Source organism: Leucopleurus acutus (assembly GCF_964270905.1).
Source record: "Leucopleurus acutus genome assembly, chromosome: 6".
Lineage (NCBI taxonomy): Eukaryota > Metazoa > Chordata > Mammalia > Artiodactyla > Delphinidae > Leucopleurus > Leucopleurus acutus.
The window spans coordinates 88,952,173-89,065,722 of NC_139149.1; the positions used below are offsets into that span (position 1 = coordinate 88,952,173).

The 113,550-nt window shown below is 39.9% G+C and overlaps 2 protein-coding genes across 2 annotated transcripts; one reads left to right on the forward strand and one right to left on the reverse strand.

Moving 5' to 3' along the window:
• Positions 1-25,418: 25,418 nt before the first annotated feature.
• Positions 25,419-85,846, reverse strand: INO80D (INO80 complex subunit D; the record flags this gene model as incomplete). The annotated part of the gene is made up of 11 exons (XM_082840799.1): positions 85,822-85,846; positions 67,130-67,222; positions 66,779-67,025; positions 61,070-61,812; positions 54,497-54,605; positions 42,863-43,087; positions 36,545-36,654; positions 35,001-35,134; positions 29,191-29,408; positions 27,944-28,101; positions 25,419-26,584 (listed from the first exon to the last, which is right to left on the reverse strand). The coding sequence occupies exons 3-11, from the start codon at positions 66,994-66,996 to the stop codon at positions 25,419-25,421; spliced, it is 3,081 nt and encodes a 1,026-aa protein (XP_082696925.1). The 5' UTR covers positions 66,997-67,025; positions 67,130-67,222; positions 85,822-85,846.
• On the forward strand, positions 41,288-41,794 carry LOC309963088 (large ribosomal subunit protein uL15-like). Its single transcript, XM_082841231.1, has one exon. The coding sequence runs from the start codon at positions 41,293-41,295 to the stop codon at positions 41,686-41,688; it is 396 nt and encodes a 131-aa protein (XP_082697357.1). The 5' UTR covers positions 41,288-41,292; the 3' UTR covers positions 41,689-41,794.
• Positions 85,847-113,550: the final 27,704 nt, after the last annotated feature.

Sequence of the window (113,550 nt, forward strand, 5' to 3'; positions counted from 1 at the left end):
ACTTAGAGAACGAACTTATGGTTACTAGGGGAAGGGTTGGGGGGATAATTAGGGAGTGTGGGATCGACATGTACACACTGCTGTATTTAAAATGGATAACCAACAAGGACCTACTGCATAGCACAGGGATCTCTGCTCAGTGAAACGACCTAAATGGGCAACATTTAGGTTTCCCACTGAAACAACCTAAATGGGAAAAGAATTTGAAAAAGAATAGGTACATGAATATGTATAACTGAATCACTTTGCTGTACACCTGAAACAAACACAACATTGTTAATCAACTGTACTCCAATATAAAATAAAAAGTTTAAAAAAATTTTAATACTACCTTTTTATTTAACCCAATAGTTCAGAATGTCATCATAACTAATGTAAGAATTTATTTTTGAGGTGTTTTACATTCTTTTTTTCATATTAAGTATTTGAAATCTGGTATGTATTTTACACTTACAGCACATCTCAATTCCAACAAGCTGTCTTAAGGGCTCGGTAGCCCCATATGACCAGTGGCCACTGTTACAGGACAGCTCTAGGGACCTCCTCACGCGGCCCTGTAATGCCTGGCCAGGCACCCCACAAGCAGCAAATGCTAAGGGGAATTATTCCCATTCTACTCTATTCTTTCCTGGTGAGAGGTCTGCTAAGAGTTCCTGGAGACTCAGAAAAGGAGACAAGAATTGTCTTGTCTTTTAGGGAGGGGCATGATTCCAAGAGAGGAAGGAGGGCATTTGCATTTGGGAGCCTAGCAAGGACATAGGAAGTTCAGGGTGGCCAAGTGTGGTGGGTGAGAGGCAAGGAAGAGGCCCCAGAGCTCCTGAGCTGCTCGCTGGTCCCTGACTCTTCAGCACCCATCACTGACCTGGTGCTGCATTGGTCCGTGCCCCAGACTCTGAGGTCACGGCCAAACTCACCAACCCTATGACTTGAATTTAGTGCCAAAATCAAACAGGGCAAGAAAGAAATTAAAGAAGTATAAAATAAAGAGAAAAAGGAAAGTGAGAAAAGTGGGAGATAAAAGAATCCCAAGGAAAAGAAAAACTCCTCTAAACACTTAACCTCTATTTACTTTCTCACTTCCTCACTCTTAGTTCCCAGACTACACACAAAAAGATAAATTTTGGAGACTTTTTTCCTGCCTTAGCCTAGAAACAGGAGGAGGCTTGAAGCTACAGCATTTAGCTTTTACAAAACCAGCATGAGAGTATCCCTCATGACCCTTCTACAGAATTGGCTTCTGGAAGTCATAGAACTGGAGGACCATCGACTTCAAACTCCCTTCAAGGCAGGAATTCTTTCAGAAACAACGACAGCCAGCCAGCCCTTCCATGAGAACTTCCAGAAAGAGTTCACTACCTCCATAAGACATCCTTTTCCATTTTTAAGAAATGTTACAAAATTGTTTCTATCAAGTGGAAATTTACCTCCATTTAATGTTCATCCACTCATCCAAGTCCTATTTTCTGGAACTACACAAAATATATGTCATCCTTATCCTTTAAATAATTGAAGACAGATGTTCTGGCGTGCTTGTCCTAGATCTCTTCCTCTTCAAGTCTGCCAACACTTTTATATCAATCTGAGACCAATATATATAATATTATAATTGTCCAGAAAGAGAATTAGTTAAGTAAATTGTAGTCCTTCCATACAATGATTACTATGCAGCCATTTAAAAATGATGATGGAGATGCAGATTTATTGACATTGAAAGATTGTTACCATATGTTAAATGATTAAAAGGCAGGCTAGAGAACCATATGTATCGTAGGATCCCATTTTAAAAATACATATATAAGTATAGATAAACAGAGAGAAAAGTCTAGGAGAATACACACTAAAATATCACAGAGGTTATTTATGGGTGAAGGCATTATAGATATTTTCATCTTTTTGCTTAACAGCATTTTCTCATTCTTTTACAGGAACATGTGGTACTTGTATAGTACAGTTAAATAATGTTTTCTGTAAATAAATTGTAACCAGTTTTCATAGCAGATAAGGATCAGTGACAAATCATTCATCATTCATTTATTCATTCAATGAATGAATGTCTACTATATGTCAGACACTGTTCTAGGTGCTGGGAGACAACAGTGAACAAGACAGTCAGAAATCCCTGCACTTCTGGAACCTACATTCTAATGAAGAAGACAGATATCAAAAAAGAAATAAGAAAAATATATAGCATATTAGTAGTAACAAGTGGTCTGGAATAAAAATAAAACAGGCAAAGGGTGGCAAGTGTACGGGAGGTTGAAATTTTAGATAAGATTGTCAGGGAAAGCCTTACAGAGAAGGTGCTAATTGAGTGAAGACCAGAAGTAGGTACAAGGATGTGCCACAGTTTAGGTGTGTGTGGAAAGAGAGTTAAGGGAGAGTAAGTACAAAGACCCTGAGGCAGGAGCATGGCCCACATTCAGAAACTATCAAAGAGCCCAGCAGAGCTGGAGTGGAGGGAGCTGGGGAGAAGGAGACAAGGTCGGAGAGGAAACAAAGGCCAGATCAGCGGGGCTTCGCATCACTCTGAGATGGGCAGCCCACGGAGGTTTCTGGGCAGAGGGCTCACGTGATCTGACTTGTGTTTTAACAGAATCACTCTGGCTGCTGCTGTTGAGAATAGACTGAAGTGGGTAAGACCAAAAGCAGGGTGACCAGGTGGCCTCTGGAATCATCCAAGCAAGAGATGACAGTGGCTTGGACCATCATGGTAACCGGGTGGTTAATCAGATTAACCAATTGTTAGTGACCAGAGTATATTTTGAGAATAGAAGCCTCAGGATTAGCTGACGGGCTAGACGTGGGGTATAAAAGACAGAAAGGCGCGTGGAGGTTTTGAGGAGGAACGATTGCAGTGATTGTATTCGAGATGGGGAAGATTGGGGAAGGGGCAGACAGGGTTAGAAGTCAGGAGCTCAGCTTTGAACATTCAATCTGAAAACCTCTTGGTGGTTTTCACCAAGTGGAGGTATCAAGAAGATAAATGTTTCTGGAGACAAAAGGAAAGACGCTGGATAGAGATATGTTAACAAAACAAAATTCAACTGAGAGACAAAAAACATTCAACTGAGGACATTTGAAAGATCTTACTGGCTTCAGGCACTGATTCATGAATCAGGCAGCATCTAGTCTAGCAGATAGAAAGGAACCCCAAGGAGCTGTACAAAATGAAAAACTTTTATAGGCAGAAGGGTGCAAGAACAAGAAAGTTAGGCAAAAATCGGATCGATTATCACAAGGTTACTTTCCCTTGTGGCAGGGGCCTATCAGGTAGATTATCTAACTGGTGTTGATCAGGGGATTCCCGACTGACTGGTTCAAGGTTCCATTTCTGGGAAAATCAAAACCTTAATTAAGCTAAATCTCGGTTTTGGTGACATGGGGCTTCGCATAAGCAACTCCTTTTGGGGTCCGTTGTTCTTAATAGACATAAATCAGGAGCTGTCAACAGATGGGACTTAAAGGTATGAGACTGCAGGAGATGACAAGACTGTCAGTGTAGGGAGAAGAGCTGCAGTTCTGAGCCCTGGTGCACCTGACGTTATAAGTTCAGGGAGAAGAGGAAGATCCAGAGGGAGACTGAGAAGCAGCTGAGTGGAGAAGGAAAAAAGACGGAGAAACTCTAGCATCATAAAAGCTAACTGAAAAAAGAGATTGAAGACGGAGGGAGTGGTCAACTGTGTCAAGGGCTGCTGCTAGGATAAGTGAAGGGAGGAACGAGGGTGACCTTGGGATTCAGTGACACAGAGTTGTGAGTGACCTTGGCCAGAGCAGTTCTGGTGGGGCATTCAGGGCTGGAAGCAGTGGTGAAAATCTCCTAGGAGTAGGATCAAGAGAGGCTGGGAGGAGAGAAACTGGAGACAGCTTTCTGGGAGCTTTGCTCTAAAGTGAAGAAAAATGGAATCATAACTAGAGAGGAGGAATCCAGAGAGGGATTTTTGTTTTGTTTTTTCTGAGATGTGAAACATAACAGCATGTTTGTCTGTAAGTGGAAATGATCCAGTAGAAACAATAGGGAAGAGAAGGGAAAATTACCGGCGCAGTGTTTTGGGTGGATGAATAGGTATGGGATCCAAGCACCAGTGGAAAGCGAAGCCCTTGCTAGAGGCACAGGCTCATCCTCCACGGTACCAAGACAAAGGGAGGAAATGGGAACAGATGCATCTACCAATAAGTAGATATATTGTAGGAGCGTGTAGGGTTGGTCTCTGATTGCTTTAATTTTCTTAGTGAAACAGGAGGCAAAGGATATCTGCTCAAGGTGAGGATGAGGTGTGAGGTGAGGTTGGAGGAAAGAGGAGAAAGTGTGAACCTATCATCTAGGAGAGGGAGAATAGTAAAGGGATTACGGTACTTGTTTGCTAGGCAGCATTAAAGGTAGGCACACTTGAATTCAGTGACCATAACATCATGTTTGAGGCCTCCGATTTATAATTCCTTTTTTTTTTTTTTTTTTTTTTGCAGTACGCGGGCCTCTCACTGTTGTGGCCTCTCCCGTTGCGGACCACAGGCTCTGGACACGCAGGCTCAGCGGCCATGGCTCACGGGCCCAGTCACTCCGCGGCATGTGGGATCTTCCCGGACCGGGGCACGAACCTGTGTCCCCTGCATCGGCAGGCAGACTCTCTTACCACTGCGCCACCAGGGAAGGCCCTATAATTCCTTTTTAAAGAATAACTAGGAATCAGTCAATGGAAATATTGTCTTCACTACTAAAATCACAGAGCCCTAGACCTTTTGAATTGGAGGAAACTTGAAATACTATCATTCAACTTCTTTCTTTCAAAGAGAAAAACATAGGAGACCAGGGAAGTTAAGATGTTTACTAAACGAGGTCCCTAAACAAGTTAGTGGCAGAACTCAGATCCTTATGGAGGGGAAGAGAATAAATAATTGAGTGGTGTGTCCCCCAGATACAGACTACACATTAATAGCTGGAATGTATATAACACTTCCTTGCTAGAGATGTACAATAATGGCATGGGCTACCTGAGAGGGAGTGAAGGTTAAAAGACATCTTTTAAGTGTTGTGAAGGATGGTTCATGCATTACAGAGTTAGTCTAAATTACCCTTCCAATTCCAATGTTCTACCTTTCAGATGAAATGTTCAAGAATACTGTGCATGAGAAAAAGCGTACCGGGGCAGCGTTAGGACTACTGGGGTAACTAAGGCCCACAGCTCACGTAACAAGCCTCCTCCCCTAAAGTCTTCAACTACAACTTTTGAAATGGCAGAACTGACTGAAGTTCCTTATTTCCCCTGCCTGTGCTACGGTACCTGTGCTTATCCAGCAGGAAATGTCTATAAGACAAGTAGCCAGAGGAAGAGGTAGGAGACTTAAGATGCTTGAATATTAACAGGACAGATAATTAGTCCTTGAATAATTGATGCACTTAGGCTCCCAGGCTATTATTCTGACAAACATTCCTAATGGTGCTAAAACTAATCCAAAGATTTCCCAGTGCCAATCAATGAATGGACCACAAGTTTGCTCCAAAGGAAGTGCACAGAAATGATGATTATGTTGCTATTCTAATAAACAGGAATTGCCACAGGAGAGAAGTTGCCTTTAAACAAAATCTGGGGAAGTTTCCTTCAATCTAGTTTGTTTCATAGCATGTTCATAGTTTTTAAATTTTTCTACAGCATATTGGAAAAGAATTGGGGGAATGATAAGGACAGATATAACATGTCCACTGATAATTGCTGTGTGTCAAGCGGGGCTGGCAGATTCGGCCAGAGCCCTGTTAGATTCAGTTTATTATTTACATAGCAAAAGAGCAAGGAGCAAAGGTGCCAGCTCCTGTGTCCTCTGTCGCACAGAGGGGGCCAGGTGACTACAACACGGACGATAGGAAGCTCTATTGCAGAGGAGCTATCACCAAGTTCAGCTAAAGAGTTCAAAGCCTGCAGTTGTGCGCTCAGAGTAGGGACAAGGCCTCAAACCTCATCAGAGGCTGGGAAACAGTGAGGAACTGTCTCATGTTGGCTTCCTAGGGAGACTGGGAGGCAAGTGGGAAATGCCTGATAGCATCTTCTCACAAGTCTCTCATGTTCTGAGACAATCACAGGGCCTGAGTGGAGACATGCACAGATCGCCACGGCGCCAGGGCGGAGCCGTCCCCTATACCATGGTGGGCTTAGAGTCTCTTGGGAAGGATGGTGAAAGAGAGGGAGGAATGACATGCAGGAATCAGTAAAAATAGTCAAAAGAGCTCTGATTAGGAAGCTGAGTCACTGACTAGTCGGCAAGAGAAAGAGGACCTACAGGCAGCATTGGCTCATTGAGGGGGGACCCACTAGGGGCAAGGAGCTGACAAATAGCCCATTGGACACAACATAACGGGAGAGTCCAGGGCATCCCCAGCACATGGATCTGAAAACACTACTTCACATCAACAAAATCAAAAGCTATTCAGAACAAAGAATTTTTTTTTTTTTGCCGTACACGGGCCTCTCACTGTTGTGGCCTCTCCCGCTGCGGAGCACAGGCTCTGGACGCGCAGGCTCAGCGGCCATGGCTCACGGGCCTAGCTGCTCCGCGGCATGTGGGATCTTCCCGGACCGGGGCACGAACCCGTGTCCCCTGCATCGGCAGGCGGACTCTCAACCACTGCGCCACCAGGGAAGCCCAGAACAAAGAATTTTTAAAGGCTAACGAACTGTTCTGAGAAACATATTATGTTACGTTATATAAATATGCAATTGAAGAGCTTCTGTCATAGATGGTGCTCCCTCATTATTGTCAGCAGACTTTGTTAGAATCTGGATCTTCCTAATCCTTCAGACACTACACAGCTACAACCTGGTGGAATAAGCAGGAAAAAGTATAATTTAAAAAGAGAGAGAGAGCTTCCCTGGTGGCGCAGTAGTTGAGAGTCCGCCTGCCAATGCAGGGGACATGGCTTCGAGCCCTGGTCCGGGAAGATCCCACATGCTGCAGAGCAACTAAGCCCGTGCGCCACAACTACTGAGCCTGCGCTCTAGAGTCCGCGAGCCACAACTACTGATCCCACATGCCACAACTACTGAAACCCACGCGCCTAGAGCCTATGCTCCACAACAAGAGAAGCCACCGCAATGAGAAGCCCACGCACTGCAACGAAGAGTAGCCCCCGCCCGCCGCAACTAGAGAAAGTCCACGTGCAGCAACAAAGAACCAGTGCAGCCAAAAATAAATTAATTAAATAAATTTTCTAAAAAATAAAATCAAATTACCTTTAAAAAAAAATCACTTTTGTTCCCCTACTGGACTAGTTCCATGGCATCAAAAATAGCTTCCAGGGCTTCCCTGGTGGTGCAGTGGTTGGGAGTCCGCCTGCTGATGCAGGGGATGCAGGTTCGTGCCCCGGTCCGGGAGGATCCCACGTGCCGCGGAGCGGCTGGGTCCGTGAGCCATGGCCGCTGGGCCTGCGCGTCCGGTGCCTGTGCTCCGCAGAGGGAGAGGCCACAGCAGTGAGAGGCCCGCGTACCGCAAAAAAAAAAAAAAAAAAAAAAAAAAAAATAGCTTCCATTCTTAGTAATTTAAGCATTATTTTATCAGAACTTTAAGAATATGTGACTTTAATGTTTCATTGCATTATCTACCAATATTTTAATTTAGTCTTAGACCCAAAACACTTTCCAAAGGAGAGCATCTCCAATCTGGTAATTTATGTCAACAAGAAAATATGATGAATTAATATAAATCAGATTTACTGCCAACTTTTCATGAATAAATTTATTTTGTTAAGTAGCTTATTAATTAAATAGGAGTATGATAAGATAAATAAATGATAATAATACAAATAAATTATAGCCCCAAGTTTCTTGTTATTTTCAGAGAGAAATGTTGTAGGTAATAGCCATGAACAGGAAAACATGTTATACTTTCAATACCAAAATTCAAAAATAATTTTGGCATAGCTGCTCCATCAGTATATGAAAATTAAATAAATAAAAAAGACACTGGAACACATTCTTGTTTTTTTTAATTTGTTTATCTTATTTATTTATTTTTGGCTGCATTGGGTCTTCATCGCTGCACACGGGCTTTCTCAAATTGCGGCGAGCAGGGGCTACTTTTCGTTGTGGAGCACGGGCTCTAGGCACACAGGCTTCAGTAGTTGTGGCACACAGGCTCAGATATCCTTGATTGTGGTGCATGGGCTTAGTTGCTCCACGGCATGTGGGATCTTCCTGGACCAGGGCTCGAACCAGTGTCCCCTGCATTGGCAGGAGGATTCTTAACCACTGCACCACGAGGGAAGCCCCTGGCACACATTCTTAATGATTAATATTCCGCACATATTTTGAGCGAGACATGAATAAATGAATGCTGACAATCTAGCATATGCTGTGACAAATGAGCGTCATAGACAAGATCAGCAACATTGAGTATCAAGATATATTTGAAGATTCCTTGTCTTCTCCCTACCCAAAGAAACCAGATGTATTATTTGGCTTCTGCTAAGCATCACAGTGAACAACAGTTTATTGAGGATCTGCTGTAGGCACTGGGCCACCATCCCAAAACAAGGATTTTTAAAAGACAGCTATCCTAATGTAGCTTGTTCTTCTTGAGCAGACATAGGACACAGAAAGATAAATAAGTCAAGGAAACATATTTTGCATCAAATTATCACTACAGGTAATGAGTGTTGCCGAGGGAAAGTAAATAAGGATTTCTCTGGAGGAGGAAGTCTTCTTGAGGGTAGGATGGCTTGAAGGAAGGTAGCTCTTAGATAAGCAAAGGGCAGGTCTTCACAGTATGCTCTATCACAGGTCTAGACAGGACTATGGGTATATGCACTCAAGTGTGTATAGATAAGTTTGGCTGGAAGAGAGGAGCTGTGAAGGGAAGCACATTTGTTGTTGATGATCATGCAATGAAATGTGGTTCATACAGGTTAGAAGAGACAAGATGTAGAGCCTTGAAAACCAAACTATGTTGGGGACTTCCAACAGGGGAATGGAAGGAGATTGAATGAAGGACGTTCCCACTGGAAATCATAAATTGCTCTTGGCCAATTTGGGAGTGTCGTGGGAAGGTCAGTCTGGCAGGAGCATATGTAAAGGATGGGTTTGACGAAGGAGAGATTAGAAGCAGGGATACCAGTCAGAAAACTAATGTGCTGGTTCAGTCACCAAGTGATGAAAAGCTGGGAGGCTGGGAGAAATCAAGATGACTGAAGATTCTAGTGTGGGTGACTAGGAGTCTTTATACTTGCTGAATGAATGATTGAACAAGGGAGCAAGGGCAGAAATTCAGAGTGAAAGCTGGTTTAAAAGGGATAGATGGTAAGTTTGGATTTAGACAAACCAGATTTATTGTGATGACTGAATACGGAGGTGGAGGTCCTCAGGAAGCAACAGGAGATGTGAGACTAATCAGAGCAGTCAGAGCTGTAGACATATGTTTGGAATTTATCCCCAGGGAGGTCAACGTTTAAGCCATGGCAGTAGAAGGATCCTACACTGGGAGCTCATGTACAGAGAAGAACAACAGAGAAGGCTGAAGAATGAGGTTGAGACATGTTCAAACTTAGGGAGAAGAAAGAGGAGTTGGAACTAACAAAGAACCCAGAAGAGACATAATCTGAGAATTAAATGGAGAAACAGGACAATGAAACGTCGTCAGTGCTGACTGGATCAGAGCGGTTAAGGAGAATGACAGCAAAGATCATCGATAGCCTTGGAAAGAATGGCTTCAGGAAAATAACAAGGTGAAAGCTAAACTGCAATGGATTAAGGAGTAAAGGTGGCAAAAGCAAGTATAATGCTTAGCAGTAGAAAGAAATGACAGCAGTTGAAGGGAAAAGAAAGTAAGGGAAAGATCTTAAAGAAATATCTGTGGTACAGAGCGTAAGTACTGCAGGGCACCATGCTTGACCTCTACGGCCTGTGGAGGTGATATATGGTTTGACTCTTTAAATTTGATTTCTACTTTTTAGTTTAGCAGTTGACATGCACATCTTTTGATAAAGGACCCTCTACTAATTCTTTATACTTGTATTTTATTTTCTTAAATACTTTTTAACCCAATGTATATTCTACAAGTAAGGATACAATGATATATTTTGTTCCATTACATGATGCTTTGTACTATATAAGGTTAAATGTAGAATTTATAAAAGTTATAAAGCAAAAGACAAATATATTTTAGTTTACAGGGTTTCAGTAACTGAATACATCCTAGAATATTTTGGAACTTGAGTAAGAGTAACCCTATTTGTTGGTTACCCATGTTTTCTTGTATTACAAAAATCAGCCCTCCTTTATCAGACCCTTTATCTTCAGACACTTCTTACCCAATCTTCGTGCCTATCCTCATCCTCCTTCTGCACAGCTAACTTTTGTTCTTTTGCTCATTTTCTTTCCACTTTCCCCTAGACACCTATGCTGTTTGTATCTTCAGTCTTTTCCTCTAGTCATAAAATGAGCGTAACTAAAATAACAAAGTGCTTACTTAGTATGTGCCAGGGACTACTGTACATGCTCTCCATGGGTTGTATCATGTAATCCTCCCAATGCATTTTATGAATGACGAAACTGAAGCATGGAGAGGTTAAATGACTTACCCAAGATCACATAGTTTGTAAAAACAATGAAGCCAAGATTAGAAAACAAAGGAAGTCTTACTCCAAAGTCCATAGCCTTAACCAATTGCTACATTGCCTCTCACCAGATCCTGTAAGTCTCTTCAAATCTGCATTCCTTCCAGTCATGAACTTCTTCAGAGTACTAACTTCATTCAGTAATATTTTCCTGTGATTATGGGCAACCCACATCGTGCCAGGGGGCTGGGGGTTCAGGCGCTAAGAGTATGGAAACTGGAGCGCCCTGTCCAGGTGAGGTGAACAAGAAGTCATTAGAATGGAGTGTGAGGGGTGAATGCACGTTCACAGGCCCTCACAGGCCAGCGGCAGGGGAGGGGCTGACTTTCCTCAACACCATCACCCCTAGGCAAGTCAGCCTGCTAGCCTTTACTAGATAAGAGACTGGAAAAATTATTGAAGCTCTTTTCAGGTCTGTAAGTAAAATATAACAGATTATGTAGTGTTCTCCAAAATCTGTCCTTATCTTTCTTCTCCATCACTTATAGCTGGCTTCTACAATCAACTGTATGTCCATAGCTTCTGCATCTGCAACGTCAGCTTGGGCCTCTCTTCTGAGCCCTAACTACAATCAGTTGTCCATGCCAATGGGATGCCCCTGCTTCCAACTCAAACCTTAAGTATTTAAAACCCATTGAGAACCAAACCAAACCAACCCACTGACTCTCTGAAACCGTTGTGTGTAGAGGGTGGTGCTGTCCACACCTGCCACCAGCACCACCATTCTTCCAGAAATCCAGGGAAGAAGCCTCTTTTTATTCTTCCTTTTCCTCCCTTGGTCCTGACATCTAGTCAGTATGTTTCCCAGTTTTTTTTAAATTCCTCCTTCCTTTCCATTTTCTTTTACTGCCACACCAGTTTCAACTTCCTTAGCAAGCCTAACCATTGCAGTAGCAGCATCCTAACTCACCTCTCTGCCATGAACCCCTGTCTCTTAAATGAGGCCAGCATCCTAACTCACCTCTCTGCCATGAACCCCTGTCTCTTAAATGAGGCCAGATTAGTCTTCCTGAATCACAGCTGACCATCTCTCCCTGTCCCACTGCCTAGGCTATCCTTCCATGCTCGTTATGCTCTCACCCCCATTAACGTCTCCTCACCACTCTCCTTCATACATCTTATACATGTCAAGTTAAACCGCTCCCTATTTTCAAACAAACCATGAGGCATCCTGTGTATGCAGCTTCCTGCATCTGGAATACTTTATTTTTGGATGTCCAAATACTGCTCATCCTTGAATGCTCTGATCAGATGCAAAATTTTCTCTCCCCTTTGGTTGGAAATGATCTGACATGAACTTACACAGCATTCTATTGCACTTCTAAGCACTTGACGATTTATACCTTGTTTGTGTAGTCGTGCATCTTCTCTCTTCTACGTGGCAGTCTTGGAGGGCACAATCCCGTTGTGATTCATTCTTATATGAACATATACTGTCCTTAACACAAAGTGCTCAAAAATATAAACAAGTGAATAAAAAGAAAATGAATGGAAGGGCAAAAAAGACAAAAGATGGAATGACAGAAGATTGGAAAGATGGAAGAATAGAGGCAGTAATATAGCATATTACCATGGGCTAGAATGACATTTCAGAATTCTAAGCAGTAGGCATCTTTCCATCACAGGGATTTAAAGTAGGAAAAATAACTGACTATAGTGACATGTTAGAGAAGAATTTTCCAAGAAGCCAGTTATGTGAAAGAAACAAAGTAGTACCACCTTAATGTTCAGATGCACACATTGCTGAAAGCTAGAAATTAACGCAAGTAAGTAGGCTTTTAAACAATACAGGTTTTTTTTTTTTAAGAATTGTTGTTTCGGAGGGTTTTTTAAAATTAATTTTTATTGGAGTATAGTTGCTTTACAATGTTGTGTTAGTTTCTGCTGTACAGCAAAGTAAATCAGCTATACTTATACATGTATCCCCCCTTTTTTGGATTTCCTTCCCATTAGGTCACCAAAGAGCACTGAGTACCCCATGCTATACAGTAGGTTCTCATTAGTTATCTATTTTATACATATTAGTGTATATATGTCAATCCCAATCTCCCAATTCATCCCACCCCCTCCTCCCCGCCTTGGTATCCTTGTTTGTTCTCTACGTCTGTGTATCTATTTCTGCTTTGCAAATAAGTTCATCTGTATCGTTTTTCTAGATTCCACATATAAGCAATATTATACGATATTTGTTTTTCTGACTTACTTCACTCTATGACAGTCTTTAGGTCCATCCACATCTCTGCAGACGGCACAATTTCGTTCCTTTTTATGGCTGAGTAATATTCCATTGTATATATATTCATCTTCTTTACCCATTCCTCTGTTGATGGACATTTAGCTTGCTTCCATGTCCTGGCTATTGTAAATAGTGCTGCAATGAACGTAGAGGTGCATGTATCTTTTTGAATTATGGTTTTCTCCAGGTATATGCCCAGCAGTGGGATTGCTGGGTCATATGGTAGTTCTATTTTTAGTTTTTTAAGGAACCTCCATACTGTTCTCCACAGTGGCTGTATCAATTTACATTCCCACCAACAGTGCAGGAGGGTTCCCTTTTCTCCACACCCTCTCCCGCATAGACTGTTTGTAGATTTTTTGATGATGGCCATTCTGACTGGTGTGAAGTGATACCTCATTGCAGTTAATAAGGGAGATGACAGAGCAAGGAGCTAGAGATACGCTAATGAAGGAGTTAAGAAAACATATTCTCGTCTAAACTTGAATTTTTGCTTGTACCTGGCAATCCACAGGCTCTCAGCACCACCCCATTAAACACTGCCTAACTCAAACATTTCACTAATAAGCTATCTCCTTAAGGCTATTTTTTAAAAAATCAAATCAAGAACTCAGCACAATCTCAAAAGTTTCTGCATTTACAGATATCTAGAAAGTTATCCTTAAGTAGAAAAGGAGTTTAAAATCAACTACTATATAACTGAAGAAATGGACAGATCAATTTCAAGCATTATTCTTCATACCCTGTCAATTTCAAATGCAGAGAAATGGATGAATGAAGCTGTCAGTGCTGGCCATTTCACTAGCGCTGTAGTCATCTGCTTCTAGCTGCAGAACGTTAATTTCTTTTAGAGAAGCAAAGTACAATTTTGGAATGTATCTTAAACATGCCTGGATTAGACAGAAATCAAGGAAAAAGTACAAATGTCCCACAAAAATTAAAAATCATAAATCTCTACACGAGGAATGTGTGATTAGAAGATTACTAATTTTTCTTTGTGAATTTTTTCCTAGCCTCTATTTGTACCACAAAATCCCTCAGTACAGGAAATGAAAAGTTCCAATCCACATATTAAAAAAAAAAAATTCAATTCCAAGGAGATACAAGGCACTTGGCAATGCCTTAAAGCAGCGGTCCCCAACCTTTTTGGCACCAGGGACCGGTACCCATCTGTGGCCCAGGGGTTGGGGACCCTTGCCTTAAAGGAAGAGTGTTTCTTCCAGTTTTTTGTTTGTTCTTATACTTATGAAACTATGAAAATGAATAGAGAAAGGGCTCCTGATTAAATGAAATAGAAATTGGCTTGTAAAACCTCCATTATAGCATATAACAATTTCCAATGCAACTTCCAGTTGGATTTCAAGGTTGGATACCACATTAAAGTCATCTTGAGTAGCATTTAATTGATCCACGGTTATTACACAAATATTAATCATTGTTAGTCTAACCATAAAGTACCATGAATATAGCATCCTGGGGTTCTTGACAAAATATAAGGTATAAATATATATATATATATATACACACACACACACACACACATACACATATACTCTATTTAAATACCTACCCTGGATTAGCAGCTTCCATCAATATCCAGGCAAAAGAAATTAAACCAAAAGCAAGGCTACTTCACAGCAAGATTTATTAATACATCCAAAAGAAAGAAAGAAAAATCATTTTGTCACACTATATACAGATAATACATACAGTGTTTTATACACATATTACATCAGTTTTTACACAAGAAAAATATACATAAAAATGTAAACCTTTGTATACAAAAACCCTTAAACAAATTAAACAAGGACCAGATAACAAAAGGAGACCAATCCATTATTATTTCATCAAATTTTTAAAACGGTGATACAGTACATTCATTGAGATATATATGGAAAACGTGAGCCATCTCTTCTTGTTTAAAGGGAAATTACAAACCGAAAGCCCATCATCTCCCAAAATGTGGTCTCCCCCAGCAACTGCACACCCAATGCTATAGATATGCCTTTCCTCAGAACTGGGGCCTCTTCCCAAAATCTGCCAGTCTCCTCATCTAGCTCCTACAGTCTGTGCAGAAACAAGTGGCTCCTAGCTTTTGTGCATATAGCTAAGCTTCCAGCCACTCTTTACACAAATACAGAGAAGATTCTCAGTTTGTAAGTTCCCTTTAAGCAGCTTTTTTTTTTTTTTGTATATATTTTTCATGTATGGCCTTAAAACATACTTGTGTGCCAAGGTGAAGGAGAACATTGAAAAAGAAGGGCTTTGAGAACGGCTAGTCCTTGCTACCGTGCAGTTACTTCGTTAGAAGAGATTTCGAAAGTGTGCAACCTGTCATTTTACTGGTTTCCAATAAGCTACCTCACCTTTGATTTCCCACTGCAACTTGGTTTCAATCTGTACTTCAGTACTCTGGTTAGTACCATACAATTGCCAAGAGGCTTGTTAAAGGCTGCTTCTGATATCAAGTTTCAGCTAAGCTACTGTGTGAAATCCCTCAAACCCCAACCTCTAGAGTCTTCAGGGGTACTCTTACTCCACCTGTTTTTTGTTAACATCTTAAGATTCAGGATTGTCCATTTACACACTCCTCTCTCTATAAGGTCTTGAAATGGAATCTGCTGCCAACTCATCACAAAATAAAATATGTAACAGTTTTCTCATAAGATTCTTTCATTCAGTGTATCAAATTGATACACTAATGAAAAATACCTGAAGCTGTGGGGAGTAAGAATTAAATCTAGGTCAAGTGCGTGCAGACTTGGAGTTCTTAAAAAAAAAAAAAAAAGTCTGGGAAGACCTCTAACTAAACAAATGCAAAACCTACTTAAGACAACTGCATGAGAGAGCTGCCTTCTCTCAAAGCTGAATTTTGAACAAGGCTGAATAACAATTAGGTGATATATTTCCCTGCAGCTAGAGAGTAGTTAACTTCCCCCAGGCAAAATGATCTTAATGATCATTATTTATTAATGAAAGGAAGAGGCAAGTTGGTGAATTAAGTTGGTCTAGGAGATGGTGGATGACATACAGTAATGGAAATGTTAGGATTGCTTTATAACTGAAATAAACAGGTTAGTTTGTGGTACATCTCCATTTCAGAGAGAGGAAAAAGCACAAGGTTCCCCAAGTGAATCTCCAGCTCTCTTCCTCTCACGGGACAGATGGCATTTTTAAAATGACAGTCTCCCTTTCAGTTAAAAAAAATAAAAATAACAATAAAAGGAAAAGGAAGATAAATAAATAATGTGTGGACGTCTTTAGATGAGACTTTTAAATGTTCTTTAAATAACTTTTGATAGTGTATTTTAAATCATTACATACAACTGCCATTGCAGTGACAATATTCCAGTAGGGGCAGCATTTTGCTAAATGTAAAAGATTGCCATTTAAAACTCATACATATACATATGTATATACAGTATATCAACACTATTTATATACATATATATCTAGAGAGCAACATTTCATTGCCTTTGAACATCTATATATCCACTCCCACAATATATACTAGAGACATACTGTGTGAGTATATATGAAAGTATATGTACACATGCTCCGACATGTATATATACACTTTTGTCTGTGTGTGCATAAAAGCTTTAAAGGCACAATATATAGGGATGCAAGTTTTCTAGAGAGCTGCAGCAAAGTTAAGACAGGATGTCACCAATGTGAGAAAAGTCAAAAGGAAATATAGCAGAACTCATTACACACGAATTCACTAAAGCAGTTTCATCATGAATAAAATGAATTATAGAATTTAAGAGGCTTAGGTTATAGAAGTCAAGAGGCTTTCCATTAAAATGAAAATGGTAAATTTATGATTAAATCACAAAGCAAACCAAACTTTTGAAAGGACAAATTAATGACAATAAATGACAAAATAAACCTAACACTAATGTCAATCATAAAATCATAATTATGTTCTTTTTCAATTTAAGTAAAACGTCCCAAAATTATCTAGGTAAAACTTTCGAAGCAGTCTTGTTTGAATGTGGTTTTTTGGGTTTATTGGTTGTTTGTTTTGAGACAAAGATGATGCCCAATTCTCAAAATTACTATAAAAAGTATTATAGGGCTTCCCTGGTGGCGCAGTGGTTGAGAGTCCGCCTGCCGATGCAGGGGACGCGGGTTCGTGCCCTGGTCCGGGAAGATCCCACATGCCGCGGAGTGGCTGGGCCCATGAGCCATGGCCCCTGAGCCTGGGCGTCCGGAGCCTGTGCTCCGCAACGGGAGAGGCCACAACAGTGAGAGGCCCGCGTACCGCAAAAAAAAAAAAAAAGTATTATATACAAAATTTGTATCTTCTGGGAAATTTCAGAGACAAAGATATTTAAAAGAAATGAGTGAAATATTAATGAAATATGGCTAAGCCAAATGATTCTGGCTAGAAAGGACACAATAAAGGGAAAAAAACACAACGAAGTGTGATTTTTAAATGTTGAGAGATTGACTTAGAAGGTAATGAAGATGAAGAATAGTGAGACTGGCAAGTAAGTACGGTTCTAAGAGGAACTCATAAACAAGACTATAATCCTAAGGACCTCCATCTTTGTATGCTCTGACGATTACCCTAGACTGTCACCTCTTCTTGCTTATAGAATAATCCAGAATTTTCCATAGACGTATAATCTTGCTTAACAAAGGCTGTTTATCTATTATACACACACTTTTTTTAGGGAAATATATGTATATATATATTTATCTATACACACACATATACATACGTGTATATATAGATTTATACAAATGTATAAATAAACATAATACTTCTCAATCTTTCCACTGACAAGGCAAGTTCACATTCAGCAAAGTGCCACCACATCCCATATACACATCTCTGTACAGATATACACAAAAGGGTCTATTTTCACCCTTCAATCAGGGGGAATTTATTCTAGCAAATCCCATAGTAACTGAAGGGAGAAATGGCACCAATACAACCTCCCTTCTTTCATTTGCATGCATATGTACAAGAAATACGCAGATTTTAAAAACCTATAAAGCAAAGAGTGAATGAAACTGGGAGATGCTGCAAAAAATACAACTGTAAAAAGAACAACGTACAAAGCTTTCCCAGGTCTTGAGTTATCTAAGATGAATGAGGCTTCAAAGGTAACTACAAACTCAGATGGATTATTAGAAGTTGTTTTGACATGTTTCAAAGTATATGATTTTTTAATATTAAAAATAAATGTGATTGGAGCATTTAATAACAACTCTAGCTTTGACTATTTTAGACCACCAGATACTTCAGTAATGAATGTATAGCAAAAAGACAAAACTCAAAATATAGGAATGTATTTTTTTTTAAATTCCAGATAAATCAGGTAAATAGTCAAGGGTAGCATAACTTTTCGTATAGCCAAAATATGGGGGTTGGGGGGCATGCTAACTTCATAAATAACAACACAACTGAGTAACTTTTTTTTTTTTTTAAATTTTGGAAATAACTGAAATCAACCCAGCTTTGAAATGTTCATGGTGAAATGATCCCACCAACTCTTTAAACAAAGCAGCCCCTTAAAAAATGGCATTCTTTATAAAAGGCCTATACTTTTCTTAAAATTTCACCAAGAAAAGGTGATCAATAATATCTTATAACTCAGAAGATGAAGAAATCTATTATTAACATAAAAAAGGTTCAGCTGATCTCTGGTCCCATCACCCCAATAGATAAACACAGCTCATGTCCAGGTCTGTTTCTCTTATTTTTACTCTCAAAAGTGAGAGGCTGGTCTTTAGAACCTGCTGTTTCTTGAGTCATTTTAAAAACACAGCATAAGTTAATCAGAAGGTTAAAATAAAATGCACATGATATCAGAGCTAGCCTTTTAACATAACATAATCAAGAATTTGGTGTATTTATACAACAGAGACGATGAGAAAGTAACTCCAATACCCTCAACTAAATAAATCATATTTCTACTATACACTGTTACCTTTTTCTCTTTTTACCTAAGCACACATTCATCTCTCTCACACACGTGCCCCCAATGTATATTTTTGCATGTGTGTGAAAGCACAGACATATACATGCACACAAGTACTTTAATTCTATTTTTAAGTCACAGTGGGAATTCCTTAGTGAGGAGGGATAAAAAGTTCCTGAATAAGACACTGAGAACATCTAGATTTATTATTTTCTCTATTTTACTTCCCAACTTAACTGTAATTAAAGAATAAATCCATAGGAAATAAAAGAGGTTTTAAAAACTTAGTTTACAAATTCCAGCTACAGTAGTTGGGAGCTTTACTTGATCTATGTATTTCTATTTACCCTGTAACTAAGCTTCTAGCCATCGTAAGTGTAAACCACAGATCATTTACTAAAGAGACATCATTCTCAACAGTTCTATGAGCAGTAATAAATGGTCTAAAGGTGTTCTATGTTTTGAGGCCCCAGGATATCCTTTTATTTTATATATCTGCAAGGTAGCAAAGGATAGCTATACACCTTGACACGGCAGAGATCCAGTGTAAAAAGGTGCTTCACTAGTTTGTTTTGTAAAAAAAAAAAAAAAAAAAAAAAAAAGCTCATATATAATTTTTTAGCTATTAAACACATAGGCAACATAATTCATTACACTCAATACAGCTTTAGTATAAAACTTATAATTTATGAGGTGATGTTAATAGTATAAATTAATATACCTTTTCTCTTAAAATCTACAATAAGTATTCTGAAAGCTCATTGGGGAAGGAAATTTTTTAAATAAAAGTTTTAAAGCTGTGCGTGGTGGGAAAGGATTCTGTATGCTGAGGCTGAGATGAGAGCCTGAAGGAGAAGGAAAAGCGTCCCATGCAAGACACCGTGGGCTACGAAACCAAATGTTTTCTCTTTCTTGCGCTCTCTTCAATGATGAGTCACCTTTAGCTTCTTTTAAAACTATTTTCTTATTTTAAAAACTGCCCTAATTTCCACAAGGAATCCCTGAGACATACTCAACACTATACAGTGAAAAGAAATATCACTGTTGAGAGGAACTGATTCAACCCTTCGGAGCAGATGAAGACACCGTCACAAGCACCAAACCTCCCATCCCTTCCACACTCCTCGGCTGGAGCCAACTGTACCTCAACAACGCAGGGTGGAGTCCTTTCAGGGCAAATCAGTCTATTCCCCAAGTAAAAGCAAGGGTGGCATTTAGCTGCATTAGAGCCTTCTGCACGGCATGTTGAAAATTTTTCCAAGGGTAACTTTGGGTGCATATAGAGCTTACTTCAGTGGTCCCCAGCTTAAAAAAACAAACAAAAACCAAGTGAAAGAAGAAGATTCTATTACTCTTAGGCCAGGAGCAGTACAGATTGTGTGTGTGTGTGTGTGTGTGTGTGTGTGTGTGTGTGTGTGATTGTGTGTGTGTGTGTGTGTGTGTGTGTGTGTGTGTGTGATTGTGTGTGTGTGTGTGTGTGTGTGTGTGTGTGTGTGTGTGTGTGTGTACGTACGTACTTCAGTGCCGGGTCTCTAATAAGACTGTTTTTGGACTGAACTTCAGATCACCAAAACCCTGCCACTCAAAAGTAGCCAAACAGCCCCAAGATTTGGGAACCTGGGGTAAAAAAAGTCATTCCAAGTTTGCTCTCTTTTTTTCTCTCTGAAATGCCATGTTTCTTTTTATTTGCTCTGTATCACAGTGCAGAGAGGAAAGCTAACAAAAAATAAGAGCTGGAGTGAAAAGAGAATTTTTGCTATTTAGAAATAAGGCTAAGTTTGACCCACAATTTTCGCATTAATGACACCGGTCATTAGGAGAGACATAATTATTCATTTATGTTTTATGTTTTCTTTCCTAACTCACTGATTAGGAAAGAAGAAAATGCTTAACAGATATCCAACTATGTCCTTCACTGATATCTTATTACACATCTTTTGAAAGGTGGCATTTAAAAAATGCTACTTTATTCTACTGAACGTGGATTTCGGGTCCCTCCAGAATATGATATTGGAAAGCTTTATAAAGTTCAGAATATTAAGAAGTCATTACATTGTTTTACTTTTCTATAGAATGCCCATGAAAATTCAGTTGTTTTCAATGTATTGAGAGGAAAAAAAAAAAAATCTACGTTCTATCACATATATATTCCCACCCCCCCCCCCCACCCCATCCTCAAGAAATATATTTCTTGTCAGGAAAAAAATCCTTGGGGCGATGTAGGTGTCTGTGATGAAAGATCTGGTATGACTACATTTTCTTCCAGGGAATCCTTTAAATTGCCTCATTAAACTGCAGAGTTCTGTTGACCATTTAAAAGACCACTGTATTATTCTATATATACCAGATTAAAAACAGAATTTAACAGAATGTTAAAAGGCGGCTAAAAAGAAAAAGGATGAAGAAACTGGAAACGAGACACCTAAACAAAATTTAAAGGAATTTCTAACCCTATAAAACTTGAACTGGTTCGCCTGGTGGTGTTAACATCCTCGTCTTCTTGCGATACCATCCACAGCAATCTTTTGAACTAACGGGAAGAAAAGGCAACGTGCCCCACACAAGCACTGCCGACGAAGCTACCACCCGTCACCACCACTCCCCCCATGCAGGGGCACAGGAAGGACTGCAGGCAGGTATCAGTGAACTCACAGGATGGGTGTGACCTACATAGGCTCAAATTCTAGTGCCCAATGATAAAAGCCCAACGGTAAAGGTCAACAGAAATATAAATTTCTTCATGTAAGAAGCAAATTGTACAGCTAGGGCATCTGCATGTATCACGGACACTGTTTCCTTCCAAATCAAAGAACTGTCTTTGCCTCTGTGGATCATGATCACTGACTGAGAACGAGCTCTGATAAGGAAAAGCTTTAGTGTTAGTCGCAGAAAGTGATGATTCTTAACTTGCGGTTGAGAGGCTGGGCTTATTTAAGAAATAAATCTTATAAATAACTATTTGGCAAAGATAAGGTATTAGCTTTCGTTAGCCTTAAACCGCTCAAGACAATAAACTACAATTTTAAGGAAAAGAAAAACATTTTTTTCCAACTTTATCTCCATACCTACTATTTGCTTCTCATTAAATTATACTCTTTTCATGGAAGGACACTAGACACGCCGTACTGCCTGCCAACATGAAATTGCTCAGGAAGTCATTTATGAAGCAGTTCTATCTCACATGGTAGGTTACTAGAGAAAATAATCCTTTGCCATATAAGCTATGCGACGATAATTAGAAAATTTTTCCATTGCATAGTCTGTCACTTGGTGGGTTAAATGTAATTGCTATTTACTATTGCGAATTGTTAACTAACTACATAACCTACCCAGATGTGCAAATTGCTAAGCCATTTGTACAGAAGAAAAACAATGTCTTAAGTACTTTAATTAAAATAATACTAACAATTATGCAGAGGGTGCAAAGGAGAAAAACACATCTTTCCTTCGGATGCTACAGATCACAGCCAGTGAATATTATACGTTAGAATGGAATTCAGATTCTCAGAGCACAGAGTGTATCCATTAACTGCAGCAACTTTGTAAATTAAATCACATTAACACAATCTAACTGGCCTTTATAAATGGTCCCAAAGTACTGCAGAAACAGAGTGAACCTTCTTTGCCACTATTTCTCATGAGTTTAACACTAGAGTGAAAGCTAGTATCCACCTAATTAGATAGAACCTTATATAAAATTTGTTTTTGATTCCAGTATTGCCTTATTATAGAATAAGTGCTATTTTAAAAGACACTGATTTTCATATTTCTGGAGTAAAAGACACTTCATTCCTTTCTTTACATATTAATAGCCAACCTACTACTAATAGACTAGAATTGCTCCATTAGCTAAAAGAACAACATAACAGATACCTCTGGGTTCACAGATGTTCTTCTCTCTTCCAAAAAGGGACTCACAAGAAACAGCAAGAACAAACGAATCGCAAGCTCGGATATTTGTTTTGAAGTAGACGAAACGAGAAGAAAAATTTGTTTTTTTGCTAACTCCTCAAACCTACACTGGTACTTTCTACAGGTGCCCTTCCTTCAGCTATCATCGTGGGCATCTACACAAAAATGAATTTACTCAAAGTTTTTGGTGTGAAGCTGTAACTGGCAACATTCCTGATCATTTCATGCCTCCTTAGCAGAAAGCAGAAAAGGGCTTAAAAATGCACAGAAAACAGAAAATTGCAAACAATAAAATGTGCAACTTACTGCAAACTCAGTTTTGATAACTGAAGAATTTTAAGCAGCTACCACAAGGGACAAATAGCCAGAAAAATTCAGATCAACGTCCCATGACTTGCCCTTCACTGTCAAAGAAAGGCTGATGAGAAAGTCAATGTGTATGTACCACTTTTACCTCCATAAAAAAGAAAGTCAATGGGCTGCTCTGCTACAACCTTTAATTAGTACACAATGGAGACGGAATCAAATCACTGGGAATGGACAGTTATCTCGTGATGATTATAACGGGATGTGAAGAGTTTAGCAAACTAAATGACACTTTTGAGCAGAGGTAACTACTCATAATCATTTCATTACAGTACATTAAAATAAAAAAGCTTACTAACATAGGTTCACAGGTGAAAAATATTCAGATGATCTCTTCTCACCCTTCAGAATAGAAATTTACGGTGCTACCAAATATAATTTTGCTTTGTGACATAATTTTATAATTTAGACATTTCTCAATCTGCAAAAAAGGCAAAGCTATTAAAAAATAAATCTTCCAATCAATTACCATGATTAAAAAAAAAACTAAATATATTACAAACATATTTTTGGCCCACAAAAAGAAACTTCAATAAATACAAAATAGGGCATATAATGATTTCATACAGTCATGTGACATTTCCCCTCCATAATCTCAGGCACGTTTTATCTGCATAATGCCTGCTGATTACCATCATTCCTTTAAAAAGCAGAGAAAGGAAAGCTTTCAAAAGAAGGGACTGGTTAGAATTAGCACGGCATAAAGAGCACACATATAGGAAGTAGGAAAATACATCCAAATCTTTACCTATTGAAAAGGAATTAAGATCAAATATTCCCTGACAAATGAATTATTATATCCCATCATTAATAGATATGTTCTCTCTACTCATCTTAAAATATATATATGTAAATTAGACTAGACTCAGGTATAAATAGCCAATGGTATCTCAAGGGACAGTGAAACCTCTCAGCAAAAGCAGAGTACAGATGCCTTTAAAATCTAGTTCCACCCTTGGTCGGGGGGATCGGGGGTCGGGGAGAAGGCAGGTAAAAAGAAACCTCACATATTCATTTCATAGTCACCAACTTACTAAACTATCCAATGGGATTTTTAACCCTAAAGTTCTGGTACTTAAAAAAAAAAAAAAATTTCCCCAAACTTAAACCTAAATACTTAAATTATTTTAAAAGTACCAAAGGGTGGGTAAAATTTGTCTAATTTCCATATTCCGCTTTGAAAGAAACTTTAAAATGTGTATCCTTCAGATATTACACATCACTTCACAACTGGTACATTGATTCTACAAGTGTCTTTAACATTTTACAAATCTTACCAAAGAATCACTACTGTAAACATGAAAAATTCAAAAGCAAAAGATGGATCAAGGAGTTCACAGATCCCATCTTTCCAAACCTATCTGACCTATCCTGCTTTTCACATCAAAATATTTTAATTACATCTTGCGAATATATTCCATGGAAGAGGGATTTAGAAACAAATGCATGTCTAAAAAGGCAATATAACCAACCACCAGACCTCAGAATCGCAGCAACCCTGCAGTTCCTCCAGGCAAGCTTTTCATGACATCTGCAGGGCACTGACATGAATTCAGCTTTTTGTGTTCTGGGCTAACTTAGCAGAAAAGGGTTGTGCTATTCACGCCACCAGACCACCACCCTTCTCCATTCAGGAAAGTCAGTTAACTCAGTGGGAAAGAATGACCAACCTTATCAGGGCTGTGAGATGTGGGAAAGGAGAAGAGCCTTCTACTCATTAGGAAAGAAAAAAAAAAAAAACAATGGGACAGCTGCTTCCTGCCCTGCACAAAAACACACGCGTGGGTGCACACATACACACAGGCAGTTAAAAGACTAATTTTTTTCTTTTTAATTAAACATGATCACAATTAGGAATGGAATCCTGGCCTCATGTGATGTTTAGCAGTCGGTGCTAAGTCAGAGCCTTGATCTGCCTCTACACACCACTTGCCATCTCTTACACAGGAACTCAATGAATAGGCTCATTCCATTTAGAACCACCTATGTAAAGACCTGGTATTAGAATGGAAAGCATTGATCTGAATACTAGGAAATAGTAAAGGGCACTGGTAATCTGAGGTATCTTTCACTTCTAGGACTTGCTGCTAAAAGTCGATTCTATCCAGTCACTGTGCTGAGCCACTAAGGAAACCACTGGGGGAGAGTGGACCTGCCAGGAGGGAATGAGCACCAGTGCGAAGGAGCACATGTGAACACTGAAGCGAGGTCCACTGTGGGGTAACCTGCTTAACTGGAAAAGGGAGTTCTCCTCTAGTCCCCATCTGTTATTTTTAAAATCTTCTTTAGGAAAAGGGGAGAGGGGTGATAAAGAGGAAAACAAGATAGAAAACACCAGGTTCCCCACCTGCCTGCAAGCACACAGATACGCTCAGTTAGGGGAGGTAAAGGGAGAAGACGCATTATTGGTACTTGTAGCTGTGGCACCTGTCACTGTGAAGCCTGTGGGAGGCGCTATTGAGCTGTGGCTGGGCTGCAGGTCCTTGGGGATGCCACTGTGAGAACTCAGCTGGTGGCCGAAGGCTGCGCTGAACTGAGGGAGTTGCTGCTTGGGAGAGGTGGAGACCAGCAGTTCAGCAGAAGGCCCCATGCCACTGAAGCTGGTCTGCGGTAACCCCGGAAGCACACTGGAGCTGCTGGGGGTCACGGTGGCGAAGGCAGGCTGTGTGGTCTCTGAGTTCGAAGTGGTGGGTGGTGTGGATAGGGAAGTGGAAAGAAGATGTCCATCTGCGCCGAGAAGGTTGCTAAATGGAGAGGGATCTCCGAGGCTGACAGGGAGATTGCCCCAGTGAGTTCTGGGGTTTACGACTCCTCCAAGTGGCACCTCAAGTTGGGCTGGGAGCAAGTGCTGCGCCATGATGGGCATCTCTGCTGAAAAGGTAGCTGCCATGTTATCACCAGAGTAAGATGTTGTGTGGGGAGAGGTGATATGGTCGCTGTAGGGAGACGGCACGTGCTCACTGTCATAATGGCTTCCGTGGGGCGAGGAGTGTGAATGGTCACTGCTGTATTGCTGTCGTGAGGTGATTAGGTCATCTGCCTTGCTCAGCAGCTGGGCAGGATGCGGCCTCTGCGAGGCATGGCTGCCATCGTGAAGTCCATGAAACTGTCCTGGGAAGGCTCTCTCCCCAAGGGCACTCTGGCTGATCAGAGTGGCAGAAGTAAGGCCAACGTTGGCTGGGGCAGAGAACTGCCCCTGGATCTGCCCTGCCAGGGGTGTAGGTGGGTTAGACAAGGTAGCAGAACGGAGCAGGCTCTCATCCAGCTCTAGACTAGAAAAGTTGTCGTGGACTATACGCCCATTCAGCAGCTCCCCCAGGTCCGTGTTGACCTCTCGGCTCAAGGACTGAATTCCTGAAGCTCCAGTCCCTGTGGAGAACACCCCTATTCCTCTGTCTGACAACTCCTGGACGGGCACACCATCTGACTGGGTGAGCACCCCAATGGTACTCAGGCACTCAAGAGACGTCACGGCCTGCAAGGCCCGCTCAAGCTCCTCGGCCTCTTCGGTGGTGGGGAGGAGGTCCCCGTTCTTGCCTGAGTAAACGAGAGCCATCAACAGTCAGCAGAGCCTTCACCGCCCCAGACCACAAAAACCATACAGCGGAATTATGTGTAACAACATTCTAGTAAGGATCGGATGGGAAGGAAAAAAGCGAAATATTCAGCTGCAGGACAGGTGTGAGGGGTCAAGCTGTCCCGGAACCTGAATCACATCTTCAGTTCGTTTACAGCACTATCAAAATCCGTCTGAGCCAAGTGTTCAGTGCTTAGGAGTCTAAGCACTACCAATTTAAAACACGTGGTGACTATCTGATTTCACGTATGTTTTTACCCGAAGCTATATTAACGTCATTAAAACGGAAAACATGTCAGTCAGTTCAGATCTGAGACAAAAGGCTGTGTGGGAGGAGCCGCCTTTGCTCCTCTACTCTTGGGCTCTTCCAGCTGGAAGGGCAGCTGTGAAGCCTACGATACAGAACTCACGTGCATATCTCAGCGCAACACCAAGCACTCAGCTCACTTCATGGGTTACCTTTTGAAATGCTTTTGCGTTACTCTCTACTCTTCCCCTCTCATCCTTCTCCCATTTCTAAGTGATTTTCACAAAATGGAAGTCACAGGCCTCACTGATTTCATTTCCAATATAAATAACCCATTGTTAGGAACTTGACTAATCACCCCCAAAATATCCAGTTTTTAATAGTGAAAGAAACCTTCTAAGAGTAGAAAAGATTTCCCCTGAAAGCACTAGAGAATTGGCAGTATTAAGTCAACTTTGTTCTGGAAAAGTGCACTTCAATTGAAGTACATGGTGGGGTATTAAAATGAGGACAAGTTCTGAAAGGTTTCAATAAACTCAAATTTAAAATGTCTTTGTTCAAAAATAAACGAAGGGTGTATATGTATAACTGATTCACTTTGTTATAAAGCAGAAACTAACACACCATTGTGAAGCAATTATACTCCAATAAAGCTGTAAAAAAAATAAAATAAATAAAATAAAATAAACGAAGGTAGGTGCCTTCCCTGGCGGTCCAGTGGTTAGGACTTAGGGCTTTCACTGCCACTGCCCACATTCAATCCCTGGTCGGGGAACTAAGGTCCCGCGTGCTGCGCGGTGAGGCCAAAGATAATAAGTAAGTAAAGGAACAAAGTTATAAACGTAGCTCTCAAACCTACTGATCCACTAAGGCTAGGGTATCAGTCTAAAAACTGTACGTGCCTCACCTTCTAAAAAGAGTGAAACAGCTTTAGTGCTTTACCTTTCCTGTCTCTGGTGAAAGACGTTACACGTGAGGAGGGATACTCCAAACATATCTCAAAAAAGCTACCTCCCCCTTTAAAAGACTCATTTTAAAAACCAGTTTTCTCCAATCAAAACATTGACCATACCTTCAAAAAAATCAAAATCTTGTAAGTCATCAGGTAGCCGCGGCAGGACGTCTGAAAAGTCCTCCTGGTTCAATTCCAAGTCATGTGGAATGTCAGTGATCTCATTGGCAATGTCATCCGGCAGCTCATCAGCACTCAGCTCTGGCGTGGACGGGCTCCTGGGGAAGATGACACGATTGGCCCCGCCCCCCCACTTGACCTCCACATCAGTGTCCCCAAGACAAGTCTGTCGATGCAAAAACGGAAAATCCTAACTCAAAATGTCTCCCTTCCTACTCTAAGAGAAGAAAATCGGAAACCAAAACGACAGAACTCGCCGTATGCAGTTACACACTTCTGCAACGCTTACCCATGTATTAAGAGAAGACAACCATTTGGAGATACTATTTTTACTGCAAATTAGAATGAATGACAATTTGGTGCACTAGTAAAATGAATTACAATTTGGTATATCAAGTGTGTCTTAGTACTTTATAGTAGAATTTAAAATCTGGTCAAAATAATAATTAAAAAAAAGAAACAGGGCTTCCCTGGTGGCGCGCTGGTTAAGAACCCGCCTGTGCCAATGCAGGGAACACACGTTCGAGCCCTGGTCCGGGAAGATGCCACATGCCGCGAGGCAACTAAGCCTGGGCGCCACAGCTACTGAGCCTGCGCTCTAGAGCCCGTGCTTCGCGACAAGAGAAGCCACCGCAATGAGAAGCTCACGCACCGCGACAAAGAGTAGCCCCCGCTCGCCGCAACTAGAGAAAGCCCGCGTGAAGCAACGAAGACCCAACGCAGCCAAAATAAATAAATGATGAATGAATGGATGAATGAATGAATGAATAAATAAATAAATTTAAAAAAATGAAACAGATAAAACTGGGATGTTTAGCTGAAACAGAAGCCTCATTCATCTGGTCAAAATGCTTATTACCCCTGACAAAATTAATAACGCATCAGATTTCTGATGGAATATTTCTGTTGGAACATATATGGAATTTCTGTTGAAACAGAAAAATCTGAGAGTAGTCAATTAAATTCCCAATATCAGCATTTGCTCTCTTGGTTATCAAAAGCTTTACTTCAGATCTAACCCCATCAGATATTTTGTAAAAAATCATATTGAAAACTACAAGGTCTAGGCTTATGTACCAAATGGTTCCTTTAGCCTACTTCCAACACTAGAAAAGTAAACGAAGCCAGATGTTCTGAGAACAATCAGAACACGTAAAGCAGACGTAAACTCTGGCGCCACCACTGACCGGATGTGAGAGGCCTCCACTGGCAGTGAGACGCTGGTGGGCATGCTGAGGTTCCCCTGAGGAACTGCAGGGGGAATGGGCTTTTGGGGTCGACGAGGTCCACGCCTTCTCTTCTTCTTGTGTTTTTTGGTAAGTGCAGGAGGCTTGGTTTTTTTCCTGGGTTTCCTCTGCTGCTGGTGCTGAACTTTACGGGAGCTATCTCCTCTCAAGAAATTATCCTTTGGAATGAATAAATGGGTATTTTTAAACTGAGATTATTTGGGAAAAACCAAACAGCTATCTGAAAAAAATACTTATATCTCTTAAAATTCTATATAGTGCCTAAAACTATGTATAACGATAATTAAATGAATAAGAAATTCATTTTAAAATTTGATTCAAATCAATTCAATATATACATATAGCTCATCCCACATTTACAGGCACTGTCATAGGTGCTGTAGTATAAAAAATTGAATAAAATTTGATTTGTGCTCTCAAAGAACTTAGTCTCCCGTGGGAAAAACATGACTACAAGGATACATAAATACAGTAGAAAAAACTGGGCAATAATGATATAAACACCTTCTAAGGGTACACAAAAGGAAAATCCTTTACTTGTAGTTAATGTGAGATTAAAGGATAAACAGGATTTTAAGTTGTTGGGATAAGGGGGAAGATCATTCTAGGCTAAAGGAAATGGCACAAACAGACAAAAAGGACAGCAAAGGGCTTCCCTGGTGGCGCAGTGGTTGAGAGTCCGCCTGCCGATGCGGGGGACGCGGGTTCGTGCCCCGGTCCGGGAGGATCCCACATGCCGCGGAGTGGCTGGGCCGGTGAGCCATGGCCGCTGGGCCTGCGCGTCCGGAGCCTGTGCTCCGCAGCGGGAGGGGCCGTAGCAGTGGGAGGCCCGCGTACCGCAAAAAAAAAAAAAAAAAAAAAAGGACAGCAAATAATTGGGTATGACTATTGCTCGGGGTATAATGGAGGACAAAATATAAAAGTAGCCTGTAAAGAAGTCTGGAACCAGATCCTGTATGACTTTGAATACTCTGTTAAGGATTTTAAACTTTATTTTATAGGCAATGGGGAATGAGTTTTGATGACAGGAGTACATGTTTTAAAAGGATTAACTATCCTGCTAGCAACGTAAAGGGATAAAGAGAAGAGGCAAGTGAGTGGAGGAAGGAGTTCCAATCAGAGGGCTATTTCAACGAGACTGATAAATAGCTGAGGGCAAAGTGAGCAGGAATGGAAAAGCGCCGGCCTGTTGAGAGAGAATTCTCAAGATGTGACAGATCCTTGGATGTGGTGAGGATGTGGGGAATATAAAATTCTCAAATGTGTCCAGGATTTCTAGCTGAGGTGATTGTTAGGGGATAATGCCATTAGTTGGGATACAGAACACAGCAGAATAAACAGAATCAGGAAAAAAGTTATGGAATTCAGTTGGCCTCAGATAGAGTTTGAGACGAGAAGACGTCCAGGGAGGCAGGAGAAAACCGTATCTGGTGCACAGGAAGGAAGACAGGGATGGAGATGGAGACCTGGAAATCTTGACACAGTACAAGTCCTTCAAATAATTTATAGGGACCAGGGAGACATGGTAAAGAGAGAAGACAATGGGCACACAGCTTTATAAAACTGTTGCAATTAAGTGAGGAGGCAAAGGAAGAAGAACCAGGAAGGAATAGAAATCTGCACTACAACTAGCTTTCTTCAGCTAAGTACCCTTAAATCTGAAGACCCAGATGCACATTTTACTCTCTCTACAATCGGAAAGCATTTTACAATGACGGCATATTATTCCTGCCGTCAGCCAGGTGATGGTCATTACAGTTGGTGCTGCCTACATGTTCAAAGTTGGTCATAGCTCTTTGTACTGTCACTGTTTGAATGAAGGTATATGCATTGTTGGTTTTACATGCAGAGGAAAAACTGCTGTGTATGCAGAAAGGCACAAAAAGTGGCAGTGTGTAAAACTGTTACTGGTGAAGCAAATATTCATTATTGAAGAACTGACCACAATACCCCCCACCCACCTTTTTATTGCAAAGCCACAACCAAAGGAAAAAGGAAAATAATCCACAAAGTGGACAAAGCTGTGTTATAGTAGATGTATGTAGAAAATACTGCCTTTCACACACCAAGAATTAGCTGAAACCAGGAGTGCTATAGAAGATAAAAATATCTATGTCTATCTATCTAAGACTAAAAAATCTATTTTGGTAAGTATAAAATAAAAATTTTAAGTGATAAGAAATGCACTGTGCAACATTTTTTCCTTCTTGGTGGTATATAAAACAATCGTGGTTTTTACGATTGATGTCACCTTTGAGTTGATGAACTCAGTAATAACTCTTATAATCAAATACATAAAAAGACCTGAAGACTAATAATTATCACTAACATCAAACAAATTCAAAGCAAGAATAAAATTAAGCATAAATTCAGGAAATCTAAAAGATGTTTAATCCCAGACAAATACTTGAATCCAAACACAATTACAGACTCAAAATTCACAAATTTAGAAAACAACAAAAAAGAGGCTGCTTCCCAGCCTCTGTAATTCCTTTTGGTTCAACACGTGACGTCTACTTTTTTTATGCCCACTATGTAACTGAATAAATAGTGAATAAGCAGCTACCAGTACCCACCAGGTGCTGGCATCCATTCCAGGATTTCCCTCTAGGACCAGTGTGAACCTTGAGCAGGAGGGAGGAAGAGAGCTCTAGCCAAGAATATACTAATCCTACTGGCTCTGCTTCTGGGCTTCTGTCTTACTCTCAGGCTTATGCTGTGTAGCCACGCAACGTGTTTGGTAAGGTGCCAGCTCCTCCACACAGAAGTGCCCATGACTGAGACCCTGCCTGGCCCTTGGTGTTCCCTTACTTAGCTCCTCCAAAGAACACCTGTGTCCTAGAGGCTTTCCTAAAGCCAAGTGTTCATGTACCTACACTACTTACAAACACTGTTCACTCCCAGCATTCTCACTGTCCCATTCTACTTCTATGCAGGACAACGCATTTAGTAACTTACCATCTGTTGTATGGTCTCATACCTGTTGAATACCATGTTCTGTCTGCCAGCCTGGACCTCGGGCAGCTCTAGCCTCTTCTACCAATGGCTGTCCTATCAAGTGGCTGAGTCTAGTTCAGAATCTCACCCCTATCCCCCACAAGCCATGTGCCTAACCGATAATTTATTCAACCATTACTTATGGAGCATCTTTGTTCCAAGCACTGGGGATATAGTAGCATTGAACAAAAAAATGTTCCTGCCTTTGTGAAGTTTACATTCTAGTCGGGGGATTCAGACAATAAACAAACTAATGAATACATAATGTTAGGCAAATATAAATGTTAGGAAGAAAAATAAGGTAGAGTACAAGGATAAAAAGTAGCAGGGTAGAGGGGAGGCAGAACTGACACTTGATCAGAAACCTGAATGAAATGAAGGAGTGAGACATGGAGAATCTGGGGTAAGAACACTCCAGGAAAAGAGAAAAACAAGCAGAAAGTCCCTGAGGTGGGAGCATACTTAGAGTGTTTAAGAAAGAGCAAGAAGGCCAATGTTGCTGGAGCTGTGGAAGTGAGGAGAGGGTATAAGACGAAGCTGGAGCGGTTGCCAGGGCCAGATCAGGAAGTGCCTCATAGGCATGGTAAGAATTTCAGATTGGATTCTAGATGCGATGGGAAGCCACTGGAAAGTTTTGATCAGGGAACTAAAATGATCAGATGTATATTCTAAAAGGCCTGCTCTAAAGGCTACATACTGAATGATTCCATTTAGAAGACATTCTGGAAAATGTAAAATTATACGGACAGAAACAGATCAGTGGGGATAGAAAAGGGCTGACTACAAAGGGCAACACTAGAGACTTTTGGGGGGTGATGGAATGATTCTGTATCTTGATTATGTATCTGTATGCATGTCAAAATTCATAGTACTGTACACTAAAAAGAGTGAACTTTACTATATGTAAATTCAAAGACAGTGGGACCCACATCATAGTCTACCCTGGCTGATCTGTGAGCAACACATCCGGGCACAGGAGGCGTGGCAGGAAGAAGGGAGACTAATTAGGAGGCTATTACAATAATGCAGGCAAAGATGATGGTAGCCAAGGCTAAAATGGTAGCAGCGAAGTTGGTAAAATGTGTGTGAATTCAAGATATAGTCTGAAAGTAGAGCCATGAGATTTGCACAGTTTTTATCAGCCAGTGTTAGTCTCTCACTGGGGGACGGATGGAATACAAGTGTTTGCTCTACTCTTATGTAATTTTAAACTTAAAAATAGCTCAAACTAGGGCTTCCCTGGTGGCGCAGTGGTTGGGAGTCCGTCTGCCGATGCAGGGGACACAGGTTCGTGTCCCGGTCCGGGAAGATCCCACATGCAGCAGAGCGGCTGTGCCCGTGAGCCATGGCCGCTGAGCCTGCGCGCCCGGAGCCTGTGCATCCGGAGCCTGTGCTCCGCAACGGGAGAGGCCACAACAGTGAGAGGCCCGCGTACCGCAAAAAAAAAAAACAACAACAATAACAAAAAAAAGATATGGAAGTCATTCTTTAACCGTGATAACACCTCAATAAGCTAACAAAAGTGTCTATATTTTAAATGTTTTAAAATTAAAATGGGAAAGTAATTATTCAATATTTGTATACATAGTTCAGTATACAACTTTTCAAAACATATGGTCCATAAAGGAAATCTAGAAAACAAAACAGGTTCTTAGAGAAGAAGCCAGTAAACTTCATACACGGCTACTGAGGTCTAGAAAGGATGACTCATTAGTCCATGTTACACATATAGCTAGTGGCAAAGCCAGGACCACAGTGTTACACTACTAAGTCCTGTCCAATGGCCACTTGGTTACCCTGATGCATCCCTGCAAACTAAAATATGCTCATAGCAGGTAAGAGTTGTCTTATTCAATTTTTTAATATATAGGTACCTAGCACAATACCTTGCAAATAGCAGAACAACTCAGTAAGTGTCTGATGGGTGAAATGCATTTATTTTAAGTGATTATATAATTCAGGTAGTTCACTAATTCAGACTTTTCTCTCCAAATTATTCTGAATTAATTAGGGCTTACGCTACCAGCATTAACTAAAGCAATAATTAAGTCCAATGGAATTATAATAAGGGTTGGCTTTTGGCTGAAATTTCATCAAATATCCAAGACATTCGCAGAATTATATATAAGAAAAGCAAAATCCTAGAGAAATGGAGCAAAGAAAGATCTTGGGAAATCTGCCTATGTATAAAAAAATGTATCTTGAGAAGAGAAGTATAGACTAGCTACAGATAATAAACAAAATGACCACATCTAACTAACTACTAAATACTTTCTAGAACAGTGTTTTCTTTCAGTGAGGGTATAAAATTAATTCAATCAGTTATGACCAGCATTTCTTTTTCTTTTTTTTAGTGAAATAGAAGAGACTACAAAATATGAGGTCCTAAACGAGTATTGTTTTACAAAACTCATTTCAGTGATTTACATACACATATAGTTTGTACTAAGTCATAAAATATTTCCTACTCTGGACAGCTATCAAAACTTTGAAAGCCTCAAGCTATTATATATAGGATGGATAAACAAGTTCCTACTGTACAGCACAGGGAACTGCATTCAATATCCTGTGAAAACCATAATGAAAAAGAATATGAAAAAGAGCATGTATATACATATATGTATAACTGAGTCACTTTGCTCTACAGAAGAAATTAACACAACATAGTAAATCAACTATACTTCAATACAATATAAAATATATATATATGAACTTTGAAATCCTCTGTTGCAGAAAATAAAATTTGAACTTACCATTTTTTTGGCATGTTCTTCACACAGAGGTGTCTGGTGTGTAATGTCAAAAACGGGCACAGAGCACTGCTGTCCATCTGCAAACTTGGCCGTGCAACTTGAGAAGAGTTGCTGAGAGCGGTTCAAGAGGATATCTGGGTTTTTTTTAAGTTAGGAATAAAATACACTCAAACCATTTAATTTTTCGAGCTCTACATAAAATTTGTTTCTTCCCTAACTTGTGCTTAGTAAGTATAAATTTTATTATCTATAAAAGCTAAAGAACCAACCCAACTACTTATAATAGAAAAATGATAATAGTTATCTTTATTTCTCAGAATATACTTCTGAAGGAGTCTATTTTGCTAATGAGCTTCTAACATGAGTCTCCCATTGTGATTTATGGCCATTGTGATTTCTGTTATTTAGACAAGCAGGGTCATTTCCTTCCTAACACACTGACTCCTAAAAGTTCCACTATGATGATTAAAAACAAACAAACAAAAAACTTTCTTTTAAGGAAAATTTCTGCCTAAGATACTCATCAAGAATAAATATTTAAAGATATAATTACAGAAAACTTGACTATCCAAATTTGAATTTTTCATTTCACACTTCCAACACCAAACTCAAACTTATAACTTATGAAAAATTACTTTTAAATCAAAATTGTACTGTTAAAATTGGAACATCAGCTTTTTATCATCATCATTTTTAAGCATCTGTACTTTTAGCCAGCCACTAACTACATTTCCATAGATTTACATTTTATCTATTAAGGAAATACCTTTCATTTTTCCTTTATGCTTTTACGGTTAAGGCTATTTAGAAAGCCTTTACTGCATAGAAACTACTGCTGAAAAAGCTGAGAAAATACAACACCAAGAACAGAAAGGAAAGCAAAAATCAGATAGATAGCAAAGAAGAGTAATTGCAACTATATAAGTTTTTAAAATGCCACTCAACTTCAAATGTTTAATAAAAGTGAAAGTAATAAGATTTCATAACCAGTCTGAAGCTCCTTAACATAGGTTTTCCTCAAGCATATCCTGTCTTAAGATATATTCTTTCCTAGTCAGTGATGTTTGTTATCTTTCATCTCAAATCAGCACCATATTCTATAAAAATAGCAAATTAATCCCATACCAAAAAGTGTACTGTAAAACTGCATAACTTTCTTGGAAGACTAAAAACAGTTTTTGAATAATGGGATTTGACTTTCCCATCAATGAGTGTCATGGTTGCCTCATACAAACTACCTAGAACCACTGGAAGGACCAGAATCCTATTAACAAAATTTATTTAAGTGACAGCCACTGGAAAAACCTACTACTTGCTGTCAGCTATGCTCATTTTGATATGATTCTTGAATACAGAGTCACAATGATATAAGCAGAAAAAAACTATTCAGAGGACACCAAGAAAATCAGAAGTAATATAAAAATTATTTTCAATTATTACAGTTATGATTTCAAAAGCCATTCATCACTTGGCCTGAGAATGAAATATATCACCCCAATGAATTAGTACTTTTCAACGCACACTTGATTTAGTTAAGAGGATACGTTGGAAACAATGTCTGGTGAATGGAAGGGCTTTGTTGGTGCACTGTTCACCCTTCACGGTCCCACTGCATGCTGCTGGCTCCACCTCCTTCAACTTGGTCCGGCTTATGCTAAGGAACAAAAGCCACAAAACTGATTTTTAAAAATGGTTTAAAAATCCAGGGCAATTATTTAAATAATGTTACTACTCTGTAACACCCACATTTTTAACTACCTACATTCATTATTTAAATGCAAATATGGGGGCTTCCCTGGTGGCGCAGTGGTTAAGAATCCGCCTGCCAATGCAGGGGACACGGGTTCGAGCCCTGGACTGGGAAGATCCCACGTGCCGCAGAGCAACTAAGCCCGTGTACCACAACTACGGAGCCTGTGAGCCACACTACTGAGCCCCTGTGCCACAACTACTGAAGCCCGTGCGCCTAGAGCCCGTGCTCCACAACAAGAGAAGCCACCGCAGTGAGAAGCCCGCGCACCGCAACAAAGAGTAGCCCCCACTTGACGCAACTAGAGAAAGCCCACGTGCAGCAACGAAGACCCAACACAGCCATAAATAAATAAATAAATTTATTTTTTAAAAATGCAAATATGAATTACAATGACCAGTTCCAATACTTTTCCAACCTACTGACAAAACAAATATTACATTATAATTGGTCTCAGCTATGTCTATCTGTTTTTGTTTTTTTGCTTTTTTAAGTGATATTTTGGTTCCTTTTACTTTACAAAGAGGCAGTAGAGAATAGTGATGAAGACCATAGACTAGATCAGAAAGACCTGGTTCTGAATCTCCGCTCTACCTCTTATTAGCTCTGTGACCTTGGGCAAGTTACTTAGCCTTGCTTAAGCCTCAATTTCCTCACCTGTAAAGTGGAGATAAGAGTACTTCTAGTCGACAGGCAAGCACGAAAAGACATAACACACCTAAAACACTTACCACATACAGTATATAGTATGGTAAATAGATAGTAAAGAGTCAATGGTTGTTAGCCACCACTATCATCATCATTTTTTTTTCAGTTTATTTTTTTTAACATCTTTATTGGAGTATAATTGCTTTATAATGGTGTGTTAGTTTCTGCTGTATAACAAAGTGAATCAGCTATATGTATATATATCTCCATATCCCCTCCCTCTTGCGTCTCCCTCCCACCCTCCCATTCCCACCCCTCTAGGTGGTCACAAAGCACTGAGCTGATCTCCCTGTGCTATGCACCTGCTTTCCACTAGCCATCTATTTTACATTTGGTAGTGTATATATGTCAATGCTACTCTCTCACTTCATCCCAGTTTACCCTTCCCCCTCCCTGTGTCCTCAATCCATTCTTTACATCTGCGTCTTTATTCCTGTCCTGCCTCGTCAAGCTGCTAAACAATACAGCTGCAGAAAACTTAACCTAATACATGAGGAATGGGATACAGAACAGAAAGCTACGCAGTGAAGAATCTCCTTTCCACCCTCATCTTGATTTGCTAGTTCCCACTCGCTCTATAATAAGTATTCTTTTTTTAAAGGAACTCCTTTATTTATTTATTTATTTTTGGCTGTGTTGGGTCTTCGTTTCTGTGCAAGGGCTTTCTCTAGTTGCGGCGAGCGGGGGCCACTCTTCATCGCGGTGCGCGCACCTCTCACTGTCGCGGCCTCTCTTGTTGCGGAGCACAGGCTCCAGACGCGCAGGCTCAGTAATTGTGGCTCACGGGCCTAGTTGCTCCGCGACATGTGGGATCCTCCCAGACCAGGGCTCGAACCCGTGTCCCCTGCATTGGCAGCAGATTCTCAACCACTACGCCACCAGGGAAGCCCAGTATTCGTTTTATTAGTTTGTGATCCTTCCATAGTTTTATACAAACATAAAAAAAATTTAAAAATAAACAATATTTAAATTCTTGAAAGTATCAATATAAAAACTATGCTATCTATGTAATTCTATAAAGCGTCACAAACTATTAGGCCTTTACACATGCCTGAGCATGGAAAAAGAATCTACTTAATGCACTGAGTCACAAGTCAGGCATCAAAAATAAAGAAATATTTTGAATTGTTTGTTTCTAATATCTTTCTAAGGATTTAAGTGGAATGATTTACACTAATTAGAGAAGGTCATATAGAATAAGTTACATATGAACTTATTACATAAAATCTAAATAAAAGAATATTTTCATTATAATTGTAACTTTCATATAAACAGTAAATGCAAATACATGCTTCCAGGTGCTGCCACAGAAGTTGCTTCAATTAAGAATTCTGCAAGGGCTTCCCTGGTGGCGCAGTGGTTGAGAGTCCGCCTGCCCATGCAGAGGACGCGGGTTCGTGCCCTGGTCCAGGAAGATCCCACATGCTGCGGAGCGGCTGGGCCCGTGAGCCACGGCCGCTGAGCCTCCGCGTCCAGAGCCTGTGCTCCGCAACGGGAGAGGCCACAGCAGTGAGAGGCCCGCATACCGCAAAAAAAAAAAAAAAAAAAGAGTTCTGCAAGATTTGTCAGATCACAAGAGTGAGGAACTAGGTCATTAAACCCTGTAAAAAGAATACACACTTTCAAAAAAAACGAAGCTTTACTAATTTGGCAGCTAAGCCTAATTTCTCTTGGTCTAGATTTAAATAGAAGGTACCTCTCTATTTTGAATGGATAATTTTCATTGAACAGTTTAATAATTTGCTCAGCCAGCTACCAGGCCTAGTGTTACAACACGACCCTCACTTTCTTTACCCTAAACTTCAAAGTAAACCATTGGTTTCATTTTTTAAAAATCACCATTATGTTCCAACTCACCAATCTTTCTCTTAAAATAAACCCAAAGTCAGAATTTCAATATCCCCATGGATAATTAAGGTAAAAATGCCTGCTGTGATGTTAGATATATTTTATTATCCAAATAATCCCAACAAAACAAAGGTTTTGATGTTGTTAATATGAAAATATCTATGACGGGCTTCCCATTTGTATGCTCTACTGGATACCCCATTGAAAAGGAAGTTTTCACACAACCAACACTATCTCTCTGCAGGATTGTGGGTTACAAGATACTGAGATTTGGGTTTACATACTTTAAGCTATTTCAATGACTTGTTCCACATATTCACCAATAAATATGACAAAGTTACTATATAAAGAACATTTTAATGTTGTTCAGTTTATATCTAAACTATATTTAAAGAATACCTATTAGAAGGTAGTCACTATAGTTTTAATTTCTAAAATATTTAGTGACTTCCCTGGTGGCGCAGTGGTTAAGAATCTGCCTGCCAATGCAGGGGACTTGGGTCCAATCCCTGGTCTGGGAAGATCCCACGTGCTGCAGAACAACTAAGCCCGTGCGCCACAACTACTGAGCCTGTGCTCTAGAGTCCACAGCCACAACTACTGAGCCGGCGTGCTGCAACTACTGAAGCCTGCATGCCTAGAGCCCGTGCTCTGCAACAAGAGAAGCCACAGCAATAAGAAGCCCACACACCACAACGAAGAGTAGCCCCCGCTCCCTGCAACTAGAGAAAGCCCGCGCACAGCAACAGAGCCAAAAATCAATAAATTTATAAGTAAATAAATAAATGAAATATTTAACGGCGGGACTTCCTTGGCAGTCCAGTGGTTAAGGCTCCGTGCTTCCACTGCAGGGGGCGTGGGTTCGATACCAGGGAACTAAGATTCTGCATGCCGTGCAGCACAGCCAAAAAATTTTTAAAGAAATAAAATTTTAAAAATTTAAAAATAAAATAAAATAAAAATGAAATATTTAACAGCAAACTTTTAAATGTCTTTTGTGGAACTAGGTCTTTGAGAACAAAATATATTAAACACAGAGGACATTATTCAACTGACAGCTGATTTCTGCAAACCTAAAATATATGTAATGTAAAGCAGTTAGTTTTAATCACCAAGGAATGATTATGGCACACTGTCATATGATTATCAGTGATGCACTGAGCAATAAACTTTTTACTAATCATGGGAGACATAACCAAATGACATCACATAAATCTGAGAACTATAATCAAGTTCATCTTGGTGTTTGTTTTGTAATACTTAGTTATCATGAAATTTTCTTAAAAACATCACTAAGGGTGGTTTGGGAGATGTTCTGAAAAGGAAGCAGTCGATTCTGCCAGTTAAAAATCATAGGCAAATACAGTTTCCACACAAACAGCAAATTGTCCCAAGCTCACAGTATAGTCTCTTTCATCTCTGACAGGGTCATTATAATATACGAGACCCGATACATACAATGGTCTACATCTAGATTGTTTTATGTTGGACAAAACTCAAATTTCTACTGAAATTATACTCTTGGAAGCATTATATAATATAAATGTTAGATACCATTATTTTAAAACCGATGTCAAACTGAGTGAGTTCTTTCAATAAACAGAGAATAGACCTTCACTTGTTCAATTCTATTCATTCATTCATCAACACTGGAGATTAAAAACAAAATATACATTGTTCCTGCCCTCATAGAAACCACTGTCTAGCATGACAGACAGACATTAATATAAGTATAAATTCAACAGTGAAGCAGAGTACAGAGCACAACAGCATATATATCAGGGGGACCCAACACAGTCAGTGGAATCTGGGAATGCTTCTCTGAGAAAGGCAAGTCTCTGAGTAAGAAGTATGCTAAGATGTTCTAAGATGATCTAAGATGTTCTATGATGTAAGCTAAGATGTTCTATGACAGACACTACCTCCACTACGGGGGACTGGGAGCTCTTAAGAGTGAGGGAAGCTTTTTTCGTCTCGGCCGCCGACATGCCATCCCGACTAAGGAAGACCCGGAAACTTAGGGGCCACGTGAGCCACGGCCATGGCCTCATCGGCAAACACCGGAAGCACCTGGGAGGCCGCGGTAATGCTGGTGGCATGCATCACCACAGGATCAACCTCGACAAACATCACGCAGGATACTTTGGGAAAGTTGGTATGAGACATTACCACTTAAAGGGGAACCAGAGCTTCTGCCCAACTGTCAACCTTGATAAATTGTGGACCTTGGTCAGCGAGCAGACACGGGTAAATGCCGCCAAGAGCAGGAATGGAGCTGCCCCTGTCACTGACGCGGTGCGATCGGGTTACTACAAAGTTCCGGGGAAGGGACAGCTCCCAAAGCAGCCTGTCATCGTGAAGGCCAAATTCTGCAGCAGATGAGCTGAGGAGAAGATTAAGGGTGTCGGTGGGGCTTGTGTCCTGGTAGCTTGAAGCCACATGATGGGAGATTCATTAAATGATAACAAGTGCTTTTCCAAAAAAAAAACAGTGAGGGGAAATACTGCAGGCTGCAACCACTATGGAGGTATATTAGATATACATACACAGTTTCAAACAACTTAAATATGCCAAGAAGCAGAAAAATCTTAAGGGCATAGTATTTTTTGAGATACCCAACTGAAAAATAGGTTATTTTTTTTACAGCAAATATAATGAAAACCAAATTACACAAAATGAAATTTCAAAAATTATATAGCTATGTAAGGAATATGATCAATAGCTACAAAGCAAAGGTTAATTTTTAGTTTTCTGCTTTTTTCCTCAAATGACTCATGCATGATCACTATAGAAAAATTAAAATACACAGACTACAAATTTTTTTTAACTTTATCAATAATCCCACCATCTAGAGATAACCACTGGTAATATTTAGGTATATAAACCCCGAAATGTTTTATCTATATAATGTTTATTTGCGCATGTGCGCACGCGCGCACACACAGAGAAAGACTAGAAGGAGACAGAATCAAAATGTTCACAGTGCTTGGTCTGTTTTGTGAATGTTGACATTATGGTGATTTTCTGCCTTTTTCTATATTTTTCAAATTTTCACAATAAGCAAGTACCTTCATTATAAACAGAAGGGATTCCCCCCCCAAAGAAATCCAATGTAATAAAACATTTTGAATACATGATATATGGGATTATGTAGATATTAACAGAAAATACAATGGAAAGAAAATTTTAAAATAATATAAGTAAAAAACATACAATACCACTTTTGTGGCTTAAAAAAAACTAAATATTACTTTTAAATAACACAAAATTTCTAAGCATTGTATTTTTTTAAAGACAGGTAACATTCTCAAATCCTCTACTGAATAAATTCTAATCAAACTCCAGCAAAATTATCGTAATACTTTAATTTTACTGTCACCTCATGGCAGGATTATTCTGCCATCACAGAACTTTGAGCAACAAAACCAAAATACAATGCTTAAATATTTCAAGATAATATGCCCACCACTCATTGTGTCTCGACTATCCTCTCAAAAATTAGAGAAAACAGACTGAGGTGAGTTCTTAGAAAGAGGTGGTAGTGTGAGGCTCTAACCTGGTCCGACTGCATGCAGCTCTCTGTAGCTCCTGGATCAACTGGCCAGTACATTCTGGCTCTCTACTGGCCGCCTGCAGCAAAGCTTTCCTAAACGTGTGCCGGCATTTCTTTTGACGAGATTCTGCCCGCTCCAGGCGGCAGAGGTGCTTATATTTCTGCTGAAAGTAAGTGCAAAGTTGGGTCACCCTGGAGCTCCTACTCTCTGTATCATCATCATCCGACCTAGAGTGCAGGGAGAGAAGCAGAAAACTTGATTACACGTTAGGCTCATTTTAAAAAGGGGAAAAGCAGATGAAGAAGGGGGGCTGGATGCACAGGCCTGAAACTTGTGGCATGTGAGCACACATTTAACAAAATTAGAGGAAGAGAATTTCAGTAGAGCCGCTGAAAATAAGTACAGTGTTTTTACAATAAGTGAGCAGTAGAGACAATCCAATGCTCTAAGAAGCTTAACCTTCTTATTCTTAGCGTGTCATGATTAGACACTCAATGCATCAGTGTCTTCCAAGTTTTAAGTGACTAGGGATTTTGGGGAAGAAAATAATTTCTTTACCTCTACTTACTAAAAAGTCTGAGTAAATGACACGACGGTTTTGAGGAAACAGCATAATTTCATAAACGATAGGTCATACCAGAAATAGAGCAGTGAATTCCAATGGACCATGAATACTATCTAAGAGCTGCTCTTTCAGATGTACTGGTTTTTAACTACCCTTTTTTTGCTAAGCACTTAAAAGAATTTTGATTCTAGGGATCACAATCATTCTACAGTATTTTTTTAAACTACAGGAGATATCCTAAACAACATTTCATGTAACAGGGAATTACATAGAGGCTTTTCTATCATTAACGCTAATGTTGATTGATTGGTGGCCCCTGCTGGAGCACTACACTGAAAAGGATGCTGAGGGCACATTCAAGCTCAACAAGAAAGAGAGCTGTGGTTAGTTAGCAATGTCTACCACCAGGGAGGTTAAAAAGGTCACCTTTCTATAGAATGAATGTGACCTCATTTTTTTTTACTGTTAGGAATAATGCACACAAGACTTGAAAACTGACCTGTGTTATTTTACCTTCCTTCTCTTATAACATAAACAAACAGCACACATATGACACTACAGACGACATATTTATTATCTTACTAATATTCTGTAGATCCTTTCCTGGTTTCTCTTCTTGAGTGGTATTACCTGTTTTTTCTTCAGAATAGCCCATAACAGGCTACTCTGTAAACTTCTGTTTGGTATATGTCTTAAGAGTCATGTTCTCTTCAGTATAGTTTCTACTACAGATATACCAATTGAAGGATCTCCTTTCAACCTTTTCACCTATTAGACATTCAACATTTACTCTATGTCTATCATGCTTTGTGAAAAAGCTAGGAGCTTTTTAAAATTGCAGTTTCCCAAGACCTACCCTACATCTACTGAACCAGAATTTCCATGGGATGGGACGCAGCAATCTCTATTTTAATTGTTCCCCGAAGTCCCACAGCAGGTCTCCATTTGGGAATTGTAGTAGAGCCAGTACATGCTGTTAGTATCTTTAATGTGAGGTAGAGAACAAGAAACATAGGAGAGGTACAGATAAAATGCTTTTAAAGTTCCCTAGAAAGACTGCTGGATGAAAGGCTTTTTGTAGAGGAGATGACAACAGAACTGAACCTTGAAAAAAGGGTAGAATTTGAAGATGAGCACAGAAAGGTACCTCACAAGGATAAAGCAATATAAGCCAAGATACAGAGATGGACAGGATGGGGAACAGCAAGGACTGAGTATCTTGGTTTGGCTAAGGCGTGGGGAATGCAGGGGAGTGCTGGTGGGTTAGGTAGACTTTCTAAAGCTAAAGGCCAGATTAAAGAGTTCAACCTTTATTCCATAGGCAATGAAGAACCTTGTAGATTATTAAGAAAATAGCTAACAATAACAGAGCTATGCATGAGAAAGATTACACTGTCAGCAGATATAAATGGAAGAAGAGACAGAAGAAGAGAACAGTGAGGAAATTATGATAAAACTCCAGGTGAGAAATAACAAGGACCCTACACCAGGGGGGCAGCAGCAGGACTAGAGAATATCAGAGGTAATCTGCATGTATGAGAGACTCTGGGGACTTCCCTGGTGGTCCGGTGGTTAAGAATCTGCCTTCCAATGCAGGGGACGCGGGTTCGATCCCTGGTCGGGGAACTAAGATCTCAGATGCTGTGGGGCAACTAAGCCCGTGTGCCCCAACTACTGAGCCAGCGTGTTCTGGACCCCGCACGTTCTGGACCCTGCACGGTGCAACTAGAGAAGCCCACACGCTACAACAAAAGATCCCATGTGCTGCAACGAAGATCCCATGTGCCACAATGAAGACCCGAAGCAACCAAATAATTAAAAAAAGAAAAAAGAGAGAGACAGACTTTGTCAACTGGGCAAAGAAGATGGAAGGGACAATAATCCCCCAGCTGTTTCCATTGGCAAAGAGCAGGAAACAGGAGCAAGAGCAGATCTGGGGTAGGAAATAAATTCCATTTTAGACCTAGGTAATTTAAAGTACAGATGAGGGGCTTCCCTGGTGGCGCAGAGGTTAAGAATCCGCCTGCCAATGCAGGGGACACGGGTTCGAGCCCTGGTCCGGGAAGATCCCACATGCCGCAGAGCAGCTAAGCCCGTGCACCACAACTACTGAGCCTGCACTCTAGAGCCCGCAAGCCACAACTACTAAGCCCGCGTGCCACAACTACTTAGCTCGCACGCCTAGAGCCTGTGCTCCGCAACAAGAGAAGCCACCGCAATGAGAAACGCGCGCACCGCAACGAAGAGTAGCCCCCACTTGCTGCAACTAGAGAAAGCCCCGGCAGAGCAACGAAGACCCAACGCAGCCATAAATAAATAAATAAATTTATGTTTTAAAAAAAGTACAGATGAGGCAACATAGGGAGTGGTGGAGAAACAGTTGGAAATTATAAACTTGGGCACGTTTAGAGAAGAGATACAGATTTCGGAGTCAACGGCTAACAACTGGGAGGGACTGAAAGTAAAAGGCCACAGAGATAATAGAAAGAACACAACACATAAGGGCCATTATCACAAAAGAACTTGGTGACTGGGTATGAAGGATAAGAAAGTCAATAATGACTCTGAAATCTGTATAACTAAGAGAATGGACGCGCCATAACAGAAAGATGAAAGAGAAGCAGTAAGTCTTAAAGGGAAAATAAAGCTAGGGTGGAAAATCAACTGCCAATATTGTTATTTAAAAAGACTCTTATTACTGCAGAGAAAATGGACTAGATGAGTGTTTCTCAAGTTAACCATGGGAAGATGCACCTGGATGCTGCATGTTACATCACGATAATAGTTTTCAAAGCTTATTCATAACTTCCAAAATTATCTTGCTGTGGTCCAGTAACAAGCAGTTTGCAGACTAGCACAGATCCACAGACCATCCTTGGCACTGTCCTGAACTAGAAAATCTTCAAGATGCCTCCCACTTCTAAGATGCTAGACATTAATATTTCAAATCTGGTTGCTGAGGAAGAGTAGCAAATTAGAAAGAGAAAGGCCAGTTCCCATAATATACCAGCAGTGACAAGGGCTGGTACCTACAGCATTTCTCGATACGTGTTAAGTTTCCTTCTTTCTTTAACTTTTCTCATCTGGGTGAAATGGAGACACAGCTGGCTCACCTAACTCCCATGGTCAAGAGAAAGAAATGATACACGTGAAATCACAATATAAGTACAGGTATTATTATTAAGATGCTACTAATAGCTCCAAATAAATACAGAGCAGTAAATTCCAAACGTGATTTCGTAAAACTTCAGGCTTGTCTGTAATCTGAAGGCATGACGTGAAATTTTCCAAATAAAAGTCACTTTATCTTATTTTACTAAAACAACAAAAGAGCGAAAACTTCCCACAAAGAAAAGATTCATGACCAGATGGCTTCACTGGTGACTTACACAAAATGTTTAAAGAATTAGGGGACTTCCCTGGTGGTCCAGTGGTTAAGACTCTGAGCTTCCACTGCAGGGGGCATGGGTTCAATCCCTGGTCGGGGAGCTAAGATCCCGCATGCCACGCATATAGATAAATAAATATTAAGAAAAGAAGGCATAATCAGAGCTGAGGGGAAAAAATAAGGCATAGACAGTTACACCTCAATAAAAAATAAATTTTTTTAAGTGACAGCAAAATAAAAACTTTTTCAGACTTTCAAAAGCTAAAAGAATTTATCACTGGAACACCTGCACTACAAGATATATTAAAGGAAACCTCTCATACAGAAGAAAATGACATCAGATGGCAATCTGGAACTACTCAAAGAATGAAGAGCTCTCTAGAAATTGTAAAAACGTGGGGGATTATAACATGGGTAGAAGTAAAATGTACGACAACTATAGCACAAAGGATGGGAAAGGAGAAATGGAAGTACACTGTCATACGGTTCTTATACATGAAGGGGTATAACACTTAAAGATACACTAAGGCAATTAAGTATGTATACTGCAAACCCTAAAGCAACCACTATAAAAATAAAACAGAGGAATTCAGCTAATAAGCCAAGAAAGGAGATAAAATGAAATCATAAAAAATAATCAAAAAAGAAAAACGGGAAAAAGGACAAGAACAAATAGGACGAATAGAAAACGAACAAAAGATGTTAGACTTAAATCCAATAGTATCAATAATCACATTAAATTTAAATGGTCTAAATACCCCAAATAAAAAGCAGAGATTGTCAGAGTACATAAAAAAGTAAGACCTAACTATATGCGGCCAACAAGAAACCCACTTCAAATATAAAGACTAAAATAGGTTAAAAAGTAAAAGGACTGAAAAAGATACCAAGTTAGCAGTAACCAAAAGAAAGCTGGAGTGGCTATACTAATATCACATAAAGTAAGATCTCAGAGCAAACACTATGACTGGGATAAAGAGCGTCATTTTATAAAAATAAAAGGATCACTTCATCAAGAGAACAGAACAATCTTAAATGTTTATGTATCAAATAACAGAACTACAAAATGGGTGAAGTAAAAAGCGAAAGAACTCATACAAATCAACAGCAAAAAGGCAAAAAATCCAATTTTGCAAAAGAAAACATACAGATGGCTAATAGGTATATAAAAAGATGCTCACCATAGTTAATCATCATTAAAACGCAAATCAAAACCACAATAAGATATCACCTCACACCTGTTGGAATGGCTACTACCAAAAAGAAGTAAGTGTTGGTGAGGATGCGGAGAAAAGGGAATCCTTGTACACTGCTGGTGGGAATGTAAATTGGAGCAGTCACAATGGGAAACAGTATGGAGGGTCCTCAAAAAATTAAAAATAGAACAGAATTACCATATGATCCAGCAATCTCACTTCTGGGTAAACATAACCAAAGGAAATGAAATCACTGTCTCAAAGTGAAATCACTGTCTCAAAGAGATATCAGCATCACTGTATCATTATTCACAATAGCTAAGATGTGGAAGCAACATAAGTGCCCACACACAGATGAATGGATAAAGAAATTGTATGATATGTATACAATGGAATATTATTCGGCCATAAAAAAATGAAATGTTGCCATTCATGACATCATGGATGGACATCAAGGGCATTATGCTAAATGAAATAAGTCAGAAATAGAAACAAATACCATATGTTCTTTCTTATATGTGGAATCTTTAACAAAACAAAACAAAACAGGGACTTCCCTGGTGGTCCAGTGGCTAAGACTCTGCGCTCCCAATGCAGGGGGCCCAGGTTCGATCCCTGGTCGGGGAACTAGATTCCACATTCATGGTGCACCTAAGAAGCCCACATGCTGTAACTAAGATCCTGCACACCACAACTAAGACCCAGTGCAGGCAAAATAAACAAAGAAAACAAAACAAACAAAAACCCCCATCAAGCTCATAGATATCGAGACTTAATTGGTGGTTGCCAGAGACAGGGGTAATGAGTAAGAATAATAGGTGAACTGTGTTTTGGGGGATTTTGTTTTATTTGTTTTTTAGTTTCCATAAATTTTTAAAAATTTTATTTATTTTAATTTATTTATTTTTGGCTGCATTGGGTCTTCATTGCTGTGCATGGGCTTTCTCTAGTTGTGGAGAACAGAAGCTACTCTTTGTTGCAGTGCACAGCCTTCTCATTGAGGTGGCTTCTCTTGTTACGGAACACGGGCTCTAGGTGCACGGGCTTCAGTGGTTGTGGCATGCAGGCTCAGTAGTTGTGGCTCACGGGCTCTAGAGCGCAGGCTCAGTAGTTGTGGCGCACGGCTTAGTTGCTCTGTGGCACGTGGGATCTTCCCAGACCAGGGCTTGAACCCACGTTCCCTGCATTGGCAGGCAGATTCTTAACCACTGCACCACCAGGGAAGCTCAGTTTCAATAAACTGAATAATAAAAAACGATCCTGTTTAGTCTCTCATGGTAGAAATAAGACAGCAAAAGAAACTTTGTGAATAATGATACCAAGAGTCTTATTCAGGGGCTGAAGGTTGTCCTGCTCTCCATCAACATTGCCTCACCCCATCTTCCACACCCAAGCATACATATGTTGTTTTTATTGGCTACAAAGCAAATGTGATAATATTAAGGGATGGTTTAAAAATAAAGAATGTAATTTTCAAAAAAAAAAAAGTGAGAGAACTAAAAGGAGAAATAATCAAATCCACAAGTAGAGATTTCAACATCCCTTTCCAGTAACTGACAGAACAAAATGAAAGAAAATCACCAAAGATGAAAAGAAAGAGAATTAAAGAAGACCTGAACAACACTATCAACCAACTTGACTTAATTGACATTTACAGAACACTGTAATCTAAATGTGGTCTCTGAACACAGTACAATTAAATTAAAAACCAATTCCTGATAAATCCCCAAATATGTGGAAACTAAATATCACTTCTAAATAACCCATAGATCAAAGAAGACATCAAAAGGGGTATTAGAGGGAATTCTCTGGTGGTCCAGTGGTTAGGACTCTACTCTCTCACTGCCAACGGCCTGGGTTCAATCCCTATTCAGGGAACTAAGATCCCACAAGCCATGCAGCGTGGCCAAAACAGAAAAAGGCGGGGGCTGGGGGGGGAAATTAGAAAATATTTTGAATTGAATAAAAATGAAAACATGTCGTACCAAAATTTGTGGGCTGTAGCTAAAACCAGTGTTTAGAGGGAAATGTATAGCACCAAGCATCTATGTTAGAAAACAAGAAGGACTTCCCTGGTGATGCAGTGGTTAAGAATCTGCCTGCCAATGCAGGGGACATGGGTTCGATCCCCGGTCTGGGAAGATCCCACATGCCGTGGAGCAACTAAACCAATGAGCCACAACTGAGCCCACATGCCGCAACTACTGAAGCCCGCACGCTGCAACTACTGAAGCCCATGCTCTGCAACAAGAGAAGCTACTATAATGAGAAGTCCACGCACCGCAACGAAGAGTAGCCCCCACTCGCCACAACTAGAGAAAACCCTCGCACAGCAACCAAGACCCAACGCAGCCAAAAATAAAATTAAAAAAAGAAAACAAGAAATATCTCAGATTTAACTGATTTAAGCTATTACCTTAAAAACGTCAAAAAAAATTAAAGCCAAACAAAAGGAAACAAAGAGCAGAAAGCAATGAAATAAAAAACAAGAAATTAAAATTAAAAAAAAAAAATCAATGAAACCAAAAGCTTTCTTCAAAAAGATTAAAATCTGGGCTTCCCGGGCTTCCCTGGTGGCGCAGTGGTTGAGAGTCCGCCTGCCGATGCAGGGGACACGGCTTCGTGCCCCGGTCCGGGAAGATCCCACGTGCCGCGGAGCGGCTGGGCCCGTGAGCCATGGCCGCTGAGCCTGCGCGTCCGGAGCCTGTGCTCCGCAACGGGAGAGGCCACAACAGTGAGAGGCCCAGGTACCACAAAAAAAAAAAAAAAAAAAAAAAAGATTAAAATCTATTTGAAGCTATTTTTTTATATTTATTAATTTATTTTTTGGCTGTGTTGGGTCTTTGTTGCTGTGCGTGGGTTTTCTCTAGCTGTGGCGAGTGGGGGCTACTCTTCGTTGCAGTGCGCGGGCTTCTCATTGCTGTGGCTTCTCTTGTTGCAGAGCACAGGCTCTAGGCGCTCGGCTTCAGTAGTTGTGGCTCAGCGGGCTCTAGAGCACAGGCTCAGTAGTTATGGTGCACGGGCTTAGTTGCTCCGTGGCATATGGGATATTCGCAGACCAGGGTTCGAAACCCGTGTCCCCTGCATTGGCAGGCGGATTCTTAACCACTGTGCCACCAGGGAAATCCCTATTTGAAACTATTTTAATTAAAACTTTGAAGTTATTTGCACAAGGACAAATAGGCCAATGGAAGAGATTAGAAAATGCACAAACAGACATACACATTTATGTCAAGGCTTCCAATGCAATGAAAAGTAAGTGTTCAATAAATAGTGCTGCTTAAATAGAGAAGCCATATGGGAAAAAAAAAAAAAAAAGATCCTTGGCCCTAACTCACATCATATATATAATATACAAAAATAAATTCCAGAAAGATTGTCAGTGAAACAATAAAGCTTCTAGAAGATAATATGAGAAAATAGCTTCATGACCCTGGGGTAAGCAGTGATTTCTTAAACAGGTCACAAATTAACCATACAGGAAAAAACTAATAAACTGTACCCACCGAAATTAAGAACTTTATTCTATCAAAGACATCATTAGGAATGTGAAAAGGGAAGCAGTTACTGGCAGTACTTACTGTTCCTTAATACTACATTTAAAATACCAACTTATTTCTGCTACCGAGAGACCTAAGTAAAATCTTAAGAGCTCCACTTTGGCACAGGCATCTACAACTAAACTAAGTAACCAAGGAACCTCTGCCAAAACAAGGCCAAATTTTCTCCCCAAATTTCTTTAAGTACAATTTTGGTTTAGGAAGAAAGCTCATGAAAAGGTTCTTCGGGGGGAATGTAGCGATCACGCCACTGTGCCTTTTTTTCCCCCAAAACACAATGAACTCACTGAGCAATTTTAAATGGCAAAACCTTGAGAAATTTCACATGGCCAAAACTTCTTGAAGATATAATGGACAGGCTAGGTAGGGCCAATTTTCTACAGCTCTCCATTTTCTATTACACTGAAGCACAACAAGAAGCTGGAATAAGGTAGTTCTATAGGTGGTCTAAAAAAAAAAGGACAGAGGTTCCTGTGAGAGAACACAGTGGCAGATGCAGATATGCAGCTGCAGGCACAGAAGGGATGGTAAACCAACGCAATGCCAGTTTCCCCCAAGGAAAAGAACATAGTGCCCCATGCCTGAAGCATAATCCTAGTTCAACAAGAATATGCTGAACAAGTGAATAAACAAATGAGTGAAGAGGAAAAGATTAAAGGGACAGCTGGGCAGGAAGTAAGGAAAATTGCTTGCAAAAAGGAGAAATATATACTGAAGGAAAAGAAGAGCCAGTCAAAGAAGAAGCAAGTTAGCCAAACTGGCCAAGAAAGTAAAATGCTACAGAGATGAAGACAAAGCTGATGGTCACAAGTCTCTAACAGCAAAAGAAATATTCTGAGAACTGCACTAGAAGGCAGAAATGGAATATACATGGCTCCTAATCGAGGGCAAATACTCCCAATACTAATAATGTTCAGGTAATTTTCAGAATTAAAATAGGATTCTTAGCTATCATTCATCATTTCCCATGAACCAGGTATTGTGCCGAGCATTTAGTTATGTTATCTATTTATAGCATTTGGAAAATTAACCCAAAATATCCCAAGTCAGGCTAAGCTGATTTGAATATAAACCTTAGGAAGCACAGTTGATATTATCTATAACTTAGAAAGCTTAAGCGCAATTGTACTTCTGTCTGAAAACAAGAAATGCTAATGGTGAGGAAACAGTCTTAAATGACATATAAAATGGAATCTCAGAGAGAGAAAAAAAATATATAGCATTTTCCAATAGTAACTAGGAGACAGGGGAGACAGGGACACCTATACGGGATATAAAGCCCAAGAGTGGAAACGGAGGCATCAGGCTGTTATAGTTTAATGACACTGACCATTAATAAATCCAGCTAACTCTCCTTGCTCTAATTCCACGTCCAAATAAGCTTCTGACTATAATTTGCTTCCCATATAGTTTTGCTTAGTGAACATCTGTACTACTTAATGATGATACTTCCTACTAAAAACTGTCATTTTGGCTTATACATTAGCCTCTAGTGAATCAGCTCCCTAAGCCTAATCATTTCTGGGTGTACTAACAAATCACATTTTTAAGCCTATAAATTCAGAAACCGGACCTTAGAATGTATATGCATACTACGATACTGTGAAATTCTAGGAGTCGGCCTGGGTGCAGATAGTCTCCCCTCTGTCTTGCTGAACACCTATTCAAACCACAGTACTTAAACGAAAATAATAATTAGCTGAGTCTGTGAGTCATCTTTAGCCCCACAGAGAAGGATCTATCTCAGTCCTGTCACACCGCACCAAGCATATACCTATGATGCTGAGGCAGTCCCCTGAAAGAGAACTAGTCTTCTTCTCACCACTGAAGGGGCTGGGCATTAACCTACAGCTTTCTGATAAGGTAGATATTGAGAACCTCTAACGAGATTATTTCAAAAAAATATTTTAACACAGAAATATTCAGCGCATTAGAAATATCAGAGAATGGACAGGGATATCCCTGGTGGCACAGTGGTTAAGAGTCTGCTGCCAATGCAGGGGACACAGGTTCGAGCCCTGGTCCGGGAAGATCCCACATGCCGTGGAGGAACTAAGCCCATGCATCACAAATACTGAGCCTGTGCTCTTGAGCCCACGAGCCACAACTACTGAAGCCCTCGCACCACAACTACTGAAGCCTGTGATCTGCAACAAGAGAAGCCACCGCAATGAGAAGCCCACGCACCACAACGAAGAGTAGCCCTCACTTGCCACAACTAGAGTAAGTCCTTGCGCAGCAAAGAAGACCTAACGCAGCCATATATAAATAAATTTATCTTTAAAAAATAAAATGAGGGCTTCCCTGGTGGCGCAGTGGTTAAGAATCCGCCTGCCAATGCAGGGCACACGGGTTCGAGCCCTGGTCTGGGAAGATCCCACATGCCGTGGAGCAACTAAGCCCGTGTGCCGCAACTACTGAGCCTGTGCTCTACAGCCCATGAGCCACAACTACTGAGCCCGCATGCCTAGAGCCCATGCTCTGCAACAAGAGAAGCCACCGCAGTAAGAAGCCTGCCCACCAGAATGAAGACTAGGCCCCACTCGCTGCAACTAGAGAAAGCCCACACACAGCAACGGAGACCCAACGCAGCCAAAAATAAATAAATAAATTTATTTAAAAAATAAAAATAAAATGAAATTAGCATATATAGGAAAAATCAATCTACTACAGTGGAAATTTAAGAATAAAAAGAGGGCTTCCCTGGTGGCGCAGTGGTTGAGAGTCCGCCTGCCGATGCAGGGGACACGGGTTCATGCCCTGGTCCGGGAAGATCCCACATGGCATGGAGTGGCTGGGCCCGTGAGCCATGGCCGCTGAGCCTGCATGTCCGGAGCCTATGCTCCGCAACAGGAGAGGCCACAACAGTGAGAGGCCCATGTACCAAAAAAAAAAAAAAAAGAATAAAAAGAAAAAGGAAGACTCACGTGTGTCTTTCGTATCTGAGGGTCTCTCGGATGGACCAGGCAACCTGGTATGGCGAGGCCTGCTCTGAGTCCTCCAGTTCTTCTCCACTCTCTTCAGACCAGTCCAACCCTAGGACGGAGGAGAGGATGTTGCAAGTTAGAAAAAATGAACATTTATTTAAAATTTAGATAAAAAGCTACCTGAAATACATAACCCGACACCTATAGCAAGTACTCTCATAGTGTGAATAAATCCCTCCTGATGAGTTTCAGCCCTGTTCTGGCAAAGGTATTAATAATGAATGTATGACATGCACTCGCATTTAAAATAATGACATTACAACAAAAAGGCGATATTCCACGGATGAACTTCTTTCGTCAGATGCTTCACAAGTGGAGTAGAAACAACACAAAGCAAAGAGAGAGTTCAAGTCAAAAAAAGGGGTAAAATTTCTTAAGTATCAAAATGCTATACACTAAAATAATGTCGATATAAAACATGTTCAAAATGACAGGAGAAGAAGCCTAATTCATGTTCAGGCAAGAAAAAGTCAAAAGGTGCCGGTGGACTCATGCTATAAGTCAACAAAGAAGGGGCCTAGAATATATTGTGAAAGGCAGGCACACTCCATCCCCTTTTCCCAACAACATCTCTGGAGGAAAGGACACCATCCACTAGGCAGGGCCATTCCCAGGCTCTTGTCCCCTACGGGAAGAGGGAAGGGCAGGATGGCAATGTTCTATTTCTAGTATCGCTTGGGGTTTCTTTCAGTTCTTTTAAACAAGAGCTGTCACATTTTGAGTTCCATTTGGAAAACAAGGTTAGAGGGAAAAGTGGAGAAATACAGTATAATAATGCTTATTTATTTTGTTAAATCCTATTATTTTTAATGACTGGATAATTGTTAGCTTCCAACATACAGGTTTTGCCTTTTCTTTTTTTCTTGGCCACACAGCAGAGTATGCGTGATCCTAGTTCCCCAACCAGGGATCGAACCTGTGCCCCCTGCAGTGGAAGCACAGCATCTTAACCACCTGACCGCTAAGGAAGTCCCAAAGGTTTTGCCTTTTTAATTTTGTATCTTGAAGAGGTCTTAAATATTGATGTTGCATAGCCTAAAATACAACAGTGTGTGGACTACATAACCTTAATAAACTCATACCACTATGAAACTTTAATTAGATACCTTGATGACTAGTATTCTATGTCTTCCTTCTCGAGACCCTCAAAAATCAAAAGACCATCTTCATTAGGCACAGTTAGTTAAAAAGGACCTCACAGATTTCTTCCATAATTTAAATGAGTTTACATGTGCCAAATTGGGAAATTAAGAAAAGGTTAATTGAAATGCAAATTATAAATGCTTAAAATTAAATATTGCCATTGGCATAAAGAAACGCCAAATCTAGTTCCAAGATGACTATTCAAAATGTCAGGTCATCTTAAAAACTAAGTTACTTTCTCTAACTAAAATAATTAGTAGTTTGTTAAAGAGTAAATCAAAAAAATAAAAAACAAATAAGTGACCACATCATCACCTTCAGGACGTTGAAAGGTGAGATCCTTCAAACACAAAGTGACACTCAAGGCACCTTTAAAAATGAGAACATGAGTTGTTATTTTTTATATTTTCTGTAGAAGTCATAATAATGTCTTCTAAGATACCCATGCTTTCTCTGAAAAAGTCAAGATCTAAGTCAAAAGAAGTAAGATGGAAGTGTTTCTCCTGTTGTAAAATTAACTGTCCAATAAAGCAAACCTTTGATCTTGGCTTCATTATCACTAGTTTCAACGTAACTAATTGAGATAACCAGCCCAAACAGGACTGTAGAAGCCAATTAAATACTGCGTTTTTCTTTAAGTATTCTTTGCTGACATGAATGCAGAGTACACTTGGTTATAATAGTGCACTGTAATTTCTGGTTTCTCCAAAATAAACTGTTTTAAAAATTTGGGTCCCTCATATGCTTGAATTTTTAAAAAATAAAAAGACAATACTTTTCTATGAGTTTTAGTTCTGTTCAAAATGATTAAAAGTCAGCCCTCAACACAACATAAAATGTCATAGTTTCAAAAGCTAAAATATTATCAGCATCTAGAAATAAACAGAAATATAAATAAAAATTTAGCAGATGATATGGGTAAAAGGTAGAATAAAAGGCAAACATTTGGAAGAAAAGTTAGATCTCTGCCTCAAAACTAATGCCTAATGAGTTCCAAACAGATGACTAAAATAATAAAAGGACTAAAAGAAAATATAGGTAAACATATTTATATACTCTTGGAATGAAGAGAGCCTAAACAAGAGGAGAAAAAAAACCTGATTCAAAAGGAAGAAATCTTTAAAAAGAGAGAGAGAATACATAAAAAAATTTAACCTCTAAATTCCAAAACCTTTATAGTAGATACTAAAAGCAAGTAACAAATGGGAGTGAGAAGAGGTTTTGCAACAAACATTAAATATGTATAAAAAGCTCTTACACCTATCAATAAAAAAGAGAAATGCTTAAATAAAAATGGACGAAAAAACTGACAAGATAAAATAGGAAATACATATGTCCAAAAAAAGTAGTATGAACCAATATTCAAAACTACATTATTAATCTAAAAGAGCAGTCCTTACTCAAAAGTATGGCCCACAGATCCCCCGGGGTCCCTGAAACCCTTTTTTAGGGAGATGCTTAGGTCAACGCTATCTTCAAAACAATACTAAAATGTTATTTGCCTTTTTTACTGTGTTGACATTTGCACTGATGGTAAAAACAACAACAAAAAACCCATGGTGGGTGAAACTGCTGACGCCTTAGCGTGAACCAAGGCAGGGGCACAAAACTGTACCAGTTGTCAATATATATTCCATACCATGACTTGCAATTAAATGAAAACAAGTACACAAAAAACAATTTAAGACCATCCTTGATAAAACACTCATTTATTAAAGACTTTATTTGATTATATCTTGATTCTTGTGTATATGTCTTTATGATGCTGTGTGTGATGAAATGTGAGGTATATATAAAGCAACTCTACTGCATCCGAAGAAAGTACAGCAGCTGTCTTGAGGAAAAGCACTTTGTAGAACTCTTAGTTGTGACCTGAACTAGCTGCTTTTCCCTCATTCAATACCAATTTTATTCGAAAGAGTGACTGACAAACTATTGGCTATCTTGCAGTCATTTTTTCTAAAATGAACATAGTGAAACCATCACCCCAAGGAAAACAATGAACAGTATTTATTGCCAATGGTAACATTCAAATGTTCACGTGAAAGCTCAGTTTTGGGGGAAAACTTGAATTTATCACTGAAAGTATGACAAATACCTAAGAGTTGGACTTCTCCGATAAGACTGGTGTTAATATTAATGAATGCAATCTAAAATTTTTGTATAATGAAATGTGTCAACATTTGGGACATCTGTGTAACTCAGTAGAGCAATATCTTCCAAATGACCAACATACGATGTTACAACATCACACATGGGTAAAATATTCATTCAAATATCAATGGAGGGGGGCTTCCCTGGTGGCGCAGTGGTTGAGAATCTGCCTGCCAATGCAGGGGACACGGGTTCGAGCCCCGGTCTGGGAAGATCCCACATGCCGCGCGGAGCAACTACTGAGCCTGTGCATCTGGAGCCTGTGCTCCGCAACAAGAGAGGCCGCGATAGTGAGAGGCCCGCGCATCGCGATGAAGAGTGGCCCCCGCTTGCCGCAAGTAGTGAAAGCCCTCGCGTAGAAACGAAGACCCAACACTGCCAAAAATTAATTAATTAATTAATTAAAAAATAAAATCAATGGAAGGCTTCCCTGGTGGCGCAGTGGTTGAGAGTCCGCCTGCCGATGCAGGGGACGCGGGTTCGTGCCCCAGTCCGGGAAGATCCCACATGCCGTGGAGTGGCTGGGCCCGTGAGCCATGGCCGCTGAGCCTGCGCGTCCGGAGCCTGTGCTCCGCAACGGGAGAGGCCACAACAAGTGAGAGACCCGCGTACCGCAAAAAAAAAAAAAAAAGAAAGAAAATCAATGGATTTTAATGTAACAGTATGCAAAATTCCTAGATATGGTTTCAGATTCCATGTTGAAACTAATTTTTAAGAAACTACCACTTGTCAAGTTTTGGTGTAGAACCAATTACTAATATCTACAATTATTTGGAAAAAACTATTAAAATATCCCTCCATTTTCCAGCTACAAATGTGTAAGGCCATATTTTTATCTCCTAACCAGAAAAAAAAAACCCCACATATCAGGACACATTGAATGCAGAAGCACATATCTAGCACATCAGACATTAAGATCTGCTAAACAACGTCAAACAATGCTGCTCTCCCCATTATATTTGTTTTTGTTTTAGAAAAGTTATTTTTCATAAAAAGAACATGTTAACATGCAGTAAATTTATTGTTATTTTAAAATGAATTAGTATTTTTTTTAATTTCTCAGTTTTAACTTCTAATTCAGTAAATATCAGTAAATATAACTCACATATACAAAATCTCTACCGTGTCCTCGATAATTTTTGAGTGCAAAAACAGTGATTCTAAGGCCAAACACTTGAGAAACACTGATCTAAGGTATGCAAATTAAAGCAAACTTTCTATCAAATTTGCAAAGGCTAAATAATAATAATATCTAATATCCAGGGCTATAAAGTTGTAGAGAAACTGTCATTCTCATACACTGCTGAAAGAAAAGTAAACTGACAAAATAATTCTGAAGGAAAATTTGGCAATATACATCAAAAACCTTTTTAAAAAGTGCAAAAGCTTGGGATCAGCAATTCTGCTTCCAGGAATCTATTTGAAGGAAAAATTAAAGACGTGACGGTAATTATTTTACTGAGAAGGCTATATAGTTACAACACTTTACACTTTAATAAATTGGAAATGATTTAAATTCAAGAAAGAATTCAGCTGTGACAAACTGTGTATGAAAAATTACTAACGTGATAATACATTGCAAAACATTTTTAAACAGGTTACAATACTGTACATACAATAGGAACTTACTTTTATATATCTAAAAGAATATGCCAAGATATTAACAAATAGGTATTAATAAGGCTTGGGGTGTTTTAATTTATTAATTTGCTTATCTATATTTTTTCTTTAAGTTTTATTAGTTTTTTTAATTACCAAAAGTCATACATGGTTTACTAACAAATGAAATAATATGAAGCTATAGAAGAAGAAATATCACTCCCATCTCCCCAAAACACATCCTGTCCAATTCCATCCCCCGCCATGGTAGCCAATGTTAACAGACTGATAGTGTACATCCATTCACACTTTAACTATGCTCATACCAGAGAGGCATACATCTATCCATATGATTGATCAATAGATATACTGGTGTCCCTTGTTTGTTCACTTTGCTTATTTTTACAAACATGGGACAGTATAATACCTCTTGGTATTTTTCTACTTGTTAATGTATCATGAGCACATCCAGGTAGAAGATGGAGATTTCATTCATTCTTTTTAATAGCTGCATACTTCATAAAATGTATATGTACCAGAATTTACTCAATTCTGAACTTCCTATAGGTTATAAAGGTTGTTTTCAGATTTTTAATACTGCAAGCAATACTGTAAGCAATGCTGTAGTAAACATCCTGGAACACATATCCTTACATTCTGATATTTTTTTTATCCGTAGATAGAGTCCCAAAAGTGAGCTTGCTGGCTATACATATACTTTTAATTAGTATATATTGTTGCATTACTCACCAGCAAAGTATGAGATCCCATATCCTCATCAACAACAGATATACTTTTTGCCAATATGATGGTAACTCATTGTTACTTTAATTTGCGTTTCCTCGTCTGTTACGAGGATCGAGGTTTTCATTTGTTTATTGACCATTTATATTTCTTCTTCCTCTATTCCCATCCTTTTCCCATTTTTCTATTGCTGTCATATGTCATGCAAATAATTTTTCCTAAAGTTAGAATCACAACTCACAACAGATTCAAGAATAAATTCCAAGTGAATCAAAGGCTTAAATGATCAAAAATAAAACAAAACAAACTATTAATAGAAAATACAGAATAACTGTATAAACTCGCTATCAGATTTTGAGTAAGATAAAACTCAGAAGCAACAAAGGAAAGACAGACATTTGACTACATTAAAGTTTTATCTGTAATTTTTTGCTTTCCAATCGTGAACAGGTATTACTTTAAGATTTTTTTTTTCCAGAAAACTGTCAGCAGATATTTACAATGCTATCTTATTCCAAAGTCCTGTGATAAGACATGTGGAGAACTTCATTAGACACACAGGGACTGAGCTCAGAGGCACAAAACCAAACACAACTGCTTTTAATACTGCTACTACTACTGCTAGAAGCTATAACTGGAATTCTAAATTCCCAGCTCCTATTTCTTCTGTAACCTGTTCACCAGTCACTGTCCTGTCCAGTAGCATATTTACTTTAAAGCGGTCTACCTAAATACAAATCTTTAATTGACCACTCTGTCCAAGTATTCTTTTACTCCTATTACATGAGAAGGTTATGAAAATAAAACCTTGTGCAATAGGCACATCTTGTCACATTACACACACATGATATGGTAAAATAGACAGTAACTCACCTAAATGGGGAAACAGATCAGTGTCCAGCTGATGTTTTTGGGTGCACAGTTTCACCAGTCTCTGCAGTCGACTTATACAAGAGAAGTGTGGAGAGAAGGCTGTGGCTTTCATAAGGACCCGGTCAGTCCTGGGCGGGTCCACGACGGGAGCCCTACTAGATGGCAGGAGGGGCAGAGGCCTCTTGTGAGACAACTGCCTGGCTTGTGCTATAGTGTGTGGAGTGGGGGCCACTCCCTGCATTGGTAGGCTGGTGTTCTGAGGTTGAGGTGACTTGCAGACTAGACCCTGCGGTGGCGCTGGAGGTTTTAAAGTGGATAAAGGTGACAGGTGGGAGTGCTGCTGCGGAGGCTGCTGCTGAGAAGGTGCAGGAGGGGGACTAAAGTGCTCTTGTCGAACTTTTAAAATCTCTGTCTCTCTCTGGCGCTGCCGATTCTGGGCCAACTTGCTCTGCAACTTCTTTCTCACAGTTGCCCCTTTCTTTAGGTCATCATCTTCCTCGTTGAAAGCAAATGGGTCTTCCAACTCAGTTTCCAGGTAGTGGAGAGGGACCCTTGCCCCCGGTGGAGAGAGGGACATTCCATCCAGTCCATTGGGCATCTTCAAGGCCAACGTGGGCACCGTCAGGCTAAAGGCCATGGTATCCATCTGGTGCCTGACCTTTACCTCATCTATAGGATCATTCTTTTTCTTCCTCTCTTTTTTCGGGATAAAGCCAAGTACCTGCAAGTGGCTGTTGCAGTACCTTTAAAAATACACACATATACAGGAAAATTTCATGATACATATTAAGAAAAGGAGAATATAAAACTACGTATCATAAAATGTGAATCCTAATATGTTCAAAATGCATGACTATAATAACTCTTTGGCATTCATGGATGTGATTTACACAACTTCCACTACCCTCAAGCAATCCTCAAAGTCTGTGCAATTTTGCTAAAGCAAATATATGAATTGCACATGTGAAGAGGCTGCCAGACAGAAGCAAGTCATTCAAATAGTGAGTGGCCCTGGATAACCAACCACTGCAGCTATTGCTTCTCACACTGCTTTGTTATTCTCTATTCATAGCATACAAAGTAGCTCATCAGGAGTCTAAAGGATCACTTAAAATTCTCTTATGGAGAAAAAAATACATGTCCCAATGCCATTCAAGTATTGGAGATTCACAAAGATCTTATGACATTAACACTTCAGAATGTTAAATGTCAAAGAAATGATACAAATGAACGTATTTACAAAACAGAAACCGACTCACAGACTTAGAGAATGAACTTACGGTTATGGGGGGAGGGGGGAAGGATGGAGGGAAGGGATAGTCAGGGCGTGCAGGATCCACATGTACGCACTGCTGTATTTAAAAAGGATAACCAACAAGGACCTACTGTATAGCACAGGGCACTCTGCTCAGTGTTATGCGGCAGCCTGGATGAGAGGGGAGTCTGGGGGAGAATGGATACCTGTATATGTATGGCTGAGTCACTTTGCTGTGCACCTGAAACTATCACAACATTGTTAATCGGCTATGCTCCAATATAAAATAAAAAGTTTAAAAAAAAAAAAGAATGTCAAATGTCTACTGTGTGTGTTCTACACACACACACACATACACACACAAAGAGAGAGAGGGAGAAGGAGAAAATGAAATAATAAAACTAGTTAGTGCGATAATCGATTAAATGAGTTTCTCAATAGCCAGCCACGTGTTAAGTACATGGATTATCTCCTCTAGCTGGTTTCTACCTGCAGTAGGTACTAAAATAATGCCCTTTATACAGATGAGGAAACTAAATTTTATACAAATTAAATAACTTGCCCAAAGCCACCTATCTGGAAAGTGACAGAGCTGAGACAAACTAAAAATCAAAGCTTGTATAGCACAGGAAACAATATTTAATATCCTGTGATAAACTATGATGGAAAAGACTATGAAGAAGAATGTATATATATGCATAACTGAATCACTGTGCTATACAGCAGAAATGAACACAACATTGTAAATCAACTATACTTCAATTAAAAAAATAGAAAAAAATAAAAGTCAAAGCTCACAAAGACTCAATAAGTCTTCAACAATGAGCAGGTTACTTCTGCAATATAAATGCTATTTTAAAAATACTATGAAAAGACAGAATCCTTCTACATAATGAGAAAGTAGAATGCATGTTATTCCAATAAATTTCACTGAAATCCTGTGAAGGCTTCTAACCAGTAGAAAAGTAGTATTTCCTCAACTGGTATACCTCATGCAGTTCCAAGGTATGTTAACAAGTATGTCATAAAAACAGTATTCCATGCTTAAATAAATTTGGAAAATGCTGGCTTAAACAGAATTAGATAATGATTTCATCATTTGTTTCTGCTAAACAACCTCTCAAAGCATTCTGTATGATGATGTGCATTATACACCAAGGGTAGAAATCTACCCATATAGCACTGCTTCCCAAACATATTTAAAACGGCACCTATTTTATTGCAGCATATTTATGACATCTCCATAGAATACAGTTTGGGGAAAAAGGCAAGAAAGTAAATAATGTCAATCCCCAAACTCAATGGGCTGCAACAAAAAACTGTTTTAATGACTGTTAAAAACACAGATTCACTAAAAATCAGGACACATGGTTTTGTTGGTTTGTCTTAAAAATAAATCTATCAGAGGCACTCTTTAATTTTAAATAGAACTATTAAGAAAAAGCTTTCTGGACAGTAAAGAGACGTTACACTGTGTTTGTGTGTGTGTGTGTGTGTGTGTGTGTGCGTGCATGCACACGCGTGTGCCTAGCAGGTTTGAGCTAGGTCCCTTACACACCTTAAACAGAACAGATTCATAAAGCTGCAGCCAACAGGGAAAAGGGTTTCAGGGATAACTGTACTAAGCTTCCCAACAAAGAGTTAATGGTTTTTGTTATTTTCTACTCATTTTCAAATTAACAAAAGGATTAGTACTATTAGTGGGGAGAAATGAAGTGGGTTTTTTAAATTTAGAAATCAAACTCTTCTGCTCATTTACATGGGCAGCCTGGACTGGTAAATGAGGCTACTATGTACTACATTACCTAATCCAGCAGAGGCAAATCCACATGTACAGTCCTCCTTCAACCCCACCCTCAACTCCCACTCCAGCCACTGTCACACTATCACAACATTTAACCTGAACTCTTAAAAACTCTGCCTCTTCTAAAAGGGAAAATTCTTCATAACTAGAATTAGAACAGCTTAGTTATGAACAGCATTTAAAGTAATGCAAATATGAATTTCCAGTCTAAAAGAATACAGGGGACTGACTGCAAATGGGTTCTTTTGAGGGGATGAAAATGTAAAATTAGACTGTGTTGATAGTTGCACACTCCTGTAAATAAACTAACAAATACTGAATTGTACACTTCAAATGCGTGTACACTTCAAATGGTATGTGAATTATATCTTAAGTTGTTTTAGAAAAGAATAAATATAGGAAACAAGAAAATTTCTTGGTAAATACCTACCATTAAATAAATATATATATAAAATTATACCAAACTTAAATTTAAAATACTATATAAAATAACCAACTTAATATACCCATTTATCTCTAAGCTATCAAGGCTACAGTAATGGGCCTTAGCTTCCCACTGTATATTAGAAAATGGACTTTTCAATTATACCAGTACTTCTACCGAACATAACACTATTCTATCGAAAAGACGGAATCCCATAAGTTAGCACTTATAATACACACCAGGTTAAGTTACACACCAGATATTAAGAAGCTTCCTCTAGCTGACTACCAACCAGATAATTCTGTCAATTAAAAGTCCTTGGGAATTTGTTTTCTAAAACTATACATGAAACCATGTCAAATCCCTAAGTGTCCAAGGAGTAACTGCCTTAACAATGATAAAAGCTTATTTTCAAAAGAATATTCATCTTTTCTACATTGTATCATATAGTACAGTTATAACTATTATATTTATACACAGGTTTAAACATATTATTACATGAATTCAATCTGGGTTTCTTGAGGTAAAATATTACCTCCTACTAATGTCTACTTTAATCTGTTTTCAATCAACCCTACAACAAGAAAAGTATTCATAGCATTTGTGTTCATGTGATTTTGGACCAATTCTGAAAAAATGTATAACTTAGCATTTATTAAGCCTAGTTTCTCTTGACACAGCAACACAAAAGTCCTTTCCCTTCTTGTTCTAAAAAAAGAAAATTACTTCAAATATAAAGGTGAAGACGTATGCTTCAGAGAATTAATATTTTGGAGAAATTCAGAGTGACTCTCACTTTACTTCTTGCTGTTAGCTATTAAGATAACACTTGCTTCGACTGAAATAAAAAAAATCCAAGGTTGACAAAAATTGCAACTGTGTGTGATAAACTAAATTTAAGACAAAATTATAGAAATGTGATTATAATGGATCTTGAAGTAAAAAAGTTAATCCAAGTCCATCCATTCTTCAAGTTAGAAAAGGGCAGCAGTAAGAAATTATTTTCAGTCAGCTAAAACCAACTGGACAGACATGCTTAGCCTAATACCTTGGTACCTTTCTCACCTGAGATTAAAATTTTATTCCTTTCCTCACTAAACAGCTGTTTCTAACTTTCAGGTATTGTAATCTGAAGCCTAAAGTGCTCATTAGAAATTCTACGAGAGTATTCCCAAATCACCACATTATACTGTACTCATTTTGGTGGGATATTTATCAGTACATATTATTTATTTCACCCTAAAAGTTTAAAAGTTGCTCACCATGACATATAAAATACATGATTCCTTTTCAACCAATTTACGTAGGTGACATTCGCTTATGTATAGGAACAAAAATAAAGGTTGTATATGTATTTTTTAAAGACAGAAGTAAAAAGTTCAAATTTCTACCTAAAGATAACAAGTATTTGAAACTTTTAGGAAAATAAGCATGCATCTCTCTGTAATATCCTACAATGATCAGCATGGTTTCTGGAGAACTGAGAATAAAGAGACATAAAAAAAGAGATTACATGTGAAATCATATAAATTTTCCTAAGAATATGAAAGATGAATAATCAGCATAAGACTCCTTTAAAAACACCTCCACATTTAACTCAGAAAAATATAAATTCATAATCCTAGTCAAAAAGCCTACTTTACTATGAAAATACAGTTTCTAAATTATAGTAAATATAGTCTATATGGAACCCTTTTTAACCAAAAGAAGTCTGAGAGGAAGTAAATCTGAATGATTCAAGTAATCATTCTTTTGAATAATTCTTTTTCAATAAGTACATACCATTTGCTACCTTTCAAACAAAGATTTAAAAACTCTAAAATTATTATCATTAATTATAACACCTAAGTAGTTCCTATAATTTCTCTCACTTTGGCTGATGGAATTCTAAGTAGAGAAATCAGGAAATACTTTCTAAGGCTGCAAACCAAACACATCAGTGCCAAGACTTCAAGCAAAAAAAAATTTTTTTTTAAATAATCCTATAAAGTCTATTAAGTAAAAAAGAAGAAAACAAACATACTTTTCAAATAATTCCCCAAAGTTACTACTCCATTTCTTAAATATTGCCATCACTCATCTTTAGAACCATTCTAAAGTTTACTTAGATTACCCCCAGAACTCAACATTTAAGTTCATCATATCAAAACACAAACAAACAAAAAAACCCAACTCCCAAGCCTACTAATTAATAATCAAAGATTGCTTTCCACTGTCAGCGCTTACCTGCGGTCCTCTGATTTAGGGATGGGGTTGGTGCAGCGCTGGCTATTATACTTGGCCACATATTCACATTGCTTGAAGGGGGCAGTCTTGTCCTCCAGAACGTGTCTGATACAGAAAGCGTAGCCGTTGAGTCGCCGCTGCTTGCACAGTTTGGGGCTATATGAGCACAAGGGCTTATTGTCAACCTCAGAGAAGTGTATATGTTTCCCTTCATACATCACGTGACTCTATTCCTTGTGAACATCAGCTAAAAGACCACCACAAAAAAAGAAACCCAAATGATAAATCAGAGAGTATAATGCAGATTTAAGTTGAGAATTTCACTGAGGGACTTCTGCCCCACAGCCATACCTGATTTTAAATCTTCTGCACCATAGCAATGTTAAGAGAACCCCAAGGATACCACAGTTTGGAATGCTGCAGAATCAAGATGAAGCAGATTGTCTACAAAAATATCAAAAGGCCTAGTTAACAAAGAGAAATAAGCAAAGCCTGCTCATCTGGGAAGTAAAATACTAGGATATCACCCTTCCTAACAGGATGGATTCTTCATTGTAATCCAACATCCCAATATTGAATTCAAATAATAAGACACATTATAAAATATTAAGTTGCCCTACCACTCCAAATTGAACTAAATAATTTTTGCTTTGGTTAAGTTTTGTAAATAACTCAAAGCAGCAGGGCTCTCCCACCAAACTAATGTCATAAGGTGGCAAGTCACTTTTTTCACTACTGATGGTTGCATGCTATGCCTATTTTCAGAACCCAGGTCTCTTTAAAATGACAATGGAATGAGCTCGTAGACCCAAAACTTCCCCCAGAACTTCTACATTTTTTGATATGTTGGCAAAATATTTAGCAGCTTATAACAAATGTTTCTATAAACTACAAAAAAAAGAACAAATTCCTGTTTTAAAAAGTCATTTTCCCTCTAATATTCCCCCCTACCTATCCCATCCAGACTGTAAATTTCTTGAGTCCAAAGACTATTCACCACATTTCCACCATTCAGTTGAGCGCTCTGCAGCACACTGTGCTATAGGATAATTATCATGGCTTATGAGTCTTTGGAGGTTTAAGAAAACAGAAGGAAGCAATCACACAATAGTCACTATCTCTCTACACACAAAAGGTCCAGCAGTAACATTTATGTACCATAACACCATATAGTCTGCAATGAAACTGAAACAACTAACCTGTCACATCAGGACATAGGGGGCTGCTGTGGTCTAACCCAGGGATCCCCAACCCCCAGGCCGTGGACCCGTGACGGAACCCGCGGCCCACCAGGTGGGCAGCCGGGGAGCGAGCGATGCTGCATCTGCCACTCCCCATCGCTCCCCATCGCCCACATGACCACCTGAACTATCACCCCCACCACCCCACCGGTCCGTAGAAAAACTGTCTTCCACGAAACTGGTCCCGGGTGCCAAAAAGGGTGGGGACCACTGGTCTAACCCACCTTCTCCACATTCCAGAAGTCACCCAGACAGCTGATGAACAGCTTAGATACCAGCTACAGAGAAACTCAAGAAACACTCTGTCACTTCGAAAACTAAATATGAAACTCCTTATACCAGTGAATGACAAGATACATAAATCCTTGAAGAGTCAGAAGATAAGTCTGCTCAAGTCTGATTATCTGCCAAGGTAACTACAGTATTCACCTTGAACAAATGATTTAACCTCAGTTTTCTCATCTGTAAAACAGGGATAATATTAGTAGCTATGTTATCAGGTTGCTCTAAGGATCCGATGATACAAAGCACGCAACACGCGAAGTACCATGCCTTGTATAAGTTAAGCACTGAAAAAATAGAAGTTATTACTCATAAATGTTCTTATTATTACTACATTTTACCTGCTGATGATAAAGGGAGAGAATCTGTACTACCTTTGAGAAGCATTACACTTACTTTAGCAGAAAAAAAAAATCTGAAACATTAGCCTGGTTAATAAAAATCACATTTATTACTGAGTAAACCTAATCATACATCAATGTAAAACAAAAATAAGAGCTTTCCCTTTTCACATTATCAGGAGGCAAGGAAGAAAAGTTGGACTAAAAATTTAAATTTAGCTGCCCCAAAGGTCTGGATGTTCAGGACAGGAAATTATTTCAAAGCAAACCCATGCTGTTTCATTTTTACACCCTCTTTGGCCTGCTCATCCACCTGGCAAACATAAATCTTTCATGAATTAGTCCAAGTAAATCTACACGAACTTCAGGAAATAAATAGGCTGGAAATAAGTGACTGAAAAAAGTAACTGCCAGTATGAAAAAAGTAGCCTATATATGTATGAGAATATTTTATAAATCATATGAAGGGTTAATGTTCACTTTTTACTGACATATTCTATCTAGGTGGCATCATATCTATCAAGATTGATGATTCCCCCTTTCTTTCCAATGTTTATGCTTCTTCTTTTTTCCTATTTGCATTGGCTAGAACTACTGGAACAATGTTAATAATAGCAACCACTGGTACTCCTAACTTTAAATGAGAACTGTTTTGAGTAATGGCAGCAATAATGCTGACTTCTGTGTTATGTTAAAGAAGTATAAAGAAATTCCTACTTTATTAAAAGTTGTTTCTTTTTTAAAAAAAACTCAGAATCGATGGTTAATTTTTACTGAATTCTTTCCCAGCTTCTAGGGAAATGATCATTTTTCTCTTTTGTACTTTTAAAAATATGTACTAAAAATATTTAGTATTGGGCTTCCCTGGTGGCGCAGTGGTTGGGAGTCCGCCTGCCGATGCAGGGCGCGTGGGTTCGTGCCCCAGTCCAGGAGGATCCCGTGAGCCGTAGCCGCTGGGCCTGCGTGCTCCGCAACGGGAGAGGCCGCAGCAGTGGAGGGCCCGTGTACCGCAAAAAAAAAATTTACTATTTAGTGTTTCCTGATACTGTACTCTTCTTACACTCCTGGGATGAAAGCAACTTGGTCATCATGCATTATCCTTCTAATGTATGGCTGAGTTACAGTTGCTAATATTGAGGATTTCTGATTTTTGTATTTTGAGAATGTCTAGAGGTTTTTTTTTGTGCTTTGGCAGAATTAGGTGTTAATATAATATTTTAAAAAACAATTTATAAAATCTATGTTCCTGAACAGTTAAAAAGCATTGTAGTTATAATGTTACTTAGAAAGTTGCCTGGGCCTGCTAGTGTTTTCTGCAGATCAGGTTTTCAAGTTTATCTGCATACAATTTAGCAATGTGATCTCTTACGTTTAAATTTCTAAATATCTGTGACTCATTCTCGTATTCTGTGTATGTCCATACATATACGTGGTATTTGTGCTTCCTCCTTTTGTTCATGATTGGGTTCAACAGGAGTTTATCTGTTTGATATTTTTACCAATATCCTCCCCCCAAAAACAAAAGCAAAACAAAACAAAACAAAAACCTCTTGGATTTATCAGCACCTCCATGTATTTTCTAATTCATCAATTTCTGCTTTTATATTTGTTCATTCTTTCTGCTTTCTTTCCATTTATTTTATTATTTTGTTAACTTCTTGGGCTGAATTCTTTTATTTTCATTCTTTTCTTGCTTAGTAATTGGTTTACATCTATGAATTTTCCTGAGTACTGTTTTAATCATATCCCATAGGTACTAATACACAGAATTCTGATTATCAATACTTTCTAGTTGATTTGGATTTTATTTTTTTATTTCTCCTTTGACCCAAGAGTTATTTAATTTTTTCAGATGGTAGAGTTTTATGCTTCCCTTTGTTTTAGTGCTAGTTAAGAATAAGGAGCATTGGGAATTCCCTGGCGGTCCAGTGGTTAGGACTCCGTGCTTCCACTGCCGGGGGCCCAGGTCCAATCCTGGTCAGGGAATTAAGATCCCACCAAAAAAAAAAAAAGAAGAAGAATAAGGAGCATACTGGTGTCTGAGTGATTCTCTGGGCCCAACAAAGGAACCAAGTTTCCAGAGCTCTGATGACAAGGGGTAACACCCCAAAATATGGACTTATTTTCCATTCCACCTTCATTGGCCTAGCAGCTACCAAGAACAAAGGCTGCATCTCCAGATACCTAGTAAACAAACGCAGTACTGCTTCATGAACTGATTGCTTCTCTGAGGTGCCCACAAGCGTATCTGGGGAGAAGCTTCATGAGTAAGTCGAGGAACGGCTGTCTTATGAGACTGGAGAGATTCCACAAAAGAATGGATGTCATGAAGGAGGCAATGGTTCAGGCAGAGAATAGATGCTGAGATTATAAGGAAGCTGGAGAAACAGAAGAAACACTTGAAGAAGGAAAAGAGAAACAGCTGGCTGCAACTGCCCTCACATCTTGAGAAAACAGCAGCAGTGTAGAGGAGTGTGAGGAAGGACAAAGGTGCTGAGACCTTGCTGAGAGCCCAGAGAGCTGACTGCAGCACACACTCATGCCCTGGGCAAGTCCTCGGCTGCCTCCCAGGAGTGTAAGACCCCAAATGAAGAAAAGCAAAAGCCCCAGTAGGCTCCTCAGGAGAATGGAATGGAAGACCCATCTCTTTCTCCAAACCCAAGAAAAAGAAATCAAGAAGCTGGTTAGCAGTGACCTTGAAGAGACAGCTAGCAGTGGAAGTCTTCCCAAGAGGAAGAAATCGTTCCCCAAAGAGGAACCAGTTAGTGACCCTGAAGTCAGAAACAAGAGTGCCCCCAAGAAAAAGAGGAAATTCTCTTCCAAGGAGCAGCCACTCAGCAGTGGACCTTTAGAGTCCGCTGGCAGCAAGAATAGCAGCTCTAAGGAAAAGTTCTAAAAGCTATCCCAGGAAGATCAGAATGGACACTTCCCTGGTGGGGCATAACCCACGGAGATATTTCTCAACCCATCCCCTATATCCTAATAAAAACAAATTCACAAGGAAAAAAGAAAAAGGAGCATAATCTGCATATATTTCTGATTTTGGATTTGACTGAGTTTTTATTTGGGGACTAATAGATATTCCTGGGAAAGAGTATTCGTTGTTTCCAGGGTATGTTGTTAGTTGTATCATATATCATGCTATTAACATTCACTATGTTATTACTTATTTCGTTTGCTTTCTCTATCTACCAAGAGCTGGAAGAGATGAATCAAAATCTCCTACTATCATCTTATTTGTTTCTCCTTGTATTTATTTTATAAATTTTAAAGCTGTATTATTTGATACAGAGATTCATGATCACTAAACTGTCACTCTTTATCATTAGGAAATATAACTCAATTGATGCTTTTTGTCTTGAATTCAACCTTGTCTAACACTAATACCTGTACTCCATTTTTTTGGATGTGAACTTGCTGGTTAAGTCTTTACCCATCATTTTACTCTCAGGTTTTCTGAGGCACTGTTTTAGATCACAGGTCAGCAAACACTGGCTTATAAGACAAATTTGGCCCACTGCCTGTTTTTGTAAATAAAGTTTTATTGGAAGGCTGTCCTGTTCATTCATTTACACGTTGTATATGACTACTTTCATGCTGTAACAGTAGAACTAGTAGTTGTACCACAAAGCCTAAAATATTTACTAAATTATTATTTGTTGGTCCCATTTTTAGATGCATCTCTTAACAGGTTTGACTTTTTTGCTCCAATCTGAGTCATTTTCTTTTAATCAATGAGTTCATCCAATTAATAATTTTGTATTTACTTACATGACAAATGTTTCATCTTAATTTTATTACCTTATTTTTTGTATTGTTTTTAGCTTTCAATTCTATCTTTTTATTACATATTTCACTATACAGTCTATTTTCTTGGAAGATTTATAGTCTGTGTCCTTTAAATAACATTTCTTTACTCCAAACTAAGAAAATTAGTATATTTAGCATTATTGTGATTAACCTCATGTTACGAATGAGAAAAATTTCCGTTTTTGTTAACTACCTACCCATTCCAACTCAGTGTTTCTTCCTTAGATTATTATTTCTACATTGCTATAGCTTATGACATTTTAATGTTTGTCCTACATTTAAAATTATTCGATGCTCATCACTACTCTTTTAACTTCGTTTTCAATTCATCTCTTGATTCAATAGTTTATAAAATATTTACCTCCCTTTTCCACATTCCCCACCAAGGACTGACTTATGGAAAATAAGCCATGGTTTTTGTTTAAAAATATATGTCATCTGAAATTGTATTTAAAAACTATAGCTTGCGTGGACATAAGTCTTGGATCATATTTTTTTCTTTTCTGTCTATTGACTTTGTGTAATTTTTTTCCATGTCTCCTAGAATGAAAAAGCCTGAGGCCAGCCTCTTTTATCGGAGGTTTGATTTTTTTTTCCCCCCACTTTAACCTAACAATAAAAGTCTTTATGGGAATTCCCTGGCGATCCAGTGGTTAGGACTCAGCACTCTCACTGCCCGGGCCAGGGTTCAATCCCTGGTCAGGGTATTAAGATCCCGGAAGCCACGTGGTGTGGCCAAAAATTAAAAAAAAAATTTTTTTTAAATCTCTATATTTAAATACTAGAAGCCATTCTAGAATTTCATCTTTTATTGTGGGAAACTCTTCCTTAGTATCTTGAATTTTTTTTCTACTTCATTTATTCTATTGTATCCTTCAGGGGTACCAATTATTGGTATGCTAGATTTACTGTCTTCCATATCTGTCTGTCTCTAGTCTTTATTTTTCGTTTATTTATTTATTTGCAGTACGCGGGCCTCTCACTGTTGTGGCCTCTCCCGTTGCGAAGCACAGGCTCCGGACGGCCATGGCTCACAGGCCCAGCCGCTCCGCGGCATGTGGGATCTTCCCGGACCGGGGCACGAACCCGTGTCCCCTGCATCGGCAGGCGGACTCTCAACCACTGAGCCACCAGGGAAGCCCTCTAGTCTTTATTTTTACTTTTTCCATTTTGGATTGTTCAAATTTCTCAAGCTCACCTCCATTATCATCAGCTATAGTGTATATGTGCTGCTTTGAAAGTGACCTTCATTTCTACAATGACTATATTTTCCTCTTTTATTTCATACCCTGGTTCCCTGAGCTCACTCTTATATCTTATTTATTTCTTGAGCTTTTGTATCTCATCTTTAAACTCCTGTTTCAGAGGAGCCATGTCTCGCCCCCAACTCTGCACACCACCTCCCAGCATAAGGAACTATTTATTCATAATTTTCACTTTCTCTGTTCTTTCTGAAAATGATCATCTCCAACACTCCTCCCTTAAGGCTTGACTCAATGTTGGATTAGTCTCCCCAACTCGCAGGGGCCCACATGGCATAGATTAGGGGATGATAATTTAGGCTTTATTTCTGTTCAGTTGACCAGATCAGCAGCTATACGGCTGCATGCTGCCAGTTTCTCCTCTACTCTCAACTTCTTGCAAAAATAGTACAACTCTACAGTTTGTTATTCAACCCCACCTCTCCTGCCACTCAGGGAGCACAATGTATATACCAACTTTGACATTCCTAGTAAGGGGATCACTAGTTTCGTCCTCATGGTGTGTCACCTACTTGGGAGGAAGCTGCTCCCCCCACTTTGCTTGAGTTCTACAGAGGAAATCATCCTCTCCTTGCATCCTCTCTTGCCCTGGTTCCATTCCCACTGCACTTCAATAGCACTAATTCATATATTCTGATTACAAGGTTTTTTTTAGTTATCAAAGATTGAGTTTTTCTTCTGTTTCTCATTCTCCTTATTCTTTTTAGTTGGTTTAGAGAACAGAGATGTCAGTACTCTGACATCATTAACCAGAAGTATCTTTTAAAATTCTGTATAGTAAAATGTACCAAAATAAAATCAAAATCATAAAACAAATTATCTAAGTTTTACAACAAACATATTCCTTACGTTATTTTCTGTTTATTTAAAAGAATCAACATGTTATTAAAGAAGTTACTAAACTTGATTCATTTTCACTATGTCAAATCCATGTGATTCTAGCTTTAATGACAAGTATTTATTTATTAAACACTGATGGCAAGTCCATCATTTTCGGAGAAGCTATAGAGGATATTAATAGTAAAAGACATAATTTTTTCCCTGAAAAGATTATAATCTATGCAATGAGAGGCACTCAATAGAAAGGAAGTGAATAACTGGAGGACTTCACCCAGAGCTCTGAGCACCCAGGCGCCTCTGGTCTCACTAAGCCCAAGGATAGGCCCTCTGTCCAGAGCAACGGATGTCTTCCTCTTTGTGCCCCCTCCTCCAGCCAGCCCTAGCCTCAGAACACAGCTCAGTTGTCACCACATGCAGATTCCCTAAGGCTGAGTTAGTTACATGCTCCTCTGAGGTACTCTGTGCATTTCCCTGTTTTAACCCTTATCACATTCTACTTTAATTGCCTGTTCTTCCGTTGTCTTCCGCCTTTGGAAATAAGCTCCTAGAGGGATAAATAGCTTTCTGTTCATCATTATATCCCAGAGCTCAGCATAGTGCCCAGAAGTTAATAGCTGCTCAATAAGTACATGCTGCCTACATAATAGCTTGTGTAGTACCTCAATTCTAGGTTGTCTACCCAAAACAGATTACTAGATTCACCCACCAATCATTAATTTTTAAAAATCACTAAATTGGTACTTCAGACAGTCTACACAATAATTTCTAATAGCCATAGCCATATACCAAGAGAAAGTATAATTTAGAAGCTTTAAATTTTTTGAATATTGCAGTACATCTGAGGTAACACCAAACGTTTCATCAAATAGATTCACATAATTTGCTACCCAATGTCTACCTGGCAAATAATGTTTTTTAAAACAATGTAAGGGGCTTCTCTGGTGGCGCAGTGGTTGAGAGTCCGCCTGCCGATGCAGGGGACACGGGTTCGTGCCCCGGTCCGGGAAGATCCCACATGCCACGGAGCGGCTAAGCCCATGAGCCATGGCCACTGAACCTGCGTGTACGGAGCCTGTGCTCCGCAACGGGAGAAGCCACAACAGTGAGAGGCCCGCATACCGCAAAAAAAAAAAAAAAAAAATATAAGGGGCTTCCCCGGTGGCACAGTGTTTGAGAATTTGCCTGCTAATGCAGGGGACACGGGTTCAAGCCCTGGTCTGGGAGGATCCCACATGCCGCGGAGCAAATGGGCCCGTGAGCCACAGCTACTGAGCCTGCGCGTCTGGAGCCTGTGCTCCGCAACAAGAGAGGCCGCGATAGCAAGAGGCCCACGCGCCACGATGAAGAGTGGCCCCGCTTGCCACAACTAGAGAAAGCCCTCGCACAGAAACGAAGACCCAACACAGCAAAAATAAATTAATTAATTAATAAACTCCTACCCCCAACATCTTCTGAATTAAAATCTACCTATTCAACTTCCTCCTAACTCTAAGAATTCATTAATCTATCCAACTGCCCTCTTTCAGCATTTGCCACAAGGTGCCAAAGCTCTTGCTAATGACCTCTATGCCATTACAAATGGGTGTTTAATTGCAATATCTTATAAACAACTTCTCTTCAACCTTAGTTTTTTTTACATCTACCTGTTATTTTTTTTCTATTAATATTTCTTTGATTTTTAACGTATTAAAGTCCTACTAAAAGCCAACTTTCCATCTCCTTTTTGAACAATCACCTACCTGTTCTCCATTTTCAAATCCCTCTTTTAAAAGCCCAATTCAGGGACTTCCCTGGTGGCGCAGTGGTTAAGAATCCACCTGCCAATGCAGGGGACACAGGTTTGATCCCTGGTCCAGGAAGATCCCACATGCCGCGGAGCAACTAAGCCACCGCGCCACAACTACTGAGCCTGCGCTCTAGAGCCCGACAGCTACAACCACTGAAGCCTGCATGCCCTAGAGCAACTACTGAGCCCGAATGCTTAGAGCCCATGCTCAGCAACAAGGGAAGCCACCACAGTGAGAAGCCTGTGCACCACAACGAAGAAGAGTATCGCTGCTCGCCGCAACTAGGGAAACTTGCACGTAGCAAAAAAGACCCAATGCAGCCAAAAATAAATTAAACTAATAAAAAAAATTTTTAAGCCCAATTTAATCTTTATACTTATATTTTCAATTCCTTAATGTATTCAAACTCACTTTATATACCATAAAAGGAAAGAATGTTGGGGGACAATGGCCCTCTGCTTTGAAATCTAACTTCCTTCTTAATGAGTATTATTTAATATCAAAACCACTTTGTCTATAGGGACTTCCCTGGCAGTCCAGTGGTTAAGACTGCACTTCCAATGCAGGGGGCACTGGTTCGACCCCTGGTTGGAGAACTAAGATCCTGCATGCCGCATGGCATGGCCAAAAAAAAATCACTTTGTCTGTAAACTGGAAACAACTATTCATCTGGTCTTCTCTACATTAACAGGTCTTTCCTTTTAAATTAAAGAAGAAATCATCACAAAAGCGCTAAGGTAGATCTCAGGGGAAGAAAAAAAAAACTATATATTTTTCATTTTTTACGTCTAGCCTCCCACCACTTAAGTTCCTTACCCCTACTCCACCAAAGATGAAGTTCACATGGCCTTCACTCATTGACATTCATTGTAAGATAAAATAAGAGATGAAACATATAATTTATAAAGTCCACATGATCTTAATCAAATGGCTTACAGACCCTAATATTTAAATACAATCCCACTGACTAATCCACTTAGAACTATACCTAAGCTCTACCTTTTAATACACGATGAATATCACTAAAAAAAAAAATCCTAACCAGACTAAATTTATCACAGCTATAGTACATACTATATTCCGCTGTGGAAATAACTTGTTTAGAATTAGAATACAAACAGATCTATGCTCCCTTAAAGAAGAGAATTAAGGTAATTAAGCACTTAAGAGCAGCAGTAGAATATACACTCTTATTAATTATTACCAAAAAAGCAAAAATAACTTATTGCTGAGAATAGACCCACAGAAAGAATACTTTCACAGCAAACATATCCATATACTGAAATTCAAGAGAAGGAAATATGGGTCGGTGTAAAACAAAACAAAAAAATCCTTCTTGATATTACATGCTGAGTTTAATGAAAAATAAATTCCTTTCCACAGTTTCTTTCTTCTGCAAAAACGGAGGAATAAGACATTAGCAGGGAGAAAAGTAAGAAAGATAAGCTTTTTTTTTTTTCCCTGAAGTCCCTGTTTGTATTTCTTTTTTTTTTTTAACATCTTTATTGGAGTATAATTGCTTTACAGTGGTGTGTTAGTTTCTGCTTTATAACAAAGTGAATCAGTTATACATATACATATGTTCCCATATCTCTTCCCTCTTGTGGAGACAAAAGACCTGTATGCAGAAAATTATAAGACACTGATGAAAGAAATTAAAGATGATACAAATAGATGGAGAGATATACCATGTTCTTGGATTGGAAGAATCAACATTGTGAAAAAGACTCTACTACCCAAAGCAATCTACAGATCCAATACAATCCCTATCAAACCACCACTGGCATTTTTTACAGAACTAGAACAAAAAAACTCACAATTTGTATGGAAACACAAGACTCCGAATAACCAAAGCAATCTTGAGAATGAAAAATGGAGTTGGAGGAATCAGGCTCCCTGACTTCAGACTATACTACAAAGCTACAGTAATCAAGACAGTATGGTACTGGCACAAAAACAGAAATATAGATCAATGGAACAGCATAGAAAGCCCAGAGATAAACCCACGCACATATGGTCACCTTATCTTTGATAAAGGAGGCAAGAATATACAGTGGAGAAAAGAGCCTTTTCAATAAGTGGTGCTGGGAAAAACTGGACAGGTACATGTAAAAGTATGAAATTAGTACACTCCCTAACACCATACACAAAAATAAACTCAAAATGGATTAAAGACCTAAATGTAAGGCCAGACACTATAATACTCTTAGAGGAAAACATAGGCAGAACACTCTATGACATAAATCACAGCAAGATCCCTTCTGACCCACCTCCTAGAGAAATGGAAATAAAAACAAACAAATGGGACCTAGTGAAACTTAAAGCTTTTGCACAGCAAAGGAAACCATAAACAAGACCAAAAGACAACCCTCAGAATGGGAGAAAATATTTGCAAATGAAGCAACTGACAAAGGATTAATCTCCAAAATTTACAAGCAGCTCATGCAGCTCAATAACAAAAAAACAACCCAATCCAAAAATGGGCAGAAGACCTAAATAGACATTTCTCCAAAGATAAGCTTTTAACAAAAGCAACCTACAGCCCTTTCGGTCTTCCAACAGCAACCATAAACCAATTTGCAAAAATTTGAACATTATTCTCTCTGGGACTGCCACTGTATCACCTCCATGTGGAATCTCTGCGTGTCATTACTGTTCTTTTGAGTCTCAAGTTTCAGAAGCACGTTCATTTCACTGCCACAGCATTTTCCCCTAATTGCCATCTGTAATTTTATATTCTACCCCCTTTTAAGAGCCTGGACCTACAACATACCTTACAATTTTTTCTAATCCAACATGAACCTAAATTCTCAGAATGTTAGTTTTCTAATGTATTTAATATAAACAAAAAGAATTTTTACTTATCCCAGATCATATAAAGTCTTAAAAAGCATGTCTCCCCTACTTTAAGCTTTTTTTGAAATGAATTTTAATTCAACTTCATGGAGCATAAAAATGCGATACTAAACAGATTATTATTATTATTGGTTTTTTAAAAAACCAGCAATATCCCACATATCAATGTGAAAAGTAGTAAAATTAGACTCAGAAATGATAAAAATCTATGAACTGATGTGATTCAAAGAGAAAGATCAGTGAGAAAAACTGTCTGTCACCCCAAAATATAAACAATATTCAACATGAAGTTCAAACTTCAACATGAAGTTCAAACAGAAATGATAAAAATCTATCAACTGATGTGATTCAAAGAGAAAGATCAGTGAGAAAAACTGCCTATCACCCCAAAATATAAACAATATTCAACATGAAGTTCAAACTAGAATATTTAAAAATAAATTGCTTATTGAATGTCTATTATGTGCCAAACACTGTGCTCAAACAGCATTGTACAAATAAGTTTGCACTGTGAATTTTAATTAAAATGGCCTTTATGCTAGTCGAATTCTTTACCTAATTTACTAGAAAGGTAAGGATAGCTCATGCAGCAGTTGAGAGCACTTACTGGCTTCAGTGGGCATCAGAGATGGTGCTTCAATCTGGCTCTGCTAATTACTGGGTGTCTGACCTTGGGCAAGTTATTTAGGTTTCAGTTTTCTCAGTTGTAAAGAAAGGATTTACAATAGTATGTACCTCATTGAGTCACTTAGGAGAATTAAATTAGGTATTTCATGTGCATGGTACCTAGCACATACTAATCACTTAATGTTAAGTACTATTAGAAGCAGTAAGTAGTAGTTTATTGGTATTATTTTAATCAAAGACCTGCAGGGCTGAAATGCAGTCTCCAGCTGCTGCTGGTTTTCTGAATGGTACAACATAATTCTCGGTTAAGTCAGGTCCTCCCACCTTCTTGAGGCTAGGGTAACAGAATCCACTGAGACCTGTTTTCTATAATCCATATTAAAAACCTAATATTAAAATATCTTCTACATTCTACAGAACATCTATATTCCTGGTGTTCTGGTGTTCTTAGGATGACAATACTAGCAGAATGAGCAGTGTCTGATTGGGTTACAGCATTTATTAGCTCCAGTTAACAATCCTTTACAACAAATGCTTTCTGAGTTTCTATCCATGCCACAGTCACTCTCAATTGTTACAGAAACCCTATATTGCAGGACAAGAAGAAAGAAAAATTAAGTTGTAGTTACAGTCCTCAAAGTTCTTTTGTTCTAAGAAATCTGAAACCAATGGCCTCTTTGTTGCTAAATTCCAGGTCCACCTTTCCATCCTTATCTCACTTGACCTCTCTGCGGCACCTGACACTTTCTCTTTCTCGAAAACTCTCTTTCTGGCCGCTCAGTCATGGCTTCTCTTGACCCCAGACTTAAATGTCAATGTTCCCCAAGATGCTCTTAATCTTGTTTTATAGGGATCCAAGATGAAATGCCTACATGGGCCACAGGGGTGGGCCATGGCCAGACTTTGGCAAACTTTGCTTATCTAAAGGCAGCAGACTCAAACCAGTTCCAACAAGTTGTCACGATTAAAACACACAGGCGCGCGTGGACCCAAGGGTTCCAGATCTTCCAATTTTTCAAAGACAAAAATCCAAATTTTCCCACAAAATCTTTTCCATGTCAGCAGCTCATTTAAACTGTTGAAATACAAGATGCGTGACCTTGAGCAAGTTATTTTACAAATCTGTTTCCTCATCTATAACGTGTCAATGATAAACTCAAACACAAAGAGTGAATGTCAGACAAAACATTTTTACAGGCTTTCATTTTAATGTCTGCTCTACATCTACCCCAAGATTAGATTATTCCAAGTTTCAAGCAAATGTATAAAACTGTGAATAGGCATAAATGCATTTTACTGGAGAAGGGGCCAGAAAGATCATCAGATTCCCAAAAAAGACTAAGAACCACTGACTAAACCAAATTTTTCTAATTCTACAACTTCAGCTGTTACCTATACGAGGATGGTTCCCAAATCTACATCCCGTCAACCTATGAAGACCGCTTTTTACCTCCGTAACAGCCTCTCCACTGACTTCTCTCCATCTCCACTGCCACCTCGTTAGTCCAAACCTTCAATCTCTTCTCAGCAGCTGTCTCACTTGCCCTCCTTCGTTCCACTTTTTGTACAATTCAAATCTTCTAAAATGCAAATAATTTATTTGGCCAAAGGCCTACATAAATGTAAAATGAATCCAAATCCCTTGGCCTAAGTACAAACTCCTTAGGACCTGGTCAGGCTGACCACTCCCTCTCCCATTATAGATTCCTACTCCCCCAATTCCTACAATTTGCAATACAGAATACTCCTTTGTCCTTAGGCATTTATTAGTACTTGCAGGTCCCACCTCCTGGAATGCCTTTCTAACTCCTCCCATTCGCTCAGGGCAGAAATCCCCCCCTGGAAAATGCTAACTGCTTGCCCCTAGGCCAGAATAAGTAGGTTTCCTTCCTCCAGGCTAAACTATCCCTCACCATTCAAAGATGTAAATGTCAGCTTTATTTTTCTTCTCCACTAGACTAAAAACTCCTCAAGGGCAGACAATGTGTCTTTTTATTACAAGGCCCAGGGCTACCACTAAAGAAGCTAATCTGTTAAATGAATGAAACACCACTGGCTTCAGCAAATCCTACCGGTCACCTCAGATAAACATCCTACCCTCCCAAGGTGAGCCTACCAAAGCCACAGACTACTCAGCCCTTCAAAGGCATGCAACACACACAGCTGCAGGCAGATAACTTCTAGAGTTTAAAAGGAGCTAGAAGTAAACCCACCTTCTCTGCCCGCTGGTGTACTTACCACTCCTTTACATTTACCAACTCAGAGTTCAACGACAGAGATGAGGCTATCATCAAGCTACTGAAACTTTCTATGAATATACTGCTGATTTTTACTGGCACAAAAATATTTATTTGCCCCATGAAAGTAATTATTATATTGTATCTGTACTCAAATACGTATTAGTATTAATATATGCTGAGTCAAGCACTCATTCACAGTGAAAAATTCACATCGAGAATATTAAAAAATCTTTAAAGGAAAATATTATATAAAGGTCACATGCCAGGCACCACTCTAAAGGCTTTATGTGCAATTCCTCATTTAATCATCACAGCAACCCTATGAAAAAGGTGTTATTATCACCCCCTTTCACAGATGAATAAACTGAGACTTAATGAGAGTAATTTACCCAAGTTACATAGGTAGAATTCAAAGCCAATTTGTCTCCACAGCCCAAGCTTTTAAGCAATACAAAACTATACAACACTGTTAAATGGAAGATCCTGAAATTATGCGGTATGCACATACAATCACAAAATAGGGAAAAACACACACACACAACAAAATGTTAACAATGGTTATCTCCTGAATGGGATGAATATGAGCAAATATTACCTTTAGTCAGAAAAAAACCAAACAAACAAATAGTATAGACGGTGCTAATAGAAAAGTAGAGTGGGTTAGGGGAATTAGGAGCCAAGCACATGGGCTATCTCATCTAATCTTTACAACAAAAAGAAGTTATTTCTGTTCTATAGATAAAGGCTGAGAACCTGCCCAGTGGAAGAACTGGGATCAGAACCCAAGGCCCAGCCCAAATACGGCTGACGGCAGGATACTATGATACAAATAAAATGCAACCAAAAAGCTGTCTTAAAACCAAGTCACATTCTGGGAAAGAATCAGAACCAAGTAGCCTGGCATCTTAAGTGCAAGGAGGAGAAAAAAGGGAGACCTAAGGTTTTCATTTTAAGCTGATCAAAAGTAACTCTGCAAGTGTCCCCCAAAAAGCCAGGACCAGCCATTACAGTCAGGGTTCTGGAATAAACTCATACCTAAAGGAAGTGGGGAGGAGACTCCGCTGCTGTTTGTTTTGCAAAGCACAGAGTCGCATTAGCATAAGTTAAATGGACTTGGATGGGACACCATCGTATAGGCAGTGGAGTAGCTCCACTGGGGACAATTTGCTGCCTCCACCCCAGTCTCACCAATTCATCCATTGTTTACAAGTTACCAGGTGTGTGTGGGGAGACACGGAGTGCTACCTGTCTCGGAATATTGCTGTTAACTGTATTCACATACAAATACCTCTCATTATCAATAACTACTGTTCCAAAGCTGGATAGTGAGAGCTACTAACCCTGGGGAAACATTTCAGGTAAGAATGAATGGATCAGCATTTTTTTTTGAAATGACATGTTTAATTTTGGGTGCTCTGACTTGGAAATTTTTAAATCCATCTAAACTATAATTTCATTTCTCTAAAAATAGTACTAACATTACTCACTGAGAAAAATGGTTGGGGTAGGGTATACAAATTTCCTTACACAATCTTTTGGAGGAAAGAAAACGATTAATTCAGACTTATAAATGAAAATTAAACATCTGTTTTTGAAACTAAATATTTAACAGTGAAAAACTATATTACCTTAGCAACTTAAAATTCATTCAATTTTGCCTTGAAAGTCTTTTCTTAGTTTCACATACAATGTGTTTGAAAACCACCATTCCTTCAAAAATAAAGTAGCCCATGGGGTGATTAGATCAGGAAAGATGTGTAGGCCGGGGAGTTCAAAACTTTTGGGATTTGTTCATATACAGATTTTGGAAGTCTGGGAATATGATGCCAACAATATACCTTAAAAATATCAAATTATGAGGCAAAGAGATTTTTTTAAACCTTAAAATGTCCTAAGAGACTCATAGACTGATTTCTTCCATCCAATATGCTCCAAAAATAAGGACAAGCTATAACAGAAGTAATAATTTTGGGTACACAGTATATGAAAACATCAAAATCAATAAGCAATTTCAATTAATCAATAAAGTTAAACAACCATTAAATGTAATTTGCATTTTTGTAAGAAATCCATACAATCTCAAATATCAAGCCTTTCTTAAGTAAAATACTAAATGGCTGGATGGCTGTCATTGTGGAGAAACAGAAGGAGTTTTATTTTAGGCAGACAAAAGGAAAAGAAGCCACACTTACTAAGAATCACAGAAGGAATCTCGCTTCCACGCCTAACAGAAGTCAGCACTGACCAAGTCCTGGGTTACCCCTTGCCCTCTGCAAGTACCACCTTGTCCCTGGGTAACAGTGTTCTGGGTGGGTGGGGGAGGAGGGATGAGCGGTCAGAATGTGGAACACCTATGCCAGCCAACTCCAGCCTGCTACCAGGCAGGACACACATACCTACACACAACCTCCTGTCCTAGGTCTGCTAAAAAAATGCTGGGAAGAAAAGGGCGAATGAAAGAGGAAAAATCACCTCTCCAAACATGCCCACGCTGGGGGCTGGGAGTCGGGGGCAGGGCACATTAACATTTCGACTTCCACACTAAAGAACACCAGGAGGTTAAGTGTAGCCACAGGAAACATCCCATCCCCGAAAACCAGGAAATCTAGATTTGGAAATTTAAGTTTTCGATTTTTCTTTTTTTTTTTTTTAACTTTCAAAACTCACGGCACCAAAATATAGCTAAAATTGGATCCGTTTAAACAGAGAGAGAGAGAGAAAAAAAAAAACCCATACTCAAACCACACCGTGTCAGCTATGTTCTGTCCCCCGAGGACTCTTCCACAGACCCTTCTGAGTTGTGGCAATAACAAGTTTCCTTAAAATGCCCATTTTTCTATTTCTAGGGTCGAACCTAAGAGTATCACAGAAATCCAAATAGCTGTTATCAGAATAAATAAACGACTGATCCTTAAACTGCAGACTTTGTTTCAGGAGCTGCCCTGCCCACCTCCACTCCCTCCTCATTCTTAATGCTTCCCAGCAGGGTCCGTCCTGAGAACCTGGGTCTCCCTCTTGGGTCCCGTCCCCGCGCTTGTTTTCCCGGACATTGACCAAATAGGACAGGAAACTCCTCCATCTGGGGGCTGCTCGAGACATCCAGCCCCCTCTCACTGACAGGCTCCTCACCGCTCCCTACCTCTTTCCCTCAGCAAGGCTGTCCAGAAAAGGGGGCTCGAGACCCAAAGGAGCCAGGGATGGGAGGAGGGTGGGTGCTCAATCTGAACATAACACCCCCGGTTTCCGGGGTGAGGGCTAAAAAAGCGATTAGGAAAGCCTGCCCCGTAGAAATACCACCTGAATTTACCTCCTCCCTTCCCACTGCAACAAGCCCAGTCACTAACTAATAAGCTAAGACAAATCCCTGGAAAACTTTTGCAAACGGGCCGAGCGGGCCCTCTCCCCAGCCGGGGGGCTCCCGGGGAAGGGGCTGGAGTCTGCAGCCCTGGAAGGGCTCGCCGGGGAGCGGGCGAGGGGTGCAGGGGCGGAGTACCTTCCACGGACAGGAACTGGCAAAGAGTTTCAAAATAGCCGAGTGCTCTCCCCCACGCCCTCGGGGGTCGCGAGCGCTAGGACCGGGTTTCCCCGAAAGGAGACCAGCCCCCAATTCGGGCCTAAAAGGAAACTTTCCGGGCCGCGGCTGCACCTGACTCTTCACCACCCCTTCACCCCACCCCACGCCCGCCAGGCCGCCCGCCCCGCCCCGGCCTGACCGCCCGGAGCGCAGAGGAGGGGGAGAAATAAATTCAACTATTACCGGAATCGGGGGTGGGGGGCGTCGGCGAGAGAGCGGGGGAGGGGGTCGGCTGGGCGCCCATTCCCCGCTCCTAGGCCCTGACGCCCCGGTCCCGGCCACCCGGGCCTGCCGCCCCGCGGGGGAGCCTTCCGGGGCCCCGCGCAAGATTCGGCCCAGCAGCGCCGCCGTCCCGCCCGGAGGCCCCGGGAGACCCGAAGGGGCGCGGGGAGGCCCAGGGTGCGGGGGCAGGGCGCGGCCGCTGCGGCGCCCGCCGGCCCGAGGCCTAACCGGCGCCCCCACCCCCACCCCGGCCCGCGCAGGCCGCGCCGCTCGCCCCGCTCCGGCCCCGGCTGCACCCCCGCCCGGCGGCCTGCCGTCGTCAACCGTGGGCGCCCCCCAGGCCCCCGAGTCCCCAGCCCCCGCCACCCCGGCGCCGGCCCCTCTCACCCTTTCATTCTCTGCCCGGGGCCTGGCGCGGGCCGGCGAATCCCCGGCCTCACGTAAGCGCGCTCGCCGCCCGCCCTGCCTGCGCGGCCCAGCCCGCCGCCCTACGGGAGCCCGGGGATGTGGGCCGGGCCTGGGGCCGCCTCTGCTTACCTTTCAGCTGCTTTTTTTTTTTCTCCTTCCCCCCTTTTCCCTCGGCTGGTCTGACAGATCAGAGTGAGAGGCGCTGGCAATGGACTAGGAAGCTCGGCCGCCGCTGCTACTGCTCCCCCCTGGGCTCTGGCAAGAGCCTTTCCCTGTCAAGCAAGAGGGGTGAGGATCATATTTTTATTTTGGAAACTAAAAAGTGCTCCCAGGGTCGGTGATTATTAAGGGGAAATCCCTGAATATACTCTCCAGCCAAGAAGGCAGGGCTGCCGGAGCTGCACAAGAAGAGGCAGCAGCCTCCTACAGCACCACTACAGGCACTGCGAGGACATAACACCAGAGAGCAGCTCCTCTGCCCTCCGAAACGACAACTTTCCTACCATCTTGGAGGCAGAGGAAAGGGGGGCCGGGGGGAAAAGTGCACCCGCTCCCGGTAAAGTACAAATTTCGAATCCTCATCTCTGGAAAAAAGTCCACACCGGCCGTCTACACCGGCGCCTGGGGGAAAAAGCGGGGAAGAAACTGGGGGTGCTTGAGAAACGTTTGCATTTGCACCAGGGGGAAAAATGTTTCTGCATCTTCTGATGGCAAGAAATCTTTACAAGACACAGGTTTTCCGGTGATTATTGTTTTCTATTTTCTGTTTAATTTTTTCCATGTTCGTGAGAGTGGTGTTTGAATTTTTTTTCAGGCTAATAATGATTTTTTTTTTCCGTTACAGATCTAAGTTCTGGGTCTGGTGGTCAGTTTATAAATTTGGACTTCAAGAGACTTCCTAGCCACTTTATTTGTCTACTTATTTATACGTTTTTGTATTGATATACAGAGAGATTTATATGTTTCCTCATGTATAAAAATTTGTGTTATATATTCCCCTCCAAACTGAGATTGCTGGAAGACAGTTGTAAAGGGATGTCTTTTGTCTCCTTTTCTCAAAGCAATGTAAATAAAACCTATTGACTGTCCAGAAGGGCAAGATACAGCTGTTTATTTTTCACAGTGCAAATTAAGGCAGAGATCACTGGGGGCATAAATACAACTTAAGTATAACTGACCACCTTTATAGAAATAATCCTAATGCTGTTATGATCTGCCCATGAAGAAATGTTACTGTAAAACTGGAAACAGATTTTAAAGACAGCTTTAGATTTTCTCTAAGTACAATTGCTTATTTAGAATTATGTACAGGCATTTAATTTTTATTTTAATTTAGATCCTTTAAGTTTTAGATCTTTGGTGCATTACACATGTTGCTGTCCACTTTCTGTGTCACAGAATTGAGAAATGTGTCTATTGTTGTTAGAGTTGAAATGCTCAGAATTTCTAATGTGCTGCCAAACTGTGTGAAGTGCTTTTAATATATTGCAATGGATGTCATGAATCTACTTTTTTCCAATAAGCAAAGCTTAGAGATAGATGGGAACAAAGTCACACAGTACAGAGCTAACACAGGTGAGGGAGAGAAGGGTGCTGCCCACTTGCAACAATTCCCATAGAACTCTTACTGGAGAAGAACAAATTGCAGAGAGATTTTGCTGTTTTTATGAAGAAAGAGAAGAATACTAGAAAATGAACAAAAAGTCTTTTTGTATGTTCTGCAGGGAATGGTGAATCTTGTACAAAGAGTTATTTTTCTGACGCAGGTTGGCTGACATAGTGGGAATGAATTTGTAATAGTAGTGCCTTGCATCAGTAGAATATTTATTTTTAATTGGGGTATAGTTACTTTACAATGTTGTGTTTCTGCTGTACAGTGAAGTGAATCAGCTATGTGTATACCTATATCCCCTCTTTTTTGGCTTTCCTTCCCATTTAGGTCACCGTAGAGCATTGAGTAGAGTTCCCTGTGTAGAGTTCTCATTAGTTATCTGTTTTATACATATTAGTGTATAAATGTCAATCCCAATCTCCCAGTTCATCCCACCCCACCCCCCTTACCCCTTTGGTGTTCATACGTTTGTTCTCTATGTCTGTGTCTCTATTTCTGCCTTGCAAACAGGTTCGTCTGTACCATTTTTCTAGATTCCACATGTATGCGTTAATATACGATATTTGTTTTCCTCTTTCGACTTACTTCACTCTGTATGAAGTCTCTAGGTCCATCCAGGACTCTACAAATGACCCAATTTCGTTCCCTTTTATGGCTGAGTAATATTCCATTGTATGTATGTACCACATCTTCTTTATCCATTCATCTGTTGATGGACTCAGTAGAATATTTAATTTCTTTCATTTAAAATTTATTACAAAGCATTTAGAAATAACTGATGACTCAGTTTAAAATGTTTTTTGAGCTTCCAAATTTAGAAATTCCCATAATGTTAAAATGAGTTCAGATAATGCATATAACATATTTATTATTTTCATGCTGACCCCCATCTTTATCATCTATATTTGAATACAGTACCTGAATAGTCTTGGTTTTCTTTTGCAGTTTTTTTCCCTTACTCTTTGCTAGAAAAATCTAAAGTAATTAAAGTAAAATTAACTGATTCTTATCGTCTCAGAAACCTCAGTTATGAAGTTGTGTTCTATTTAGTTGTTTTTTTAACGTTTGGAAATCAAACACTTCGGTCACAACAAGGAAATCCGTTCCCTTAATGAAGAAATCTAGTGGACTTGAAAAACGTGTTTTTGAGCAACTTGTTTCTTATATGTGACATGACATGACTTTGTAGATACGCTTTGAATTTTTCAAGAAATTAAGATGTGTTTGCCTTAAGCTGACTGCACCCTTTTATGCAATCCCTCTTGTGACCAACAAGCTTGTTTGTGTGATGTCCATCAGGGGATAGGGATATGGTGCATAATCTTAGCATTTCAATGTCTTTCTCTTTATAAAGCTTGACTTGTACAGGGCTGTGATCCATGATGTTTATCCACCAGCTGAGCTAAATAGCCCAGACTTGGGGAATTACAGCCCCAACGACAAGAAATCCTGCTAGGTTTGTAACATTGGTGAATTTGATTGGTCAGTGTTTATTTCACTTGATAATTGAACTCATTTCCGGTGTTATCTCTAATTCCTAGAAACTACAGGTGCTGACAAAACTACTGACATAATTAACCTAAAATAAAGGTATTTTGCCCAATAAAATTCGCAATACTGTACTCAAATTTGGCTAACATTGAGCCCCTAATACATCTTGGTAACCTTGCTGGACACTTTTATGTATGTGCTCTGGTTTAATTCCCCCAAGGGCTCCAAAAAGCATTATTTTTCTTTCCCTTCTCCCCTCCTCCTCCTTTCCACTTCTTTCTTCTTTTAAATACAGTTGGGATAATCGTCTTCAATTTCAAGGAATGTAGACGTTCTTGGCCCTAAGGCTTTCAATAAGATTCCAAATCCTTTAGCTCTATATTCTGAGGTGCCTTCCACAGCTCTGTACGCTATATCTGGAAATGCTAAATTTCTGCCATTTACTCTTTGCCAAAAACAAACTGAGTAGCCGGCAGCTGGAGCCCCTTCATTCACTAGTGGCAACCAGCGGCTTATTTCACCTTCATGAAGTCTAGTACCTAAGTCTCCATTGTTTTCAGACAAATATATATTTGTCAATTGAAATGCACTGTGTTTAAGAGAGATTTCCTTCCTGATCCTGAAAGGGAACAGTACATGTAATGCACTAGCATAATTAGAAATGTTACCTATGTTGTAAAGTTATGGTATTTTCTAAAAGATCTAGTCAGTGGATGAAGTGACCTGGAGCCATGAATGCCAAAGTTTTACCTATGTGATACTTAGAGCAGTAGTGTCTTTTATTTATTCTGTTATTATGCCTTAATTTCACCAGTAGCTTGTTTTGGCCTTTAGTTGAAATAGGAGACACTTGCCTTAATATTTTTACTATTATAAACTTTAATTGATCTGCCTTTTGGTATTAATGATTTTAATTTTGTAAAAATTGACCACCTTATTGGGAACACTATGGTGAAGAAAATACCACCTAGGGAATTCCCTGGTGGTCCAATGGTTAGGACTCCACACTCTCACTGGCAAGGGCCCAGGTTCAATCCCTGCTCTGGGAACTAAGATCCCACAAGCCACAAGGTGTGGCCAAAAGAAAAGAAAATACAACCTATATTCTTAAAAGAGCTCATTCACAGATTGTGTGGATTTAAAGTGAAAGATTTATGCATGTTTAATATATTAGATGTTTTTAAGCAATAAAGCCATGCCTTTATTGGCGAATGTTTTGCTGACAGAATCACCAAGTGTTTAAAAAGACACTGACAGCAGACATGATTATACAAATTTAGTGGGGGGGTTTGGGAGAGTAGGGGTGTGATTATAAACCTTCCCTAATCACAGAAATGTTTTTTTCTAACATTTCTAAAGGCAAACTCTGAAGTGATACCAAGAGGTCCCTAGTAGTTTGAAAACTTCCAAGGAGGTGAAAAGAAGTGTGTGTACAGAGCCTAAAAGTTTTCAAAAATCATACTATTATGATGGCCATAAATGTAATTTTTTTTCACTTCAAGCATTTCTGTTTTGGAAACATTTGTTGGTAATGTTTCTATCTAAAACAAAGATTTTAGTTTTATTGTGGTTACTGTGCCCTGAAGAAAATGTTTCTGAGACAAGCATTGTATTTGGGAGACATCCACATCATAGCTTTAGGTTATTCGAATATGAAATTTCTATAATATAGATGGAACTGTAGTCAAAACACACATGATCAGGTAATCTCCAAGTTCTGACACCTACCCAGGGGCACTGAGACCTGGGGACTACTACCTAATGCCAAGCCAGAAACCAAGAAAGTCTTTTTTTTTTTTTTTTTTAAATCCCCATAAGGGGCAAAAGATACCCTCCAAAAACCAGATGGTCACTGGCAGCAGCAAGTGCAAGACACATCCCTGGTGCCATTTCCCTGCCTTCTCGTCACGCTGCAGGCAGAGGATGCGCCATCGCCTTGGCCATAGCATTCTTGGGCCGTTGTATTGACTCCTTACCTTACACTGGGGAAAACACCTCTCCAACTGAAGTCGTTTTTAAAGTAATGGTTAGTAAAAACACCCCAAAGCAGTATTAAAGATTGGATTTGGGCAGAATTATAAGTGTTAGCCAACTTTTTCTATAATTCATAATGAGAAAACTGTGTCCCAGAGGTGGTGGTTAGCTAAAACATTGTAGTAAGAAGAGAAATCCATGGAGTCCTCGGAATGATAGGCAGAGATCAACACAAAGGTGACTGTTCATTTCTGCTACGTTCCTGGTTAAGCAAGCTTTGTAGACCCGCTGGGACCTTAACCACTATTTCCATGGGAAAATAAACCCCAGGTTCCAAATAACTAGTTCACAGTGATATTCTGGAACACAGCCCTTTCATAAGTTTGGACTTCCTGTTCTATAATAACTTTGCCATATATTTGTTACAGGCTGCCAGAATTCAATCGTAAGGGAAAAGGGGGAAATCCTCTCATTCAGTTAAGGTAAGGAATAACTATTTAACACAATTTAAACAGCTTGATTTAAATTCATGTAAGGAAGATTATCAAAGATACAATATGGTGAGGCCAGTTGTAGTACACCAGGAAGAGGAAAAGACCTCAGTCAAAAATAAAAATTGTACTGTTTACCTTAACCGTATACACTGGTGTTTCTGTTTTATACATACCTGGGTGCTGTATGGTCTTACAGTAGGTATTTGCATTTTGTTTTATTCTTAAGGAAAACCAGGAGAAAGAAATGAGGACACAGAAGTAGATAAGATTCTACTAAAAATTACCCAACCGAGCCTCCTCCTATTAGGCCAAGGCTGTTTTTGCCCCACAGAGCAAGCCACAGCCATTCTTGTGATGCCTCTTTTCTTCTCAGCTCTGCCAGGTCAATCCTGCTCTGCTCTGAGGACTTCTTCAAAATCTTGTTCCTGAAGCCTTCTGGTGCCAACCTGAGTGTACAGTGACCTTATTCTTACTTTAATGCCTTGTTTTCTAGGATTTTTTTTTTCCCCACATGCGTTCCTTTTGTGCAGGAGGAGCTGTAATGGTTTAAGAGTTTAATCTCCAGTCCAGGCCATCTGGTTTAGAAACTTGGCTCCACCATTTTCCTTGGTAGTGTGACCCTGGGCAAGCTACTTAACCTCTAAGGAATAAGAACAGTACCTACCTCATTGCATTGTTTGAGGATTACAGGTCATAGTGCATGTAAGGCACAAGGTGGGTCTTAGTGCCGTGTAAAGCTCAGCTGCTCTCTCTGGTTGCTTGCCAGTAAACACCTTACAGGCAGCACATCCCAAGGTCAGGGAGTACTGCTTTGTTTGTGTTGTGTTTTGTTTTTAAACACCACCAAGACAGTGGACTTAGCAGCACTAGTCACAAGTTGAATTAATTCAATACAGAAAAAGATAGAAGACTATGATTATGACATACCAAATACCTACAAAAACAATCCATTTTTTCCCCCAGATATTTTTGAACACCCAAATAGTTGACAGTCAGTAGCAAAGATTTTTAAGTTTAGCTGAGATTTGGGTGTCCTTCAGACTCAATCAAGGTCTTAAAGAATATAAAATGAGGACTTCCCTAGTGGCGCAGTGGTTAAGAATCTGCCTGCCAATGCAGGGGACACGGGTTCGAGCCCTGGTCCAGGAAGATACCACATGCCAAGGAGCAACTAAGCCCGTGCGCCACAGCTACTGAGCTTGTGCTCTAGAGCCTGCAACGCACAACTACTGAACCGTGTGCCACAACTACAGAAGCCCACAAGCCTAGAGCCAGTGCTCCACAATGAGAAGCCACTGCAATGAGAAGCCTGCGCACTGCAAGAAAGAGTAGCCCCTGCTCAGAGCAACTAGAGAAAAGCGTGTGTGCAACAACGAAGACCCAACGCAGCCAAAAATAAAATGTAAATAAATAAATAAATTATATATGTATATATATACTATATATATATACATATATAATGAGATACAGGAAGAGTACATATAGAACATATAGCAAGAGAAATATTGTTACCAGTTAATGCCTTTTCATTAGCCGTTCTAAAGAGAGAGATGCATTTAAATTTCAATATGAGATATTGGAGAAGACTTTTCTGACAATAAGGCATAAAAAGGTTTACAAAATATCTTCAAAGCAAGTCATCCTGGGACTTCCCTGGTGGTGCAGTGGTTAAGAATCCGCCTGCCAATGCAGGGGACACGAGTTCGAGCCCTGGTCCAGGAAGATCCCACATGCCACAGATCAACTAAGCCTGTGCACCACAACTCCTGAGCCTGCACTCTAGAGCCCGTGAGCCACAACTGCTGAGCCCATGTGCCACAACTACTGAAGCCCACACGTCTAGAGCTGTGCGCCGCAACAAAGAAAAGCCACCGCAAGGAGAAGCCCACACCGCAACAAAGAGTAGCCCCTGTCACCACAACTAGAGAAAGCCCATGTGCATCAAGACCCAATGCAGCCATAAATAAATAAATAAATAAAAATTTTTAAAGAGTCATCCCACAAAGGGAATAGTAGGTGTTTGACACATTTAGTGTTTCCAATGAACTGTTTGATAGGGCAGGTAAGAGTTTATTGTTTTAAAATGCAGTGTTAAGTAGTAGACAAAGTGTGGGGTTTAGATCAGAAAACCATGTGTGAATTCCGGAGCTAATATTTATTTACTAACTGTACAAACTAAGGCAGTTTCCCTAGACCCTCAAACCTCAGTGCCCTCATTCTCAACACAATTGCTTGAATAAGATGATTTATAGAACCATATGTAGTATACTATATGACATATAACAGCCACTCCACAACTGTCCATTTCCATTTTTTGTTGCTGAATTCATAGAAAGTGCCTAGAATTAAGGCAGGACTTTAATTAGAAAACTATAAAAAGGGGTCATGCTCTAGAAGCAATTTCTCAAGTACTGAAGAACAGATATCAAATTAATTAGAACCCTATTTACATATTTACTACTTTTTTGCATGATTTGTGTGAGATTTCTCTGTTTGGTTAGTTACTAGTGCTCTTGAGAAAATGATTAATTATTTTTAAAAAATATGATCAAACTGTATATTTTCACAGTAAGAACAGGCTCAGCCAACACAAAACCACAAGCGTTTATTCACTCAGCCTATTCACTCAGCTATGCATTTCCCTGGCACTTGGCTCTAACAGAAAATGATTATGGGGTCTTCTTATTCAGGGTACTGGGTGATACAGTGGTGAGAGACCTCATCTCAACTCTGGCACAGAGTCTTTACAAGAGGGAACTTAAATCAGTTTCGCAGCTTATGACCTACTAAAAAGAGTAGAGTGTTATAGAATAGAAAATACCCAAAGTCATTGCAGTCGAAGTATTATTTCACAAAAAGTTTCAGTTATAGATACATATATGTATATTTTTATGGTGGGTTAAGGACAAAAAGTTGAAGAGATACTGCTATATCTTATGAGGCTGACGTTCGTAGCATCCTGCAGTGGTGAAGTAGTGAGCAAGACAGGCGGTCCCTGTCCTCATTGGCTTTACAGTCTAGGTACAGGATAAGGGTCTGAATGGCCCTGGTTGAACACTATAAGGAAGGTGAGGCCTGAGAGGAACTTGGAAACCACTGCGCTTAAAAATATTTTAAGTTTTTTTTTTTTTTCCGACTCCCGGCCAAGCTGGACGCATCTGTGGTAAATGTGCTGGCTGATGAGAACATTTGAGCCTGGATAGGTTATCTCATCAAAATACAGCTTGTCCATGCAGTTTAGCTGGCTGTACCTCAAAGACACGAAGGAGTGGTTGTATGGTCAGAGAGAACCTGGAAACACTAGGTCTTCTTTGCTGGTAAAAATAAACTGAACAGGCTTGTAATTCAAGTCAATGAAGGAAGTAGATCAGCTGAACATTAAGTTGTTTACCTACAAGTCAAAGATAACTTGCATCTCCAGTGGTTGAGAGCAGTGGTTGAGAGTCTGCCTGCCGATGCAGGGGACACGGGTTCGTGCCCCGGTCCAGGAAGATCCCACATGCCGCAGAGCAGCTAGGCCCGTGAGCCATGGCCGTTGAGCCTGAGCATCCGGAGCCTGTGCTCCGTAACGGGAGAGGCTACAACAGTGAGAGGCCCACATACCGCAAAAAAAAAAAAAAAAAAGAAAAGAATTTGTTGCAAAGGTTAACTCCCGAGTTGGTTAACCTTCTCAGTTAGCAGGGTATTTATTGAGTGCTCAATGGGCATGGTACTCGGTTAGGCTCTGCAGGGAAGTAAAACAAAATATGTGCACAGTTGCACATACGCGCACAGTTGTGCACGGAGAGTTTATGATCTACTTGCAAGGTAAATGACATCTGGGAAGCCCTTGGAGAACAATCAAGGGCTCAGTAGGGAAGAAAAGGGGCAGAGTAAGAGAAGCCTGCCTTGGGTTATTGTGGGAGATCCGGCCCTGACTTAGTAGCCGAGGGACCCCTGGCTGCTCTCAGAACTGTGAGCCTCTCCCACTCTTAAAACCAATGAGAGTACGTGTATAGATTCAAGAAGATCTGTGGACGTCTCTAGCACAGTCCTGGCACATAGGAGATACTAGATCAGTGTTTGTTGAATTTAAATGGAGAGAATTTTTATTTACCTGGACAGAGAAAATGGCATTTGGTAAAGCAGGAGTGAGCATGTCTCAACAGAAGGTGTGTGTGGAAAAATGGAGGAAAAGACAGCAGTAGGGTAGGGCCCAGTTAAGAGGACTTTGAGAGCCAAGCTGAAAAGTTCAAACAGATGTAACAGGCAAGATCTTCTGGACTTCCCTGGTGGTCCAATAGTTAAGACTCCATGCTCCCAATGCAGGGGGCCTGGGTTTGATCCCTGGTCAGGGAACTAGATCCCACATGCTGCAACTAATTTCCTGAGTGCCGCAACTAAAGATCCCGCATGCTGCAACTGAAAAAGATCCCGCATGCCACAACTAAGACCCAGCACAGCCAAACAAATAAATAAATAAAAGTTTTTTTAAAAAAGATCTGCTATTTAATTATTCAAGGAGTACCTGTGAATCATTTATACTGTGCTAGGCACAGTGGTTAGGATATTAGAGAAACAGCAGTCCCTGCCCTCAAGTGTCTTACGTCTGGCAAGAAAGGAAAGAATTATTGTTTCGGGGATGTTTTATTTTTATACAGATCCTACTTTTTAAAATATAAACTGTGGGGCTTCCCTGGTGGCGCAGTGGTTGAGAGTCCACCTGCCGATGCAGGGGACACGGGTTCGTGCCCTGGTCCAGGAGGATCCCACATGCCACGGAGCGGCTAGGCCCATGAACCATGGCCGCTGAACCTGTGCATCCGGAGCCTGTGCTCCGCAAAGGGAGAGGCCACAACAGTGAGAGGCCCGTGTATCGCAAAACAAACAAACAAACAAACAAACAAAAATATATATATATATAAAAACTGTGAAGGCTAGGGGTTTTTTGGTCTTGTTTTTATTTATTTATTTGGCTGTGTGGGTCTTAGTTGCGGCATGCAGTATCTAGTTCCTTGACCAGGGATCGAACCCAGGCCCCCTGTGTTGGGAGTGTGGAGTCTTAACCACTGGACAGCCAGGGAAGTCCCAAGGCTAGGGGTTTTGTCCTTTTTTTTTTTTTCCTCTTGAGCTATTTTGTTGACTTAGCATCTAGAAGAGTGCCAAGCACAAACTATGCACCATAAATATTTGAATTAATGAATATTTGAGATTTTGAATTTTTAAGCAGTACAATCTCTTTGAGATTGTTAGATAATCAAGATATGGCTTCTGGATAGGTTAAATGAGAAAGGTTCTAAGGAAGCAAGTATGGACTTTCTGTTGTCAATCTCAATACAGGTCCAAGACGATTAGTAAAATATCTGTACAATTTTAATTATGTCAATAACCTTTGAGCATTATATTCCATTTGACCATGTTATAGTCCAGTTAAAAATATCTGGGATTGGTGTTAAGTATTCTTGGCGTATTTCCGTTGTACATTCTTTTTTTTTTTTGACCACACTGTGCAGCTTGCGGGATCTTAGTTCCCTGACCAGGGATCGAACCCACGCCCTTGGCAGTGAAAGCTCAGAGTCCTAACCACTGGACCGCCAGGGAATTCCCCAGTTGTTGTACATTCTTCATTGGTAAAAACACTTAAAATGTATGCTCTATTTTTGTTTATGTATTTATTTTCTGTATACTCTACTTTTAAATGACTAATGTCACTTAATATTGAACACTTGACAGGCTAATAAATACAATATAGGAGAATCACCCGAAGTAAAAGGCAAACATACAAGAGGGAAAAAGTATGGCTTTCATTAAAGCCTTTTGTGTGGAAACGCTCAAGCATATTTGAGCAAATGTCTTGGAGTATTCCCTTCCCCCATTTTGTAGGACGTAATCAATTATACCATCTGCTCCTCCAGGTAACTTGGCAGCTGTTAATTAACTAACATTGTTCCCTGAGTTTTGCTGTCACCATAGATGGTTGCAGAACATAAGAACCAAAGATTTGTCAGAATAGCTTTCATACTACAAGTTTCCTTTAAATTATAGACGAGAAAAAAAAATCAATATTGACCAACTGGGAAGAATTAAATAAATATTTACATAGTCATAAATCATTTCAGTTTTCTCAGAGCTTATTACCATGATGTTTTATATATCTAAATGTTTTAGGTATGCACAGCAAGAGCGGTTAAGTAATTTAATACCAACAAAATTTATACTTCAAATGGGGAAAGAGTGGATCATCTCGGTTTGTGGTAAGATACACAGATGCTTCCTGTTGCTCCGTCCAGAATGATGTTAACATTAACCTCAGAGGAGGCCGTTAAGCCAGCCTTGAGCTAAATGTTAGGCACTATGTTTCTCTCTGTGGAGGAAGGAGGGAAGAATTACGTTACCTAAAATGTATGAGCAGCAAAGTCAGAGCACTTCATGCAATAATCACTGATGCAGTGATAAATTATCACTCAGTCTCTACAGGATGTGTCCAGTTCTCTGAAATGAAGCTAAGAAAAAGATTATAGGGGAAGGAGACGCATGATACCATTCTTAGAAAACTGATGTAAATACTCCATGCAGATCATTTGCCCTTTTTTTTCTCTACTGGAAGAGCATTTCTATCTTGTCTGAATCAAACTGTTCAAACAGTGTTTTTTGCTTCCCTCCCTCTGTCTTGACTTGAATTCAGGAAACTTCCGAAATGTTGATTTTTTTAAGCTGTTGAAAGGATTTTGTGTATTTATAGTTTTACATGCCAACTCCTTAATTTGAAATAATAGTAAAAAGCAAACATCAAAGCAACAACCACAAAAGCCTCCACAATATACTAAGTTGTCTAATTTTTCATTTTGGGATTGCATCCATTAATAGTATTTGTTTTCATTGATCTATACCGTTGCACCAAAGCCATTACAATGTTGAAGCATACTGAGTCTTCCAAAACACAGTAACTCTTCCAACATTTAGCCATCTTAAAGGAAAATAGAAAAGACAAACAGTAAGCAACACAACAGTTACTATTTCAGCTAAGAATCCTAAAGCGCACTACAAATGCTTTTCGTGTTACCTAATAACTGGAAAAACATTCTAGAAGTGAATTGCTTAAGATTACATAGAGTCGCCTGATTCTATAGAGGAATAACTTCGGGTATGTTCTGTTGTAATTTTTGTTGTTGTTAACGAAATTACAGACTTTATTCTGATTTTGCAGGTCTACCACTAATGTCCTTTTTCTGCTTCAGGTACTCAGTCTGTTCTTGTCTTTCATGACCTCCACCCTTTTGAACAGTACCAGTCAGTTATTATTTTTTTTAAAACATCTTTATTAGAGTATAACTGCTTTCCAATGGTGTGGCAGTCAGTTATTTTGTAGAATGTCTCTCAGTCTGGATTTCTCTGATATTTCCTCATGATTAGATGAGGGAATGTATTTTTGGCAAGAAAATCTCAGACATCATATGTCCTTTTCAGAGCATCCTATCAGGGAGCACATGATGTTGACCTGTGTTACGACTGGTTGTATGGTTTTGTGCTGCTGCTGTGACACGTCCCCACAGACCTGGCACCGTAGAACAACACCCAGCTTTTTGTGTGTGTGTGTGGTACGCGGGCCTCTCACTGTTGTGGCCTCTCCCGTTGCGGAGCACAGGCTCCGGACGCGCAGGCTCAGCGGCCATGGCTCACGGGCCCAGCCGCTCCGCGGCATGTGGGATCTTCCCGGACTGGGGCACGAACCCGCGTCCCCTGCATCGGCAGGTGGACTCTCAACCACTGCGCCACCAGGGAAGCCCAACGCCCAGCTTCTTATCTCACAGTTTCTGCAGCTTAGAGGGCCAAGCTGAGTGCGGCTGGGCTCCCCGCTCAGGGTCTCCCAAGGCCAACATCGAGGTGTCAGCTGGGCTGTGTCCTCAGCTGGAGCTTGTGGTCCTCCAGCTCATTCATGTTGTTGGCAGAATTCAGGATGGACTGTTTTCTTGCGGGTTGGCAGCAGGAATCACTCTCAGTTCCTAGAAGCCATTCTCAAATTCTCACTGGTGGCTTCTCCATTTACAAGGGCAGCAGGAGAATTCCCCTCCCCTACAGTCCCTCTCACGCTTTGAATCTCTGACTTCTAGACCCGGATTTAAAAGGCTCATATGATTAGGTCAGGCCCAAACCCATACTCCCTTTTTTAAAGTCAACTGTGTCACATAACCTAGTCACGGATTAAAATCCATCGTATTCACAGCCTGGATGGTTATGAAAGGCATGTCGAAGGTGGGGAGGAAAGGGAGGGAGTGGACATCTTAGAATTATGCCTACCACACTAGTGCTATTAGCCCAATTACTTCGTTTGGCTGGTGTCTTCTGGTTTCTCTGTTGTAACGTTACTATTTTGCCATTTGTAATTAAAAGATACCTTGGGGGAGATACTTTGAACTATGCGAATATTTTATTTCTCCTCAAACCTTCCTACACTAATGTTAACATTCATCAGTGGAACTGTCCATTCTCCTCCATTTATTTATTTCATTGTGGATGCGTGGATATATATTTTATTTGGGGAATTAGAATCCAACACTATCATTATTTTGTTGTTCTAATTGTTCCAGCTTTGGCCATTGGGAGCTCTTTCAGGTTAGCTCCTGTGCCCTTTCCACATGCTCTCATCCTTTTTCAGCACTTCTTTACTTTCTAACACCATAAGACACTCTAGATTCACCTTGTATTTTTTCCTGCTCCAGCCCCAGAATAAATCACTTTTCCACGGATAACTCCAGTTTTAATCCAAGAGAACTAGAAGTACGTTTCAGTTTGTACTGGCTACAAATTGGTGTCTCCACAGGTTAGGTGCAGATTAATGAATGTGTTCGTTTCGATTTGCTGTCCTAACAAAGTACCACAAATTTAGTGGCTTAAAACAACATAGGTTTATTATCTTACAGTCCTGCAGGTCAGAAATCCGAAGTGGTTTTACTGGGCTAATATCAAGGTGTCAGCAGGGCTACGTTCCTTCTGGAGGCTCTAGGGGAGAATCTGTTTCCTTGCCTTTTCCAGCTTCTAGAAGCTTCTACCTGCTTTCGTTGACTCCTGATTCCTTCTTATGTCTTTATTTATTTATTTTTTGGCTGCACCTCATGGCTTCTGGGATCTTAGCTCCCCTATCAGGGACTGAACCCAGGCCCTAGGCAGCAAGAGTGTGGAGCCCTAACCACTGGACCGCCAGGGAATTCCCCTTCCTATGTCTTTAAAACCAGCAACATAGTGTCTTTCAACCTCCTCTGACTCTTGTCCTGCCTCTTATTAGGATCTTTCTGCTTACATTGTGCCCACCCAGACAATCCAGAATAATCTCCCTATCTCAAGACCCTTAATTCACTCACATCTACAAAATCCCTTCTGCATGTAAGGTAACATTCACAGTTTAGGGGATTAGAACATGGACATATTTGGGGGCCATTATTCTGCCAACCACATAAATATATTTGGACTAATGGGACTATCAGTCCACATAAATCAGGCAAAAGGAAAATATCCCTTTAATAACAGGTCCCTTTTTACTTCTTAGCCCAGTAGGTCCCTTTTTTAAAAATTGCAATATATTTGCACATTTGTCTAAATCCTTTGTAAAAGTAATGTCATTAATCCTCCATTGGTAGGACATTGGTTTTGATTTGTCCTCCAGAAGCAGTGAAGAACTCCTGTTCATCTGTCTCTCCTCCTTCTTCACTGTCACCAACAGCACAGATTTTACAGGATCACGCCCAGTTGTAAAAGCAATTATTATAGTTTACCGTGATACATTACTCTGCTGTCCAAAGAGCTCGGTTTCTATAACCTGTGTGTACATTATTGGTTGGAAATTACATTGCCAGAGATAAATGAAAAAACTTAAATGTTCTGGGCTTCCCTGGTGGCGCAGTGGTTGAGAGTCCGTCTGCCGATGCAGGGGACACGGCTTCGTGCCCCAGTCCGGGAAGATCCCACATGCCGCGGAGTGGCTGGGCTCGTGAGCCGTGGCCACTGACCCTGCGCGTCCGGAGCCTGTGCTCCGCAACAGGAGAGGCCACAGCAGTGAGAGGCCCGCGTACCGCAAACAAACAAACAGAAAACTGTTCTCTTCATACTCCTGCCTATAACTGTGCATTTACTTTTTATTCATTTCTGACTGTGCAAGACACTAGATAGATATTAGTGATGACCAGTAAGATGTAATAAGTCATGGTTCAAAATATGGGGATATTGCTTTTAGAAGCTTAACCTCAGGGAATAATTCAAATATCTAATTCTTATATACTTATTTTCTGTCTGGGAGTTCGTTTCTAAAACCAAGGTTTTCCCATTCTTACTACTTTCAACAAACCAGAAATACAATTTTTGATGTAAAGTATTATGTGTGAAAAGCCATTTAGGGGCTTCCCTGGTGGCACAGTGGTTAAGAATCTGCCTGCCAACGCAAGGGACACGAGTTCGAGCCCTGACCCGGGAAGATCCCACATGCCGCGGAGCAACTAAACCCATGCACCACAACTACTGAGCCCACGCACCACAACTACTGAAGCCCACGCGCCTAGAGCCCGTGCTCCACAACAAGAGAAGCCACCGCAGTGAGAAGCCCATGCACCGCAACAAAGAGTAGTCCCTGCTCGCCGCAACTAGAGAAAGCCCGCGCAGCAACAAAGACCCAACACAGCCAAAAATAAAAACAAACTAATTAATTAATTTTTTAAAAACCAACAAATAAAAGGAAAGCCATTTAATGCTTTCTATTCTAGTACTAAACTATAGATTGGTTGCATACTAAATCACAGGCTTCTAGGTATACTTTTTCATTCTTTCTTTTTAAAGGATGAAATATCAACAACTTATTAAGCACTTATTCCTGCCCAGTGCTTTACACATAATATCTTATTTAGTCAACTCTATGAGGCAGGTGTTACTAACATCATCACCCCCATATCAATAGGTAACAGTAATAGAGATGACATGGCTGCTAAGCAGTAGAACCAGGACTTAAATCTAGGGAACCAATTCCAGAGCTTTCTCCTCTAACACACAGATCAGTGTGTACAGTATCACATAGTGTTGCCACCCAGTTAAAAAAAAAAATTTTGGATATAATGATTGTTCCAGATCCTGCTCGTAACTGGATCATTTCCCCCAACTTTGGCATATAGCTGAAAAACTATAATCTCAATAGACTGTGATACATACGAACAGAAACTTTAGAAACAGCCTAAATGCTGCACAGACTTAGTAAATCTAAGTCCTATTGAATGCACATACAATAACTAGAGCCCAGGACATTTCAGACTCAAGTTCATCATTACCGCTGTTGAAATCATCTCTTTAATTTGAGGGCATTACTCAGGGAGAATGTAGCTCCCAGCACAGTTATTCAGAATAAGGTAGAACTATACACTAGTATCTTTTGCCATTGGCCGTTACTTTCCCATATTTAAGTTGGACTGCTATCAATTTAGGTATTTGCTATGATTTGAATGTTCGTGTCTCTTTAAAATTCATATGTTGAAATCCTAAATGCCTAAGGTGATGATATGAGGAGGTGGCGCCTTTTGGAGGTGCTTAAGTCATGAGGATGGAACTTTCATGAATGGGATTAGTCCCTTCCGTGTTGAGGACACAGTGAGAGATGGTAGTCTGCTACCATCTGTTGCAGACCCTGGAAGAGGGTTTTCACCAGAACTTGACCCCAGCCTCCAGAACTGTGAGAAATAAATTTCTGTTGTTTATAAGCTACCTAGTCTGTTGTATTTTGTTATAGCAGCCCAAACAGATTAAAACAGTATTATTTCTCCAGTTCTTGGAAAAATCCTGGATGGAAACTTAAATTTTTGCTGCCTCATGATAGATTTTTTTTGTTTTATTTTTGGCACACGGGCTTAGTTGCTTTGGGGCATGTGGGATCGTCACGGACCAGGGCTCAAACCCGTGTCCCCTGCATTGGCAGGCGGACTCTTAACCACTGTGCTACCAGGGAAGCCCTTGTGATAGATTCTTAACAATATATTCTGTTCACATCTAGTCAGAAAGAATGATTTTCATGTTTACTTTATACATTTGAGTACTTACATATTTCATTCATAGAAACGTGTAAATTTTTCCATTCCAGAACACCTGAATCAAAAATATTTTCATGTTGAAGTTTGTAGATATTTCCCAACCTAGTTATTTTTTTTAATTAATTAATTTATTTATTTTTGGCTGTGTTGGGTCTTTGTTTCTGGGCGAGGGCTTTCTCTAGTTGCGGCAAGCAGGGGCCACTCTTCATCGCGGTGCGCGGGCCTCTCACCGTCACGGCCTCTCTTGTTGCGGGGCACAGGCTCCAGACGCACAGGCTCAGTAGTTGTGGCTCATGGGCCTAGTTGCTCCGCGGCATGTGGGATCTTCCCAGACCAGGGCTCGAACCCTGGTTATTATTATTATTTTATTATTAGTTATTGTCTATCAGTAACTTTAAAGAAATAGAAGATAGTATCCTAAAAGACCAATAAAAATTACACAGCATGTATAATGTATTCCAAATGTATAGAGAGGCAGTTACTCAACATTTGACAAACTAGCTAATTTCAGACTTTTTGCTCTGGATCTTTTGATTTATTAGTTTGCCTGAGATCAAATTGCAACACCCTTAAACTATATTATGAACAGGGTTCTCCTAAAGAAGATACAGATATTTATTATTTAGGGGTAAGACAAAGTTTTGTTTTTTTAAGAGAGGACCTTAGTTTTAGCTTTGGAAAATTTATGCATGGCCTTGAAAACTTTATTAATTTATTCATAAAATATTTACAGTGAGCCTACTTAAGGAAACTGTACTAGGACTTATACAGATGGTCACATACTATAAGGGGTTGAGAAATTATTGTCTCTGATAGTTTCTGGTGCAATAAAGCACATGTATGCTTTTAGTGACCAGAAAGATACCAGATCTCAATTTCCTATTGGGCCCATAGTTCTTTCCCTGGTCCCTGGATGGGTAACCCTCCATTATGTGTTTTCAGTGATACATATGAAAAATGTATACATTCATATTTGTGCCTCTAAATCCATAGGTGGTAGATAAAGTAGGTGGTACCTAATATCCCCATTTTACAGATGAAAAAATATATATCAAAGACCCAGTCATTTAAATCAATAACAACTGCTATGACCCAGGGCCTATTTGCTTTAGTTTCCCTGTCTCTACTCCTAGTTAAATAACAGAAATGATGTGAGAAGAGAACCACCTAGATGGTAAAACACTAAGATGACTTTCTAGTACTTTTGCAAGCAAAATTTTAAATGTATAAAGAGGATGGCTTACTGCTCTAGTAAAATGCTCCCTCCTCCAAACAAATGATAAATTTGGAGGAAAAACGTTTTCTCTTCAAATAAAATTGTGCTGCTCTTTGATCCCATGATGTCATTTCAAGGAAAGTGTCCTAACGGATGTATTTAGAAAAGTATGCAAATGTTTACATATAAGGATATTTATTACTACCTTATCTGTAATAGAAAAAAAAATCTAGGAAAGCCCTAAATATCCCATCAATAGGGAAGCAGTATAGCATAGTGGTTAAGAATCACCTGGATTCAAATCCCATCTCCATAATTTACTATGTGATCGTGGACAAATTATCTCACTGTGCTGTTATCTTACCCATGTGTAAAGTGAAGCTAGTAACAAAATTTACTCCACTGGGTTGTGACAGTATTTAGAACAGTGCCTAATCCATAGTATATGCTCAATACATTTTAGTTATCATTATTGATAGGGAATTGGGATACATTTTTGTAGAGGCACACGATGGAATACTAGGCAGCTTTTTAAAAAAGACAGCTTTATGCACTACTTAACCAGAAGGCAGTCTGTTGCTGACTCATTCTGTCTCCCTCCCTCCAATGCCCCCCAAAATATGTAGCTAGAGAGGGGCTAAATTTGATGCATATATGTTGAAGAACAGAGAGTAAATTTGGGGGGGCTCTGGTGGAAAAGAGTAAATTTCGAGGGTTTGTGGGGGAAGGAAGGTGAGAGGCTTTGGGGCAACATGGAGGGTGAGGAGAGAAAAGACCAGCCAACTTTTCTTTTTTTTAAAGCAAAGAAAACTTATGTTTATTAAAATGTTTGTTAGGTGACACACACTTTGCTGCCAATTTGACGTGAGTAAATAATTCCATTTAGTCCTCAGAGTAACCCTAAGGGGTGGGTGTTCTTGCTGGTTGACCACAAAATCATAGAGGTGAAGTGGGCTGGTTAAGTCACACATGGGGCTTGACCAGGATCTGTGAAACTCCAAACCTGTATTAGTTCATGACTTCGAGATACTTTTCTCAGCTCGATGCTCTTCACTTAAATGTCCTCTCTAGGTGAGGAGGCACGTCCATCAGTGCCTCCAAATAAAGCATAAGTTCCTTCATGAAGCAAACCACATTGTCTGGCATCTACAAACCTTTACGGCACCATTTTGTCAGAGCCGCTGTTTTCCCAAAAGGGCATGCTTTCTCAGATCTCTGCGTCCTTGCTTGCTGTGCTCCTTCTGTCCACTTGGCTTACTCCTACTCAACCCACAAGACTCCTCACAGTAAGCACTTCCTCTTGGAAGGCTTCCCTGATAGCTCTCGACACCCTCCCTGTCAGGGCTGTCATGAAGGTGCCTTCTCTGCTGTTCCCAGAGCACCTTGTTCTTGTTCTGTCACAGCACTTGCACATAGATGCAATCATCAGTGGCTTGTCTGTCTTTGCCACTGATGACTGGGTCTATCTCCAGCACCTGTACAGTCCTCAACCCATAATAGTTGCTCAATTAACATACAGGAACTGGGGATGGATATTATCCCTAGTTATCACTCTTCTTGAGCTTTTTTTTTTTTTGAAGTATAGTTGATTTACAATATTCTGTTAGTTTCAGGTGTAAAACAAAGTGATTTGGTTATACATATATATTATGTATATATCTATATTCTTTTTTATTCTTTTCCATTATAGTTTATTACAAGATATTGAATATAGTTCCTTGTGCTATACAGTAAGTCTTTGCTGTTTATTTGTTGTATATATGGTAGTCTGCATCTGTTAATCCCCTACTCCCAATTTATCCGTTCCCTCCTCACTCCCCTTTGGTAACTATAAGTTTGTTTTCTTTGTCTGTGAGTCTGTTTCTGTTCTGTAAATAAGCTCATTTGTACTATTTTTTAGATTCCACATATCAGTGATATCATATGATATTTGTCTTTCTCTGTCTTGCTTACTTCACTTAGTATGATAATCTCTAGGTCCATCCATGTTGCTGCAAATGACCAGCTAACGCTTTTGATGTATTAGTTTGGTGGGTGGGTTCAGGGGAGAAAAGGGACCAGGGAAAGAATTATGGGCCCCATAGGAAACTGAGATCTGGTGGTCTTTTTGGCCATTAAATGCATACATATGTTCTACTGCAACAGGAACTCTAGCAGAGACAATAATTTCTCAACCGTTTATTGTGTGGTAAGCATGCTAAGTCAGAAATGAGTCAACACTGCTCTCTGGGAGGTGCTTGCCAGGGAAAAGGAATGACTTCCTGGGCTGCAGGGCCGATTTAGGAAAATTCCTTGCCCAGCGCCCTAATCAGTACCTTGGTGCCTGGGAAAAATTAACTTATTCCCAGGGGTGAGCCATTGACTTGCTCCACTCAAGCTTGAGGATTAGGCATTATAATTTGAGTTAACATCACAATGTTCAAATTTAAAAACTGAGCAGGCACAGTCCTTGCCTAGTAGCCTTAGTTGTAAAGCTATTAAAGATAATAGCAGGTTGGTGTATTCGTAGCATAGAAGCTCCTAATAATCTCTTTGGTAGTTTGCCTAGCAGAAATGTCTCTGACCCCTTTTAGGGTGGTTTCTGTTTTCCTTCTGAAAACTGCTTTTCTTGCACAGGGACTTAATGAATTAACTCACAAAACATGAAATGGAAGAACCAATTCCAATCAAAAAGATCTTAGTGGAATAAGATGTGGACTCTCAAAGAATCAAACAAGTTATTTAAAAAGATTAGGTATCTCTTTTCTGGCAATCAATAGATTTATACAGGGTACCACACTTTCCTGAAGCCACTCCCTTACAAAATATTTATCCTAATATTCCAGTTTTGGATGAGAATCTGAGAATCGTTCTGGTTTAACCAAAGGGCAATATATTTTGTATGCTGAGTCACAATGAAGGAAAGGTACAGATTACATGAGATGACAATGACAAATGTGAACCTGTAGAAAATGAGCCTCATATATGACTGGGAACGACGTGAGAGGAAAAGTATTAGCTAAGAACATGAGAGACAAACCACTAGAGATATAAAGAGTGAAAGAAGTGAGGAGCAAATCCCACCTCTTATGGAACAAGAGGTTTTAAGAGAGATGGACACCTGCATTTGACTAGAAAGTGAAGGGTAAACATAGGGGAGGGCACCGGTCACAGAGCAAAGACATACGCAAGTTACTGAGGAACAACCCCAAATTCCCAAGGGAATGCTGCTGCCCCTCACTCCTCATTCCCTCTGGGTTTGCAGATACAAAACAAGCTCCATCCCATGACGGGGTGCAGCTGTTTAGTTGCGGCTACTAAGCAAACCATAAATTTCCACTTTATGCTTTATGGGAATTGTAGTTTGGGGTTTGAGGAGCTATCTGAAGGCTCTATTATGATTTAACTTTATCCACGTAACAACACATCTCAGATCAAGACCAGGTTACTTTCAGTCTTCAAAGAAAAAAAGCAGAAACAGGCAAAAAAATTTTGGCCTTTATTTTTCTTGGCAGGGGAAATTGAGATTAATGAAATTTAGTCATGCTTTACTGCTCCTTTTAGAGTTCCAACATTATCCCAGGGCTTTCCAGCAGCAAGCTATATGCTTCTATTCTAGAACAATGGGACAAGGTCACCCTAACCCTAGGCACATAAGGAAAATCCCCAAGTCTTGGAAGAGTTTAAAGACCTCAACAGACTCAGTCCCTGTCCTAGTTTGCCCATGACTTGCCACCTTTTTTTAATTCAGAAAATAATTTCCATTAATAACATACAGTATATTGTCTGGCAGGGGGGTTGCTTACCCTGCTGAAGAATATAGTAAATCCTGTGAAGTGGAAATGGAATAGAAGATACTGAAAAAGTACACTTTGGGTTCCACTACTGTACTTAAACTGTGATACTAAATATATTACTTGAGGAACATTACTCCATTTGGCCTAGTACTTACTCAATCTGCAGTAACCCAGGGTGGACAATCTGTAGGCAACCTAACAAAGGCTCATTTCCTCCTCTAAATAGCCTTAATCCCCCCAAAAGCATTTCAATTATAGGTGCCAAGGTTCTTGAGTTATATTTAAAAGCTTAAAGAATTAGAGCCAAAGAGAAGGGCCTGAACTCTATCCTATATATGAGAGGGGACTTACCAACTTTATACTAAATACAAAAGCAGTCGAGTTGTGGTAAGTAATGAGAAAATAGCTATAGATTGATTGGTATATTATAGAAACTTCACTTTATAGTTGATTATAGTCATTTTTTCCTGTGTATCTCCCTCTTCATTACTGCAGTATGTATCACAGGGCCGATGGCAGGAACTAATTGTCCCCCAATACCTATTCTCCCTTTGTGGTGGTTTTAATTATTTGACCCTCCTCCCATCAAGAGGTGGGATGTGTGCTCCCTGCCCTTGAATCTGGGTGGGCTCTTGAGACTGGCTTGACCAGTAAGGTACAGTGAAGTGATGCTATATAACTTCTGAGGTTGTCATATAAAGCCTTGCAGCTTCCTCCTTGGTCTCTAGGAACGCTCTTGCTCTTGGAGCCCTGAACCACCCTGTGAGTACAACTGTCCTGAGACTGTTATGCTGAATAGGCCACAGGTGGATGCTCTGTAAGACAATCCCATCTGACCCTGTCCTTCCACCATGCCCGCCCAGGAGCCAAACATGTAAGTAAAAATGCCATCTGGGGACTGAAGGTCCTCCAGCCACAGCTGCTCCAGTTCCCAGCTATTTGAGTCATCCCCAAATATTCTAGTCATCAGCTGTGACTCCATCTCCCTGTGCCCTTTCTATATTTTGGATCCACGGAATCTCATGAGCATAATAAAATGGTTGTTGTTTTACACCACTAAGTTTTGGGGTGGTTTGTTACATAGCAAAAGATCAACTAGAACACATCTTAGAATTTCTGTTTTAGTTGAGTAGATGGCTGTCCAGCTGGAAGCTGCATTTCCCAGCATCCTCTCATGCAGGTGAGTGTGGCTATAAGTCTTGCCTATGGTATGTGAATGGAAGTGATGCAATTTCCAAGTCATGTCAATAAAACATCAGTGCTTGTCCTCCACTTCTCGCTCACTCTTCTTGTTGGCTGAAACATAGTGATAATTGGAGCAGCTATGTAGGATCCATAGATATTCTACATGGCTGTCACGGTTTGGATTCTCCAGGTAGCACACTCTGAGCAGAATTCAATGTGCAAAATATTTATGAAGGAGTTCCATGGGGGTCAACACCTGTAAGGGAGAGGAAGAAGGCAGGAGTGGGCAGAGGGAAAAGTTGAGCTGCAATGCAGGTCCAATGACAGCCTCAGCCAGCCCCACAGAACGCTTGAGAGCTAAACAGCCTTTGAGAAGTGTCCTCCATTGGGTCTAGATGGCCAGGCCTTTATACTCCCACGTGAGTCAGTCATTGGATGTGGGTACCCTGGTGTATGCCTTTGCCTGGTTGTAATCATAGTGTATTATCTATTACTGCATAAAAAAATAACCCAAAATTTCGTGGTTAAAAACAACAAATATTTATTAGCTCATAATTTCTGTGTGTTAGGAATCCAGAAATGTATGGGGTTGCAATTAGGCTGTTGGCTGGGGCTACAGTCACCTCCACTCAATTGGCAGCCAGGATTCAGCTCACTGATACGGTTACTGGAAGGCCTCTTCCTTACCACATGAGGCCTCTCCATAGGCTTCCTAAGTATCCTCACAACATGGCAGGCAGCGATCTGAGACGGAGAGAACCAGAGAGCCCAAGACAGAAACCACAGACTGTTTAAAACTTCATCTCAGCAGAGGCATCCCTATTCATTAGAAGTGAATCAGGAAGTCTAGCCCACACGCAAGGAGCGAAGATGACAAAAGGGCGTGAATCCCAGGAGGCAGGGATCATTGGGGCCATGTTAGAGGCTGCCAGCCACATGTAGTATGCATACAATTTTGCATCCTATTTTTAGTTTTCATCAACTTAAATGTTTTGTTTTGCTATTTTTCATTTAAACAATGTTTTTAAAAATTACAGAAGCAATATATTCTTATTGTAAAAGCCTTCAAATGCTCAAATGTTGTGGGTTTTTTTTTTTTTTTTTTGCAGCACGCGGCCTCTCACTGCTGTGGCCTCTCCCGTTGCGGAGCACAGGCTCCGGACGCGCAGCCTCAGCGGCCATGGCTCACGAGCCCAGCCGCTCCGCGGCACGTGGGATCTTCCTGGACCGGGGCACAAACCCATGTCCCTGGCATCGGCAGGCGGACTCTCAACCACTGCACCACCAGGGAAGCCCCAAATGCGCAAATGATAGAAGCATACAATCCTTTTCTTTATGCTATTCCTCAGACTAGTTGAACTACCTAGAGGTAAACACAATTGGTTGTTTTTGCATCTGCTGAGATACTTTTCATATATGTATTTCTCTTTGTAGTCCTAATACTTAATATTGTATTCACACACAGCAGATACTCTGCAAATCTTTAATAAATGTTGGAGCTGAGTTTCAGGCTTTGAGATGTCACTGAATCGGGAGTCGGAAGGGCTGGTTCAAATCACAGGATCTGTCCCTTCATTTACTCCTTATTCTCCTTGGCCTCCATTTCCATAATTACCAAATGTACGTGTGATACTAGATTTTTTTCTACAGTCCTTTTCAGATCCGAAATTATATGCGTCTAAGAAGGAAATTAGGGACTTCCCTGGTGGTCCAGTGGTTAAGACTCCGTGCTTCCACTGTAGGGGGCATGGGTTCCATCCCTGGTCGGGGAACTGAGATCCTGCACGCCGTGCAGCATGGCCAAAAAGAAATAAGAAGGAAATTGTTATTCATCTTATGATCTCTTTATATACCAATTCAAATTAAATATTGTAAACTAATTACTAGTTCTAGACTGTACATTTTACCCTGTTTTTCAATATCAACATATGCTTTTCAGTGTAAGTTATTTTAAAAAAATTAAGATGTCAATGATTTTGAATATCAATCATAGTTTGAATATCAGTCATAGGTAAGTCTTTAATCTTTAAAATTTTTCAGTAATAAAAACCATAAAACACTTTAAGCACAAGGGTATTTGGCTCTGAGATCTTTGTTCTCTTACAATCTAGATCTGAGGTCTAATCAAATTTCTCATTAACATTCTTGTCTCTTGGGCTAAATGAAATAAGCAACATACTGTGCAACTGTTAAGACATTTTAAAATACTGGTTATTAGAAAATTATTTGGGGATTACTGTTTTCTTTATCTTTTTATAAAAGGTGGCCATTATGTATACACACATACTTTTTTGGTTCCAAAATGTCTTTATCAAGGTTCATTTTTTTCACATGTACTTGTTTCCAAAAGTTGGGTCAATCACAAACCTAAGGTCTAGCTATGCTAAGGTAGGATTAACCTTACAAAATGTCTAAAAAATTGTCATACTCATGCGTGTCATTTATTTCTGCTTGAACTATTCCCCAGCCACACTGGGCCTTTGGTAACAGGGGTTTGTAATCACTTTGCTAGTGACATTTTAACAGTGGTCATGAATGACATTGTTAACATTAAAAAAAAACCCACCTCTTACCACTGCTTTTGTTGCTAAGCTGCTTTAGTTCTTCTCCCTGTGGGAGCTTGAATCGTGGTGGGGTAATTTGTTCCGGCAACAATAAAGCTGACAGTTTATATTAGCCAAAGCTTCATGTTGGCAAAAGAATTCACCTGTCCCCTTTTATGCACATCAATAGCTCTTACCCTCCTTCAGTACCCTTTCTATCACCAGCATGTAGTTTTCCCTCTTCTGATTGCATTGCTTTTTGGTTTTGCTTTCAGAAGTAGTCTTTTTTAAGGGTTAGAATCCAACAGACTCAGTAAATCTTACTGTGACTAGTAAAAATTCCATCAAAATATGCAGAGCTCTGCAATAATAAATTAATCTTCACAATCCTGGTGGACAGTTTGTAGTAGCAGTATTCTGTTACTTAGGTTGACCTTGGACAAGTCATTTAATTCTCCAGTCTTAGGAAAGAAATACATTTCTTTAGGAAAACAGAAGCTAGAGGTTATATTAGGCATGACTTTCCCTCACAATCAATGGAATTGAGTTTTGTACTCAATTCACTTAGAAGGGGGACTTCAAGGGCTCCCATGGATGGTTAGTTGCAACCTCCTGAAACATCCCGCAAAGTTCTGAACACACATTTGCCTATAATGATGGTTCTCAGTCCCTAAGCACATTGAGCATTCACTGTGTCAGGAAATAGGCCAAGCAAGTTTTAGAGGCTTTCTGACTTGCTCCTCATAACAACCCTATAAGGTTGGAGGTAGGTACAATTATTAGAACATTTATCCTCATTTTACAGATGAAGAAATAGTTAAATTTTTCCAAGTAATATTTCCAAAGTTGAACAAGATCTGACCTGGCAAGAAACAGTGTTTAAACAACTCAGCACCAAACAATAATAAATTATTGTATACTGAGTATTGTTAACAAGGTATAATGCTTTTTAT

Excerpts from the sequence above, each read along its gene's own strand:
- LOC309963088 (XM_082841231.1), top strand. The coding sequence starts at position 41,293 with ATGCCATCCCGACTAAGGAAGACCCGGAAACTTAGGGGCCACGTGAGC.